A 144,179-nucleotide genomic window follows, 5' to 3' on the forward strand; every position below is an offset into this window, starting at 1 on the left:
TCTAATTACCCCTCGTCTGCACCCCTATCTGATATCTCTCCTGTGAACAGACTCCCATCTAAATACCCCTAGGAACAGACTCACATCTAAATAACCGCCCTGTGAACAGATCATCCATCTAAATATACTCAGGAACAGACGTCTATCTAAATACCCCCAGGAAAAGACTCACATCTAAATACCCTTCCTGTGAACAGTTCCCCCATCTAATTACCCCCAGAACAGACTCCAACCTAAGTACCACCAGGAACAGACTCCTATCTAAATACCCCTCCTGTGAACAGACTCCCATCTAAATACCCCTCCTGTGAACAGACTCCGATCTAAGCACTCCCAGGAACAGGCTCCCATCTAAATACCCCCAGGAACAAACTCCCATCAAAAACCCCCTGTGAACAGACTCCCATCTAATGCTCCACCTGTGAACAGGCCCCCCCCCCATGTAATTAATCCCTACCCTCCCCGTCAAAATTCCCACATCTAAACACCCCATGAACAGACTGGAGAATATGCAAACCCCTCCCATTTTAAACCTGGAGTATCCTCCCCCTCCAGTTTTAAACCTAGAGAATCCTTCCCCTTGCATTTTTAGCATAACTAATTCCATGTGTATATATTGCCCTCTATTTCTTCCCACTGCACCCACTGTAAATGCCCCCTTTCTAAATACCCTCCCTGTCCTCTAAAAGCCCCACTCTACTAATTCCCATCCTGTACCATCTCCCCCGTGAGCATCCCCACCCCTCGCCCCCCATGTAACTTCCATCCCAGTCAACAGTCCGCCCCCATTCCCCACCCCCCAACCCCATCCCGTGTAATTCCAACCTCCATCACTTTCCTGGGTGTGGCTCCGTCTCCCGACAATTGATAAGTCTCTTTAATTCCTGGTCTGGGTAAGCCACTGGAATTCCATCAACTGGCTCCCAGACCCCCGGCAACTTTAACTCATGTACGGCCAACGGCAGGGCCGGGCATAGAGCAATGACCAACACCCAGAGGCTAACGGCCTCCCAGCCCAGACACATCCCCGTCTGCAAAAAGTCGTTTCACCTGTTCTCCCGTCAGCTTCAGGGAATGAAGCAGAGGAGGACACACACAGACACAAACATTGACTGACACAAGGACGGGAGGAGGCCATTGAGCCCTTTGAGCCTGTTCCACCCATGTTAGATCATGGCTGATCAGTCCCTTCCCTACTTGAGCCAGATGAAGACAGGTAGAGACAGTCCCGGAGCAGGTACACAGAGAGACAAAGAAATTATCGGCTGGACTCGGACTTGGTGCCAATGGTGCAAACCAGGATGGAGGGGAGGAGGGGTTTTTTTTAGATTAGAGATACAGCACTGAAACAGGCCCTTCGGCCCACCGAGTCTGTGCCGAACATCAACCACCCATGTTTTATACTAATCCTACACGAATCCCATATTCCCAACAAACATCCCCACCTATCCCTATATTTCCCTACCACCTACCTATACTAGTGACAATTTATAATGGCCAATTTACCAATTAACCTGCAAGTCTTTTGGCTTGTGGGAGCAAACCGGAGCACCCGGAGAAAACCCACGCAGACACAGGGAGAACTTGCAAACTCCACAGAGGCAGTACCCAGAATTGAACCCGGGTCCCTGGAGCTGTGAGGCTGCGGTGCTAACCACCGGGTTGTTGTGAATCGGCTGTCTGTTCAGCATCTCTCCCCTGTTTTTACCTCAATGGGAGCTAAACTGATGGAAAGCAGGATCCCTGTTCACAATCACCCTGTGCAACACCAAGGCAGCAAGTTCAAATCCACCACAGAGAAAAATAAATGGAAAAGGAGATGGAGAATGAGATGCAGGTAGTCAGAAACCAGTGAGAGAGAAACGGAGAGCAGAGGTAACAGAGTTACATTGACAGCTGGAGGTGCAGAGAGTGAACACAGCAACGATATAGATATTGAGAGACGCAGAGATGGAAAGAAGTGGAGGGGCAGAGATACAATGTAAGATGTGTTAACATAATAACGAGTGGTGCCCCGGGGCATGGTGTGGTGGGGGGGGGGGAAGCAGGGATAATCTTTCAGGAAAGGAGGAGCAAAGATGGAAAGAGTCAGGTATTTGGAAGTGACTGAGTGAAGAAATGGACTGAGAGAGAGACAGATAAAGATGCAGAGAGTGGCAGAAAGAGAATGAAAATGAAAACTTGTGAGACTCCAGAGAGGGCCAGAGATAGAAAGGATGTGGAGAGATACAGAGATAGGGATTTAAAGATGTGAAGAAACAGAGCAAGGAACATGGAGGAAGGTGCAGGGAACAGGTTGCAGCAAGAGATGTAGAGAGGGAAATCTACGGGATTACATTGACTGTTCTGGATCAGCACTTCCCAAACTATTTGCTTCGGAGCTCCCTCCAGCCCCTCCCTTGTGGTAAAAAAAAATCGCAGACCCCCGAAAACACAAAACCAAAATACTGCGGATGCTGGAATTCTGAAAAAAAAAACCGTGCTGGAAATACTGAGCATTTGCAGCACTTGATTTTTTTTTCTATCAGCCCCGCAAACACACAGTCTTCTTTTCTGTATCTAGAAATGAATTTGACAATGACACATATATCTTTATTATTACTTACCTCAAAGGTTAAAGTTCTTGTCTGACGATTCCACGTGGCCAGAAGATTCTCCCTCTGCATCATCAAAACTGCAGCTTCTAAAAAGATTCTTCTTGGATATAAGGGAAATAAAATTGATTCAAAGAAAGCAAAGCAGTTTTGAACAGAAAAAAAACACAGCAAGAGCCCAGGACTCTTTCCCTCACTCACAAACACAAAACAATCTCTCAGTGACTCCCCATCTTACAAACACATCCCCCGACACAGAGCTGAAGAATGGGAAGTGTGGATGTGTTTACCCTGTCATTTCCTGTTGTCTCACTCCGTCTCTCTCTCACTCTCCCTCTATTACACTGTGTGGCTCTGTCCATCTGTTTCTGCCTCTCCTCTACCCCTGCTCTCCCCCTCTGATTCTCTCCATGCTTCCCTCACTCCCCTGCGTCTCTCTTCCTCTTGTTACTCTCATTCAGAAAGACAGATGGAGAGACAGGGAAAGAGACACGGTAATCAGCTCTCAGAACCTCACTCTCAATTCAAATGACTGCAGCACATTTCATTTAACACTCAAATTCATGGCACTGCCCAAAGCACCAGCATTATTCGGGAATTATACCGGCTTCACGCTCAGGACTTTACTCCCAGGCCTTCTGGAGAGCTTTACACACAATGAATTCACATCTAAAATTCAGTCACTGTTAAAAGGAAGGGAATTCTGCAGGCAAGCTGTGCACACTAATATCTCAGCAATGGTGATGCAGCAGTAATCAGTTCAGCAAGGTTTTGATTGTGGATTCCTTTATCTCTCTCTCTCTCTTCCTCCATCTTTCTCTGTCTTCCCTCCCTCACCCACACCCCAGCTGCCTCTCTCTCCCTGTCTCTCTCCATCTTTCTCTGCCTTCCCTTCCACTCCCACACTTCGCCTGTCTCTCTGCGTTTAAACTGCCACGTTCAGCTTAGATTAGATTAGAGATACTGCACTGAAACAGGCCCTTCGGCCCACCGAGTCTGTGCCGAACATCAACCACCCATTTATACTAATCATACACTAATCCCATATTCCTATCACATCCCCACCTGTCCCTATATATTTCCCTACCACCTACCTATACTAGGGGCAATCTATAATGGCCAATTTACCTATCAACCTGCAAGTCTTTTGGCTTGTGGGAGGAAACCGGAGCACCCGGAGAAAACCCACGCAGACACAGGGAGAACTTGCAAACTCCACACAGGCAGTACCCGGAATCGAACCCGGGTCCCTGGAGCTGTGAGGCTGCAATGCTAACCACTGCGCCACTGTGCCGCCCCCTGTTTCTCACTCTCCCTCTTTTTCTCTCCATCTGTTGTAATGTAGGAATTGATGTAGGGAATGTATGCACAGCAGGATCCCACAATGTGATAAGAGCCTGATATCCCATCACAGTTCTCAGAAAATGCTGAACTCCATCTTTAAACTTCGAACAAGCCTTAAGACAGCTTCACTTTCAGCTCTTGTAATTATTGGCCCTCAGGAGCAGTTGACACTCAATAAATTATTTCTTTAAAGTAGCCATCACTGCTGCAATGGCGGAAATCTGCAGGCAATCTTTGCACAGAAAGATCCCACATCCAGCAATATGAACAGATGCAGATAATCTGTTTTTCGTGATGTACGTTTGGAGATCCCAGAGGGAGGAACATTCCTGCAGTTTGAAAATCTCAAACACCCTTCTCCCTGTCTTTTTTCCTGCTCCACCATCGCCCCACCGCCCCTCAGCACCCCCGCACTCCATCCACATCTGTTTCTTCTTCTCTCGATCTGGGATTTATTCTGGATTGAACTGTCCTGTGAAGTAACTCTATCGCCGTTTAAAATAACCACACCTCACATTGTGGCACCTATTGATTCATGGTTAAAATAGAGAAAGTGTGGGGGAGAGAAAAGCAGAGGAAGATGGAGAGAAAACACAGAGAAATCCACACTCAGACCCTCAGGAACTGAATTTTAAAGAGTCCTCATTGCTGTCATGTATGTAATGCTGCAGTGCACCGGAAGCACAGCAAGATCCCACAAGCAGCAATGTGACAATAGCCAGATTTCAGTCCCCAGAAAGGGTGAAACTCCCTCTTTAAACGGGAACAAGCTGTCTCACCATTTCAAATAACGACATTGCTGTGTGTGTCTTTTTATTAATTTATTAAAGGTTTAAGTGGAGAAGGGGGGTGTGAAACCGAGACAGAGAAGAGAAAGCATGGGCAAGATAGAGACAAAGGAAAAGAATGCGGAGATGGAAGGAATGCGAACCTCAGAACTACTGTAAAATGAATTAAAAGGGGCACCAACAAACCTCACAGACAGCGCTGGAAGGAGCAAGTGGCAAATAGGACTTCCTCCTGGGGCTGCTCCTTCAACCCCAGTCTTTCAACCGATCTAAAACTCCAAGGCCCCAATTCAGCAGGAGCAAGTTAACACGGGGCCCCAGAGAGGAAATTAAACCTCGGGCTAATAAACAGAGACAACTCACTTGGTCCCTTTGAGTGCAGCCTGTGGACAAGGCCTCAGTCCGTCCCCTCTGGAGGAAGCTCCTGTCCAAGGATTTCTCATCCCAAACTTACCCTAACTTCACGATGCAGTTTTCAGAATGAAAATTCCTGAAAGCAAGAGGGACAGAGAGCAAATTGATTAAAAGGCATTGTAAAACAACATAGCACAGCAAGAGCCCATGAATTACCCTCGGTGACACAGAGACTATCTCAGCAACACCCCAAAAACTGAAAAGCGGGATTAGACTGGATAGATCCAGCACAAGGATGATGAGTCGAATGGCCTCCTTCTATTCTGTAAATATTTTCACTTTTCCTTGTTTCTAAAACATTTTCTTGAAGCCGGATATTACCCCGTGAAAATTGCGGAGAGAAGACAGTTGTCTAAACCACGGGAATGAGTGGGAGTTTATGTTGGCCAGCGTGAGCAGCAATCGAGCAAGCTCTGCGTTCATTTTATTCTCTGATTGTTCCCCTTTGCAATACAATACCATGTGATAAATGCTTTCATTTGGCTGGACATGAAAGGTATTAATACAACACAAAGCCAAAAGACTTGCAGGTTGATAGGTAAATTGGCCATTATAAATTGTCACCAGTATAGGTAGGTGGTAGGGAAATATAGGGATAGGTGGGGATGTTTGGTAGGAATAAGGGATTAGTGTAGGATTAGTATAAATGGGTGGTTGATGTTCGGCACAGACTCGGTGGGCCGAAGGGCCTGTTTCAGTGCTGTATCTCTAATCTAATCAGGACGCCTACTGTGATGAACATATTCAGGTTGTTCACCAGTACTGTGGACAGGAACGTTATCTAACGGACAATGTAATATTCAAGCTGTCCCGAATTCTAACTCGCACCAAGTCCTGTTCACCTGTCACTTCTTGTGCTTGATGATTTACATTAGCCGCTGGTCCAGCAACTCTGGCATTAAAAAGATCCTCTTTCTTCAAATCCCTCCCTGGCCCTCACTCCTTTCCCTATCTCTGTGACCTGCTTTACACCTACGACCCTCACTAATTCTGTAACAGTCTCCAGTCCCACACTGCTCACTATCTCTGTAACCTTCTGCAGAATCTACAGCCCTCCTTATCTCTGTAACCTCACCTAGTACTACAAGCATCCCTATCGCTGAAACCTCGGCCAGAAGTAAACTCACCCTATCTCTGCAATCGAATCCAGCTCTGTCTCTGTAGACTTTCCTGCAGCCCTACAATTCCTTCAAGATCTCTGTGACCATCCAGTTCTGACGATTTTCGTCCCTGATTTACGTCGCTCCACAATTGGCAGACGTGTCTTCAGTTGCTGACGCCCTGAGCTCTGGAATTCCTTTCTTAAGCTTCCCCACCAACATACCCTGTAATACTTTTCAAATGTCTGCATCGTTTAGTTATTTCTTTATTTTGCCCTGATGCGGCCTAAAACGGTTGACTCCTTTTGAAGGCTGGAGGATACTACAGAGATAGGGAAGTTTTTTGTGGTTGGACAGGTTACAGAGACATGGAGGGTTTAGTGACTGTCGGAGGTTACAGAGATAGGGAGGTTTGCAGGGGCTGGAGGAGTTTTCAGAAGTAGTGAGGGTTGTCGGGGCTACTGGAGATTACAGGGATAGTAAGGTTTGTGGAAGCGTGAGGAGGTTACAGAGACGGGGAAGCCTTGTAGGGATTAAAGGATGTTCCAGCAATAGGGAGGGTTGTATTATCTAGAGGATGTTACCAAGTTCGGGATCAGCTGTGGGGACTGGAGGAGGTCAGACTCATAGGCAGGGTTAACGGTTTCAGATGTTATTGAAGCGATAGGGAGGTTTGTAGAGGCTGGTTCATCTGACAGAGGTAGTATTATTTTTTCAGAGCTGATGAGATTACAGAAATCGAGATGGATGTAGTGTCTGGAGGAGGCTACAGAGATAGAGAGGGCTTTAGGGGGCTGGAGGATCTTACAGAAATTGGTAGGATTGTAGGGGCTTCAGGAAGTTGCAGAGATATAGAGAGTATAGGGGCTGGAGGAGTTTTCAGAGATATGGAGAGTTGTAGGATGTGGAGGGAATTCCAGAGCTCATGGCCTCAGCAATTTACAGAGGTTGGGAGCGTTTCAGGGTTGGAGGAGATTACAGACATAGGGAGCGCTGTGGAAGTGGAAGAGAGTACTGAGATAGGGAGGGTTATAGTAGTGGAGGAGATTACAGACATAGGGAGGGTTGTAGGAGTGAAGGAGTTTACAGAGATAGGAAGCGCTGTAGTGTAGGTTTTGATTAAAGATTTTTCAGATATGAAAGGAATTAATAAGAATTGTGTGGACATTAGCCTTTTCCTGCTGGTGTTAGATTCAAGGGCAGACCTTTAAAGTCCAAGGCAGGCCATTGATGATGGAAGATAGGAAGCAGTGCATCGCATTGGCAATATTGCTTGTGCGGAACTCTCTCCCATGAAAATAAATCAGGAAATGCTGGAGCTTAATGAATAATTTTAAACCTGCGGTAGATAGATTTTTTTTCTCGCCAAGTGTATTGAGGAGTATGAACTCTGAGGCGGTTTTTAGTCTTCAGATTCAGATCTGCTATGATGTCACTGAATGGCAGTTCAAACTTGAGGGCTGAATGGCCTCCAGCTAATTATACGTATACCAGTCATAAGAAAACTAAACTGAGCAGATTAGATCCCGTTATTATGTGCAAGAAATGATGAACAATCATTTTTTTGGATGTACTAGCAGCCTCACAGTAGATTTTTCTGATACCGACGATTATCACATTAATGCCAACATCCTCTCCTCCTCATTTCCCCTCATTCTCTTCTCAGCAACATTTTTTCCACGAGAAGTCAGTTCCTACTGTCGCAAGACTCACACTGGATTGTGTGTGTGAGTGTGGGGGGAGGGGTGTGCGTGCATGTGTATTTGTGTGTGTGCGTGTGTGTGAATGTGAGTGTTTGTGTGTGTGAATATGAGTGTGCTTTGATGTTATTGTTTAATGGGTTGTGGACGTGGCTAGCTAGGCCAGCATTTATTGCCCGTGTCTAATTGCTCGTGAGAATGACATGGTGAGTTTTAATAAGTTTCAGTGTGTGTGTCTTTGAGATGGTGTTTATTAATGTGACTGCACATTTGTACTTATGTGTATGTCACATTGAGCGGAGTTTGGGTTAAATGTGTTAACCCATGTGGCTCCTAAAAATATCTTTAGTTTAAACATTTTCAGTTTTCTTTCATTCATTTGGAATGATCTGTATTTTAATCTGGCCCTTTTGAAGTTCATTTGTTATTTTTTTTTGGTCTTTGTCTCTCACAAAAATGGCGACCGCTGACGGACAACAAGACAGGCCAAGGCCGTTATTGTTGGCAAAGCGAATCCGGGAAGAGACAGGAATGAGCCAAAATTATCCGTCTTCTCCAACAGCACCAGGGGGAATTTGTGGCTTTCCAGCTGCAGCAAGCAGATTGTTTTATTTGTTTAAAATAGTTATGAAAGAAAATACGTTACATTTCTTTCTGGCAATTCCTCAGACTCCCTCATCCAACTGGCCCAGTTTCCACCTGAGAAAAAAAAGACAGAATTTGTTGGCAGGCTATTCCACCATGGAGGGCTGTACAACTGAGCCATATCCTGGAACGCACTCAATAGTAGCATCTGTGGGAGCTCCATTGCCGGGGGATGAGCAGCTAGTTGAAGCCAGAAGGCTGGGCATTATCTTCTCAAGGGGCAATTAAGGATCGGCAATTAATGCCATAGTTGCAAATGGGAAGCACATGCTGTGAACCAATCTACACAGAAAATATTTTGAAAACAGCTTTAAACTTTCATAGAGTGGCAAATGACACTGCAGTATGTACTTATGATCTGTGAGCAAGTAAGCGTGGTTTATGAATGGGTTAATGTGCGATCTCAATCTAACAGTGCCACTGAATGTGAGCGGGAGGGTGAATAATGTCCATATTCTCCATTGTCTCAGCTCATCTACGGTGGAAACCATCAGACATGACTTTGTTATCTAAAACTTGATAAATCAAATACTCTCCTTACTGGCCTCCCTATTTTCACTCTCCATAAAGTTCAGTATATCCAACTCCCTGCTGTCTCATCTCTTAACTAGGATTCGGTCCCGTTCACCCACATCCCTCGTGTTTGCTGACCGACATTCAACATTGGTACAACAACATGATTTAAAAAAAAAGAAATATTCATCCTTGTGTTCAGATCCTTCCATGACCTCATCCCCATCTCTGTAACCTCCTCAGGCTCTTCACCCCTCCCTATTTCTGTATCCTACACATGCCCCAGCAATACTCCCCAACTGTAGCACCTCCTGCAACCCCTATTCCAGTCGCTATTGCTGAAACCTCGTCCAGCCCTGCAACCCGCCCTATCCCTGTATCCTGCTCCAGCTCTGCAACTCCCCCTATCTTCGCAACCACCTCAAGCCAGTACAGCCCCCCCACCCACTTACCTCGGTAAAATCCTCCAACCCTCCAGCCCACCCAATCTCTCTAACTTCCTCAAGCCCCTACAACCCTCCCTATCCCTTTAAAATGTACAAACCCTACAACCATCCCTATCTCTGTTTCCTACTCGAGACCTTCATCCTGTCTATCTATGGAATCTCTTCCAGCCACTACCAATCTCCGAGATTCTGCACTCCGATAAGAGAGAGCGAGAGAGAGAGAGAGAGAGAGAGAGAGAGAGCAGTGACCAAGTTGGGGGGAATGTAAGGGAGTCGGAATCAATAAAGTGTCTACAAAATAAGAACGAATAATATTAATAATAATGACTGACACAAAAAGCTTCCCACCATCAGCAGCATTTTGCTGGTCTCGGACCAAGTTTTGTTTTCTGAGCAGCACTGATGAACTGTGAATGGAACTAGTAGCAGTTGAGGGGAGACTGTGATTGCTATTTCTCTTCATATTCTACAGAGGGAATTCTGACTCTCTATCTTCCTCCTTTTCTGTCCAGTGCTCCGAAGGTGAATTCTTGCCCGCCAGCATATTTTTATTTGTCATGTGCAACCATCCACCTTGCCAAACCCAGTCAGTGTATTTCCAGTATCCAAATGTTCACTTCTGGCACAGTGCCCAGCTGCCCTTTGGTGTGTGTGACAACCCCAACACCAGTGGTTTTTCAGTCATCGAGCTGTCTGTCATCTCTTCTCTGCTGCTGCACTGCTCTTTGGCGTGTGTCTCTTCATGACCCCAACCCACCAATGTATTGTGGGTCAACCCGCTGTCAGTCACATCTTTCCCATTGTGGATAAATATTACATTCATGTACTGGAAATACTTGGACCCGCCTCTGGGCAGCTCTCAGTTGTATTGTTTATTCATTAGTTGAATAATTGATGTAACTGGATATTTCACCGTGCTTTTGAATTGCTCTCTGAACTTGGACTGAGTCACCCCATAAATAAATGTATTTGTGCAGCAACTTAAAATCCGGAACATCCATCCGACTTGTCGAAATATAGATTCAGAACTGTTGTAATCCCTGGGATCAGATACTGTGATGTTATAATATAAGAAATGTATAACATTCACCAACCATAGAAGTATGAAGCTGCCTGATATGGAGAAGAGTAAAATCACAGACTTCCTTCTGTTCTCCATCTCTGGGTCACTGCGATTCTCTCTCTTGTTTTGACCCCTCAGTCCCTTACGGACTCGACTGGCCACTAAAATGTGTCTGACTGTCAGAGCATTGAGCAACAGAATTGAAGCGAATGGGAGCAATGGGGTTAAAATCTTATTAAACCAGTCGAATCCCACCCGTCCATTATCAGTATAATAGCTTGCTTTTAGAACACAAAACCATGGTACGTTGTCCATTATCCATATAGTTCGAAGCATAAAGTAGTAGGGGATGTTTTGTGAACAGAGCAGAATGCAGGTTGTTGCTAGAACCACAGCCGCAGTTTTCTCAGTGCAATATTTTGTTTTCAGCTTCTGGCAACAAATAGCCACAAATCGATCAAAGGTGAAAGTGACAGTGAACCAGACAGAACAGTCTGCGGCTGCACAAACCAGGACAATGTTAACACTACACACAGGGGTGATTTTCAGGAAGGAACCTGGGAAATACGATGTACTGATCCTTAACAGTATGACCTCAGTGATAATGACCAGTAGATCTGCCGTTGCCATAGCCACCAGGTAACGAGTTGTGCAGGTGGAGAGGCCGCATTTTGCCTGAGCCAGGATAACAATCGCGAGTAAATTAAATGGAAGAGAGAAAAGGGAATAATGACTGGAAATTAAGGATCAACATTTTACCGACAGTAAGGGCAGGTTTTTATCAACTCAAATAGGTGACTTGCTGACGCGTCAGAGGTTAAAATTTAAAAAATCTCACAACCCACCTCTGACCCGTCCATTTCTGGTTTTAATGAAGCTGTGACAGGGGATGGGCAGACCCACGTTCCAAGGAGGCAGGTTAGCAATTGGAATACTTTACTGATGCTTGAAATTTCTGATTTTATGTGTTTGACAGGTTTAACTCTGGCCGGCCCGCTTTCCCTGTTATCATAGGGAACATTTGCATGTCATGTAAAAATAAAGCCAGGTTTGGCCATTCTAACCATCCCCCAGCAGAACTGGACCCCGAACGGCGAGATTAAACCGCACTCCCGGAATTAGACCCGCACTTGCGGGATCAGAATTCCCTCCAGGATTGGACCCACCTCCCTTGATCAGACCAGTCGTCGTCTCTTGGATATCATACTCTCCAGGACCCATCCTGCCCTGGCCTGAGATCACACTTCAGGATACGAGTCCCATCCCCTGCTTTCAGGATTGGACATTCCAGTGATCGGACATTTCAAGACACTCTCTCGCTCTAGTGTTAGCCTTTGGAGACCCCAATGTCAGGCAGCTCTTCCCATACCCCGGGGTCAGTATTTGGACAGCACTGATCCTAAGATCTGGTCGACACTTCTTCCTAACCAATTGGAAGCAAAGCCTGTTAGTGTGACATCAGGCGGGGTACCTGTCAAGGATTAAAAAGTTAGTGCGCGCAGTTAAAACTCAGGAACACCTATCCCCACGTATGTCATTCATTCTTTAATATCTATACCAAAGTAAAAACAAAATATTGACACTGCTGTAAATCTGATTGAAAATAGGACAATGTTGAAGAGGAAAATGTGTTGTCGTGCCACTAAGCTAGTAATAAAGAGGACCAAGCTAATGCCCCGGGGTCACGGATTCAAATCCCACCTTGGCAGTTGGTGGAATTTAGATTCAATATAATTAATAAAGTCAGCAAGTCAACAAAAGGCAGGAATTGAAAGTTAGTCTCAGTAATGGTGGTACTCGCATTTATATTGTCAAAACTTATCTGCTTCACTAATGTCCTGTAGGGAAGGAAATCTGATATCCTTACTTGGCCTGGACTGCCTTTAACTCCAGTCCAAGCACAATGTGGTTGACTCTTAGCTGCCCTCTGAACTGGTCTGGCAAATAACTCAGTTGTCGAGGGAAATAAGGGATAGCCCGCCAATGCTGGCCTTACCAGCAGCACACACATCCCGTGGCAGAATTAAAGAAAACACTCAGCAGGGCAGACAACATCTGTGGACACAGCAAGGGTGTTTACGATTCAATCTGATAGGTTTTCTCCAGTACTGGGCGATATTAAAGATTAACAGTTTTAAAGCAATGATAGAGTCTGTGAAAAGTCTGGTATGGGGGGAACTAACAATGGGGAAGATCTGTGATCAGTTGCAGGGCAGGAATGATACAAAGACAAAAAATATGGCGAATGGGACAAAGAAACAGGAGAGGATTAAAAAGTGGGTTGTTTAAATGGCGACAGCAGATTACAGAAGGAGGGTGGAACCTGGAAAATCTGGCAAAGACGAGCCTGGAAAAGTGATTCAGAATGGTGAGTAAACCCACCAGCTGTGTATGAATTGGGAAACCCTGCACCACATCCACTCTGACTGACTCTGGTGTAACCATCCCCCAGTAACAGCACAGGCTGTCCGAGAAAGTGGAAGCAATGTTTATTATCTGAATATTTTAATCTAAGTGTTGAACCCGAGATGCAATAAAACACCTATTCGAAATTGAGCTGCAATGAAAGAGGATAGGGGGTCAGCGGTAGAGAGGTCAGAGTGGAGTAGGATGTAAAATTAAAATGATAAGTGACTGGAAGCTCAGGGTTACATTTTGCAGACTGAACGGAGGAGTCATGCAATGCAATCACACAATCTGCATTTGCTCCTGTCCCAATGTCCAGCAGATTTCACCATGCGTACTGAATACTATTACTAAATGGAAAATAGTACAGCAAATTGTTTCTCTGGGAAGGATTGTTTGGGGCCCTGGATACCTCTCCTGCCCTTGCATGGAAATGTGACAGGGAAAATTACCTGACATTGTGGGTAATAGAGGAGTGGACCAGGGTGCAGGGAACAGGGTGGCAGAAAAGGAGCCAAGTATATGTTTAGTGCTGGACTTAACCGGATATGGTGGAAATGTTGGAGGATGGTGTGTTCATTGTGGAGGCGAGTGGGGTGGAAAGTGTGGACAGGGGGAACATTATGATGGTTTTTGCTGGGAGGGGAATGGGTGAAGGCAGTAACACAGAAAAAACGATAGACATGATGAAAGGTCTTGTTAACCACAGTGGCGTAATCTTTGGATGACGGATAATGACGACATTTCTGAAGCACTGGTGTGAAGGGGCGCATCATTGGAACAGATGGAATAGAGATGGAGAAACTGGGAGAATGGCACGGAATCTTTCTAGGAAGTGGGGTGGATGAAAGATAATCAAGGTAGTTGTGGGAGTTGGCGGGATTAAAGTAGATAATCGTGTATAGCCAACCCATGAAATAGAGGCAGTATGGTCAAAGAAGGCAAGGGAAGTGTCAGAGATGGCCATGAGAAGCCCAAGGACGGATTATATTGAGAGAAAAAGTTGATGTAATTATCCAGTTCAAGGCAAAATAAGTAAAAAGCAGCAGCACAGTCAGCAAACTATCGGGTAAAAATGTGAAGGAAGGGAACAAAGAATGGTCACCGTATTCTAAGCAAATGAAGCACTGCTTATCTCATACAGTCTTCCAGAGATATTGTTTGAGTGTGTAATATCCCATTGTTTACACCCGAGGTCCATATACAGGGAGCAGGGACAGCAATGGATGTTGCGGGTTCCGGGATTTAGATGTTTCACTAAGAACAGAGAAGGTGGTAAAAGAGGGAGGGATGTGGCATTGTTAATCAAGGAAAGTATTACAGCGGCAGAAAGGACGTTTGAGGACTCGTCTACTGAGGTAGTCTGGACCGAGGTTAGAAACAGGAGAGGAGAGGTCACCCTGTTGGGAGTTTTCTATAGACCTCCAAATAGTTCCAGAGATCTAGAGGAAAGGATAGCAAAGATGATTCTTGACAGGAGCGAGAGTAACAGGGTAGTGGTTATGGGGGACTTTAACTTTCCAAATATTGACTGGAAATACTATAATTCGAGTACTTTAGATGGGTCTGTTTTTGTCCAGTGTGTGCAGGAGGGTTTTCTGACACAGCATGTAGACAGGCCAACCAGGGGCGATGCCACATTGGATTTGGATCGGGATAATGAACCCGGCCAGGTGTTAGATTTAGAAGTTGGTGAGCACTTTGGTGATAGTGATCACAATTCGGTTAGGTTTATCTTAGCGATGGGCAGGGACAGGCATATACCGCAGGGCAAGAATTATTGCTGGGGGAAAGGAACTTATGATGAGATTAGGCAAGATTTAGGATGCGTAGGATGGGGAAGGAAACTGCAGGGGATGGGCACAATCGAAATGTGGAGCTTATTCAAGGAGCAGCTACTGCGTGTCCTTGATAAGTATGTACCTGTCAGGCAGGGAGGAAGTTGTCGAGCGAGGGAGCCGTGGCTTACTAAAGAAGTTGAAGAGCTTGTCAAGAGGAAGAAGAAGGCTTATGTTAGGATGAGACGTGAAGGCTCAGTTAGGGCGCTTGAGAGTTACAAGCTAGCCAGGAAGGATCTAAAGGGAGAGATAAGAAGAGCAAGGAGAGGACACGAGAAGTCATTGGCGGATAGGATCAAAGAAAACCCTAAGGCTTTCTATCGGTATATCAGGAATAAAAGAATGAGGAGTGATAGGTTAGGGCCAATCAAGGATAGTAGTGGGAAGTTGTGTGTGGAATCAGAGGAGATAAGGGAAGTGTTAAATGAATATTTTTCGTCAGTATTTACAGTGGAGAAAGAAAATGTTGCCGAGGAGAATACTGAGATACAGACTACTAGGCTAGTTGAGATTGAGGTTCACAGGGAGGAGGTGTTAGCAATTTTGGAAAGTGTGAAAATAGATAAGTCCCGTGGGCCAGATGGGATTTATCCTAGGATTCTCTGGGAAGCCAGGGAGGAGTTTGCAGAGCCTTTGTCCTTGATTTTTATGTCGTCATTGTCGACAGGAATAGTGCCGGAAGACTGGAGGATAGCAAATGTTGTCCCCTTGTTCAAGAAGGGGAGTAGAGACAGCCCTGGTAATTATAGACCTGTGAGCCTTACTTCGGTTGTGGGTAAAATGTTGGAAAAGGTTATAAGAGATAGGATTTATAATCATCTTGAAAAGAATAAGTTCATTAGCGATAGTCAGCACGGTTTTGTGAAGGGTAGGTCGTGCCTCACAAACCTTATTGAGTTTTTTGACAAGGTGACCAAACAGGTGGATGAGGGTAAAGCCGTGGATGTGGTCTATATGGATTTCAGTAAGGCGTTTGATAAAGTTCCCCACGGTAGGCTATTGCAGAAAATACAGAAGTATGGGATTGAAGGTGAATTAGTGCTTTGGATCAGAAATTGGCTAGCTGAAAGAAGACAGAGGGTGGTGGTTGATGGTAAATGTTCATCCTGGAGTATATTTTCTAGTGGTGTACCGCAAGGATCTGTTTTGGGGCCACTGCTGTTTGTCATTTTTATAAATGACCTGGATGAGGGTGTGGAAGGGTGGGTTCGTAAATTTGCGGATGACACAAAGGTCGGTGGAGTTGTGGATAGTGCCGAAGGATGTTGTAGGTTACAGAGGGACATAGATAGGCTGCAGAGCTGGGCTGAGAGATGGCAAATGGAGTTTAATGCGGAAAAGTGTGAGGTGATTCACTTCGGAAGGAGTAACAGGATTGCAGAATACTGGGCTAATGGGAAGATTCTTGGTAGTGTAGATGAGCAGAGAGATCTTAGTGTCCAGGTACATAAATCCCTGAAAGTTGCCACCCAGGTTAATAGAGCTGTTAAGAAGGCATATGGTGTGTTCGCTTTTATTAGTAGGGGGATCCAGTTTAGGAGCCACGAGGTCATGCTGCAGCTGTACAGAACTCTGGTGCGGCCGCACCTGGAGTATTGCGTGCAGTTCTGGTCACCGCATTATAGGAAGGATGTGGAAGCTTTGTAATAGGTGCAGAGGAGATTTACGAGGATGTTGCCTGGTATGGAGGGAAGGTCTTACGAGGAAAGGCTGAGGGACTTCAGGTTGTTTTCGTTAGAGAGAAGGAGGAGGAGGGGTGACTTAATAGAGACATATAAGATAATCAGAGGGTTGGATAGGGTGGATAGAGGGAGTCTTTTTCCTCGGATGGTGATGGGAAACACGAGGGGCCATAGCTTTAAGTTGAGGGGTGATAGATATCGGACAGATGTCAGAGGTAGTTTATTTTCTCAGAGAGTAGTAGAGGCGTGGAACGCCCTGTCTGCAACAGTGGTAGACTCGCCAACTTTAAGGGCATTTAAGTGGTAATTGGATAGACATATGGATGAAAATGGAATAGTGTAGGTCAGATGGTATCACAGGTCGGCGCAACATCGAGGGCTGAAGGGCCTGTACTGCGCTGTAATGTTCTATGTTCTATATACCTATAATTTACAACAGGTTCCTGCGCAGGGGTCAGGATCACAAAACGGTGTTGGCTTTAATTCCCAGGCCAGAGTCACTGCCAAAGAGTGGAATTCCAGTGGAAATGGTGAGAGAATGACACAAAACCAATCAGGAAATTAGGTGGGAATCAGATTCATTTTGCTGGAACCTGTTCTCCTCCCGAAGTCGTGTTTTGTAGTGCAAGCTTGGAGAATCAAGGCAGAATCATTTCCCACAGAACCTGACACCAGGATTGCAGGTTCTGATTCTCCTGGGAGCTGGATAGGCCAAATGATACCTTCACACCCAGAGGCCAACTGAGGCCCTCGAGTGGCATATTAATGGGGCTACAGCTTCACAGGACTGGAACTAATATCCTCATAGGGAGATTGGACAGTGCTGCTGGGGAGGGTTTGAACAATCTTGTCAGTGGGATGGGAACCGAGGTATGGCTCAAATTGGAAGGATGTAGAGCTTAAAACAGGAGGTATAAAAGTAGACAGCAGGTAGGCGAAATAAAGGCAAGCCTCAACTAGGTTTAGAATGCAGAATAATATTAAGAAGACAAGGTTAAGAGCACTGTACCTGAATGCATGGAGCATTCGAAACAAGGTCGGTTATTTGAAGGCACAGATAGAGGTAAATGGGTATGATCTCATTGTCATGACGGCAACTTGACATCAGGGTGACAAAGACTGGGAACTGAAGATTCAAAGAGATTCAACATTTAGAAAGGAAAGGAAGGCAGGAAAAGAAGGTGGTTTAGCGCTTATAATAAGGGATGGGATTAAAGCAAAAGTACGGGATGATCTCAGATTGTAAGAAAAAAATGTGTTGTTTGGGTGGAGCTACGAAACAGCAAGTGGCAGCAAACATTGGCAGGAGTTGCTTATAGGCAAACAAGCAGTAATGACAGTGTGGGGCAAGGTATTAATCAGGAGATTCGAAACATGTAGCATGTGTAATAGAGTGATTATGGGTGTTTTCAATCTGCAGATAGACAGGGTAAATCTAATGAACACTAATGCTGTGGAGGACGAGACGTTGGAGTGTGAGGAATGGTTTTCTAGAGCAATATGTTGAGGAACAGACTGGAGAACAGGTTATTATAGATCATTATTAGGTAACGAGAAAGGGCTAATTAATCATCTTGTTGGTAAAGATGCTTCCGGGATTGGTGACCATATGTGATAGAATTTTACGTTATTTTTGAAAGTGAGGTAGTTCAACCTGAAGCCAGGGTGTTAATTTTGAACAAAGGAAATTATGAAGGTATGAGGGGCAAATTAGCTGCGGTGGATTGGGAAAATGCACTAAAAGGTCTGACAATACAGATGCAATGGATAGTCTTCAAAGAAATATTGCATAGTTTAAAGCAACTGTACATTCCTTCAAGGTACAAAAACCCAAAAGTAAAGGCAGTCAACCGTGGCGAACAAAAGAAGTTAAGGGTTGTATAAGCTAAAAATAAAATGCCAATAAAGTTACCAGAAATAGTAGTAACCAGTTGAATGGGAAGATTTGAGAATACATTAAAGCAAGACCAAAAGCTGATAAAGAAAGAGGGAACAGAAGATGAATCTAATAATCAAAAAACAAACAAAATAATGCACTGCAAAAGCTTCTATATGTCCATAAAAAGGAAACGTTTGGCTCAGTTAAATGTGGGTCCATTACAGGCAGTGTCAGCAAAATTTATAATTGGAACAAAGAAATTGCAGAGAAGCTAAATTAATTCTTTGTGCATTTCTTCACGAAGGAAGATACAAGAATTCTCCCAAACTTAGAAATCCAAGGGACTCGGGAGAAAGAGGAGATGACGGAAATTAGTGTGAGGATGAAGACTGTATTGGAGAAATGAATGGGGCTGAAGGTTCCTGCAGGTTTGAAGGTAGCAAATGTCACACCACTATTTTCGAAGGGAGGGAGAGAGAAAACCGGGAACTACAGACCTGTTAGCCTTACATCAGCAGTAGGGAAAATATAAAAATCTATTGTACGGGATGTGATAAATGGACACTTGAATAATGATGATCTGATTGGGCATAGTCAACATGGCTTCATGAATGGGAATTCATGTTTGACGAACCTTTTGGAGCTTTTTGAGCATTTTTACCAATAGAATTGAGAAAGGGGAGTTGGTGGACCTGCTATACCTTGATTTTCCGAAGGATTTTGAATGCGTCACCCACAGAAGATTGATAGCAAAATTAAAGCACGTGGGATAGGAGGCAATATACTGACATGGATTACGGATGGTTAACAGGCTGATGACAGAGAGTAGGAGTAAACGCATCATGGCATTGGCAGGTTCCCATTGGCAGGCTGCAAATAGTGAGGTACCACAGGGATCAGTACAAGGACCCCAGCTGCTCACAATAAATATTAATGTTTTGAATGTGGTGGCCATATGTAATATTTTCAAGTTGTCGGATGACACAAAACCAGGTGTGAATGTGTGTTGTGAGGAATATGCAAATTGGCTTCAAGGGGATTTGATCAGACCCACTGAGTGGGCAAGAAAGGGGCAGATAGAATATAATGTGGAAAATTGTGAGGTTATCCACTTTGGCAGGAGCAGCAGATATGCAGAGTATATCTGAAATGGCAAGAGATTAGAGAGTGTAGACGTACAAAGGGACCTCCATATCTTTGTCAATAAGTCACTGAAAGCTAACATGCAGGTGCAGCACGCAATTAAGTAGGCTAATGGTATGTTAGCCTTTGTCACAAGAGGATTTGAGTGCAGGAATAGTGATGTCTTGCTTCAATTGGCTGGACCGCACCAAGTTTATTGTGTGCAGTTTGGTCCCCTTACCCTCGGAAGGATCTTATTGCCATAGAGGGAGTACAACGAAGGTTCACCAGACTTGCTCCCAGGATGGCGGGACAGTCCTATGAAGAGTAATTGCAGAAACTGGGCGAGTATTCTCTCGAGTTTCGAAGAATGAGGGGTGATCTCATTCAAACTTAAAAAATACATAAAGGGACAGACAGGGTAATTGCAAGTAATGGGTGGGGTGTTGAGAACCAGGAGACACAATTTCAAAATAAGAAGGAAATCATTTAGGAGAGAGATGAGGAGAAATTCCTTTACTCAGAGGGTTGTGAATCTTTGGCATTTCTGCCTTCGATGGCTGTGGAAGCTTAGCCATTGAGTATGTTCAAATCAGAAATTGAGATTTCAAAATACGACATAAGGAGATATCGGGATCGTGTGCAAAAAAGGCATTGAAGTGGATGATCAGCCATGATCGTACTAAATGGTGGAGAAGGCTCGAAGGGCTGAATGGCCTACTGCTGCTGTTCTGTTCTGTTCCTAGTACCGGTAGTGACCACCGCTCCCAGTGCTGCTGCCGTTACCGCTGTGCAGCCGGCCTTTGATTGTGCAACCCACGGCCCTATAAAGCCTTTAATGGGATGGGGATCCTGTCTCGTTAAACTTTACACGAAAAGACAGGAGGGTCGGTCCTGGGGGCGGCGGCGGGGGAGGGGGAGGGGTGAGGGGTGACATTTCAGGCCGACTCTGGGAATCTTGCCTCCTGCACAGGACCCAGCCCATCACGTCTGTCAGGAATGATCCCATCCACTGAGTTTAAGGACAGCTCGCATTTACTCGGCTTTGGAGCAGCCAGGACAAACTAACATAGACAAACATGTAAATGGATTTCTGGAACACATCTGCTAACTCAGAAGATAGGAAGCCGCATGTCTTTTGGGACAGGCAGGGCAACATAAGCCAGGGAATGAGGAGTCTGAGCCTGAAGAAGGGGAAGAGAGGTCTCTGAGGGGAAGAAATAACTGTCCAATAATAGTGAATAAATTCCAATAAAATACATCTCACAACATTTAAGTTCGGAAGTGGTAAATATTTGAAAAAGTAACTAAGCGTGGGAAAAGTCTATGGTTCGGATTCATTGTGTCTGCACATACTAAAAAGATAGGAAAGAAGCACAAGAGGCATTATTATCGGTTCATTAATAATCATCAGGTAAGGAAACAGTCTCAGACGACTGACGGACAGTTCATGTTGTTGTTGTATTTTACACGTATGTCCAAATAACTATATATCAGTTAGAGTCAGCGGCACAGAAGTTACTTGAATCCTTTTTCTGAGATGCAACGGATAAACACCTGAGAACACAGAATATAATTCAGAATATTCAGCACATATTCCAAAATGAAGCTCAAAGTTGACCAACCTTATTGGATTGTTGAATAATGTCAGAAAGCTTAGATACATGTAATACAGTTGAAGTAATGGCCATTAATTTTCCAAAGGTATTCAGTAAGGGACCATGTATCAGACTAATCTCAGAGCAAGTGAATTTAGGGATCAAATAGCAGAATGGACAACAATCTGACGACAAAAACAGAAAACAGGGAATAAGGGTTAAAGGTATTTTGTCAGATTGGCTGACGTTGGGAAGTGGTTTTCCACAAAGGTCAGCGCTGCGAATACTGTCCTTCACCATTTAAATAAACCATCTGGAAGTGGAAAGCAGAAGTACAATTTCACAATTTTCAGCCAAGTCCAAATTCAGAGTACAGTTAATACCGAGTAAGAATGCAACTAAATACCTGAAAACATTATTAATAAGAGTTGATAAAGTTGCACAAAGGGCATTTAAATGTCAAATTATTTTGAGAAGTGCTAAGTGTGAGCTGCTTAATTTTGTTCTGAAAAACAAGCATCTCAAATAATGCTTGGACGACAAGAGTCTGAATGGGGTCAAAGGGGAAAAGGGGTTCAGGGGATAGATTCTCAAATCATTTAAAGTAGCAACACGTGTTAACAGGCCCGTAAAATACAAAACAATCACAGCAATTCAATTCCAGAGTATTGGAATAGAAAAACAAAAACAAAGAGCTGATCTTATACTGAAATAGAACCATGGTTTTACAAAACTTGGCGTAGTGTGTGTAGTTCTCGTCTCCATGTTACAAAAAGAATACTGATGCACTCGAGATGGTTCAAATACTTTTCACAGGATGACACCAGAGCTGAGAGAAGTTTATTTCACCATTCATATTTTACTAAGTTATTATTTACATCATTTGGTCTGATCTCTGTATTATGAAAACCGGATACATATGTTCATGAGCTATAGGTATCTCCTCATAGGGACACAACTCACTGAGCCAAGGGCAGAGATTGGTACAGGTTACATCTGGTGAGATTCTGAACGTGAGACATGAACTGAGCCGTCAAAGATGAATCTGTTACAGCAGTGGACGATTCAACAAACACAGCCCAATATTTATCCTGTGCCATTAATAGGTAATTTGTTTCAGCACACGGAACCCACATCTTCGCAGGACTATGTTGGGTGAAGGGATTAATCAGCAATAAAATAAATAGTGTTTATAGTAACTGTACTCAGCTTAAGAATAAGTCATTATTACAGTATTAGAATATTGTATCAGTGCTGTCCTGCGGTTTAATTGTCGGTAAATAGTTAGCATCTGTTTCAGTCGGAACATTTCAAAAGGAAACAGAGAAATATCAATACATTTCAATTTATACATGGATTAGAAGATCTCAGTAAACATCTTCCATTTGACAATGAATTCTTAAGACCCTAAGGTATCTCAATAGAGAGATCTATCATCTGAAGCAAAGATTTCAAAATAGAAACTGATTGGACAATTGCAGTCATTACAGTAAAACAGGCTCACTGGGATCAGGTGTTCTACTCCAGTTCATGACCAACACTGCGCACAATTCCACAATGACAGATACTCCCAATAGTACATGACCACTGGAGTCAGATGTTTCGCTCCAGTTAGTGACCCACACTCAGTACAATTCTACAGTGACAGATAGTCCCAACAATACCTTCTTTTAAAGATTTGGCTGCAGTGGCATCTAAGTTAACATTATGCAATTTTCCACTGAATGCAATGACTTGATAATTCAGAGAGCCTATCAGTTACAATCAGAGGTTTATTATCAGTTCAGGCAATACAATAAAACCGCAGTGATAATGCAGGATATTTGACATAAGAAAATGATATTAGTGATCGGTTATCTGCATATCGCTGCCCATTAGATCACCAAGTAGCATTCTTTATCAGCGAAGAAATAGAGAACAACTCACACACTGTTTTACACAACTTCAATGGTTATGTTCACTTCCCAGGAACACCAATGCTGGCAAGGATCAGGTAATATATTTTCCTGATACTGATCAGTGTTTCAAGCATTTTCTGCATGAAGTGAGCTGGCCCTTTGTACTGCAGGCAATCTATCTATATTAAACTCTGAGGTGATGCATTCCCAGAGCCTATAATTTATACCCTGTGGTAGCTCCAAGGGGAAATTGAAATTGCAACATTTTAAAAATTTGAACAAATAGATTACTACATCGTGTTCAGTCCCTATTGTATTTAAATACATATGTTTCTGAAGTTGAACTGGAAAACTGCCAAGACTGGACTATTCTAATCACATCAATTATCTCATGGAAATTAGAAGCCTTATTCTCCTCGCAATGAGTTTGTACGTTCAAACATCATCCACCACATCTTCCGGCACTGTGGCGCAGTGGTTAGCACCACGGCCTCATAGCTCCAGCGACCCGGTTTCAATTCTGGATACTGCCTGTGTGGAGTTTGCAAGTTCTCCCTGTGTCTGCGTGGGTTTCCTCCGGGTGCTCCGGTTTCCTCCCACAGCCAAAAGACTTGCAGGTTGATTGGTAAATTGGACATTATAAATTGTCACTGGTATAGGTTGGTGGTAGGGAAATATAGGGACAGATGAGGATGTGATAGGAATATGGGATTAGTGTCGGATTCGTATAAATGTGTGGTCAATGGTCGGCACAGACTCGGTGGGCCGAAGGGTCTGCTTCAGTGCTGTACATCTAAATCTAAATTTTTTCTCTAGTCTCATGCTGTTTCAGTGATGTCCTTCACTCGCCTGTGACCATTCAGCAATTTAACTCCAAATGTGTGGATGTTTCCTTCAGGGCTGCTCTACTTCACTTTCGACTCTGGATGTCCCCTTTACCTTTGATCATTCTGTAATTAAATACCAAGATTTGAATATCTCTCTCAAGGCTGCTCTTCTTCATTGTGGGACATGGCTGCTTCTTTAACTTTGGGCTTTCAATTAAGTGATTAAAACGAGTTATTTGTGACGATGCATTGCAGAATTAAACTGATGCAGCAACTAATTCTTCATTACCAATACGACCCCACATCCTTTTCCTTTTTCCTATCCTTCTGAAATAGTGAATACCCTTGAAATTTCAGTTCCCGGCTTTGGTCAGCTGAGGCCACGTTTACGTAAAAGATCGTCCTTGGTAACTAATGTTCCGTCAATTCATCGATTCTACCCTAATGCGAATGCAGCATGCAGTCGATAGTGTGCCTTAAATTTGGCCTTTATAACTTGTTTCCCCATATTTTGACCTGATTTGATAGTGGCCTTCGTTTCTGCTGCCTTCCACTTTCGCTTACTTCCTTTGTTACTACCATTACCAGCTTTGTTTTTCTCCTGTCTGAAATCTGGGAAGGAAAGTTTCAGTTTCAAGTACGTACCTTTTGTTTCCGCAGCTTCTTTTACATCAGCGATAGTGCGAGCGAGGGGGCAGCTGGGAAGTTATGTTTCAGTTTCAAGTACCTAACTTTTGTTTCGGCGGACATGGGGACTGCTGTGTAAGTAAACTTATATATTCGGGCTGTGGCTAAACCCGAAACACTACAGGTGTCGTGTCTCCCACCCATCGTTCTCCTCTAACCAAAAAAAAGGACTCGTGTGGAGGGTTTGGTAAGATTAGATTAGAGATACAGCACTGAAACAGGCCCTTCGGCCCACCGAGTCTGTGCCGAACATCAACCACCCATTTATACTAATCCTACACTCGTCCCATATTACTACCAACCTAATATTGAATGGAACCTCCTTCGTGCAAATAGTTTGGATGGAGCAGTTTTTGTCAGGTGTGTCCAGGAAGGTTTCCTGCCTCAATATGTCGATAGACCGACTGGAGTGGAGGCTATGTTGGACTTGGTGCATGGCAACGAACCAGACAAATCTCTCGGTGGGAGAACATGTCGGTGATAGTGATCACAACTCCCTGACCTTTACTATAGTCATGGAAAGGGACAGGAGCAGACGGGATGGGAAAATATTTAATTGTGGGAGGGGGAATTACAATGCTATTAGGCAGGAACTGGGGAGCATAAATTGGAAACAGATGTTCTCAGGGAAATGCACGACAGAAAAGTGGAGGTTGTTTAGGGAGCACTTGCTGCGACTGCTGGATAGATTTGTCCCGATGAGGCAAGGGAGGGATGGTCGGGTGAAGGAACCTTGGATGACAAGAGATGTGGAACAGTTTATCAAGAGGAAGAAGAAAGCTTACTTAAGGTTGAGGAAGCATGGATCAGACAGGGCTTTAGAGGGTTACAAGGTAGCCAGGAAGGAACTGAAGAATGGACTTTGGAGAGCGAGAAGGGGACATGAAAAAGTCTTGGCGGGTAGGATTAAGGAAAATCGAAAGGCATTTTACACTTCTGTGAGGAACAAGAGGATGGCCCGAGTGAGGGTAGGGCCGATCAGGGATAGAGGAGGGAACTTGTGCCTGGAGTCGGAGGAGGTAGGGTAGGTCCTAAATGAATACTTTGCTTCAATATTCACTAGTGAGAGGGACCTGGTCGTTCGTGAGGACAGCGTTGAACAGGCTGAAATGAACGAACAGGTTGAGGTTAACAGGGAGGATGTGCTGGAAATTTTGAATGATATGAGGACAGATAAGTCCCCGGGGCCAGACGGGATATACCCAAGGATATTATTTGAAGCGAGGGAAGAGATTGCCGCGCATTTGGCGATGATCTTTGATTACGCACTGTCCACTGGAGTAGTACCAGATGATTGGAGGGTGGAAAATGTTATTCCCTTGTTCAAGAAAGGGAATAGGGATAACCCTGGGAATTATAGACCAGTCAGTCTTACGTCGGTAGTGGGCAAATAATTGGAGAGGATTCTGAGAGACAGGATTTATGATTATTTGGAAAAGCAGAGTTTGATTAGAGACAGTCAGCATGGCTTTGTGAGGGGCAGGCCATGCCTCACAAGCCTTATTGAATTCTTTGAAGATGTGACAAAACACATTGATGAAGGAAGAGCAGTGGATGTGGTGTATATGGATTTTAGCAAGGTGTTTGATTAGGTTCCCCATGGTAGGCACATTCAGAAAGTATGGAGGCATGGGACACAGGGACGTTTGGCTGTCTGGATACGGATTTGGCTGGCCAATAGAAGACAGAGGGTGGTAGTAGATGGAAAGTATTCAGCCTGGAGCTCGGTGAGCAGTGGTGTTCCACAGGGATCTGTTCTGGGACCTCTGCTCTTTGTGATTTTTATAAATGACTTGGATGAGGAAGAGGAAGGCTGGGTTAGTAAGTTTGCTGATGACACGAAGATTGCTGGAGTTGTGGATAGTGTGGAAGGCTCTTGTAGGTTGCAACGGGACATTGACAGGATGCAGAGCTGGGCTGAGAAGTGGCAGATGGAGTTCAACCTGGAAAAGTGTGATTTGATTCATTTTTGAAGGTCGAATTTGAATGCAGAATACAGGCTTAAAAACAGGATTCTTGGTAGTGTGGAGGAACAGAGGGATCTTGGGGTCCATGTCCATAGATCGCTCAAAGTTGCCACCCAAGTTGATAGAGTTATTAAGAAGGCGTATGGTGTGTTGGCTTTCAGTAACAGGGGGATTGAGTTTCAGAGCCGCGAGGTTATGCTGCAGCTCCATAAAGCCCTGGTTAGACCACACGTGGAATATTATGTTCGGTTCTTGTCGCCTCATTATAGGAAGGATGTGGAAGCTTTAGAGAGGGTGCAGAGGAGATTTGCCAGGATGCTGCCTGGACTGCTGGGCATGTCTTACGAAGAAAGATTGAGGGAGCTAGGGCTTTTCTGATTGGAGCGAAGAACGTTGAGAGGTGACTTGATAGAGGGGTACAAGATGATGAGAGGCATAGATACAGTGGATAGCCAGAGACGTTTTCCCAGGGCGGAAACGGCTATCACCAGGGGGCATAATTTTAAGTTGATTGGAGGAAGGTTTCGGGGAGATGTCAGAGGTAGGTACTTTACACAGAGAGTGCTGGGTGCGTGGAATGCGCTGCCAGCGGTGGTAGTGGAACCAGATACATTAGGGACATTTAGCGACTCTTGGATACGTACATGGATGATAGTAGAATGAAGGGTAGGTAGGTAGTTTGATCTTAGAGTAGGTTAAAGGTTCGGCACAACGTCGTGGGCCGAAGGGCCTGTATTGTTCTATGTTCTCTGTTCAATCATTGTACATTATACATAACTGTGGGATGTGTCAGTACAGGAGGGGGAACTGTGTTTCCATTATTGCATATTATATATAACTGTGGGATGAGAGTGTACGGGTGGGATTGTGTGTCCATTATTACACAATATACATAACTGTGGGATGTGTCAGTACAGGATGTGCGGCCGTGTGTCCATCATTTACATATTATTTATAGCTGTGGGAGGTGTCTGTTCTGGAGATGGGACCGTGAGTCCATTATTATCTGTTATATATATAATTGGGTTGCGTCGGTGCGGGAGGTGGGACTGTGTGTCCATTACTATACATTATATATACAAGTGGGATGTGGCGATGCAGGAGGTGATTCTATGTCCTCTGAGTACTTCATAACATAGCCCATTTTTGACCTCGCTGTCCAGTGAGTATATGCACGAGTCATCATTTCTCCCTGGCCTGGCTGCAGCTCACTCGTGCTCAGTGACTCACCACGTGCAGATTCCGACTATATACCAGGCTCCAGGATACATGCAATGTAAGAATTTGTTCTGGTGGCTGCGAGTATCAGGCCAAGTGATGGGGCTTCACCATCAGTGCTGTGCCGCTGCTCTCTGTCTCTGTCTCCTGGAAACTGCTGTGACTGGGAAACTGGCCGTTTTGGGTTATCATTGGGAAGTATCAAATCAGAAGGGGAGGGAGGAGTGAGGGATTGGGGGTGGGATGTAAAGAAAGAGGTCACACTGGATCATGGAATCACAGAAGCGCTGCATTTCAGATGGAGTCCATTCGGCCTATCATTTATACACTGGCTCTCCGAATGAACAATTCATCGAGTGCCATTCCCCTGCCTTTTCCCCCTACTGTATCACTTCGCATTTCTGCGGAGTGAACCTCATCTTCCATTTGGTCTCCCATTCCAGCAAATTGTCTATGTCTTTTTGTAGTCCCTTACTATCCTCTTCACAGTTCGTAATTGTTCCAAGAATCATATCATCCACAAGCTTTGAACTTGTGCCCTGTGCACCAAGGTCCAGATTATTAATATATATCAGAAAAAGCAAGACTCCCAACATTGACCTCTCGGGCACTCCATTGCAAACCTTCCTCCAAGCAGAAAAAAAAACATTCATTAACCACAATTCTCTGCTGTCTACAACCAATTTCGTACCCATGTTTCTGCTGTCCCTTTCGTTCCCATGCACATTCTTCCTTTTCAGATGACAGTCTAATTCCAATTTAAATTTCTCAATTGAGCCTTCCTCCAACATGCACTCAGGCAGTGCATTCTAGATCCTAAGTACTCACTGCATGAATGCTTTTCCACATGTTTTTTTCAAATCTTTTACGAATTAATTTAAATCTGTGCCCTCTCGTTCTTGATTCTTTCACGAGTGGGAACAGTTTCTCGCTATCTACTCTTACAAAGACCATATGGTATTGAATGCATATATCAAATCACCTCTTAGCCTTCTCTTCAGCAAAAAACAATCCCAACATCGACAATATATCATCATATCTGGAGTTTTACATCATCAGAACTATTCTTGGGAATCTTTCCTGTACTCTTTCCATTGCCCTTCTGTCTTTCCTGTAATGCGGTGCCCACAACTGGAAGCAATACTGCAGCTGATCCTAAATTTGAGTCTTATACAAGTTTAACATAGCTTCCTTGCTCCTGTGCTCCATACCCAAATTAGTTATGCCCAGAGCACTGTATGCTTTAGTAACTACTCTTTCAACTTATCCTGCCACCGTCAATGACTTATGCGCATATGCACCCAGGTCCCTCAGCTCCTGCACCCTCTTTAGAGGTGTACCCTTTATTTTATATTGTCTCTCCATGTTCTTCATACCAAAATGAATCACTTCACATTTCTCCGCATTAAACTTCAATTGCGACTTGTCTGCTGATTCTATCAACTTGTCTCTGACCTTTTGACGTTCTGAACTATCCTCCTCACAGTTCACAATTGTTCAAAATGTCGTAACATCTACAAACAACAATGCCTAGATCATTGATATATGGGATCACCAATTTGGAACGTAATTCACCAGGACTTACAACCCAGCTATTTGTTTATTCCGATGAGATTGCTACTTTAAAAAACACCATTCTAAAACTGGTTAGCCGTTGTTTCTTTGAATGTATGTGTGTGGGTGTGAGGCGTTAAACGGAATAAGAAGTCATAACATATCTTAGATAGAGTTCTATCTCAACAATATTTAAGATCTAGTTTCTTCACAAATTGTTATTTTTTGTGTTGCTTAACGATACCTGGTTCAGTGTGTTTAATTTTGTGGGGTTAGTACAGTGTTTAATTTGGCGAATTTCTGACAAGCATGAAAACTTTAAGCATATACTGCGACTTGTGGAGTATTGGCACGGTATTGACAGTGCATTACTCCCGCCACGGTCGTAACATTATACATGGCACATGGAACCAGGTGAACAGTATAATTGAGGCGACTGTTGTGCTCCCTGTATGGTTTCATATACAGGGGACATGTTACCAGTGAGCAGTAGAGGTGAGGCAAGAGTGCTTCCATTATGGTTTAATAGATAGGGGTCCTGTCACCGGGCGAAAAGTATAAATGAGGTGAGTTTACTCTTGTGATGGTTAATACACACGGGACCTATTGCCAGGTGAACTGTATAAGTGAGGTGAGTGGGGTCCCATGATGGTTAATACACACGGGACATGTTCCAAGGTGAAAGCTTTAGGTGAGGGGAGTTTGCCCCCTTGATGGTTCAAAACACACAAGACGTGTTAGCAGGTGACAGTATACGTGAGGCGAGTGTGTTCTGCTGATGGTTTAAGACACACGGGACAGATTCCCATGTGTGCATTAAAAGTGAGGTGGAGTATGTTCATCTGATGGTTTATTGCACGCGGGAGAAGTAACCAGGTGAACAGTATAAGTGAGACGATTCATTTCCGCTGATGGTTTAACCGACAGTACATGTTACCAGGTGAAAAATATATGTGAGGTGAGTCTGTTCCCCTGATGGTTTAATACACACGGGACGTGTTATCAGGTGAACAGTATTCGTGAGGCGACTGTGTTGCCCTGATAGATTAATACACACGGGTCATGTTGCCAGGTGAACACTATAAGTGAGGCGATTGTGCGCTCCTAATGATCTCATATACAATGGTCAAGGGACCGGGTATACAATGTAACGGAGGTGAGTGTGCTCCTGGATGGTTAATACATATGGGACATGTAACCTGGTGAACGGTATATGTGAGGCGACTGTTCTCCCCTGATGTTTTAAAACAAGTGGGGCATGTTGCCAGGTGAGCTGTATAAGTGAGGCGATTGTGCTCTTCTGGTTATGCAGTACAAAGTGGATATACTACGAGGTCGTCATCATTCGTGTGGAGACTTTGTCCCCTTGATGCTTAGATACATATCTAACATTTCACCAGGTGAACAGTAAAAGTGAGGCGAGTGCGTTCCTCTGATTTTTTACTACACAGAGGACCTGTGACCAGGTGAAGACTATTAGATAGGCGGGTGTGCTTCGCTGATGGTTTAATGGACAAAGGATTTGTCATCAAGTTTCTAAACCCATACCCTCTCCATCACCCAGACCATCTACTTCCACCTCCATAACAACACCGGCTCTGTTCCTGATTCCAAACCTAGATCCTCCCCATCACCCAGACCACATATTTCTACCTCCATCACATCACTGTCCCTGTCTCTGATTCCAACCCCAGATCCTCTCCATCAGCCAGATTGTCTACTTTGACCTCCATAACATCACCGTCTATAACCCTGATTCCAACCCCAGATCCTCAAATCATGCAGATCACCTACTTCCGCCTCCAATCCATCAGCATTGTTGTTCATGATTCCAACCCTAGATCCTCTCCATCACCCAGGTCACCTGCTTCCACCTCCATAACGTCACCGTCTCTGTCTCTGCCTCAGCTCCTCTGCTGTTGATTCCCTCATCTGTGCCTTTCTCAGCTCCACATTCGACTGTTGTTATGTTCTCTTCTCTTGCTTCCCACCTTGTCCCTTACATGAACGTCAGCTCATCTAATACTCTGCTGCCTGTATCCTCACTTGCACCAAGACCCGTTCACACTGTGCCCGCTGACCTACCTTGACTCTTGGTTTGGTAATGTCTCAGTTTTACTTCATATCGTCCTGTTCAGCCCCAGCTCATTGCAAATGACATGTGTCTTTGCAATGACAAATCACTCGAAAGTGAACTGTATCCCAAAATGTTAACCGTCATTGTGTTTGAGTTTTGTATTTTACCATGAGTACTTCTCAAGTCCAGGGTAGCAGTAGGATTCTTACAATTAGCATCAAGGGGACAGGAGACACAGGATGGGATATGAATTCAGCAAAGACTCTAACACAAATCGCCATCTCTTTCACATTCCCCTCCTCCAAGCCACACACCATCTATGTTTGGACATATGTCAGCGTTGTTTCTTCGACACTGGGCAAAAGGCCTGAAATATTTTCAATAACCGTATTGTGGGAGCATCTTCACCACACAGACTGCAAGGGTTCAAGATGAAGGCCCACAATTTTCTCATGGTAACCGGGGATGGAGAAGTAATGCTGGCCTTGTCAGTGTCACCCATATCTTGAGAACAAACAGACATGAAATAATATAGGAATAAAATCAGTGAGCTTGCAATTGACTGATGGAAACCAGGCGAGGTCTGTGATCACAGCGGGATGATATTACCCGATAAACAAGTTGTCACCACAACCTGTGATAGGTAAATAGGCCGTTGTAAATTTCCCCTCGTGAAGGGAGGTGATCGGGAATATGGGATTACTGTATGGTTAGTATAAATGGGTGGTTGTTGGTCGGCACAGACTTGGTGGGCCGAAGGGCCTGTTTCAGTGCTGTTTCTCTAAATAAAACAAATAAAATAAAACTTGCCTCACCAGCCCCTTCTGTTCTCCTTTCTTCTTTTGTCTTCATCAGAAAACAAGTTAATCTTAACCTCTGGCTTTAAACATTGCTGAACGTCCAGTGTACACATGAGATACGTTCTCAATTGCTTCTCTTACCACAGTGTCATGGACTCGCCTCCGTGCTCACTGATGTGCATTGGCTCCCGGTCTGGTCGCACATTAATTTTAATGTTCTAATTCTGGTGTTTGAATTCCTCCATAGTGTCACCTCTCATATTAGTCCCATTCCCCTGTCCATTTCCCATGTTCTTGCAAATCTTATGCCTTCGAGTCTTTTTGAAATTCCCTTTTTAAAGTGAGTTGCTTTCTCTCTCTAATTCTCCCGGCTGCGATTTGCACTGTGCGGCAGTACTGGTGCCAGCGTTACAGAAGCCTGCAACTATAAAATGGCATGCAACTCACAGCCGACCACTTCCAGTGTGCCCAGCACAGTGCCCCATGCTGGGCAGGGCTGTGGCCCGAGCACATGGTCTGAAGTGATTCCAATGGGCCATGATGGCAGCTTTGATGTACGTATTTGAAACTTGGTCTGTGCATGACCCCTGACCACCTGTGTTAGTCACTCTCAGCTAAAAATACATTCAGTAGCACGAAAAAACCACTCTAGCATTATTTAAAAGACTAGGCATCCTCCTTTCATGCGAGGGGCTTTTGACTTACTTCTGCGACTATGAAGTTAGTGTAGCTTTTGTGGACGTTGTTGCCGGATGTTGTGTTGTGAGCTGCTGCAGAAATTCAGGGAGGGCAGAGGATTTGGTGACCTAACTATGGACGAGGTATGGGGACGGTAGTTACAGTGTATCTGGGTCTGCAGCAGGACCAACAAATGGAGCAGAAACTGCAAACAGGGATGGAAGAGGACGGGCTCTGCCCTTCGTACCCCAGGTTTTTTGAGAGCACTTTTCCTTCCTAAACCTAACCCATGAGCACTTTGTGACGTGACTCTGATTAATTAAGGTCGTGGTCACAGAGCTGTGTCACCTCCTGAAGCACGACCTGGAACTTCACAACAGAGTGAGGACGGAGGCCGTTAAGGTCACAGTTTCATTCAACTTCAACGGATCCAGATTTCTCCAGGCATGAGGAGTCGACATATCCATTATCTCCCAGTCCGTTGATGAATCCATTAGGCGACGAAGGCCTTCTATGCTGGGTAAGGTGAATACATCATTTTCTCCTTCAGCAGCAAGAAGCTGGATGAGACGTCCCGTGGCTTTGTCGGGATAGCGGGATTCCCGATGGTGCTCTGTGCGGTCCCCCATGTCAACAGGGAGAGGTGCAGGAACTGAAAGAACTCTCACACCATTAAGGTACATTTGGAGAAGTTGGGCACAGGACACGTTACTATTGAACATTATAAGTCAGGTGAGTGGGCTCCCCTGATGGTTAATAAGCACGGGGCATGTTATCACGTGAACAGTATAAGTGAGGCGAGTGTGTTCCCCTGATGGTTAAATACACACGGGACATGTCACCAGATGAGCAGCATAAGGGATGTGAGTGTACACCCCTGATGGTTTCATACACACATGGCATGTTTCCAGTTGAACAGCTTAAGTGAGGTAAGTGTGCCCCACCTGATGGATTATACACACGGGATATGTTACCAGTTGAACAGTTAAATGACGCGAATGTGCTCCCTTCTTGGTTCGAATGACCATGGTTTTGTTACCAAGTGAACAGTCCATTAAGTTTCTCCACAGATATCAATTACCTTAATTTTCTATTTTCAGGCTCGAGGTTACCCTTTATTTCAGATACGCAACTTGTGTCTTCTGTGATCTATAGCGTTGTGTAGACTGGCAAAAAGCAATTGCTCAATGTCACTGCTATTTCCTCATGTTTGTTTTTTTGCCAATCACCTTAAATCTGTGCCCTCGGTTTAGAGGCCCTTTGGACACTGTAAACAGATTTTGTTTTTGTTAATTTATCTAAACCTTCATAATGTTAAACACCTCAATTAAATCTCCTCATTAAGATCTCTGCTCTAAGCATAACAACACCAGCTACATAACTACAACTCCTCATGTCTGGATAACTTCTATTAAAACAGTCTGACATTTAATCTCTCCCCTCTCTGTCCCGTCGTAGTCCAGCCTTCGTGTTACCCTTCCCCTCTTTCACCTGCTCAAAGATTGTAACATTTCTAACTTTTGAGATTGCTGATGAAGGGTCACAGACCAGAAACGTTTGCTTTGTTTCTCTCTACACAGATGCTGCCAGACCTGCTGAGTATTTTCAGCACTTCCTGTTCTCGTCCCTAAACTCTGGAATTCCCTCCCTCAACCCTAAATAGAGTAAGTTGCACACAGTTCCGTTTCTGGGAGTATTGCTTTTACAGAGTATTAAATGCATTAAAGTTAATGAGAGGCTGAATTTTACGAAATTTCAGAGTTTATCTGTTTCCAAAATTTAGTAAATTTTCACATGTATCATTTCACATAATTTTAAGCTGAAGTTGTAGTTTCTTTCTCAGTCTCTTTGTGACAGCTCGGCATTTATTTGATGCTGATGAACAGGAGGGACAGAGTCAGCTTGGGTAGAGAAAAAAAAACTGGCTTAATTACAGAGAACAGTGAGATGTGGTAAATAGATGTTTTTCAGACTGGCAGAAAGTAGACAGTGGGGTTCCGAAAGTCTCAGTGTTAGGACCACAGTTTTTTTATCTGTTATGTATAACGGATTTGGATATTGGAATACAGAGCAACTTTTCACAATTTGCTGATGATACCAAACTTGGAGGCGGGGCAGACAGTGAGCTTGATAACAACCGATGCGACAGGACATAGATAGGCAACCAGAATGGGTAGACAAGAGGCAGATAGAATTTAATACAGACAAGTGTGAGCTGATGCATTTTATCAGAAATTGCAGGGAGCGGCAATATACACGTAATGGTACAGTTCGAAAGAGTGAGCGGGAGAGGGGGACATGGGGTTCATGTACATAGATCCTTGAAGGTTGCAGGACATACTGAGCGAGCCGTCAGTAAAGCATATGGGATCTTGGGCTTCATAAATAGAGGTACCGAAGAAGGAAATTTATGCTGAACCTTTATAAAGCTCTGGTTAGGCCCCAGCTGGAGTACTGCATCCAGTTCTAATTACCACACTTCAGGAAGGATGTGAGGATCCTTGACGGGGTGCAGAGGAGATTGACCAGAATGGTTCTAGGGATGGAGGGTTTTAGTTACAACGTTAGTCTGCAAAAGCTGGAATTGTTTTCCTTGCAGTAAAGGAGATTGAGGGGAGATTTGATAGATGTGCAAACGAAGACATGTTTGGATAAGGGAGACAGGGAAATATGTTCCCATTAGCTAATGGCACGAGGACTTGAGCTAAAGTCGTGGGCACGAAATACAGGGCGATGTGAGGAACAAGGTTTTTACGCAGCGAGTGGGAATGACCTGGAAATCACTGTCTACGAGAGTGGTGAAAGCAGAGATGGTGAATTATTTCAAAAAGGATACTGAATGACCAGTGGAGGGAAATAAACTGTCAGGAATATGGAGACAGAGCTGGGGAATAAGACTGAGGGGATTTATGAGCAAATAACTGGGATGGACTCGATGGGTCGAATGGCCTCGTTCTGTGCTGAAATGACTATGTTTCTACGACTCTCTGACAGGAGAATGCGATTACTTGCGCTTTCCTATGCTGGAAAGGTTTTCCATGGACTGGGCAGTATCACCCTGTTGAACCCCGTGATGTAAGTGAAATGTTTGATGCCGCAGAGTGTGGTTAACAAATGTCCTTCACAAACAGTGTAAATCAGTACAGCCCCACTGACAATTCTGCAGTCATTCACAATGGGGAGTAGTTTCTGCTGCTTTTCCCTGCATAGGACAGTAGTCAGGCTTTTCTCTCTGTCCTTCGCCTTCGTGTGGAAAGCCTTGTCAATGTTAGGTGAGATAAAACACGTTGCCTGGGCAACAGCTTTCTTCAGTTGTGTTACTGCTTCCGTGCTGTCTTCAGTCCAACAGGATTAAGCCTGGTCATCATCACTATCAGGCAGTTCATAAAGTGGAGGCATAATCTCTGCAAATCGAGGGATGAGGAACCACTGATACCCCACCAACCTGCGGATAGGACAAAGGGCAGTCTTTGAGGTGGACAGGGGTGGACACTGGAAGGTCTCGACATGATGCTGGTCTGGCCTGATGCTGTATGTTCCAATATGGACACCTAGAAAAATGACGCCATCTTCCATGACACCATCTTCCACCATTTGGGCCTTGCGTGGATGGTCTTGCAGTCAGCTCCCAAAGTAGCTGCAGCAGTTCCTGGAAAAGGGTGAAGTGTGTTGACACGGTCTGTGGTGATGAGGAGGAGTTCATCAACATGTTGCATTAAGCAGGAAAGCTGCGAAAACTCATTCTGGCCCCAGTCATACGTTTGTGGAAAATAATGGAATTACTATGGACCTCCTGGTGGCAGACATATCGAGGGATATCTCTGGTCGTCATAAGTGAATGTGAATTTAAATTGTTTCTCTATGTGTTCACTGGTGTGTTCTAAAAACCATGAGAGATTTCTAGGGTGGAGAAGACAGGTGGGAATCCGGGAGTGTAGGGTGGTGTCTCTCGACAACCGGTGCACACAGGAGTGACCGAAGTGTGTTTCTTGTGGTCAATAGTCAGTCATCAGCTGCCATCTGGTTTGCTAACCAGGATGGCGAAGTGGTTAGCACCGCAGTCTCACAGCTCCAGCAACCCGGGTTCAATTCTGGGTACTGCCTGTGTGGTGTTTGCAAGTTCTCCCTGTGCCTGCATGGGTTTCCTCAGGGTGCTCCGGTTTCCTCCCACACCCAAAATACTTGCAGGTTGATAGGTAAATTGGCCATTATAAATTGCCCCTAGTATAGGTAGGTGGTGGGAGAATTATAGGGGCAGGTGAGGATGTGGTACGAATATGGGATGAGTGTAGGATTAGTATAAATGGGTGGTTAATGGTCGGCACAGACTCGGTAGGCCGAAGGGCCTGTTTCAGTGCTCTATCTCTAAATCTAAAAAATCTAAATCGGGGAGTTAGTAGTAAATGTATCTTTGTCACAGAAGATCTCGAGCCATTTGTCCGGGTACCTGATGCACTGCGGGAACTGATGAAGCTCCGTTACTAATCTGCATAAGCTGTATTGCTGCCTCCATCCTCTCCAGCCGCTGCTGAACAAGGTCAAGACCCCTCAGTCTCAATGGATAGTCGGAATCACTGTTACTGTCAGCATCTGTCGGCACAGTGTTGCAGTGGTTAGCATCGCAGCCTCACAGCTCCAGCGACCCGGGTACTGCCTGTGCGGAGTTTGCAAGTTCTCCCTGTGACCACGTGGGATTTAGCCGGGTGCTCCGGTTTCCTCCCACATCCAAAGACTTGCAGGTTGATAGGTAAATTGGCCATTATAAATTGCCCCTAGTATAGGTAGGTGGTAGGGGAATTGATGAAAGGTGGGGATGGGGTAGGAATATGGGATTAATGTAGGATTAGTATAAATGGGTGGTTGATGGCTGGCACAGAATCGGGGGGCCGAAGGGACTGTTTCAGTGCTGTATCTCTAAATAAATACATAAATAAATCACCATGGTGCTTTTTGCAGCGGTCACAGGCACAGTGGTCCAGCCTGGAGGAGAGCGGCAATCACAGTTACTGTCAGCCTTACTAATCCACCGTTTGCTTCAGTCAATAGCATAGAAAAGCAGGCAGTAACAATGAAAATAGTGCACTGAGGCATTCTTTCACTGGCACAGGGGTTCCAGACCTGATCTTTGACAGTATCATAAACATCGTGTCAAAACCAATGGAGGCGTACTTGAAAGTAATGTTTCACTTTGATGCAAAGTTCGAAATTTACAGAAGCTTCACTTTCACAAAACACATGCAATCATGGTGTCTAGAAACATGAAGAGATTGGCATGGCTGAGCATAGTTGAAAATAGCGATGCAGCTGCCCTAAGTGGCCCAAATTGTTTTGAAACGCTGCAAGAGAGCGACATAAACTGACATCGATTGATGACGTCAGGGTTAACTTTTCTTTGGAACGCAAAGAAACGAGAATTTCTCTAAGCAACATGTGTAAGATGTCAGGAATTTAAGCGACTTGGATAGTTTAATTGTCCGGCAGTTTAATTTTTTTCTGTGACCAGGAAAGGAAGCCGCTATTGTGTGTGCTGATACCGATCCTGAGACATCTGTAACATCCACAAGGGGAGTTGAAATTACTGAAAGAAATGTAAACACATGCTCAATGTCAAAGCAGTCTCTCATATCATAGACTAAACAAAGAATTGGACATCTCATTCGAACATTGTAGCTTTAGGTGTATTTTCGTCGGACAGTGTGATCTTGTCAATGAAACATCCAGAAAAATCATTGCAAATAGTTATTCAGTGTTTCGGTCGGGTAATTGGTCAGCTACTGAACAGAATGATCAGCGGGGAGGCGTCTGCTCACAGGGTGATCATGCATGTATGGCTCCTGGTAACGTATTTAACTAATGGGTTTATTGATAATAGATGTGCTGTAAATGGCTGTTTTTTATATTCCTGTTAACTAGTAGCATTCCTGCCGAATCTAGTAAAGTCACTATTGTTTAATTTCAGCTTTGAGTGTTGTCTTTTTATTTCTTGTTATTCTCATCTACAGATCAGCGATTTAATCAGTCGAGTGCAAATGTTTACTGCATCCACCTAACAGTTGTTAGATATGTGGACATGAAGTTCCACATTATCAGGTCCAGGAATGTCGACACAAGGACCTGTGTCCAGAGTTACGTCAATGACTAAATAATAACCCTTGTGAACAACTTAATCTACATCAAAGCACTGTTCTATGTCTGTGTTAAGTCTTGAAGGTTGCTGAAGAATTCTACATAAAGAGAGATAGAGTCCATTGTTATCAAACAACCACTTTTTATGCAGGTTGTTGGAATTCTATAGCACTATTACAATGACCATTTCTTACAACATTCCCTAAAATGTAGAAGAATGAGTGATGATCTAATTCAAACATATGCAATTCTTCAGAGGTTAGTCAAGATAGATATTGGGTGAACAAAGAACAAAGAACAGTACAGTACAGGAACAGGCCATTCGGCCCTCCAAACCTGCGCCGATCTTGATGCCTGCCTAAACTAAAACCTTCTGCACTTCCGGGGACCGTATCCCTCTATTCCCATCCTATTCATGTATTTGTCAAAGATGCCTCCTAAATGTCGCTCTCGTACCTGCTTTCACCACCTCCCCCGGCAGTAAGTTCCAGGCACTCACCACCCTCTGCGTAGACAACTTGCATCGCACATCCCCTCTGACCTTTGCCCCTCTCACCTTAAACCTATGTCCCCTAGTAACTGACTCTTCCACCCTGGGAAAAAGCTTCTGACTATCCACTCTGTCCATGCCGCTCATAACTTTGTAAACCTCTATCATGTCGCCCATTCACCTCCATCGTTCCAGTGAAAACAATCTGTGTTTATTCAACCTCTCCTGATAGCTAATGCCCTCCATACCCGTCAACAACCTAGTAAACCTCTTCTGTACCCTCCCCAAAGCCTCCACGACCAGAATTGCACGCAATATTATAAGTGTGGCCCAACTAAAGTTCTGTGCTGCTGCAGCATGACTTGCCATTTTTTATACTCTATGCCCCGACCGATGAAGGCAAGCATGCCGTATGCCTTCTTGACTATCTTATCTACCTGCGTTGCCACTTTCAGTGACCTGTGAACCTGTACGCCCAGATCTCTCTGCCTGTCAATACTCCCGAGGGTTCTGCCATTTACTGCATACTTCCCACCTGCATTATATCTTCCAAAATGCATTGCCTCACATTTGTCCGGATTAAACTCCATCTGCCATTTCTCTGCCCAAGTCTCCAACCTATCTATGTCCTGCTGTATCCTGTGACAATCCTCTACATTATCCGCGACTCCACCAACTTTTGTGTCGTCTGCAAAGGTGGTGGGAAGGGGTGTGCCATTTCCCTTGGCTATTGAGTATAGACAGTGGTCACAGTCTCAGGAAAAGGGGATAGTCATTTAGGACTGAGATGAGGGGAAATGTGAGACCTGTGGATGCTCAGTCGCTGAATATATTCAAAACAGGATTGATATATTTGTGGGTACTGAGGGAATTAAGAAATATGGCAGAGTGTGGGAAGGTTGAGTAGAGGTGCAGGATCTGCCTCGAGTTTATTGAATGGCAGATCAGGTTCGAAGGGCTGAATGGCCTAGTCTTGCTCCCGTTTCTTATCGCCATATCTTCTTAGAGATCAGGAAAGAGGGAGAGAAGGTAGAAAGTGAGAGGGAAAGAGAGCGACTGGGTAGCAGCGAGTGTGAGAGAAAGAAAGGGAGAAGTTTAGAGAGAGGGAGAGAGCGCGAGAGACGACAGGTGAAGAAAAAACCTCATTCATGCCTTCATCACCTCTCGATGTGACTATTCCAACTCACTCCTGGCTGATCTCCCACATGCTACTGTCCGTAAACTTGAGGTCATCAAATGCTCTTCTCCCCATGTCTTAGCTCATAAAAAGTCCAGTTCGTCTATCGCTGACTGACATTGGCTGCCAGTCAAGCAATTGTCTTGATTTTAAAATTCTTATCCTTATTTACTGATCCCTCCATGGCCTCGCCCCTCTCTACTTCTGTAATCCTCTCCAACTCCACAACCCACTGAGATATCTGTCCTCCTCTAATTCTGGCCTCCTGTGCACCCCTGATTTTAATCACTGCAGCACTGGCGGTCGTGCTTTCAACTGGCGGGTCCAAAGCTCTGTAATATCCTCCCTTCACCTCTTCGCCTCTCCACCTCGCTTTCCTCCTTTAAGACACTCCTTAACACCTTCCTCTTTTGACCAAGCTGCTGGTCCTCTGACTTAACATCGCCTGTTGTGTCTCAGTGTCATACTTTGCTTCATAAGACTACTGTGAAACACCTTGGGAAGTTTTATAACGTTAAAGCACTATATAAATATAAGTTGTTGTTGCTGCTGAAATTTGACAGGCATTATTTGTCATTAGCATATCCTGGTTTCTATCCAGTTACTATCCATTGTTTTTCCAAGCAACAAATATTTTTCTCCTGGGTGGTCACCTCTAGAAATTTCCTCAGTTGTGACGCTAGTCTGACTGCTCAGTAGGAGCAGGCTATACCACATTTCTCCTTTTTTATATAAGGTGGAACATCTACAACCCTCCAGTCCTTAGTCATCGCTCCCATATCCAAGGAGTATTGGAAGATTCTGGCTAGTACCTCTGTTATTCCACCATTCCTCCCCTCAGCAGCCCTCATACATCCATCTAGACTGGGTAAATGTTCTACTTTATTGTGGTACAAAAAGTAATGGATTGAAAGGAATTAACAGAACCTGTTTGTTCAGTGACTGTAATTAATGTCAGTCTCCATGGACCCTTATTGTGTCACTGGAGGGTTTTCATCTTCTATTAATACAGGACTCCATTCAATGTGTATCACATAGTGTCAGCAGGAGCATGAAACCCGGCACTAACAGGGATCAGCGGCTCCAGAGATAGGGATTGGATAAATCAGAATCTGAGAGCAATGGATTTGAATGCTTCAACAATGGGCAAGAGCTTATCCTCGGATCTTTACTTTTTTTCTACATATTATGATTGGCTCTCAATAGACAATCGTATCGATCATGCACTTCAGATTATTCAATACATTTACTATCCCATGCTCGCTGTTGTTGGTGTCCCTGGTAAGTCACTCTACAGCGCTATTAATTCAATAAACCATGTTTAACTGCATTAATGCTCCAGTAATTTAATCTGCCCATCTTGCTGCTGTTGTTATTCCTGGTGAATCTTTATCTCCAGCTATTCACTCTATAACCCATTGCTGACTGTATTCTAGCTTGTGTAATTCAATCTCATCTTTGCTGCTGTTGCTGCTGTCTCTATTTCCAGCTAGAAGATCTGCAAACCCTGGTTCACTGAAATATTTTTATGTGATGCTATTTTTGGGAAGAGTGAAGCCAGTGCCATTGGTCTCCATTGCAATTTCCAGCCCCTATCCATGAACACGTACCCCTCACTGCCCAATGTCTGAGGCTGAACTAGACTGTTTACAACCCCTGTGTTCTATTTATACCTGAGATGAGCTCATCTCCATATTCTCTCCATCATCAATCCTGTCTACTACCAAAACTGTAATATCACCCGTCTCCACCTCTGCCTCAGCCCATCTGCTGCATAAACCCTCATCTGTGCCTTTATTGAACCACACTTGACTATTCCAATGCTATCCTCGTCACCCTCCCACTTATAAACCTCCATAAACCACCAGAATTCTGCTGCCTGTATCCTAACTCACACTAAATCCCAATCACCCGTCATCTCTTTGCTCACTGATCCACATTAACTGGAAGCACCTTAATTTTAATATTATCATTCTTGTGTTTGAATCCCTCCATGGCCTCACCCCTCCAATTAGTCCCATTCCTCTGTCCATTCCCATGTTCCTGCAAATCTTTTGCCTTCAATCTTTTTTTTTCAATTTTCCTTCTAAAGTGAATTTCTTTCTCGCTGTATCTGTCCTTAGCCACCATTTGTGCCTTGTGCTGACGGCAGAGAAGCTGGGATCCATAGAATGATGTGGCTCACACAGCTGTCCACTTCTACTGTGGCCAGCATAGTGTCCCATGTTGGGCAGGGCTCTAGTGTAGCCAGCAGAGTGCCCCATGCTGAGCAGGGCTCTGGCCCAGACGTACAATGCATGTGCTGCTCATGTGATCTGTACAGCCGGCCAATCCTAGTGTGACCTGTGCAGTGCCCCATGCTGGGCAGGGCTCTAGCCTCGGTGTATCACATATGAGCTGTTAGTGTGATCTGCACAGCTGGCACTTCTAGTCTGGCCAGAAGAGTGTCCGATGCTGGGAAGAGCTCCAGCTCAGTCATATCAGCTATGTGCTGCTCATATGAGGAGGGGTTTGAATGTGATGTCAATGTACCATTCCATCAGCTTTGATGTAAGTCTTTGAAACTTGGTCTGTGCATGTCCCCTGCCTGCCTGTGTTCGTCATTCTCAGCAGAACATACATGAAGCAGCACGAGGAACTTCCTCTATGGTTGTTTAAAAGAACAAGCTTACAGGTGGGAATCTTTTGACTTACTTCTGCTATTGTAAAGTTAGTGGAGGTATTGTGGATGTTTTTTTGGATGTTGTGTTGTGAGCCGCTGCAGACATTCAGGAAGGACAGAGGATTTGTTGACCGAACTCTGGCCGAGGTATGGGTACTGTAGTTGCAGCGTCTGTGGGTCTGTAACATGACCAACAAATGGAACAGAGGCTACAAAGAGGGGGAACTCTGTAAAGAGGGAGGAAGAGGAGGCTCTGCCCTACCCACCCCATGTTTTCAATTAGCACTTGTCCTACCTGCAACAATCCAAGGAGTAATATGTGAGGCAACTCTGATTCAATAAGGAAATGGTCACAGAGCTGTGTTGCCTCCTCCAACACGTGTTGCCTCCTGTAGCACGAGCTGCAGCCTCACACCAGGGTGAGGACGGAGCTGCCAGTGTCTGTTAAGATCACAGCTTCATTGAACTTTTATCTATCTGGATCTTACCAGGCAGGAGCAGTTGGCTTTTCCAACACAGAGCAGTAGAGATTCATGGAGTCATAGAGTCATTTACGACACAGAAGGAGACCATTCGGTCCATCAAAACCATTCAGGCTCTCCGTGGAACAATCCAATCAGTCCCACTCTCGCACTCAATTCCCGTAGCCCTGCAATTTAATTTCGTTCTGGTGCCCATGCAATGTCCTTTTGAAATCACTGATTGTCTCGGATTCCAGCACCCTTATGGGCAGTGAGTTTTTGGTCATTACCATCCACTGTGCACAATAAAAGCTTCCTCATTTTCCCCCTGCATCTGTTGCCCAATATCTTCCATCTGTGTCCCCTCATCCATGTTTAATCAGTTAATGGGAACAGTTTTTTACTTGTCTATCTATCTCAGCCTATCATAAGTTTGCAGACCTCTATCAAATCTCTTTCAATCTTCTTTGCTCCAGTGAGAATAACTCCAGCTTCTCCAAACTAACCTTATAACTAAAACGCCCATCCCTGGAACCATTCTGGTAAATCTCCTCTGCACCCTCTCAAAGACCCTCACATCCTTCCGAACGTGTGATGGCCAGTTCTGGACAAAGTTCTCTAGTTGGGGTGCAACCAAAGCTTGATTAAGTTTCAGCATAACTTCCCTGCGTTTGTATCTTTGCCTCTGATGATGAAGCCCAAGATATGATATGCTTTGTTAGGCACGTTCCTAATATGTCCTGCCACCTTCAAAGTTCAATCCAGATGGAACCATGGGCCCCTCTGTTACTGAAAACTCTTTAGAATTGTGCCATTAAGTCTATATTGCCTTCCTATTCCTTCTGTCAAAATGCATCACCTCTGAATTCTAAATCATAAATTTCATCTGCCACTTCTCTGTCAGTTCTGCTCGCCAATCTATATCCCGTTGCAGGCTGTTTATAGCATCCTCACTGTGTACCACTCCCCAATATTGGTATCATCAGACAATTTGGTATTTCACTCTCTATTCCAATATCCAGAGCATTCATTTTTAGCAAAAAAAAAAGCACTGACCCTTGGGGAACATCACTGTCCTACCGTCCTCCACTCGAAAAAACAGCCATTTACAACGACTCGCTCTTTTCTGTCCTTTAGACAATATTTGATCCAATTGGATGCGATTCCATGAGCTTCGATTTTGAGAACCAACCTTTGTGTGCTACTTCATAAATCGTTTTCTTAAAATCCACGTCGACAACATCCACCACATTCCCTTCGTCAACCTTCTGTTACTTCATCAAGGAAAATCAATTAGCTTAGTCAAACATGACTGCGTCTTAAAAATCCCTGCTGACAATCCTCAATTAACTCAGACTTCTCCAAGTGCGTAAATTGCATGTTGATTTTTCTCATGATTATTGTTTTTAAAAACTTACTCAGAACTGATGTTAAACCAAGTGGGCACTAGTTACTCGGCCTGTGTGTTGTCTATTGATACTTCTGGGAGGTGGGGGTGGCCATCTATGTCATCATTTCCTCCCTCAGCTGGGAGAAGCAGGATGAGAGGTATTTTGGCTTTGTCTGGAGAGCGGGATTCCTGACGGTGTCGGTGGCTCTGCGGGGCCCCAGTGTCAACAGGGAAGGGTACAGGAACTGAAAGAACTCTCAATCCATTAATGTACAATTTGTGTGTGAGTATGCCCAGTGCATCATGTTGGTGAATGTCGACTATCCAGGCAGCAGCAACGATACATTCATTCGGAAGCAGTCAGCCAGTCCCAGCACTTCGGGCTGCCATGTAGAATCAGAATGTGGCTCCAAGGAGACAAAGGAAACCCCCTATACATGCAGCTCATGTTCCCACACACAAACCAGTCTCCCACTGTCAATGAACCGCATGCAATTAACATGTGTTTACCGTGAGCAATGGAGTTACCAGGACCATCATGGAACAGACCATTGGTGTGATGAAACAATGCTTCCGATGTCTGAACCTCCCGGGGGGAGCCCTCCAGTACACACGGGAGCAGGTGTCCAAGTTCATGGTGTTCTGCTGCACCCTTCATATCATCACCATCATGAGGACACAGGCATTGACACCAGGAATCCAGAGGGCACCTGAGGAGGAGGTGGAGGAGGCTTCAGACCTTCACTAAAACAGCCTATCTCCACCAAGAAAATCATAGGATGTTTACAGCACAGAAAGAGGCCACTTGGCCCAATGTGTCTCTGCCCACCAAAAAAAACGAGCCCCGAGCCGAATCCCACCTTCCAGCATTTGGTCCGTAGCCCTGCAGATTACAGCACTTGAGGCGCATCAAGCCACCTTTTGAAGGAGATAAAGGTTTCGGTCTCTACAATCCTTTCAGTCAGTGAGTTCCAGACCCCCACCACACTCTGGGTGTTTTTTCCCCTCATATGTCTTCCAATATTTCTCCCTTATCACATTAAATCTATGTTCCCTCATGGCTGACTACTCTGCTGAGGGGAATAGACTCTTCACCTCCATTCTATCCAGTTCCCTCTACATTTTTTACATTTCAATCCGATCTCCCCTCAGCTTTCTTTGTTCCAAGGAGAACGATCACAGCCTATTCCAAACTCTCCTCATAGCTGCATTTTTCCAGACCTGGTAACATCCTCTGAAATCTGCTCTGTACTGCCTCCACTGTAATGACATCATTTTTGTGATGAGTTGACCAGAAATGCACGCAGGACTCAAGTTGTGGCCTAACTAATGATTGATATAGCTCTAGCATAGCCTCCCTGCTCTTATGTTCTATATCTCGGCTAGCAAAGGAAATGATTCCATATGCCTTCTTAACCACTGTATCGACGTCTCCTGCAACCTTCAGGGATCGGTGAACATCTGTGAACCTCCCCAAATGCATGACCTCACACTTCTCCAAGTTGATTTCCATTTGGCACTGTTCTGCCCATCTGATCAGACCATCAATATCTACCTGCAGCCTACAGCTATCCTCCTAGATATCTTTGCATCATCTGCAAACGTATTGATCATGCTTATACATTTACGTCCAAATCGTTAATACGTACGTGAAAAAGCAGGGGACCCAGTACTGAGCCCTGCGGAACGCCACTGGAAACGGCTCTCCAGCCACCAAACAAAAGTCTCAATTACCTTTGTTTCCTGCTACTGACCCAATTTTGCACCCACCTTGCTAGATTGCCCTGGATCTAATGGTATTTTATTTTGTTAACCAGTCTTCCATGTGGGACCTTGTCAAAAACTTGCTAAAATTCATGTAGGCCACATCAACTGCACGACTCTCATCTACCTTCCTTGCTACTTCTTCAAAGCATGCATGCAAGTTAGTCAGACACGATCTTCCCTTAGCAAATCCATGCTGCCGATTCTTGGTTAACCTGTGTCTTTTGAAGTTACAGTTTTTCAGACTGTCTTTCAGAATTGATTCCAATATTTTGCCTACTAATGAGGTTAGACTGACTGGCCTATAATTATTCGGTATATCCTTCATTCCCTTTTTAAACAGAGATAACATGTTAGCAGTTCTCCAATCCTCCGGCACTACATCTGTATCCATTGAGGACTGGTAATTGATGGTCGGACCCTCTGCTATTTCCTCTCTTGCTTCTTTTAATAGTATGGGGTACATTTCATCCGGATCTGGTGATTTATCAACTTTCAAGGATGCTAATCCCACTAACACTTCCTCGCTCCCTATGTTTATCACATCCGATACTTCACACTCTTCCTCTTTAACTACAATATCTGCATCGTCCCCCTCCTTTGTGAAGGTCGACACGAAGTATTCGTTAAGAACAATACCAGTATCTTCCTCGCGTACACATAGGTAATCTTTTTGGTCTATTATGGGCCCTACTTTCCCCTTCGTTATCCTCTTGCTCTCATTGTAATGTAAAAAAAAATCCTTGGGTTCACTTCGATTTTGCTTCCCAATATTCTTTCATGATCTCACTTTGCTTTCCTAATTTCCTTTTTGATCTGAGCCCTCCCCTTCCTATACTCTCGGTTTTATTCAGTATCGCGTTCTCAGTGTCAGACATAAGCATTCCTTTCCGGCAATATCTTTCCCTGCAGGCTCCTTGACATCCATGGGGCTGTAGATTTGGCCATCTCGCCATTTTTTCTTTGTGGGAACATTTTTACTCTGAACACCTTGAATCTTCCCAAAGATCTGACACTGATTCACCTTCAAGTAGCTGTTTCCAGTTCACTTTCGCTAAATCACTCCGCAGTTTAGTAAAACTGGCCTTGCCCCAATTGAAAACTCTAACTCCTGTTCTATCTCTGTCATTTTCCCTAATTATAGTAAAAATAACTAAATAGTGATCACGACCACCAAAATGCTCTCTCACTGCCACTCCTTCCACCTGCCCATTTTAATTTCCTAAAACTATGTCTAAAACTGAGCCCTCTCTTGTTGGATTTGCTGCATACAGGGCAAAAAAGGTTCTCCTGAATACGGGCCAAAAAAGTTCTCCATAACATCTCTGGACTTCACTTCTGTCTCGCAACTCTGTTCACAATCCTCATTCATGTATTCATTTCCTTTAGACTTGACCATTCCAATGCCCTCCTGCTGATCTCCCACATCCCACTGTCTGTAAACTTCAAGTCATCCAAAACTCTGCTACTGATGTGTTAAATCACAGTAACTCCCGTTCACCTATCACTCCTGTGTTTGTTGACACAGATTGGCTGTCGATTAAAACAATGATTTGATTTTAAAATTCTCATCCTTGTTTGCAAATTCATCCATGGTCTCACCACATCCTGGGCTGGATTTTATGGGCCCCCGTAAATTGAGTTCGGAGGCGGGTGGCCCAGGGAATCGCGATGGGTGTGAGGGAAGAAGGCTTGTGGTTATCCCATCGCCAAGTGATCTTCGCGGGGTGGGGATAGGCCGACAATGACTTTCCCACCAGAGGCCAATTGAGGCCCTTAAGTGACCACTTAACGATCTCTCCCACGATTGCTGAGATCTAACCAGCGGCAGGGGTACTTATGTGTCATGGAGAGGGCACCTTGTAAAACGGGGTTCCCTCCCTGCAGGCTTGGGGAGTCTCCCTCCTGCATGGGCTATCTGTGGCTCACGGAGGGGCCCATGCAGTAAACAATGAACCCGCCAGGACACGCCATTCGCTGGGCTTTCAGACTGCCCATCCAATGCCCCTCACCAGGGCATTCCAGACTGGCCCCAGTGATCCGACACGCACACACACAAATCAGACCCCAGATACTGAGTCAGCCAGATACACAAGTGCGCACGCGCAATCACACGCTCACACACAAACAAACACACAGCCAAAGATATAAAAAAAAATAATTAAGGAACGGACACATATACACACACACCGATCAGACCCCTGGCAGTGCGCCAGACTGATATACACACACACAAACACACACACACACACACACACACACACACACACACACACACACACACACACACTGATCACACACCAGGCTAAGAGACATAGACACGCACACGTTAACACACGCACATTTCGGCAGATTACTGCCCAGCAACACTTGCGTGCATACACAGAGATACACACAAACACACACACCAATCCAAACACAGGCACTGTGCCAAAAAGGGATAAAAACACGCGCGCACACACAGAGACACAAACCGATCGGACTCCAGGCACTGAGCCAGATTGATCGACAAACAAATACATGCACACAGGTAGAGAGAAACAAACACAAATACAGACACATATACACTGACACCGATCAGACCCCAGGCACTGCGCCAGACGGATCCACACAAGCACACACACACACACGTGCAAACACACACGTGCAAACACACACACACGCACACACACCGACACAGGTCATAACCCAATCCCTGAGGCAGACACACAAACGCACAGCACAACAGAAACACGGCAGAAACAGACACACACACGTGCACACAGACACATGCACACAAACACACAGACGAAGGCACATAGCAGAACCCAGGCCCTGAGACAAACACACACACACTTGGCATCACAGGCACTGAGTCAGGCATACACACATGCACACATGCATAGTCACACAGACAAACATACATGACAACCCAGGAACTGAGCCAGACAAGCACAGATGCACAACACACACAGACATACACACTCACACACAGAGACATGCACATGTACACACACACACATAGACACACACACACTGGCACACACATTCAGATAGAAACACAGCACAACCAGGGCGCTGAGACACAAAAGACACACACACACACACACACACACACACACACACACACACACACACACACACACACACACACACACACACACACACACAGCTAACGCAGGCCCTGAGCCACAAAACACACACAGACACACAGCACAATCGAGGTCCTGATACGCAAACACACAGCACTGCAGAATGCACGCCCTTAATGCGAGATGCACACACAGACAAACATATGCACACACGCAGGCACACACACTCACACAAAAACACATACACATAGCACAACGCAGACCCTGCTGCACACAAGCATACAGAAACACACAGACATACAAACACAGACACACACAGAGCACAACTCAATCCCAGAGGCAAAAACACGCACACATCCACACACGACAGACATGCACACGCACTACCACAGACATATACACAATAATCATCGATATACACGCATAGATACACACAGACACATAGCAACGCAACACAGCCCAGGTGCTGAGACACAAAACACAGACAGACACAAACACACTACAGCACAATGCAGGTCTGAAATACAGGAATGCACACGCACACATACACACACATACACACACACATACACACACACACACACACGCACACACACACAGCACAACTCAGGCTCTGAGACACACCAGCGTACAGAAACTCACAGTCATACAAGCACACGCACAGACAGACAGCACAACCCAATGCCAGAGGCAAACGCATGCACACAAAAACACACACACAACCCAGTCCCTGAGACACAAAACACACACACACAAAAACACTACAGCACAACCCAGTCCCTGAGACACATAAATGCATATTACACACATACACAAACACATAGACACACACACAGAGCACAACCCAGGCCCTGAGACATTGAACACTTACACACACACAAAGCTACACAGCACAATCTAGGTCCTGATACACAAACACACCACACAGCAGAACTCACACCCTTAATACGAGACGCACACACACACACACAGAAACACAGACACACGCGCACGGATGCACATAGAAACACAGACACACAAACATACAGATACACAGCAAACGCACGCCCTGTCACACCAACACACACACGCACACTTTAACAAAGGCACTGATACGAACATACACACACACACTCTCGCACATAGACCACACATACACGCACGCACACACACATCACGTCACATCGCAGCCACTGAGCAAGATACCCAGACAAAGAGACATACATGCAGTCACTCAAAGACACGCAGAGATAACACACCAGCAATGAGCCAGACCCACACACGCACTCACACGCTCACATACGCACACACAAACATTGGTCACAGCCCAGGCACAGTTCCAGACACACATGTATATATACATACACCCACACACATCACACTCCAGGAACTGAATCAGATACACACACACACACACACACACACACACACACACACACACACACACACACACACACACACACGAAGACACAAAGCACAACATATGCTTTGAGACACACATACACACAAACACATGCAAATACACACCCACACAGAAACACACACAGAGCACAGCCTATGCCGTGAGATACACACACGCAAGTAAAGCATAACAGAGGGCCTGAGGCATACACACACACGCACACATAGACGTTCACACACTCACACATAGATCGCATCACACCCAGGCACTGAACCAGATACACGCACGCACACACACACGCACACGAAGATTATACCACAGGCACTGAGCAAAACTTGCAGACACACACAGACATGCACACAGGCAGCACAGCCCACTTCCTGAGACACACAAACAAACAACACAGACATTGAAACAGATACACCACACACATTAACTTTTTACACAACAGACACTGAGCCAGATGCAAAAAGGACACACACACACACACTCTCTCTCACACACACACACACACACACACACACACACACACACACACACACACACACGCACACACACACACACACACGCACACACACACACACACACACACACACACACCCCTCAGGCATTGAACCAGAAACACACACAAACAGAAACAGAGTTCACACCCCAGGAACTGACAAACACACACACACACAAACATGCAGATCGTGCCACGGGCACTGAGCCTGACACCCACACCCACACAGCCACAGAAACATGGAAAGAAAGAAAATAGGAGCAGGAGTAGGCCATTCGGCCGTTCGAGCCTGCTCCATCAATCATTATGATCATGGCTGATCATCCAACTCAGTAACCTGTTCCTGCTTTTCCCCCATATCCTTCGATCCCTTTCACCCCAAGAGCAACATCTAACTCCTTCTTGAAAACACACAATGTTTTGGCCTCAACTGCTTTCTGTGATAGCGAATTCCACAGGCTCACCACTCTCTGGGTGAAGAAATTTCTCCTCATCTCAGTCCTGGAAGGTTTACTTCCTATCCTTAGACTATGACCCCTGGTTCCGGACTCCCCCACCATCGGTAACATCCTTCCTGCATCTACCCTGTCAATTCATGTTAGAATTTTATAGGTTTCTATGAGATACCCCCCTCACACTTCTGAACTCCAGCAAATATAATCTTATCCGGCTCAATCTCTCCTTATACGTCAGTCCCGCCATTTCAGTAATCAGTCTGGTAAACGTCGTTGCACTACCTCTATAGCAAGAACATCCTTCCTCAGATAAGGAGACCAGAACTGCGCACAATATTCCAGGTGCGGCCTCAGCAAGGCCCTTTACAGTTGCAGCAAGACATCCCTGCTCCTGTACTCGAATCCTCTCGCTATGAAGGCCAATATACTATTTGCCTTTTTTAACACCTGTTGTACCTGCAATTTTACAGGCTAATCTGTTATGTGGGACTTTGTCGAAAGCCTTCTGAAAGTCCAAACAAACCATATCCAGTGGCTGCCCTTCATCAACTCTACTAGTTACATCATCGAAGAATTCTGGCAGATTTGTCAAGCATGCTCTCCTTTCCGTAAATCCTTGCCTACTCAGCCAGATTCTACCACTGTTCTCTAAGTGCTCTGCTATAAAATCTTTGAGAATGGACTCGAGCATTTTGTCCACTACCGACGGCAGGCTGATTGGTCGAAAATTCCCTGCTTTCTCTCGACCTCCCTTTTTAAATAGTGAGATGACATTAGCTACCCTCCAATCTGTAGAAACTGTTCCATAGTCTATCGAATCATGGAAGATGAACACCAATGCATCCACTATTTCTAGGGCCACTTCCTTTAGGACTATGGGATGCATACCATCAGGCCCTGTGCATTTATCGGCCTTCAATCCTATCAATTTCCTCAACACCATTTCTCTACTAAAACTGATTCAGTTCCTCCCTCTCACTAAACCGTGCGTTCCCCAACATTTCTGGTATGACATTTGTGCCCTCCTTTGTGAAGACAGAACCGAAGTATGTAATTAGTTGATCAGCCATTTCTTTTTTCCCCATAATAAATTCCCCAGTTTCTGACTGTAAGGGATTTGCATTTACCTGCACAAATCGTTTTCTCTTCACATACCTGCAGAAACTTTTACAGTTTTTTAATGTTCCCTGTAAGCTTACTCTTATACTCTATTTTCCCCTTCTTAATCCATTGCTTGATCCTGTTTTGCTGAATTCGAAACTGCTCCCAATCCTCAGGTCTGTTGTTTTTTCCGGCGAATTTGCATGCCTTTTCTCTGGGTCTTATGTTATCTCTAATTTCCCTTGTAAGCATGGTTTGGCTACCTTTCCCGTTTTACTTCTGCGCCACACAGTTGTTGAAGTTCATCCAGGCCCTCTTTGAATGTTTGCCATTGCCTATCCACCCTCATGCCTTTAAGTAACGTTTACCAATCCATCATTGCTAACTCGCCCTTCATACCTTCGGAGTTTCCTTTATTAAGATTCAGGACCCTCGTCTCAGAATTAACTATGTCACTCTCCGTCTTGATTAAGAATTCCATCATATTATGGGCGTTCGTCCCCAAGGGGTCTCAGACAACTAGATTGTCAATTATTTGTCTATCATTGCACAATACCGAGTCTAGGATGGCCTGTTCTCCAGTTGGTTCCACAATGTATTGGTCCAGAACACCATCCTGTATTCCTCCATGAATTCCTCCTGTACGGTATTGTGACTAATTTGATTTGCTCAATCTGTATGCTGGTTAAAGTCACCCATAATTACAGATGTTCCTTTATTGCATGCATCTCTAATTATTTCCTGTTTAATGCAATTCCTAGCATCACCATTACAGTTTGGAGCTCTATATACAACCCCCACTAACGTTTTTGCCCTTTAGTGTTTCTCAGCTCTACCCATACAGAATTCAAATCTTCAGAGCTCACATCCTTGCACACTATTGTGTTAAATTTCTTTTTAAACGGCATTTCAACTCCACCGCCGTTTACTTTCTGTCTGTCTTTCCTAAATACTGAATATCCCTGGATGTTCATTACACATCCCTGGTCACCCTGAAGCCATGTCTCCGTAATCCCTCTATTTCATACCCGTTTATATCTATTTGCGCGATTAATTCATCCACTTTATGGTGAAAGTTCTGTGCTTCAAGGCACACAGTCGTCAGGCTTCAATTTTTAAAATTACTTGTCACCTTCCCACTATTTTTCACGGTGGCCCTGTTTGATTTAGGCCCTTTATTTCTCTGCTTATCACTTTTCTTATGCTCATGACTGTCTATTGTTCTTGTCTTTTATTCACCTCCTTTGACACCTTGCACAGGTTCCCATCCCCCTGCCATTTTAGTTTCAACTGTCGCCAAACACTTCAGCAAATACTCCCCCTCGGACATGAGTCCTGGTCCTGCCCAGGTGTAACTGTTTGTACTGGCCCCACCTCCCCAGAACAGGTCCCAATGCCCCAGAAATCTAAAACCCTTCCCCTCATCGCATCTCTTCAGCCACGCATTCAACCTTTATATCCTGTTATTTCCACTCTGACTAGCACATGGCATTGGTAATAATCCTGAGATCACTACTATCGGTCTTACTTTTCAACTTACTTCCTTACTGCCTATATTCTGCATTTAGGACGTCATCCTTTTTTGTATCTACGGCATCTGTACCAATCTGTACCATGGCCAGTAGATGTACAACCGCCGCCACCCCCGCCCCCTCCCCGCCCCTTCAGATTGTCCTGTAACCGCTCTGAGACAGCCTTGACCATAGCACCAGGAAGGCAACATACCTTCTTGGAGTCCCAATTGCGGCCACAGAAAAGCCTAACTATCCCACTTCCAATTGAAAACCCTATATCTAATACATTCCCACATTTCGTTTTATTCATTCATGGGATGTGTGCGTCACTGGCTATGCCAGCATTTATGGACCATCCCTAATTGTCCTTGAGACAGTGGTGGTGAGCTGCCTACTTGAACCGCTCCAGTCCATTTTGGGTAGGTAGACCCACAAGTCTGTTTGGAAGGGAGTTCCAGGACATTGACCCACCGACAGTGAAGGAACGGCGATATAGTTCCAAGTCAGGATGGTGTGTGACTTGGAGAGGAACTTGCAGGTGGTGGTGTTCCCATGTATTTGCTGCCCTTGTCCTTCTAGCTTGTAGAGGTCGCGGGTTTGGAAGGTGCTGTTTAAGGAGCCTTGGTGCATTGCTGCAGTGCATCTTGTAGATGGTACACACTGCTGCTACTGTGCGTCGGTGGTGGAGGGAGTGATTGTTTGTAGATGTGGTGCCAATTAAGCGGGCTGCTTTGTCCTGGATGGAGTCGAGCTTCTTGAGTGTTGTTGGAGATGCACACAAGGAGGCAAGTGGAGAGTATTCCATCACACTCCTGACTTGTGCCTTGTAGATGGTGGCAGGCTTTGGGGAGTCAGGAGGTGAGTTAATCGCCTCAGGATTCCTAGCCTCTGACCTGCTCTTGCAGCCACGGTATTTATATGGCTACTCCAGTTCAGTTTCTGGTCAATGGTAGCCCCTAGGATGTTGATAGTGGGGTATTCAGCGATGGTAATGTCGTTGAATGTCAAGGGGAGATGGTTAGATTCTCTCTTGTTGGAGATGGTCATTGCCTGGCACTTGTGTGGCGCGAATGTTACTTGCCACTTGTCAGCCCAAGCCTGGATATTGTCCAAGACTTGCTGCATTTCTACCCGGACTGCTTCAATGTCTGAGGAGTCACGAATGGTGCTGAACATTGTGCATTCATCTGCGAACATCCACACTGCTGACCTTATCATTGAAGGAAGGTCATTGATGAAGTAGCTGAAGATGGTTGGGCCTAGGACACCACCCTGAGGAGCTCCTGCAGTGATGTCCTGGAGCTCAGATGATTGACCTCCAACAACCACAACCATCTTCTTTTGTGCGAGGTATGACTCCAGCCAGCGGGTGGTTTTCCCCCTGATTCTCATTGACCTCAGTTTGGCTAGGTCTCCTTGATGCCATTCACGGTCACGGCCTTGATGTCAAGGGCAGTCACTCTCACCTCACTTCTTTAGTTCAGCTCTTTTTTCCAATTTTGAACCAAGGCTGTGATGAGGTCAGGAGCTGAGTGGCACTGGCGGAACCCAAACTGAGCGTCAGGGAACAGGTTATTGCTAAGAAAGTGCCGCTTGATGGCACTGTTGATGACACCTTCCATCACTTTACTGATGATTCAGATTAGGCTGATGGGGCGGTAATTGGCCGGGTTGGACTTGTCCTGTTTTTTGTGTACATGACATACCTGGGCAATTTTGCACATCGCCGGGTAGATGCCAGTGTTTAGCTGTACTGGAACAGCTTGGCTAGGGGCGCGGCAAGTTCTGGAGTACAGGTCTTTAGTACTATTGTGGAATATTGTCAGGGCCCACAGCTTTTGCAATATCCAGTGCCTTCAGTCGTTTCTTGATATCACGCGGAGTGAATTGAATTGGCTGACATCTGGCATCTATGATGCTGGGGACTTCAGGAGGAGGCCGAGATGGATCATCAACTCGGCTCTAATGGCTGAAGATTGTTGCAAATACTTCAGCCTTACCTTTCGTACTGATGTGCTGGGCTCCCCCATCATTGAGGATGGGGATATTTGTGGAGCCACCTCCGCCAGTTACTTGTTTAGTTGTCCACCACCATTCACGGCTAGATGTGGCAGGACTGCAGAGCTTAGTTCTGATCCGAAGCACTTGAGGAAGTAGGAAGGAACTTAAGCAAGGAGTTAGGAGGGACAAAAGGGGTCAAGAAAAGTCATTGGCAAACAGCATTAAGGAAAATCCCAAGGCTTTTTATACGTATACAATGAGCAAGAGGGAAACCTGGGAAAGGGTTGGCCCACTCAAAGACAGAGATGGGAATCTATGTGTGGAGCTGGAGGAAATGGGCGAGGTGCTAAATGAGTACTTTGCATCAGTATTCACCAAAGAGAAGGACTTGCTGGATGATGAGCCCAGAGAAGAGTGTGCAGCGAGTCTCAGTCATCTTATTATCCAAAATGAGATGGTGTTGGGTGTCTGGCAAAGCATTAAGGTAGTTAAGTCCCCAGGGCCTGATGGGATCTACCCCAGAATACTGAGGGAGGCAAGGGAGGAAATTGCTGGGGCCTTGACAGAAATCTTTGCATCCTCATTGGCTGCAGGTGAGGTCCCAGAGGACTGGAGAATAGCCAATGTTGTTCCTTTGTTGAAGAAAGGTGGCAAGGATAATCCAGGAAATTATAGGCCGGTGAGCCTTATGTCAGTGGTAGGGAAACTATTAGAGAGGATTCTTCGGGACAGGATTTACGCCCATTTGGAAACAAACGAACTTATTAGGGAGAAACAGCATGGTTTTGTGAAGGGGAGGTCGTGTCTTTCTAATTTGATTGAGTTTTTTGAGGAAGTGACGAAGCTGATTGATGAAGGAAGGGCATTGGATGTTTTTCTATGGACTTTAGTAAAACCTTTGACAAAGTCCCGCATGGCAGACTGGTGCAAAAGGTGAAGTCACACGTGATAAGAGGTGAGCTGGCAAGATGGATACAGAACTGGCTCGGTCATAGAAGACAGAGGGTATCAGTGGATGGGTGTTTTTCTGAATGGAGGGATGTGACTAGTGGTGTTCCGCAGGGATCAGTGCTGGGACCTTTGCTTTTTGTCGTATCGATAAATGATTTGGAGGAAGATGTAGCTGGTCTGATTAGTAAGTTAGCGGAGGACACAAAGCTTCGTGGAGTTGCGGATAAATGATGTAGATTGTCAGAGGATAGAGCCGGATATAGATCGTTGGTTACTTGGGCGGAGAAATGGCAGATGGAGTTTAATCCGGACAAATGTGAGGTAATGCATTTTGGAAGGTCTAATGCAGGTGGGAGGTATACATTAAATGGCAGAACCCTTAGGAGTATTGACAGGCAGAGATATCTGGGCGTACAGGTCCACAGGTCACTGAAAGTGGCAACGCAGGTGGATAAGCTAGTCAAGAAGGCATATGGCATGCTTGCCTTCATCGGTCGGGGATTAGAGTACAAAAATTGGCAAGTCATGTTGCAGCTGTCCAGAACCATAGTTTGGCCACACTTAGAATATTGCGTGCAATTCTGGTCGCCACACTACCAGAAGGACGTGGAGGCTTTGGAGAGGGTACAGAGGAGGTTTACCAGTATGTTTCCTGGTCCAGATGGCATTAGCTATGAGGAGAGCATGGAAATACTCGGATTGTTTTCACTGGAACGACGTAGGTGGAAGGGCGACACGATAGAGGTTTGCAAAGTTATGAGCGGCATGTGCAGAGTGGAAAGTCAGAAGCTTTTTGCCAGGGTGGAAGAGTCTGTTACTAGGGGACATAGGTTTAAGGTGCGAGGGGCAAAGTTTAGAGGGGATGTGCGAGGCAAGTTTTTTACACAGAGAGTGGTGAGCGCCTGGAACTTGCTGCCAGGGGAGGTGGTGGAAGCAGATACGATAGCGACGTGTAAGAGACATCTTGACAAATACATGAATAGGAAGGGAATAGAGGGATATGGGCCCTGGAAGTGCAGAAGGTGTTAGTTTAGGCAGGCATCAAGATCGGCGCAGGCTTGGAGGGCCGAATGGCCTGTTCCTGTGCAGGAATGTTCGTTCTGCTTTGTTCTTTGATCCGTTGGTTATGGGATCGCTTAGCTCTGTCTATCGCATGCTGCTGACGCAGTTTGGCATGCAAGTAGTCCTGGGATGTAGCTTGACCAGGTTGACACCTCATTTTGAGGTATGCCTGGCGCTGCTCCTGGCATGCCCTCCTGCACTCTTCATTGAACCAAGGATGGTCTCCTTGCTTGATGGTAATGGTAGAGTGGGGGATATGCCGTGCCATGAGGTAATAGATTGTGGTTGAGTACAATTCTGCTGCTGCTGATGGCCCAGAGAGCCTCATGGATGCCCAGTTTTTCATTGCTATATGTGTTCGAAATCTATCCCATGTAGCACGGTGATCGTGCCACACAACACGATGGATGTTCTCCTCAATGTCAAGGCGGGACTTCGTCTCCACAATTACTGTGTGCTGGTCACTCCTACCAATACTGTCACAGACAGAAGCATCTGCGGCAGGCAGATTGGTGAGGACGAGGTCAGGTATGTTTTTCCCTCGTGTTGGTTCCCCCACAACCTGCCGTATACCCAGTCTAGCAGCTATGTCGTTTAGGACTCGGCCAGCTCGGTCAGTAGTGGTGCTACCGAACCATTCTTGGTGATGGACATTGAAGACCCCCACCCAGAGTACATTTTGTGCCCTTGCCACCCTCAGTGTTTCCTCCAAGTGGTGTTCAACATGGAGGAGTACTGAGTCATCAGCTGAGGGAGGGCGGTAGGTGGTAATCAGTATGAGGTTACCATGCCCATGTTTGACCTGATGCCATGAGATTTCATGGTTTCCGGAGTCGATGTTGAGGACTCCCAGGGCCACAGCCCCCCCCCCCCCCCCCCCCTACTGTATACCACTGTGCCAACACCTCTGGTGGCTATGTCGTGCCGCTGAGACAGGACATACCCAGGGATGGTGATGGCAGTGTCTGGGACTTTGTCTGTAAGGTATGATTCCGTGAGTATGTCAATGTCAGGCTGTTGCTTGACTAGTCTGTGGGATAGCTCTCTCAACTTTGCCACAAGCCCCCAGATGTTAGTAAGGAGAACTTTGCAGGGTCGACAGGGCTGGGTTTGCCGTTGTCGTTTCCGGTGCTGAGGTCGATGCCGAGTGATATTTTACTCCTCCCGCGGGCAGCAAAGCCAACCATGGTGCAACAGATTGGGCTATTGTTGTTTTTCCCTGAGGGACCACCCTGCAGTATCCAAAGCAGTATATCTGTTTTGCAGGGGATTCCTGCCTAGTCATCTTGCTCTGCCTTGTGGTAGCCCATTTCCTTCCTGCCTGCGGAGTCTGAGCCTGCGGTGTGGCTACCTCTCTATACGATATCCACAATATTATCCACCTCGTGGATTCTCCATGCGCACACACAATTTATACGCCAGCGACAGAGTAAGATACAAACAAACAGAGAGTTAGACACACACACACAAACACACCCTTCAGACACCAGGCGATGAGTCATACACAGACAGACACACAAACACACATGCACAATCTTTGTACGCCAGGCACTGAGCCACATACAAAAATGCACGCACGCGCACACACATCCTTGCATGCACGTGCATTGATGCAAACACACACACACTCACCATTCCCCAGGCCCTGAGACACCGATACAGAGACAACACAAACACTGAGGAACACCCACACAGACACAAAGACAGATACGCAAACATACACACACACACACACACACGCACGCAGCCCAGGCCTGGAGACAAAGGCACACGTACACACACACAACGAAATACATTCGCACACACACACACACGCATATCTCACCGCAGCCACTCAGCCAGACGCACGCATACACACACACACATGCACACACACACACAAAACACATGTCCACACACACACGCACACAAACACACGCATCACATCATACCCCAGGCAGAGAACCAGATATGCACACACAAACACATACTTGTTCATACGCACACGCACACTCACACGCTCAGAGACACACATTATAGCTGAGGTACTGAGCCACACAGACTCACGCCAGGCACTGAGTCAGATACACACACACACATCCACACATGCAGACCACATTACAGGCACACAGTCAGAAAGACAGACTGTGTCACACACATACACACACACACACACTGGCACACACGCAGACCAATCACACCCCAGGCATGGAACCAGACACACACACACACACACACACGCACATCAAATCACAGCAGATCACAGGCACTAAACCAGATACACACCGACACACACAATAACTCAGACACAGGCACACACATCACAGCCCAAACACTGAGCCAGCTACTCACACACACAAGCAGACATAATGATTGGCACGGGTGTCCTTGCCGCATCTAGCCGTGGTCCGGGTCTCCAGTCAGGTTCGCGGTCCCTGCCCTAGTTCATTAGCAGCTGTGGCTCCGGCAACTAACTAGCCCTGGTGTCCTCGACACACTGACCTGGGAACTAAGGCGCCAGCGATGGCTCTGGTCCCAGGCCTGGTGCAGTAGTGGCAGTTCCATGGCTCCCGGTGGAGTTACTGATACTACATCTGATTGTTCAGCAGCTTTGGCAGGCGGAATCCCCATCCTTAAAGGCATGTGGGCCACGGCACGGGACAGTTAATTGCCTGAGCGCCACTGATGTGCACCGGGTCGTGGCTCCGAATTGCTGAGGTTTTGATCCCCTCACCTTTTAGTCCATCGTCGGGACCCCCGCTGGCTCCGCTAAATTCAGTTCCCTGTTTCCAGCAGAAATCACTGTCACTAGCACAATAATTATCACATACTGAATGTGGCAACACATGTACAAATGTCAACCCGAAATCCTTCAAACTGCTGTTTTTGCTCCCAATCTGATGCATTGTTTCTCGCTAATTTCCCCAGTTTACAGTTAACTTAGTGCCGATTGAGACTATTTGTTTCATTGATTTCTCAGTGGACCCATTTCCAATTATTGCTTTGGAAAAATTGAATTCCGTGTCACAGGTGAGACAATCAGTCAGTCCGCCATTTAGTTTTCTATACAGGAACAAAAATGCTGCAAATCTGAAATAAAAACAGAAAATGCTGGAAATATTCAACAGATCTGGCACCATCTGTGGAGAGAGAAACAGAGTTAAAGTATCAGGTCAGTGACACTTCATCAGAACTGGGAGAGATTAGAGATGGAACAGTTTTTAAACCAGAAGGAAAAGGAGGGAGTGGGAAGATGATGATCAACAATTGAGTTTAGCAATGATAATATCTTCCTTATGTTATTGAATCTCTCCTGCCTTCCATCGTATCACAGACCTTCCCATTTGTTCTTTCAGTTCCAATCATTTCAATACATCACTGGATACAGGAACACATTTATAAATCTCAGGCAATCCTCAGTCAAACAGGTAACATTGCTCCCAGCCTGATGTATAATTTCTCTGTTTATTTCCCTTCCTCATAGTTAACTTGCTGACGATTGGGATCCTGTCTCGGGGAAAGTGCGGTCTCTCGAAATGTGTCACTCGCTACCTGGTGGCCATGTCAGCGGCGGATGTACTGCTCATTATCCTCGACCTGATATTGAGGCACATTCCCATTGTTTATTGGGAAAAGTTTCGGTTCCTATGGTCCATCCCCGTGTGTAATATCCACGCCGTCCTGCTTTATGCCGCCACAGACTGTTCTGTCTGGTTCACCGTCACTTTCACCTTTGATCGATTTGTGGCCATTTGTTGCCAGAGTCTGAAAAGCAAATATTGCAGCGAGAAAATGGCCGCTGTGGTTCTGGGAACAGTGACTGTGCTGAGCTGTTTAAAGAACATCTTCTGGTATTTTATGTTCACAAGTCGGTACCGGAGGATGAACGTCCCCTGGTTTTGTTTTGTAACACTGGCTATTGTGGAATCTCGTGTCTGGGCAACAATCGAGTTCCTCCACAACATTCTAACCCCGGGGCTCCCATTTGTGGTCATTCTGCTGCTCAACGCTCTCACCATCAGACACATTTTAGTGAGCAGCAGAGGACGCAGAAGACTCCAGGCTCTCAGAAGTGGGGAGACTCGCAGAGACCCACAGATGGAGAGCCGAAGGAAATCCATCATTTTACTGTTAGTTATCTCGGCTAATTTCATCCTGTTGTGGGCCGTGTTAATGGGGTATACGATATCGAGACGGATGCGTGATTTAGGGTATCAGTCTGTGCATCTACCCCTGTTTCTGCTGGAATTGGGCTTCATGCTACAACTCCTGAGTTGCTGCACAAACACTGTGATTTACGCTGTGACCCAGACTCAGTTCAGAGAGCAGTTGAAGAATGTGCTGAAATATCCCTTTACTCCAATTGTTAAATTCATTCAAGATGAGAGGAACTGAATCACGGACTATTTCCAACAGTCCGAAGGCGGGGCCTGTCACTATGGAGACAGAGCGTGGCGGGCCTTTCTCTATGGAGACGGGGAGGGAGCGGCGCCTGCGTCTTTGGACACAGAATGGGGGCATGGACTGTCGCTGTGGCGACACAGCGGAGCAGGGCCTGTTGTTCGAGAGAGGCGCGGGGCGGGACCTTTCACGATGCCACAGAGCGGGTAGGGTAGCCTGTCGCTATGGAGCCAGGGCGGGCGGAGCCTTTCGTTATGGTGGCAGAGCGGGTCCGTGGTCTGCCGCTATGGAGACAGAGCGGAGCCCTGCCTGCCGCTGAGGAGACAAAGGGTGGCAGGGCAGGTCACTACGGTGACAGAGAGGGGGCGGGACCTGTATCCAGTGTGGCGGGTAGTGGGGGCGGGGAATGTATCCAGGTTCATGCGGTGTGGCGGGCGGGGAACGTGTTACATGGTGACCGGGATAATGTGCCGGGCCTGTTTCCCAGCGTGACGGGGAGCGGGGATTGCGCCTGTTTCAAAGGTGATGGGGAGTGGAGGCGGGTCCTGATTCCCAGGGTAACAGAACGCTGCAGCCAGAATTCTTCATAATCAGATAATCTTTATAATCATATTATAATGCAAATAAGCCTCTATAACCGTTTATCATCATTTATAAACATTTGCAGCCCTTTGTAACCTTTATAAACTGTCGATAATTATTCATAATACTTTATAAATCTTTATAATCGTTTATGAGTTATTATCCATTATGAGCCTTTATGCTCTTTTCTAACCCGTTGCAGCTCATACATTCGCTCCGTGGACAGAAAACATTGAAAATCATCACCGTGGATTGATCTAATTTCACCAGGCCACAGTGCACATCATTTAAAATGAACCACAGGGCACATCATTTCAAATGTCTGCAGTGCAGGTCATTTCCAATAGCCACACGTTATATCACTTAAAATGGTAATATTGCATATCACTTAACAAGTTCGAAGTACATATCACGTAAAGTGGCCGCAGTACATGTCACTTAAAATGGCGGCAGCGCATATCACTTAAAATGTCCATAGAGCATGTCACTTAAGATAGTCGCTCTGCAGATCATTTAAAATGGTCGCAGGGAAGTCATTTAAAATGGCTGCACTGCATAACACTTGAAATGGCCGTAGAGTATACCATCAAAAATTGCCAAAGTGGAAATCACTTAAAATGGCTGCTGTCCAGAGGGCCACACGGCATGTCACTTAAAATGGAAAGACTGCATATCACTTAAAGTGGGTACAGTGCATGTTCCTTAAAATGGTCGCAGGGCATATCACAAAAATTGGAGACACTGCCTGTCACTTAAAATGCTCTATGCTTATCACATAAAAAGGCAAGAGTGCACATCATTTCAAATGGCAATGCCAAATATCATGCAAAATGATCGCACTACAGATTACAAACAAACCAGGAAAGTGCCAGTTCAAATCAGTCCTCTGTTAATCCAATCTGGAAAGGCACCGAGTTCCGCACAAACACCAGGAAAGTGCAAATTCAAAGCAGGGCAATGTTAAGCCCATGTGGTGTGATACTGAGTCCCACTCTCACATCAGCAAAGGGCGAATTCAAACCAAGCCTGTATTAATCCCAGCTGGACTGGTACAGAGCCCCACGCACAAACAAGGAAACCACAATTCAAACCTAATTTGTGTTATTTCAAGCTGGAGTGATACTGAGTCCAACTCATTCACCAGGAAATGGGCAATTCAAACCAGGCCTCTGTTAATCCCAGCGGATTATTACTGAGACCCACTCACATACCAGGAAAGGGCCAATTCAAACCAGGCCTCTGTAAATCACATCTGGAGTAGTGCTGAGTCCCACTCACATACAAGGAAAGAGCCAATTTAAACCTGTGTTAAATCAATCTGGAGTGAACTGATACCCACTCAACAACAGGAAAGGGCCAGTCAAGAGAGGCCTTTATTAATCCTGGTTGGATTGGGACTGATTCCTACTCACAGACCAGGAAAGGTCAAATTCAAAGCAAGCCAGTTTTATTCCCAGTTCGAGTAGCATTGAGCCCACTTACACACCAGGAAAGGGCTTTTTCAGACAAGGCCTATGCTAGTACCAGCTGGAATGGCACTGAGTCCCTAGTACACTCCAGGAATGGACAAATTCAAAGATGCCTATGTTAAATCCAGCTGGAGTGCTACTGAGTGCCACACACACAGGAGGAAATTGCCAATTCAAACCAAGCCTCTGTTACTGCCAGCTGGAGTAGTACTGGGTCACAGTTAACACCAACAAATGGCTAATACAAACCCGGTCTATGTTAATCGTAGCTAGAGTGGCACTGAAACCCACTCACACACCAAGAAAGGGCGAATTCAAACCAGGCCGATGTTAATCCGAGCTGGAGTGCTGCTGGGTCACAATCAAACACCAGAAAATGGCCAATACAAACCAGGCCTATGTGGAACCCAATTGTAGTGGTACTGAGTCCCACTCACTAACCAAAAAAGTACCAACTCAAAGCAGGTCTTCTCTAATCCCAGTTTGGGTGGTACTGAGCCCCACTCAAATACCAGGAAAGGGCGAATTCAAAACAAGCATGCGTTAATCCCAGTTGGAGTATTACTGAGACCTAATCAAACATCAGTAAGAGCGAACTCAAACCAGGCCTGTGTTAATCCCAGAAGGAGTGGCACTGAGTCCCTTTCAAATAACATGAAATGGCCAGTACAAACCAGGATTTTGTTAATCGCATCTGGAGTGGTACTGGGTACCACTCGCAACCCAGGAGAGAGCCATTTAAAACGAGGCCTGTGGTAATTTCAGTTGGAGCTGTCCTGAATCCCACGCATACACCAGGTAAGTGATGATTCGAAGCAGGCCAGCGATAATCCAAGTTGCATGGGTGCTGACTCCCAGTCACACGCAAGAAGTGTCAGGAATAACGGTGATGAACTTAAAGCATGGATCAGTACTTGGAGCTACGATGTTGTGGCCATTACGGAGACGTGGAATTCACAGGGGCAGGAATGGTTGTTGGATGTTCCGAGGTTTAGATGTTTCAAAAGGAATAGGGAGGGAGGGAAAAGAGGTGGGGGAGTGGCATTGTTAATCAGGGATAGTGTCACAGTTGTAGAAAGGGAGGTCGTCGAGGAGGGTTTGTCGAGTGAGTCAGTATGGGTGGAAGTCAGGAACAGGAAAGAAGCAGCCACTTTGTTAGGAGTTTTCTATAGACCCCCAATAGCAACAGAGACATGGAGGAACAGATTGGGAAGCAGATTTTGGAAAGGTGTGGAGATAACAGGGTTGTTTTCATGGGTGACTTCAACTTCCCTAATATTGATTGGATACTCCTTAGTGCAAATAGTTTGGATGGCGCAGTTTTTGTCAGGTGTGTCCAGGAAGGTTTCCTGACTCAATATGTAGATAGGCCGACTGGAGGGGAGACTATGTTGGACTTGGTGCATGGCAACGAACCAGGCCAGGTGGCAGATCTCTCGGTGGGAGAGCATTTCGGTGATATTGATCACAGCTCCCTGAGCTTTACTATAGTCATGGAGAGGGACACGAGCAGACGGGGTGGGAAAATATTTTATTGAGGGAGGGGGAATTATAATGCTATTAGGCAGGAACTCGGGAGCATAAATTGGGAACAGCTCTTCTCAGGAAAATGCACGACAGAAATGTGGAGGTTGTTTAGGGAGCACTTGCTGCGACTGCTGGATCGGTTTGTCCCGATGAGGCAGGGAAGTGATGGTAGGGGGAAGGAAACTTGGATGACAAGAGATGTGGAACAGCTAGTCAAGAGGAAGAAGGAAGCTTACTTAAGGTTGAGGAAGCAAGGATCAGACAGGAGTTTAGAGGGCTACAAGGTAGCCAGGAAGGAACTGAAGAATGGACTTCGGAGAGCTAGAAGGGGACATGAAAAAGTCTTGGCGGGTAGGATTAAGGAAAATCCCAAGGCGTTCTACACTTATGTGAGGAACAAGAGGACGGCCAGACTGAGGGTAGGGCCGATCAGGGATAGAGCAGGGAACGTGTGCCTGGAGTCGGAGGAGGTGGGGTGGTCCTAAATGAATACTTTGCTTCAGTATTCACTAGTGAGAGGGACATGGTCGTTTGTGAGGACAACGTGGAACAAGCTGATATGCTCGAACAGGTTGAGGTTAAGAGGGAGGATGTGCTGGAACTTTTGAATGATATGAGGACAGATAAGTCCCCGGGGTCAGACGGGATATATCCAAGGATATTACAGGAAGCGAGGGAAGAGATTGCTGCGCCTTTGGAGATGATCTTTGCGTCTTCATCGTCCACTGGAGTAGTACCAGATGATTGGAGGGTGGCAAATGTTGTTCCCTTGTTCACGAAAGGGAATAGGGATAACGCTGGGAATTATAGACCAGTCAGTCCTACGTCGGTAGTGGGCAAATTATTGGAGAGGATTCTGAGAGACAGGATTTATGATTATTTGGAAAAGCATGGTTTGATTAGAGACAGTCAGCATGGCTTTGTGAGGGGCAGGTCATGCCTACGAAGAAAGATTGAGGGAGCTGGGGCTTTCCTCATTGGAGCGAAGAAGGATGAGAGGTGACTTGATTGAGGGGTACAAGATGATGAGAGGCATAGATAGAGTGGATAGTCAGAGACGTTTTCCCAGGGTGGAAAGGGATATCACCAGGGGGCATAATTTTAAGGTGATTGGAGGAAGGATTCGGGGAGATGTCAGAGGTAGGTTCTTTACACAGAGAGTGTTGGGTGCGTGGAATGCGCTGCCAGCGGTGGCCGTAGAAGCAGATACGTTAGCGGCATTTAAGAGACTCTTGGATAGGTATATGGATGCTGGTTGAACAAAGGGTAGGTAGTTAGTTTGATCTTAGAGTAGGTTAAAGGTTCGGCACAACATCGTGGGCCGAAGGGCCTGTACTGTGCTGTGCTGTTCTATGTTCTATGTTAAATGGCCCAATTCAATCCAGGCCTGGGTTAATCCCATCTGGGGTGGTACTGTGTGCCAATCACACATCAGGAAAGGGCCAATTCAAACCAAGCCTGTATTCATCGCATCTGGAGGGATACTGAGTCCCAATCACAATCCAGGAAATGGCCAGCACAAACTAGGCCTCTGTTAATCCTAGTTGGAGTTGTAGACACTCCCACTCACAGAACAGGAAAGGCCAAATTTTATCCAGGCCTGTGTTCAGCCAAGCTGGACTGCTACTGAGTCCCGCTCACACACCAGGAGAGGGCCAATTCAAACCAGGCTTGTGTTAATCCTATTTGGAGTGGTGCTGTGTCCCACTCACACACCAGGAATGAGATAATTGAAATCATGCCTCTGTTAATCCGATCTGAATTGGTGCTGCGACCCACTAATTCAGCAGGAATTCAGCAGGGTGAATTCATACTGTTAATCCTATCTTGAGTGGTACAGAGCCCCCCTCTCAATCCAGGAAAGAGCTAGTTCAAACCAGGAGTCTGTTAATCCCGGGTGGAGTGATACTGAGATCTACTCACACAACCGGAAAGGGTCAATTCATACCAGCTCTCTGTTAATCCAGCTGGATTGTTACAGTGTCGCACTCACACACCAACAAAGGGCTAATTCAAACCAGGCCTGTGTTAATCGCAGCTGGTGTGGTATTAAATCCCACGCACAGACCAGGAATGGGACAGAGAAAAAACAAACAACACTTTGTGCATCCCATTTGGAGTGGTTTTGAGTCCCACACACACAAAGGAAGGGGCCAATTCAAACCAGCCACGCAGAATGGTGTTGAGTCCCGCACACATACTGTGATAGAGCCAATTCAAATCAGGCCTGTGTTTATCTCAGTTGGAGTGGTACTGACTCCAACTCATACACCAGGAGAGAGCCTATTCAATCCAGTGTTGTGCTAATCGCAGCTGGAGTGGTACTAAGAACCTCCCACACACCTGGAATGGGCTAATTCAAACGAGGCCCGTGGTAATCCCATCGGGAATGGTTCTGAGTCCATCCTGCACTCCAGGAAAGGGAAGGTCGTCCCAGGCCTGTGTTAATCCCAGATGGGGTGGTACTGAGTCCGACTCACACACCAGGGAATGTCCAGTACATACCAGGCCTATGATAATCACATCTGGAGTGATACTGAGCCCCTCTCACCCACCAGGAAAGGGCCAGACAAATCAAGCCTTTGTTAATACCAGCTGGAGTGGTATTGAGTCCCACACACCACAACAGTAGCGGGCGAATAATATCTAGGCTTGCGTGAGTCCAAGCTGGCGCAGTAATGAACCCTACTCACTCACCAGAATGGCAAAATTCAATCCAGGCCTGTGTTAATCCCATCTGGAGTGGTACTCTGTATCACTCCCACACCAGGAGAGGGCCAATTAAAACTAGACCTTGTTTATCCCATTTGGAGTTGTACTGAGTCCCACTCACACATCAGGAAAGAGCGAATTCAAATCAGGCCGCTGTTAATCCCAGCTGGAGCTGTATTGGGTCCGATTCACACATCAGGAAAGAGAAAATTAAAACAAGGTCTGATTTAATCCCAGTTTAAGTGGTACTGAGTCCCACACATGTACCTGGAAGGGGTGACTTAATTTGGTGCTGCGGCCCACTCATACGGCAGGAACTGGCGAATTTCATACCCGGCCTGTGATAATCCCATCTGGAGTGGTACAGAGCCCCACTCTCAAACCAGGAAAGGACAAGATCAAACCAGGAGTCTGCTAATCCCACTTGTTGTGATACTGAGACCAACTCACACAGCAGGAAAGGGCCAGCTCATACCAGCCCTCTGTTAATCCACCCTGCGCGGTATAGAGTCACACTCATACACCAGCAAAGCTCTAATTCAAACCAGGCCTGTGTTAATCGCAGCTGGAGTGGTGTTAACTCCCACGCATACACCAGGAAAGGACCAGAAGAGTCAATCCTTTGTGAATCCCAGCTGGAGAGGTACTGAGTCCAACTCCCATACCAGGAAAGAGACAATTCAAACCAGGTCTGTGGAAATCACAGCTGAAGTGTTACTGAGTCCCATTCAAACATCAGAAAGGGCCAGTTCAAACCAGTCCTGTGTTAACTCCAATCTGTAATGCTATTGAGTCTCACTCACATACCAGGTAAGGGCCAATTCAAAGAAGGCTTGTGTTAATTCCATCTGCAGTGGTACTGTGGCCCACTCATTTACCAGGAAGTGGCCAACACAAACCAGCCATGTGTAAACCCCAGCCAGAATGGTGCTGAGTCACGCACACACACCAGTGTAGAGGCAATTCAAATCAGGCCTGCATTTTTCTCTTTTGAAGTGCTACTGACTCCAAATCACACACCAGGATAGAGTCAATTCAAACCAGTGCTGTGTTAATCCCAGCTGGAGCGGTACTGAGACCAAATCACACAAAAGGAATGGGCCAATTCATAACTAGCCTGTATTAATCCTGCTGGAGTGGGACTTAGTCGCACTCACACATCAGGATAGGCTAATTCAAAGCAGACCTGTGTTAATCGCATCTGGATTGGTACTAAATCCGCCTTACACACCAGAAAAGGACCAACCAAACGAACCCTTGTTAAACCCAGCTGGAGTAGTATTGAGTCACACACACCTAAGAGGAAAGGGTCAATTCAAACCAGGCCTGTGTCAATCCAAGCTGGAGTAGTACTAAGTCCACTGACACACCAGGAAGGGGCCAGTTCAACCAGAAATGTGTTATTTCCGGCTGGAGTTGTGCTGAGGCCCACTCACACACGATGAATGGGCCAATTAAATCCAGGCATTTGTGAAACCTAGCTGGAATGGGACTGAGCCCCACTAACAAGCCAGGAAAGAGCCAATTCAAACCAGGCCTCTGTTAATCCCAGCTGGCATAGTTCTGAGTCCCACAGACCATCCAGGAAAGAGCCAATTCAAGACCGGCTGCGTTAATCCCAGCGGATTGGTACTGAGCCCCACTCACAAAGCAGGAAAGGACTACTTCAAACCAGGCCTGTGTTAAATCAATCTGCAGTGGAATTGATCCCCCACGCAACAACAGGAAAGGGCCAGTCAAGAGAGGCCTATATTTATCCCTCTTGGATTGGTACTGATTCCCAATCACAGACCAGGAAAGGTCAAATTCAAAGCAAGCCTGTTTTAATCCCAGCGCGAGTCATACTGAGTCCCACTACCACACCAGGAAAGGGCTATTTCCGACCAGGCCTGTGTTAATCCCAGCTGGAACGTTACAGAATCCCACTTACACACCAGGAAAGGGCCATTTCAGACCAGGCCTGTGTTAAACCCAGCTGGAACGTTACAGAATCCCACTTACACACCAGGAAAGGGCCATTTAAGACCAGGCCTGTGTTAAACCCAGCTGGAACGTTACAGAATCCCACTTACACACCAGGAAAGAGCCATTTCAGAATAGGCATGTGTTAAACCCAGCTGCATTTTGTACAGGGTCCAACTTACACACCAGTAAAGGGCGAGTTCAAACCAGGTCTGTGTTAATCCCAGCTGGAATGGTATAGAGCTCCAGTTACACACCAGGAAAGGGCCATTTCAGACCAGGCCTGTGGTAATCCCAGCTGCATTTTTTGCAGAGTCCCACTTACACACCAGGAAAGGGCCATTTCAGACCAGGCCTTTTTTTAGAATTTAGAATTTAGAACATTACAGCGCAGTACAGGCCCTTCGGCCCTCGATGTTGCGCCGACCTGTGAAACCATCTGACCTACACTATTCCATTTTCATCCATGTGTCTATCCAATGTCCACTTAAATGCCCTTAAAGTTGGCGAATCTACTACTGCTGCAGGCAGGGCGTTCCACGCCCTTACTACTCTCTGAGTAAAGAAACTACCTCTCACATCTGTCAGATATCTATCACCCCTCAACTTAAAGCTATGTCCCCTCGTGTTTGCCATCACCATCCGAGGAAAAAGACGCTCACTATCCACCCTATCTAACCCTCTGATTATCTTATATGTCTCTATTAAGTCACCTCTCCTCCTCCTTCTCTCCAACGAAAACAACCTCAAGTCCCTCAGCCTTTCCTCGTAAGACCTTCCCTCCATACCAGGCAACATCCTAGTAAATCTCCTCTGCACCCTTTCCATAGCTTCCACATCCTTCCGATAATGCGGTGACCAGAACTGCACGCAATACTCCAGGTGCGGTCTCACCAGAGTTTTGTACAGCTGCAGCATGACCTCGAGGCTCCGAAACTCGACCCCCCTACTAATAAAAGCTAACACACCATATGCCTTCTTAACAGCCCTATTAACCTGGTTGGCAACCTTCAGGGATGTATGCACCTGGACACCAAGATCTCTCTGTTCATCTACAGTACCAAGAATCCTCCCATTAGCCCAGTACTCTGCATTCCTGTTACTCCTTCCAAAGTGAATCACCTCACACTTTTCCGCATTAAACTCCATTTGCCATCTCTCAGCCCAGCTCTGCAGCCTATCTATGTCTCTCTGTACCCGACAACATCCTTCGGCACTATCCACCACTCCACCGACCTTAGTGTCATCTGCAAATTTACTAACCCACCCTTCTACACCCTCTTCCAGGTCATTTATAAAAATGACAAACAGCAGTGGCCCCAAAACAGATCCTTGCGGTACACCACTAGTAACTAAACTCCAGGATGAACATTTGCCATCAACCACCACCCTCTGTCTTCTTTCAGCTAGCCAATTTCTGATCCAAAGCTCTAAATCACCTTCAACCCCATACTTGCGTATTTTCTGCAATAGCCTACCGTAGGGAACCTTATCAAACGCCTTACTGAAATCCATATACACCACATCCACTGCTTTACCCTCATCCACCTGTTTGGTCACCTTCTCGAAAAACTCAATAAGGTTTGTGAGGCACGACCTACCCGTCACAAAACCGTGCTGACTATCTCTAATGTACTTATTCTTTTCAAGATGATTATAAATCCTGTCTCTTATAACCTTTTCCAACATTTTACCCACAACCAAAGTAAGGCTCACAGGTCTATAATTACCAGGGCTGTCTCTACTCCCCTTCTTGAACAAGGGGACAACATTTGCAATCCTCCAGTCTTCCGGCACGATTCCTGTCGACAATGACGACATAAAGATCATGGACAAAGGCTCTGCAATCTCCTCCCTAGCTTCCCAGAGAATCCTAGGATAAATCCCATCTGGCCCAGGGGACTTATCTATTTTCACACTTTCCAAAATTGCTAACACCTCCTCCTTGTGAACCTCAATCCCATCTAGCCTCGTAGCCTGAATCTCAGTATTCTCAACAACATTTTCTTTCTCTACTGTAAATACTGACGCAAAATATTCATTTAACACTTCCCCTATCTCCTCTGATTCCACACACAACTTCCCACTACTATCCTTGATTGGCCCTAATCTAACACTAGTCATTCTTTTATTCCTGATATACCTATAGAAAGCCTTAGGGTTTTCCCTGATCCGATCCACCAATGACTTCTCGTGTCCTCTCCTTGCTCTTCTTAGCTCTCCCTTTAGATCCTTCCTGGCTAGCTTGTAGCTCTCAAGCGCCCTAACTGAGCCTTCACGTCTCATCCTAACATAAGCCTTCTTCTTCCTCTTGACAAGCGCTTCAACTTCTTTAGTAAACCACGGCTCCCTCGCACGACAACTTCCTCCCTGCCTCACAGGTACATACTTATCAAGGACACGCAGTAGCTGCTCCTTGAATAAGCTCCACATTTCGATTGTTCCCATCCCCTGTAGTTTCCTTCCCCATCCTACGCATCCTAAATCTTGCCTAATCGCATCATAATTTCCTTTCCCCCAGTTATAATTCTTGCCCTGCGGTATATACCTGTCCCTGCCCATCGCTAAGGTAAACCTAACCGAATTGTGATCACTATCACCAAAGTGCTCACCTACATCTAAATCTAACACCTGGCCGGGTTCATTTCCCAGTACCAAATCCAATGTGGCATCGCCCCTGGTTGGCCTGTCTACATACTGTGTCAGAAAACCCTCCTGCACACACTGGACAAAAACTGACCCATCTAAAGTACTCGAACTATAGTATTTCCAGTCGATATTTGGAAAGTTAAAGTCCCCCATAACAACTACCCTGTTACTCTCACCCCTGTCGAGAATCATCTTCGCTATCCTTTCCTCTACATCTCTGGAACTATTCGGAGGTCTATAAAAGACTCCCAACAGGGTAACCTCACCTCTCCTGTTTCTAACCTCAGCCCATACTACCTCAGTAGCCGAGTCCTCAAACGTCCTTTCTGTCGCTGTAATACTCTCCTTGATTAACAATGCCACACCCCCCCCCCCCTCTTTTACCATCTTCTCTGTTCTTACTGAAACATCTAAATCCCGGAATCTGCAACATCCATTCCTGCCCCTGCTCTACCCATGTCTCTGAAATGGCCACTACATCGAGATCCCAGGTACCAACCCATGCTGCAAGCTCACCCACCTTATTCCGGATGCTCCTGGCGTTGAAATAGACACACTTTAAACCAGGTTCTTGCTTACCAGTGCCCTCTTGCGACCTTGTAACCATATCCCTGACCTCACTACTCTCAACATCCTGTACACTGGCACTACAATTTAGGTTCCCATTCCCCTGCTGAATTAGTTTAAACCCCCCCGAAGAGCACTAGCAAACCTCCCCCCCAGGATATTGGTACCCCTCTGGTTCAGGTGAAGACCATCCTGTTTGTAGAGGTCCCACCTAGCCCAGAAAGAGCCCCAATTATCCAGGAAACCAAAACCCTCCCTCCTGCACCATCCCTGCAGCCACGTGTTCAACTCCTCTCTCTCCCTATTCCTCGCTTCGCTATCACGTGGCACGGGCAACAACCCGTGTGTTAAACCCAGCTGCATTTTGTACAGAGTCCCACTTACACACCAGGAAAGGGCCATTTCAGACCAGGCCTGTGTTAAACCCAGCTGCATTTTGTACAGAGTCCCACTTACACGCCAGGAAAGGGCGATTTCAAACCAGGTCTGTGCTAATCCCCGCTGGAATGGTACAGAGTCCCACTTACACACCAGGAAAGGGCCATTTCAGACCAGGCCTGTGTTAATCCCATCTGGAATGGTACAAAGACCCACTTACACACCAGGAAAGGGCGTATTCAAACCAGGTCTGTGTTAATCCCAGCAGGAATGGTACTGGGTCCCACCTACACACCAGGAAAGGGTCATTTCAGACCATTCCTGTGCTAATCCCAGCTGGAATGGTACTGTATCCCACTTACACACCAGGAAAGGGCCATTTCAGACCATGCCTGTGCTAATCCCATCTTGAATGGTACAGGGTCCCTTTAAACACCAGGAATGGCCAATTCAAACCATGCCTATGTTAATCCCAGCGCGAGTCATACTGAGTCCTACCTACACACCAGGAAAGGGCCATTTCAGACCAGGCCTCTGTTAATCCCAGCTGGAATGGTACAGAGTCCCACTTACACACCAGGAAACGGTCAATTCAAACCAGGCCTGAGTTAATGCCAGCTGGAGTTGTACTGGGTCACAATCAAACACTAGGAAATGGCCTAAACAAACCAGGCCTATGAGAAACCCAGATATCGTGGTACTGAGTCCCACTCACTAACCAGGAAAGTGCCAACTGAAAGCAGCTCTGTTTTAATCCCAGTTTGTAGAGTCTATGACTCTATGACTCTTTGAATTTATGACTCTGAGTCTATGACTCTACTGAGCCGTAAAACAAACACCAGGAGAGAGCGAATTGAAAACAGGCATGCGTTAATCCCATCTGATGTGTTGCTGAGACCCAATCAAACACCAAGAAAGAGCGAATTCAAACCAGGCCTGTGTTAATCCCAGCATGAGTGGAACTGAGTTCCTTTCACAGACCAAGAAATGGCCGGAACAAACCAGTATTTTGGTAATCGCATCTGGATTAGTACTAAGTACCACTCGTAAACCAGAAAAGAGTTATTTCAAACCAGGCCTGCTGTAATTCCAGTTGGAGTTGTACTGATTCCTACTCACACACCAACTAAGTGACGTTTCGAACCTGGCCTGCGATAATCCTAAATAAAAGCAAGCAATGCTGGAAATATTCAGCAGGTCCGGCAGCATTGTGGCGAGAGAGGCAGAGTTAACGTTTCAGGTCAGTGACCCTTATTCAGAACGATACGCCTGGTTGGAATTGCGCTGAGACACACTCACACACCAGGAAAGGGACACTTCAATCCACGACTGTGTTGATCCCAGCTGGAGTGGTAATGAGTACCACTAACACATAAGGAAATGACCAAAACAAACCAGGCCTGCCTTAATTCAAACTGGAGTTGTACTGACCCCCTCTCACACACCAGAAAAGGCCTAATTCAATCCAGGCCTGAGGTAATCCCAGTTCGAGTGGTACTGAATACCACTCAGACATCAGAAAAGGGGTTAATTCAAACCAGACCTGCATTAAAGCCATCTGAAGGGGTACTGAATCCCACTCACAATCCAGGAAATGTCCAGCACAAACCAGGATTGTGTTAATCCCAGTGGGAGTTCTACTGACTCCCACTCACACAACAGGAAAGGCCAAATTCGATCCAGGCCTGTGTTCATCCAAGCTGGACTGGTACTGAGTCCCGCTCACACACCAGGAAAGAGCGAATTCAAACCAGGCCTGTGTTAATCCCAGCTGGTGAGGTACTGAATCCGATTAACACACCATGAAAGGGAAAATTCATACCAGGTGTCTGTTAATCGCAGCTGAATTGGTGCTGCGACCAATTCACACACCAGCAAACGGTTAATTCAAACCAGGCCTGTTAATTGCAACTGGTGTGGTACTATGTCCAACGCATACACCAGGAATCGGGCAGCCAAACCAAGCCTTTGTTAATCCCAGTTGGAGTGGTGTTGTCCCAGAAACACAACCGGAAGCGGCCAATTCAAACCAGGCCTGTGTTAATCCCATCAGGAGTGGTAATGTATCCCACTCCCATACCAGGAAAGGGTCAAATCTAAACAGGCTGGTGCTAATCCAGCTGGAGTGGTACTGAGTCCCACGCATGCCAAGGAAATGGCCAAAACAAACCAGCCATGTGTTCATCCAATGCAGAATGGTACTGATACCCACTTACACACCGTGATAGAGCCAATTCAAATCAGGCCTGTGTTTATCTCAGTTGGAGTGGTACTGACTCCAACTCTTACACCAGCATAGAGCCAATCCAAACCAGTGCTGTGTTAATCCCAACTGGAGTGGTACTAAGTCCATCTCACACATCTGTAAATGGCCAAATCAAACCAGGCCCGTGTTAATCTCATAGGGGATGGGACTGAGTACATCTTACAGTCCAAGAAAGGGTACGTCGTCCCAGGCCTGTGTTAATCCCAACTGGAGTAGTTCTGAGTCCCACTCACAAACCAAAAAAATGGCCAATTCAAACTAGGCCTGCGCTGATCCAAACTGGAGGGGTCAATTCAATCCTGCTGCTAAGCCAGCTGAAGTGGGACTGAGTCCCACTCACAAATCAGGAAACCGCCACGACAAAACAAGCCTATGCTAATGCTGATTGGAGTGGTTCTGAGTCCCACACACACTCTAGGAAAGGGACAATTCAAACCAGGCTGCGTTAATCACACCTGGAGTGGCACTGAGTCCGATTCACACACCAGAAAATATCCAGCACAAAGCAGGCCTGTGCTAATCCCAGTTGGAGTGGAACTGAGTCCCACTTAAACAGCAGGAAAGGGCCAGTTCAAACCAGTACTGTGTTAATTGCAGCTGGAGTGGTACTCAGCCCCTCTCACACACCTGGAATGGACCAATTCAAACGTGTCCTGGGTTAATCACAGCTGGAGTAGTTCTGAGTTCCACTCACAAACATGAAAATGGCCAATTCAAAATAGGCCTGCTTTTATCCAAGTTACTGTGGTTCTGAGTGACACTGACACAAAAGGAAAAGGCCAGATCAAACCAGCACTGTGCTAATTCCAGCTGGAGTGGTACATAGTCCTATTCTGAATCCATGAAAATGGCGAGTTCGAACCAAGCCTTTGTTAATCACATCTGGTTTGGTGTTGAGTCCCACACACATGACAGAAAGGGGCCAATTCAAACCAGGCCATTGTTAATCCCAGCTGGAGTGATACTGAGTCCCACTCTGAAACCGGCAAAGGGCCAGTTCAAGCCATGAGTCTGTTATTCCTAGTTGGAGAGGTACTGAGACCCTTGCACATAACAAGAAAGGGATAATTCAAACCAGCCCTGTGTTAATTGCATCTGGAATGTTACAGAATCCCTCTAACACACCAGGAATGGGCAAGCCAAACCAAGCCTTTGTTAATCCCAGCTAGAGTAGTATTGAATCCCACACACAACAACGAGAAGTGGGGAATTCAAACCAGGCCTCTGTTAATCCCAGTTATAGCGGTACTGAGTACCACTCGCACACCAGGAAATGGCCAATTCAAGCCAGGCCTGCGTTAAATCCGGCTTGAGTGCTTCTAAACCCCACATAATCACCACGAAAGGGCCAATTCAAACCAGGCTGTGTTCGTCCCATCTGGTGTGGTACTGAGTCCCACTCATACACCAGGAAATGGCCAACATAAACCAGCCATGTGTTAATCTCAGGCAGAATGGTACTGAGTCACACACACACACACACACACACACACACACACACACACACACACACACACACACACACACACACACACACACACACACACACACACACACACACACACACACACACACACACACACACACCAGTATAGAGCCAATTCAAATCAGGGAAGTGTTAATACCACCTGGAGTGGTATTAAGTCCATCTCACACATCTGTAAAGGGCCAATTCAGACCAAGCGCGTGTTAATCCCAATGAAGATGGCACTGTGTCCACCTTACTCTCCAGGAAAGGGGGAGTCAAAAGTGGCTTGTGTTAATCACAGCTGGAGTAATTCCGAATCCCACTCACATGCAAGAAAATGGCCAATTCTAACTAGGCCTGCGTTTATCCAAGTTATTGTGGTTCTGAGCCACACTGACACAAAAGGAAAGGGTCAGTTCAAACCAGGACTGTGCTAATTCTAGCTGCAGTGATACAGAGTCCCATTCTGAAACTATGAAAGGGGCCAATTCAAACCAGGCCGTTGTTAATCCCAGCTGGTGTGATACTGAGTCCCACTGCCATAAAAGGAAAGGGTCAGGTCAAACCACGCCAGTGTTAATCACAGCTGGAGTGGTACTGTGTCCCACTCAAAAAGCAGGAAATGGACAATGCAAACCAGACATGAGTTAATCCCAGGAAGAATGGTACTAAGTCCCTTTCCCACACCTGGAAAGGGCCATTTGAAAACTGGCCCGTGATAATCCCATCGGGAACGATACTGAGTCCCACTTACATTCCAGGAAAGGTTAAGTCAAACCAGGCCTGTGTTAATCCCAGCTGGAGTAGGTCTGTGTCCCTATCACAATCCAAAAAATGGCCAATTCAAGCTGGGCCTGCGTTTATGCAGGTTGGAGGGATACTTAGAAACATAGAAAATAGGAGCAGGAGTAGGCCATTCGGCCCTTCGTGCCTGCTCCGCCATTCGTAATAATCATGGCTGATCATCCAACTCAGTAGCCGGCTCCTGCTTTTGCCACATACCCTTTGATTGCTTTAGACCCAAGAGCTATATCAAACTTCTTCTTGAAAACATACAATGTTTTGGCCTCAACCGCTTTCTGTGGTAGCGAATTCCTCAGGTTCACCACATGCTGGGTGAAGAAATTTCTCCTCATCTCAGTCCTGAAAGGTATACCTCGTATCCTTAGACTATGACACCTGGTTCTAGACTCCCCCACCATCGGGAACATCTTCCCAGCACCTACCCTGTCAAGTCCTGTTAGAATTTTATAGGTTTCTATGAGATCCCGCCTTACTCTTCCAAAATCCAGCGAATATAATCCTAACCGACTCACTCTCTCCTCATACGTCAGTCCCACCATCCCAGGAATCAGTCTGCTAAACCGTCGCTGCACTCCCTCTATAGCAAGAACATCCTTCCTCAGATAAGGAGACCATAACGGCACACAATATTCCAGGTTTGGCCTCACCAAGGCCCTGTATAATTGCAGCAAGACATCCCTGCCTCTGTACTCGTATCCTCTCGCTATGAAAGCCAACATACCATTTTCCTTTTTTACCGCCTGTTGCACCTGCATGCTTACCTTCAGCGACTTGTGTACGAGAAGACCCAGGTCTCGTTGCCTATTCCCCTCTCTCAGTTTATAGACGTTCATATAATAATATGCCTTCCTGTTTTTGCTACCAAAGTGGATAACCTCACATTTATCCACACTATACTGCTTGTGCCATGTATTATCCCAGTCACTCAACTTGTCCAAATTACCCTGAATCCTCTCTGCATCCTCCTCACAACCCCCACTCCCACCCACTGTTGCGTCATCTGCAAGTTTGGAGATATTGCATTTAGTTCCCTCATCTAAAATCATTAATGTATATTGTGAATAGCTGGGGTCCTAGAACCAATCCCTGCGGTACCACACTGGTCACTGCCTGTCATTGGAAAAAAAGACCCATTTGTCCCTACTCTTTGTTTTCTGTCCGTGAACCAATTTTCTATCCATCGCAATACATTACCCCCAAGCCCACTTTAATTTTACATGATAATCTCTTATGTGGGACTTTGTTGAAAGTCTTCCTAAATCCCAAATAAACCTTATCCACTGGCTCGCCCTCATCAATACTACCAGTTACATCCTCGAAGAATTCTGATAGATTTGTCAAGCATGATTTCACTTTGGTAAATCCAGGCTGAATCTGCCCGATTCTACCACTGTTTTCCAAGTATTGTGCTATAAAATCTTTTCTAATGGACTCAAGAATTTTCCCCACTACCGACGTCAGGCTGACTGGTCTTACTTTCCGTGCTTTCTCTCTACCTCCCTTTTTAAATTGTGAGGTTACATTAGCTACCCTCCAATCTGAAGGAACTGTTCCAGAGTCTATAGCATCTTGGAAGATGACCACCAATGCAGCCACTATTTCTAGGACCACTTCCTTAAGTACTCTGGGATGCATACCATCAGGCCCTGGGCATTGATCGGCCTTCAATCCCATCAATTCCCCCAACACCATTTCTCAACTAATCCTGATTTCTTTCATTTCCTCTCTCTCATAAAGCCCTGTGTTCCCCAACATTTCTGGTTTGACTAAGTCCAACTCACAAACCAGGAAAGGAGCAATTAAAACCAGGCCTGTGTTAATAACTTCTGACGTGGTTCTGAGTCCCATTCACACACCGGTAAAGGGCAAATTCAAACCAGGCCTGTGTTATTCCCGTCTGGTTAGGTACTGAGTCCCATTCACACATGAGAGAAGAGCAAATTCAGACCAAGCCTGCTTGACTCCCAGTTCGAGGGGTCCTGAGTCCCACACACGCACACACAAACCTGGAAAGGGCCAATTTACACCAGGCATGCGTTAGTTTAATCGGGACAGTACAGAGTGCAATTTACCCTTCAGGAAAGGGAAAGTTACACCAGGCCTGTGTAATCCCAGCTGTAGTAGTACTGAGTACCCCTCACAAACCAGAAAATAGCCAATTCAAACTAGGCCTGAGGTTATTCGAATTGGATGGGTCCTTGGACCAATTCACTCCGCTGGAAAGGCCCAATTCAAAACAGGTCTGTGTGAATCCCAGCTGTAGTGGTACTGAGTCCCACTCACACTTCAGGAACGGGCCCATTCAAAACAGGCTGCGTTAATCCCATCTAGAGTGGCACTGATTCCAACTCACACATCAGGAACTCGTGAATTCAAACCAGGTCACAGTTAATCTCATCTAAAGTGGTACAGAGTCTGAGTCACACTCCAGGAATGGCCAATGCACACCAAGCCCGTGTTAATCCCAGCTCTAGTGGCACTGAGTCCCATTCAGCCACCAGGAAGGTGCAAATGCAAACTAGAGCTGTCTTAACGCCTGTTGGTGCGTACTGAGTCGCACTCACACACCAGGAAGGGGCAAGTTCGAACCAGCTGTTCGTTAATCACAGCTGGAATGTACTACGTCCCACTCACAAACCATAAAATTGCCAATTCAAAACAAGCCTGTGTGATTACCATCTGGAGTGTTACTCAGTTCTGCTCACACAAGAAGAAAGGTTTAATACAAACCAAGACTGTGTTGATCTCAGGTAGAGTGGTACTGAACTCGACTCACACATCAGAAAATGGCCAATCAAAAGCAAACCTGTGTTAATCGCAGTTGGAGTGGTACTGAGTCCCACTCGCACACCAGGAAAGGCTCAATTTAATCCAGACCCGTATTAATCCAAGATGGAGTGTTACTGAGGCCCACTCACACACCAGGAGACTGCCAATTCAAACCTGTCTTGTGTTAATCCCATTTGGAGTGGTGCTGAGTCCCACGCAGACACCAGGAAGGAGTCAATTCAAATCAGACGTGATAAATCCATCTGGAGTGGTTCTGAACTCTACTCACTCTCCACGAATGGGCCAATTCAAACCAGGCCTGTCTTCATCACAGCTGGAGTGGGACTGACTCCAACTCACACACCAGGAAAGGTCCAATTCAATCCAGGCCCATGTTAATCTAAGCTGTACTGATACTGAGTCACACACACACCAGGAGAGGGCCAATTCGAATCAGGCTTGTGCTAATCCCGTTTGGAGTGGTATTGTGTCCCATTCACACACCAGGAAAGGCCCAATTCAATCCTAGCAAGCGTTAATCCAAGCTGGGGTGGTACTGAGTCCCACACACACACCAGAAGTGGGACAATTCCAACCAGGCTCGTATTAATCCCATTTGGAGTGGTGCTGAGACCCACTCACAAACCAGACAATGGCCAATTCAAAACAGGCCTGCTTTAAACCCAACTGGAGTGGTACTGAATCTCACTCACACAACTGAAAGAGCCAATGCAAACCAGGCCTATGTTAACCGCATCGGGAATGGTACTGAGTCCAATTTGCACTCCAGGAAAGGGCAAGTCAAACCAGGCCTGTGTTACTCCCAGCTGCTGTAGTACTGATTTCCATCCACATACCAGGAATGTGCCATGGCAAGCCAGGCCCATGCTAATTTTAGCTGCAGTGGTACTGAGTCCCATGCACACACCAGGAAGGGGCAAGTTCGAACCAGCTGTTCGTTAATCACAGCTGGAATGTACTATGTCCCACTCACAAACCATAATATTGCCAATTCAAAACAAGCCTGTGTGATTACCATCTGGAGTGTTACTCAGTCCTGCTCACACAAGAAGAAAGGTTTAATACAAACCAAGACTGTGTTGATCTCAGGTAGAGTGGTACTGAACTCGACTCACAAATCAGAAAATGGCCAATCAAAAGCAAACCTGTGTTAATCCCAGTTGGAGTGACGCTGAGACCCACTCACACATTGGGAAAGCGCCAATGCAAGACAGGCCTGTGTTGATCCCATCTGGAGCTGTACTGAGTTCCAATCACACACCAGGAGTGAGCAAATTCAAACCAGGCTCGTATTAATCCCATTTGGAGTGGTGCTGAGACCTACTCACAAACCAGACAATGGCCAATTCAAAACAGGTATGCGTTAAACCCAACTGGAGTGGTACTGAGTCTCACTCACACAACTGAAAGAGCCAATGCAAACCAGGCCTATGTTAACCGCATCGGGAATGGTACTGAGTCCAATTTGCACTCCAGGAAAGGGCAAGTCAAACAAGGCCTGTGTTACTCCCAGCTGCTGTAGTATTGATTTCCATCCACATACCAGGAATGTGCCATGGCAAGCCAGGCCCATGCTAATTTCAGCTGCAGTGGTACTGAGTCCCATGCACACATCAGAAAAGGGCCAATTGAAAGCAGGACCATGTTAATCCTCGTTGGATTGGCACTGAGTCGAACTCACACAGCAGGAAAACGCCAATTCAAACCATGTATTTGTCGATCACAGTTGGAGTAGCACTGAACCCCACAAAATACCAGGACACTACTAATTCAAAACAGGCCTGTGCTACTCCGATATGGAGTGGTACTGAGTCAAACTTACATATAAGCAAAGGGCCTTTTCAAGGCATGCTTGTCTTAATCCCAGCTGGAGTGCTACTGAGTCCCTTTCACTCACTAAGAAAGGGACAAGAAAAAACAGAACTGTGTTAATCCCAGGCAGAATGGCAGTGAGAACCACTCACACACCAGGATAGAGCCAATTCAAACCAGGCCTGTGCTAATCCCAGTTGGAGTGGTACTGAGTCCCACATAAATTCCATGAAATAGCAAGTGTGTTAATCACAGCCAGAGTGGTTCTGACACGAACTCACACACCAAGAAAGAGCCAAATCATCCAAGCCTGTTTTAATCAAATCTGCAGTTTTACTGAGATTCACTCACACACCAGGAAAGCGCCAATGCAAGCCAGGCCAGTGTTACTTCCAGTTGGACTGGTGCTGTGTCCCACTCACACACCTTGAAAGGGCCACTTCAAGCCAGACCTGTGGTCATCCCATCGGGAATCGTACTGAGTTCCACTTACACTTCATAAAAGGGCAAGTCAAACCAGGCTTGTATTAAAACCAGCTGGACAGGTACTTAGACCCACTTATAAACCAGAAAATGGTCAATTCAAAACAGGCCTGCGCTATCGCAGCTGGAGTGCTACACTGCCCCACTCACAAGCCAGGAAAGTGCCAATTCAGACCAGGCCTGTGTTAATACCACTTGGAGTGGTACTGAGACTCAATCTCATACCAGGAAAGGCCAATTCAATCGAGGTCAGCGTTAATACCATCTGGAGTAGTACTGAGTCCCATTCACACAGCAGGATAGAGCCAATTCAAGAAAGGCCTGTGTTTGTCTCAGTTGGATTGGCACTGACTCCAACTGAAACACTAGGATAGAGCCAATTTCAACCAGGCCGCTGTTAATTCCAGCTGGAGTGGTACTGAGACCCACTCACACACCTGAAAAGGGTCAATACAAACAATGCTGTTGTTAATCCCATTGGGAATGGTACTGAGTCCCACTTACGCTCCAGGAACGGGCAAGACACACCAGGCCTGTGTTAATACCAGCTGGGGTAGATCTGAATCTCACTCACAAACCAAAATACCCAATTTAAACTAAGCCTGCGTTTATCAAAGTTGGACGGATACTGAGTCCAACTCTCAAACCTGGAAAAGGCAAATTCAACAGGCTGTGTTAATCCCAGCTGGAGTGTTACAGAGTCCGACTGACACACCAGGAAAGGGCTAGTTCAAACCAGGCCCGGGTCAATCTGATCTAGAGTGGTACTGAGTCCCACTCACTCACCAGTAAATGGCCGATTCAACCGAGGCCTGCGTTAATACCAGTTGGAGTGGTACTGATACAGATTCTTACACCAGAATATGGCCAAATCCAAACAGGCCTGCGTTTATCCAAGTTGGAGGCGCACTGAGTCATACTTACACACCTGGAAAGGGCAAATTCAAACGAGGGCTGTGTTAAAAATTTTGGAACCGTACTGAGTCCCAATTACACTCCAGGAAATAGCCAATTGAAACCAGGTCAGTGCTAATCCCAGCTGGAATGGTCCTGTGCTCCACTTACACACCAGGAATGTGCTAGTCAAACCAGGTCGGTGGCAACCCCACTTTGAGTGGTACTGAACCCCACTCACAGAAAAGGAAATGGCCAATTCAATCGTGGCCTATGCTAATCCCATCAGAAGGAGTACTGAAATAAAAACAAGAAATGCTGAAACCACTCAGCCGGTCTGGCAGCATCTGTGGAAAGAGAAGCAGAGTTAACGTTTCGGGTCTGTGACCCTTCTTCGGAACTGACAAATGTTAGAAATATCACAGGTTATAAGCAAGTGAGGTGGGGGTGGGGCAAGAGCTAACAAAGGAGAAGATGTAGATTGGACCAGGCCACAAAGCTTTCCAAAAAGATCATGGAGCAAAGGCAAACAATATGTTAATGGTGTGTTGAAAGACAAAGTTCCCATCCACCACCACCCTCCTCCGCCTGGCTGAACTTGTTCTCACATTGAATAACTTCTCCTTCAACTCCACGCACTTCCTTCAAGTAAATGGTGTCGCTATGGGTACCCGCATGGGTCCGAGTTATGCCTGTCTTTTTGTGGGATATGTCGAGCATTCTTTGTCCCAGTCCAACTCAGGCTCCTTCCCCCAACTCTCTTTCTGGTACATTGATGACTGTATCGGTGCCGTTTCCTGCTCCCGCCCCGAACTGGAAAACTTTATCAACTTTGCTTCTAATTTCCACCCTTCTCTCACCTTTACATGGTCCATCTCTGACACTTCCCTTCCCTTCCTCGACTTCTCTGTCTCCATCTCTGGGGATAGGTTGTCCACTAATATCCATTATAAGCACACCGATTCCCGCAGCTACCTCGACTGCACTTCTTCACACCCTACCTCCTGTAAGGACTCCATTCCATTCTCCCAGTTTCGCCTTCTCCGACGCATCTGCTCTGATGATGCTACCTTCCATGACGGTGCTGCTGATATGACCTCCTTTTTCCTCAACCAAGGGTTCCCCCCCACTGTTATTGACAGGGCCCTCAACCGTGTCCGGCCCATTTCCCGCACCTCTGCCCTCAACCCTTCCCTTCCCTCCCAGAACCGTGACAGGGTTCCCCTTGTCCTCACTTTCCACCCCTTCAGCCTCCATATCCAAAGGATCATCCTCCACCATTTCTGCCACCTCCAGCGTGATGCCACTACCAAACACATCTTCCCCTCCCTTCCCCAGTCAGCATTCCAAAGGGATCGTTCCCTCCGCGACACCCTGGTCTACTCCTCCATTACCCCCACCACCTCTTCCCCCTCCCATGGCACCTTCCCCTGCAATCGCGGGAGGTGTAATACCTGCCCATTTACCTCCTCTCTCCTCACGATCGCAGGCCCGAAACACCCCTTTCAGGTGAAGCAGCGATTTACTTGTACTTCTTTCAATGTAGTATACTGTATTCGCTGCTCATAATGTGGTCTCTTTTACATTGGGCAGACCAAGCGCAGACTGGGTGAGCGCTTTGCGGAACACCTCCGCTCAGTCCGCAAGCAGGACTCTGAGCTTCTGGTTGCTCGCCATTTCAACACTCCCCCCTGCTCTCATGCTCACATCTCTGTCCTGGGATTGCTGCAGTGTTCCAGTGAACATCAACGCAAGCTGGAGGAACAGCATCTCATCTACCGATTAGGCACACTACAACCTGCCGGACTGAACATTGAGTTCAATAATTTCAGAGCATGACGGGCCCCACAGTTTACGTTCACTTTTAGGTATTTTTTATATTTTATTTTTTTATTTTTTACATTTTTTACAATCTTTCTTTTTTTTGCATTTATTTCATTTTATCTTAGTTTGTTCAGTTTGCTTACCCATTGCTTTTTTCATGTTTGTACTTGCTGCTGTTCAATCTTCAGTTCGTTAGCACCTTATTTGTACTAATGCTTTGTCTTTCAACACTCCATTAACATATTGGTTGCCTTTGCTCCATGACCTTTTAGTTAGCTATGTGGCCTTGTCCAATCTACACCTTCTCCTTTGTTATCTCTTGCCCCACCCCACCTCATATTTGTTAGTTCCGAAGAAGGGTCACTGACCCAAAACATTAACTCTGCTTCTCTTTCCACAGATGCTGCCAGACCTGCTGACTGGTTCCAGCATTTCTTGTTTTTATTTCAGATTTCCAGCATCCGCAGTATTTTGCTTGTATTGAAGGAGTGCTGAGCCCACTTTCACATCAAGAAAGGGCTAATTCAAACCAGGCCGATGTTACGTCCAGTGGAAGTGGTGCTGCGACCCCCTCATACACCTGGAAAAGACTAATTTTTACCAGAACTGTGTTAATCCCATCTGGAGCAGTACAGAGCCACACTCTATGACGGTTGTTGAGGTTAGGAACAGATGTTTGATTACTCTAGGTCAAGTCGGCATAAGGAGGGAGGAAGTGTTGGGTATTCTAAAGGGCATTAAGGTGGACAAGTCCCCAGGTCGGGATTGGATCTATCCCAGGTTACTGAGGGAAGCGAGAGAGGAAATAGCTGGGGCCTTAACAGATATCTTTGCAGCATCCTTAAACACGGGTGAGGTCCCGGAGGACTGGAGAATTGCTAATGTTGTCCCCTTGTTTAAGAAGGGTAGCAGGGATAATCCAGGTAATTATAGACCGGTGAGCCTGACGTCAGTGGTAGGGAAGCTGCTGGAGAAGATACTGAGGGATAGGATCTATTCCCATTTGGAAGAAAATGGGCTCATCAGTGATAGGCAACATGGTTTTGTGCAGGGAAGGTCATGTCTTACCAACTTAATAGAATTCTTTGAGGAAGTGACAAAGTTGATTGATGAGGGAAGGGCTGTCGATGTCATATACATGGACTTCAATAAGGCGTTTGATAAGGTTCCCCATGGCAGGCTGATGGAGAAAGTGAAGGCGCTTGGGGTCCAAGGTGTACTAGCTAGATGGATAAAGAACTGGCTGGGCAACAGGAGACAGAGAGTAGCAGTAGAAGGGAGTTTCTCAAAATGGAGACGTGTGACCAGTGGTGTTCCACAGGGATCCGTGCTGGGACCACTGTTGTTTGTGATATACATTAATGATTTGGAGGAAAGTATAGGTGGACTGATTAGCAAGTTTGCAGAGGACACTAAGATTGGTGGAGTAGCAGATAGTGAAGGGGACTGTCAGAGAATACAGCAGAATATAGATAGATTGGAGAGTTGGGCAGAGAAATGGCAGATGGAGTTCAATCAGGGCAAATGCGAGGTGATGCATTTTGGAAGATCCAATTCAAGAGTGAACTATACAGTAAATGGAAAAGTCCTGGGGAAAATTGATGTCCAGAGAGATTTGGGTGTTCAGGTCCACTGTTCCCTGAAGGTGGCAACGCAGGTAAATAGAGTGGTCAAGAAGGCATACGGCATGCTTTCCTTGATCGGACGGGGCATTGAGTACAAGAGTTGGCAGGTCATGTTACAGTTGTATAGGACTTTGGTTCGGCCACATTTGGAATACTGCGTACAGTTCTGGTCGCCACATTATCAAAAGGATGTGGATGCTTTGGAGAGGGTGCAGAGGAGGTTCACCAGGATGTTGCCTGGTATGGAGGGCGCTAGCTATGAAGAGAGGTTGAGTAGATTAGGATTATTTTCATTAGAAAGACGGAGGTTGAGGGGGGACCTGATTGAGGTGTACAAAATCATGAGAGGTATAGACAGGGTGGACAGCAAGAGGCTTTTTCCCAGAGTGGGGGTTTCAATTACTAGAGGACACGAGTTCAAAGTGAAAGGGGAAATGTTTAGGGGGGATATGCGTGGAAAGTTCTTTACGCAGAGGGTAGTGGGCACCTGGAACGCGTTGCCAGCGGAGGTGGTAGACGTGGGCACGATGGAGTCTTTTAAGATGTATCTAGACAGATACATGAATGGGCAGGAAGAAAAGAGATACAGAACCTTAGAAAATAGGCGACATGTTTAGAGAGAGGATCTGGATCGGCGCAGGCTTGGAGGGCCGAAGGGCCTGTTCCTGTGCTGTAATTATCTTTGTTCTTTGTTCTTTGTTCTAATATCAAGAAAGGACCAGTTCCAACCAGACCTGTGCTGATCCCAGTTGGAGTGCTACTGAGACACTCTCACATACCAAGAAAAGCCGAATTCATACCAGGACTGTGTTAATTCAAGCTAGAATGGTACTGAGTCACATTCACACACCAAGAAGGGGCCCGTTCAAACCAGGCCTGTGTTAATCCCAGTTGGAATGGTACTGAGGCCCACTCACTAACCATGAAAGGGCTATTCATACCCGGCTTGTTTTAATCCCAGCTTCAGAGATTCTGTATCCCACACACAACCCAGGAAAGGGCCATTTCGTGTGTTAAACCCATCTGGAGTGGTACTGAGTCCGACTCACGCACCAGGATATCGTCAATTAAAACCAGGCCTGTGTTAATCCTATCTGAAGCAGTACTGAGTCTCATACCGACTGGTGGAAAAGGCCAATTCAAACCAGTGGTTCTGGGTCCCACTGACTCACCTGGAAAGTGTCAATTCAAAACAGGTATTTGTTAATCCCAGCTGAAGTGGTACTGAGTCCAAATCACAATCCAGAAAATGGCCAATTCAAAACAGGCCTGTGCTCATCCCAGGTGGATGGGTACTGAATCCTGCTGCCACACCGGGAAACATTTAATACCAACCAGGTCTGTGTTAATCCCATCTGGATTGGTACTGAGACCCAAACACATACCAGGAAAGGGCCAATTCAAACCAATCTTGGATTAATCCCAGCTGGAGTGGGACTGTGACCCACTCACAAACCTAGAAAGGGGCATTTCAAACCAGGCCTGTGTCAATCCCATCGGTAATGGTGGTGAGTCCTGCTTACACTCCAGGAAAGGGAAAGTCGAGCCAGGCCTGTGATAATCCCAGCTGCAGCAGTTCTGAGTCCCACTGACAACCCAGAAAATGGCCAATTCAAACTAGGCCTGCGTTTATCCAAGTTGGAGGGGTACTGCGTCCAATTCACGCACCTGGAACGGGCCAATTCAAACCTGGCCTTTGTTACGTCAAACTGGAGTGCTACTGAGTCCCACACACGATCCAGGAAAGGGCCAATTCAAACCAGGCTGTGTTAATCCCATCTGATGTGGTATTGAGCCTCACACAGATTACTGGAAAAAGCCAATTCAAACCAGGCCTGTGTTAATCCCATCTGGAGTGGTACTGAGTCCCACTCATTGACCTAGAAAGTGTTAATTCAAACCAGGTATTTGTTAATCAAAGCTGGAGAGGTACTGAGTCCGTATCACAATCCAGATAATGGCCAATTCAAAACAGGCCTTTGCTAATCCCAGCTAGATGTGTACTGATCCCTGCTCACATACCGGGAAAGGTCGAATGCAAACCAGAACTGTGTTAATGCCATCTGGAGTGGTACTGAGTCCCAATCACACGCCATGAAAGTACCAATTCAAACCAGAACTGTGTTAATCCTAGATGGAGTGGCAGTGAAACCCAATCATACAACAGGAATGCGCCAATGCAAGCCAACCCTGTGTCATTTCCAGCTGGAGTGGTTCTGAGCAACACTCAGAAACCCAACAAAGGCCAATTTAAACCTGGACTGTTTTAATCCCATCTGATGTGGTACTGAGTCTCACAAAGACTCCTGGAAATGGCCAATTCAAACCAAGTCTGTGCAAATCCCAGCTGGAGTGCTACTGGGTCCCACTCACTCACCTGGAAAGTGACAATTCAAAACAGGTCTGTGTTAATCCCATCTGCAGTGGTATTGACTGGCCCGTGTTATGTCCAGCTGGAGTGGTCCTGAGTAACAGTCAGAAACCCGAAAATGGCCAATTTAAACCTGGCCTGTGTTAATCCCAGCTGGAGTGGTACTGAGACCCAGTCAGGCACAAGGAAATGGCCAAATCAACCAGGCGTTTGTAAATCCCATCTGGGGATGTACTGACTCTCAGACATGCTCCAGGAAAGGGCGAATACAAAACAGGCATTTGATAATCCCAGATGGAGTGCTGATGACACCCACTCACGCACCATGAAAGGTCAATTTAAATCAGGCCTGTGTTAATTCCATCTGCAATAGTATTGAGTGGCACACACAAACCAGGGAAGGGGTAATTGAAACCAGTCCTGTGTTACTCCAGTCTAGAATGGTACTGAGTCCAACCCAAATACCACGAAAAGAGCAATTCAAACCAGGCTTGTATTAAACCCATCTGGAGTGGGACTGTGACCCACTCACAAACCTAGAAAGGGCCATTTCAAACCAGGCCTCTGTCAACCGCATTGGTAATGGCAGCGAGTCCCAGTTACAGTCTAGGAAAGGGAAAGTCAAACCAGGCCTGTGTTAATCACAGCTGTGGTAGTTCTGAGTCCCACTCACAAACGAGAAAAAGGCCAATTCAATCGAGGCCTGCGTTTATCCAAGTTGGAAGGGTACTGAGTCCAACTCACAGACCTGGAAACGACCAATTTATACCTATCCTTTGTTACGTCTAGCTGGAGTGGTGCTGAGTCCCACACACGATCCAGGAAAGGGCCAATTCAAACCAGGCTGTGTTAAACCCATCTATAGTGGTACTGAGTCCGACTCACACACCAGGATATCGTCATTTAATACCAGGCATGTGTTCATCCCATCTGAAGTGGTACTGAGTCTCACACAGAGTCCTGAAAAAGGCCAATACAAACCAGGTCTGTGTTGTTCCTAGCTGGAGTGGTACTGGGTCTCAATCAGAATCCAGAGAATGGCCAATTCGAAACACGCCTGTGCTAATCCCAGCTGAATGGCTACTGATTCCTGCTCACACACCGGAAACGTTTAATACAAAGCAAGGCTGTGTTAATCCCATCTGAAGTTGTACTGAGACCCAATCATACACGACGAAAGGGCCAATTCAGACCAGGACTGTATTAATCCCAGATAGAATGGGACTGGGACCCAATCATACACCAGGAAAGCGGCAATGCAAGCCAGAGCTTCCATTGTCATTTCCAGCTGGAGTGGTCCTGAGCAACACTCAGAAACCTCCAAAAAGTCGCTTAAACCTATCCTGTGTTAATCCCAGCTGGAGTGGTACTGAGATCCAGTCAAACACCAGGAAATGGCCAAATCAAACCAAACGTTTGCAAATCCCATCTGGGGAGGTACTGAGTCTCACACACGCTCCAGGAAAGGGCCAATACAAAACAGATATCTGTTATTCCCAGCTGGAGTGGTACTGACGCCCACTCACACACCATGAAAAGGCCAATTCAAATCAGCCCTGTGTTAATCCCACCTGCAGTGATAATAAGTGACACATACATACCAGGGAAGGGGTAATTCAAACCAGTCCTGTGTTACTCCAATCTGGCATGATAGTGCATCCCAATTACACTGCAGGAAAGGGAAAGTCAAACCAGGCCTGTGTTAATCCCAGCTAAAGTAGTTCTGAGTCCCACTCACAAACCAGAACATGGCCAATTCAATCTAGGCCTGCGTTTATCCAAGTTGGAGGGGTACTGAAAACCACTCACACACCTGTTAATCCCAGCCGGATTGTTACAGAGTCCAACACACGTCAGGAAAGGGCCAATTCAAACCAGGACGGTTTCAGTCTTTTTGGAATCGAACTGAGTCATAATTACACTCCAGGAAAAAAGCCAATTCAAACCAGGTCTGTGCTAATCCCAGCTGCAATGGTACTGTGCCCAATTTACACACCAGGAAAGTGCCAGTCAAACCAGGCCTGTGTCAACCCCAGTTTGAGTGGTACTGAATCCCACTCATACAAAAGGAAATGGATAATCCAATCGAGGCCTGTGCTAATCCCAGATGGAGGAGTGCTGTTTGCACTCCATAGTAAAATATTAAGTTTTATTTGCACCTCATGTGTATGCAAGTAAATATACATAACCAAACATACTAGCATAATGGTCTCCTCCTGTTCCCGTGTAACATGCTCGAGAGGGGCTGAATGGCTCCTCATGCTCCTGTGTACCAGGCTCCACAGGATCTTAACGGCCTCCGAATATTCATGTGTACCAGGCTTATGGGGGGCTGAATAGCCTCCTCCTGTTCTTGTGTAACTTGCTCGATAGGGGCTGAATGACCTCCTCCTGTTATTAATGCAATTGCTGCAGGGATGAGTGGACCCTGTTGTTAAAGAGGGTTGTACTTTTAAGACGTTGGAGATGCAACAGCTTGAAGCTCAATATCCTCGATGAACCTTAGCATCACCTCAAGCTCCTGCTCAAACTGGTTTCTGTACTGGCACTGGCAGTTCTCGGCGTCAGCATCAGGATAATTGGGGATGGCAATCATGTCGAGAATTTAATGAACAATTAGCCACTGTCGTTCACTGGGGGAGGAAATACATGGTGTGCAGATCAGAGTTGCAGCTGTGTTCAGTGTTCCCTTGATCCTAGTGCGATATCAGATCTGGTGCGTGTAATACATCTTCCTGTTGGGTATGAGAGAATGCTGGATTGAATGGGTCTGTATTCATTGGAGTTTTGAAGGATTAAAATTGATCTTATTGAAACATGTAAGATCATGAGAGGACTTGACAGCGTGGATGTTGAAAGGATGTTTCCCCGTGTGGGAGAGACTAAAGCTGGGGACACAGTTTAAAAATATGAGGTCTTCCATTTATGACAGAGGGTGGTGAGTTTGTGGAAATCTCTTCACCGGTGAGCGGTTGACGCAGGATCACTGAATATTCTTTTTTTAAACAGAGATGTACAGATTCCTAACAAACAAGGGAGTTAATCGGTATTGGGACTAGGCAGGAACGTGGAGTTGAGTCCATAAACCGATCAGCCATGATCTTATAGAATGACAGAGTCGGCTGGAGGGGCCTGCTCGTGCTTCTTGTTCATAGCGTGGAACAGCGTGGAACAGGCTGATATGCTTGAACAGGTTGAGGTTAAGAGGGAGGATGTGCTGGAAATTTTGAATGATATGAGGACAGATAAGTCCCCGGGGCCAGACGGGATATACCCAAGGATATTACGGGAAGCGAGGGAAGAAATTGCCGCGCCTTTGGCGATGATCTTTGCGTCTTCACTGTCCACTGGAGTAGTACCAGATGATTGGAGGGTGGCAAATGTTGTTCCCTTGTTCAAGAAAGGGAATAGGGATAACCCTGGGAATTATAGACCAGTCAGTCTTACGTCTGTAGTGGGCAAATATTTGGAGAGGATTCTGAGAGACAGGATTTATGATAACTTGGAAAAGCATGGTTTGATTAGAGACAGTCAGCATGGCTTTGTGAGGGGCAGGTCATGCCTCACAAGCCTTATTGAATTCTTTGAAGATGTGACAAAACACATTGATGAAGGAAGAGCAGTGGATGTGGTGTGTATGGATTTTAGCAAGGCGTTTGATAAGGTTCCCCATGGTAGGCTCATTCAGAAAGTAAGGAGGCATGGGATACAAAGAAAGTTGGCTGTCTGGATACAAAATTGGCTGGCCCATAGAAGTCAGAGGGTGGTAGTAGATCGAAAGTATTCAGCATGGAGCTCGGTGACCAGTGGTGTTCCACAAGGATCTGTTCTGGGACCTCTGCTCTTTGTGATTTTTATAAATGACTTGGATGAGGAAGTGGAAGGCTGGGTTAGCAAGTTTGCCGATGACACGAAGGTTGCTGGAGTTGTGGATAGTGTGGAAGGCTGTTGTAGGTTGCAACGGGACATTGACAGGATGCAGAGCTGGGCTGAGAAGTGACAGATGGAGTTCAACCTGGAAAAGTGTGAAGTGATTCATTTTGGAAGGTCGAATTTGAATGCGGAATACAGGCTTAAAGACAGGATTCTTGGTAGTGTGGAGGAACAGAGGGATCTTGGGGTCCAGGGCCATAGATCGCTCAAAGTTGCCACCCAAGTTGAAAGGGTTGTGAAGAAACCGTATGGTGTGTTGGCTTTCATTAACAGGGGGATTGAGTTTAAGAGCCACGAGGTTATGTTGCAGCTCTATAAGGCCCTGGTTCGACCACACTTGGAATATTGTATTCAGTTTTGGTCGCCTCATTATAGGAAGGATGTGAAAGCTTTAGAGAGGGTGCAGAGGAGATTTACCAGGATGCTGCCTGGACTGGAGGGCATGTCGTGCGAAGAATGATTGAGGGAGCTAGGGCTTTTCTCATTGGAGCAAAGAAGGATGAGAGGTGACTTGATAGAGGCATACAAGATGATTAGAGGCATACAAGATGATGAGAGGCATAGATAGAGTGCATAGCCAGAGACTTTTTCCCAGGGCGGAAAGGGCTATCACCAGGGGACATAATTTTAAGGTGATTGGAGGAAGGTTTCGGGGAGATGTCAGAGGTAGGTTCTTTACACAGAGAGTGGTGGGTGCGAGGAATGCGCTGCCAGCGGTGGTAGTAGAAGCAGATACATTAGGGGCGTTTAAGCGATTCTTGGATCGGTACATGGATGATAGTAGAATGAAGGCTAGGTAGTTACTTAGATCTTAGAGTACGTTAAAGGTGCGGCAAAACATCGTGGGCCGAAGGGCCTGTACTGTGCTGTACTGTTCTATGTTTTATGTTCTATATGTTGTTATGTGTTTATGTTCATATCTATATGACATTGGCATTCATACCTATCGACGTGACGTGGGGTTCAACAGCATGATGTCACATGTCCTATTGATATTCGTGAGGTATTCCCATTGCCTTGATACTGGGCAATATAGAATATTTTCAGCTATCCCTCTTGTCCTGATGTGGGGTTTTATAGAATATTGTCAGTTATCCCTCTTGTCCTGGTGTGGAGTATTAGAGAACATTGCCAAATATTTTTATTAACCGGAGGTGGGTTATTACATAATATTGTCAGATATACCCGCTGTCCTGATGTGGGGTATTATATGCTATTGTCAGATATCCCTCTGTCCCTGGCTTGTGGTATTGTAGACTATTATCTAATGTCCATATTGCCCTAATATGGAGTATTATAGAATTTTTCCATGTCACCTCGACCTCTAATACAAGATGTAGGGCGAGGAAATATTGAAGCGCCCTTGGCTTAGCTAGTTAAAGACATAATAAAGCTTAACTCCTTGCATTCAGTATGCATGAGATTTCAGCACCGATTAAATTCAACATACCCGGGTGTCCTTCAGGAGATCGCCAGCGTCTCAACCACACATGGTTGCCTCCGCATTCTAATCAATGTAACCATGGAGCCATAGGGTCTTTTATATCTAATGTGTGGCAGGGCTGATAAACCCACTGTGCAGGGCCAATATTTTTCCCTCATCAGAAATCGCTCACCAAGCTGATGTCTATCATTGCTCTTCGTGGGAGCTTGCTGTGAATAGTCTGGCAGCTATGTTGCCGACAAAATGCTTCCCAAAACGCCCCACAACCAATGAAGTGCCATAAAAAAACAACTTATTCGTCCAAAGTATGTTATCATCATAAAACGTCCCAAAGAAGCACTATAAAACAAAATATGACATTGAGCTCACAAAAGCAGATATTAGATCGTTAGACCAGAAGCTCATTCAGAAGTAGTTTTTAAACTGTGTTTTAAGGAAGGGGTGAGTGGTGGAGAGGTGGAGAGGTTTAAGGAGGGAATTCCAAAAATTACTGTCCAGGCAGCTGAAGGCAGGGTCGCCAATGGTAGAGCGTTGGAAATTGTAGATGGTGAATAGACCAGAATTGGAGGAGCGCAGAGGTCTCAAAGGGTTGCAGGGACTGAAGGAGGTTACAGAGATAAGCATGTTTGTAGGGGCTAGATGAGGTTACAGAGAAAGAAAAGATTTTTGGGCCTGGTGGAGGTAAAGCAACAGGGAGGGTAGTCGTGGCTGAAGGAAGTTACAGAGATAGGGAGGGTTGTAGGGGCTGGAGAGGTTTAAGAGATAGGAAGGGTTGCAGGGGCTGGATGAGGTTTCAGAGATAAGAGCATAAGAACATAAGAAATAGGAGCAGGAATAGGCCATTCAACCCCTCAAGCCTGCCCCATCATTCAATAAGATCCTGGCTGATCTATCCCAGCCATCAACTTCTCTTTCGGGACTACTCGACTCCCCGAGGTTTCAAACATCTACCTATCTCATCCTTAAATATATTTAGTGACGTCGCCTCCACAACTCTCTGAGGCAAAGAGTTCCAGAGATTCACCACCGTCTGAGGAAGAAATTCCTTCGCATCTCAGTTTTAAATGTGTGCCTCTTTATTCTATAAATATGTACCCTAGTTCGAGATTCCCCCAATAGTGGAAACATCTTTTCAACATCTACCTTGTCGAGCCCCCTTAAAATCCTAAATGTTTCTGTAAGATCACCTCTCATTCTTCTAATTGCCAATGAATAAAGGCCTAAACTGTTTAGCCACTCTTGAAACGACAGCCTCTTCATCACAGGCATCAGCCTAGTGAACCTTTTGTGAACTGCTTCCATTGCGATCATATCCTTTTTTAAATATGGGGACCAAAACTGTGCGCTGTACTCCAGATGTGGTCTAACCAACACCCGGTACAGTTGCAACAGAACTTCCCTATTTTTAAACTCTAACCCACTAACAAAAAGGCCAAAATTCCATTTGCCTTCCTAATTGCTTGCTGCACCTGCTGTGTGTTTCATGACAAGAAGTCCCAGATCCCACTGTACCGCAGTACTTTGTTGTCTTTCTCCATCTAAATAATAATCTGCCTTTTTATTCTTCCTGCTAAAGTGAATTACATCACACTTTCCGACATTGAATCCCATCTGCCAAATTTTGGCCGACTCACTTAACCTATCCCTTTGCAGATTGTTTGTCTCCTCATCACAACATGTCTCTCCACCTATTTTTGTATCGCCAGTAAATTTAGATTTGGGATAATTGGGTTGTTGGCGCTGCAGGGTGATAAGTGATAGGGAAGGTTAGATTAGATTAGAAATACAGCACTGAAACAGGCCCTTCGGCCCACCGAGTCTGTGCCGAACATCAACCACCCATTTATACTAATCCTACACTAATCCCATATTCCTACCAAACATCCCCACCTGTCCCTATATTTCCCTACCACCTACCTATACTAGTGACAATTTATAATGGCCAATTTACCTATCAACCTGCAAGTCTTTTGGCTTGTGGGAGGAAACCGGAGCACCCGGAGAAAACCCACGCAGACACAGGGAGAACTTGCAAACTCCACACAGGCAGTACGCGGAATCGAACCCGGGTTCCTGGAGTTGTGAGGCTGCGGTGCTAACCACTGCGCCACTGGGCCATTGTAGGTGCGGAAGGAGTTTACAGAGGTAGGGAGGGCTGTCGGGGTTGGAGAAGTGCAGCGCTCCTTCAGGATTGACCCTCCAACAGTGCAGCACTCCCCCTGTACTGTTCAAGTACAGCTACAACACTGGCATTTACCTGGCAATGTAGAATATTGCTTAGTTATGTCCGGTATATGAAAAGCAGGACTAATCCAACCAGGCCAATTACCACATTAACAGTCCACTCCCGATCATCAGAATAGGGGTCGTCGAGAGTGCTATCAAGCAGCACTTGCCCGGCAATAACCCACTCACTGATTCTCAATTTTGCTTCCGCCAGTCCGAACCTGACCCTGACCTCATTACAGCCTTGGTCCAAATATGGACAAAACAGATGAACTCCAGAGGTGAGGTCAGAGTGACTGCGCTTGCCATCGAGGCAGAATTTGACAGAATACAGCAGCAAGGATCCCCAGAAAAAAACTGAAGTCAATAGGAATCAGGAAGAAAACTCTCCACTGGTTGGAGTCAGAACGAGCACAAAGGAATATGGTTGTGGTTGTCGGAGGTCAATCATCTCATTCCCAGGATAAGACTGCAGGAGTTCCTCAGGTTAGTGTCCTGTGCCTAGCCATCTTGGGCTGCTTCATCAATGACTTTCCTTCAATCATAAGGTCAGAACTGGGGATGTTTGCTGATGATTGCACAATGTTCAGCACCATTCGCGACTCCTGAAATACTGAAGCAGCCCGTGTAGAAATGCAACAAAAGCAGGACAACTTTCAGTCTTGGGCTGATACGTCACCAGTGACATTTGCGCCGCACTGGTGCCAGGCATCCAACCATCTCCAGCAAGAGAGGATCCAAGCGTTTCCTCTCGACGTTCAATGACATTACCATTGCTGAATCCCTCACCTTCAACATCCTGGGGGTTACCATTGACCTGAAACTGAACTGTACCAGCCACACAAATGCTGTGGCTACAGCAGCAGGTCAGAGACTCGGCATTCTGCAGGGCAAACCTCACCTCATGTCTCCGCAGTGTCTGTCCACCATCTACAAGGAATATTCTTCACTGCCTAGTTGGGTGCAGTTCCAACACCACTCAAGAAGCTCGGCACCATCCAGGACAAAACAGCCCTTTTGATAGAAACCCCATCCACCATCTTCAATATTCACTCCCTTAACCACCGATGAATTCTGGCAGCCTTGTGTACAGCCTACAAGATGCAGTGCAGCAACTCACCAAGGCTCATTAGACAGCACATTCCAAACATGCGACTTCTATGACCTTAATGACATGAGCATCAGATGTATGAGAACATAACCACCTGCAGGTCCCCTTCAAAGCATTCGAGAGGGGGAGATAAATCAGGAATTACAGACCAGTTAGCCTTACATCAATCGTTTTGAAAATGCTACAATCTAAAGCATCTGATTGGGCATATTCAACATGTATTTATGAAAGGGAAATCATATTTGACGAACCTGTTGGAGTTTTTCGAGGATGTTACTAACAGAATTGATAAAGGGGATTCGATGGACGTGGTATACTAAGATTTGCAGAAGACTTTCGATAAAGTCCCCCACTAGAGGTTGGTTCGCAAAATTGAAGCACATGCGACAGCAGGTAATATACGGACATGGATTAAACATTCCTTGACAGGCAGAACACAGTGAGTAGGAAAAAGCGGGTCATTCTCAAGTTGACAGGCTGTGACTAGTGGGGTACCGCAGGGAACAGTGCTTGGGCCCCAGCTGTTCACAACATATATCAATGAATTGAATGTTGGGACCAAATGCAATATCTCCAAGTTCGCGGCCAACATAAAACTAGCTGGGATTGTGTCGTGAGGACAATGCAAAGCGGCTTCAAAGAGATTTGGGCAGACTTAGTAAGTGGGTAAGAATGTGGCAGTTGGAATATAATCTGGAACTATGAGAGGTTATCCACTTTGGGAGGAGAAATAAATGTGCAGATTATTTCTTAAATGCTAAGAGTTTAGAAAGTATAGATGTTTAAACGGATCTAAATGACCTTGCAAATAAGTCACTGAAAGCAGACATGAAGGTGCAGCAAGCAAGTAGGAAGGGTCATGGTATTGTTACGACTGACCACTCCAGTCGAAGCCCCCAATCAAAATATACGACTCTGATTGTGGTGGGAGAAACGCACTGTTAATTGAATCCCGCCCCTCCACAGATCGCCGAACATATCATCTTAAACTTTCCAAATTAAAGGAAGACCAGTTAAACTGTACCAATTATTAACCCCAGAATGAGGCTAACCAAAGCAGGTGTCTTTAAATCAACAAATTAACTGTTTAATTAAAAAAGTAAATTCTTAAACACCATGAAGATATAGACTGCATGTAAAACAGAAAATAAAAGTGTCCTTGCAAATTAACGCTACTGCCGGAGGTGAAAAAGTCCAAGTCCTCACAGCCAACCTAGGAAATTTAAAAAAAAAAGTTTCTTCAACATTAGAACTGTCCATAGTTTAATTCTAGCAGTAAGTGGTGTTTGCCTTCTCCAGCGATGATCACAGTTGATCAGCAACTCGCAAACACTTTCAATAGAATCAATCTGGCTTTAGAATTTTTGAGGGAAAAGAGATTGTGACAGTCTAACTTCCCTTCCTTCAGTTTATATTATCAGAGGTCTCTGTTTTAGCTAGAGTGTTCCAGAATATTGAGAGAAAATAATAAATAAAGAGACTAAATTCTCTTCCTTCAGTTTAAATGGGATGATAACTTTTCTTTCGGATGCTAGCACACAGCTGTCTGTCTGTTTCCTCTGTTAAAACAGGCTGTTTGCACTATAAGCCAGTTCAAAATTAAATTATAACAAATGTATTGCTCGATGCTCTGTCCGAGTCACTGTATCCAAGGAAACGCGAATGAAGATGCCGGAAATCTGAAATAAAAACAAGAAATGCTGGAAATACTCTGCAGGTCTGGCAGCATCTGTGGAAAGAGAAGCAGAGTTAACGCTTCAGGTCAGTGACCCTTCATCAAAACTCTGCTTCTCTCTCCACCGATGTTGCCAGACCTGCTGAGTATTCTCAGCATTTCTTGTTTTTAAAACGATAATGCCTTCTTTGACTAAGTCTTTCGAGTTTGCTACCTTAAACCAGTCCGGCTCATTTTCCAGCCACTGCATTCTTCCTCGAAGAAAAACCTACAGGATCATAACAGTACGTTAGCCTTTATTGCATGAAGATTTGTGTACAGGGGTAGTGAAGTCTTGCTTCAATTTATAGGGCATTGCTTAGACTGTTCCTAGAGTACTGCGTGCAGTCTTAGTCCCTTTACCTTAGGAAGGATATCGTTGCCATTTCGGGAGTGCAACTAGACTTGTTCCCCTGATAGCGGGCCTGCCCAATGGAGAGATAGTGGGGAAACGGAGCCTGTTATCTCTACAGCTTCGACGAATGAGAGGAGATCAACTGAAACCTACAAAATGCTTAAAGCGATAGACAGGATAGATGCATGTAAGATGTTTCCCCTGGTTGGGGAGTATAGAACCAGGGGACACCATATCAAAATAAGGGGGAAGCCACTTAGGACGGAGATGAGGAGACTTTCTTTACTTGGAGGGTTGTGAATCTTTTGAATTCTCTATCCCAGAGGGCTGTGGAGGGCTGTCATTGATTATGTTTAACGCAGAGATTGACAGATTTCTAAATACAAATGACATAAGGTGATATGAGGATAGTTTGGGAAAAAGAAATTGAAATGGATGATCAGCCATGATCATATTGAATGGCGGGGCAGGCTCGATGCGCTGAATGGCGTATTCCTGCTCTTATGTTCCGAAAGCCACGCACTATCCTGTCTTGGAACTATACCGTTGCTCCTTCACTGTCTCTGGGTCAAAATCCTTGAACTCCCTTCCTAACAGCACTGCTGGTGTTCCTGCACTGCAAGGACTGCAGCAGTTCAAGAAGGTGACTCACCACTATCGTTTCAAGAGCAATTAGGGATGGGCAATAAATTCTGGTCAAGCCAGCATTGCCCACATACCATGAACGTATAAATAAAAATGAATCTTCACAAAACTAACAGTTTGTCAAACATGATTTCTCCTTCATAAATCCATGTCGATTCCCCCAATCCTACCATTATTTTCAAAGTGTCGAGTTATCACATCCTTTATAATAGATTCTAGCATTGTCCCTGCTACCGCTGCCAGGCTAACAGGTATGTAGTTTCCTGTTTTCTCTCTCTTCCTTTGTTAAATTTGCTAACTTCAAATCTGCAGGAACCGTTCCAGAATCTATAGAATTTTGGAAGATGACCACTAATGCATCCACTCTCTCCACAGTTACCTCTTTAAACACTCCCGGATGTAGATAATCAGGTCCAGGCCTTTACCAACGTTCAGTTCCATTAGTTAATCTACTGCAATTTTTGAATGAATACTATCTTCTTTCAGATCCTAATTCTCGTTAGTCCCTTGGTTATCTGATATTTTTGGGAGTTTTTTTGTATCTTCCTCCGTGAGACAGGCACCGTGTGTTTTGTTAGTTTCTCTGAAATTTCCTGGTTTCTCATTATTAATGCCCCTGTCTCTGCCTGTGATGGGCCCACATTTGTCTTTGCTAATATTTTCATTTTTATATACCTATAGAAGCTTTTACAGTCCGTTGTTATATTTCATGCAGTTTACTTTCGTATTCCATTTTTCATTTATTTGTCAGTTTCTTTGTCCTCATTTTGTGAATTCTAAAATTCACTCAATGCTCGGGCTTAATGTTTTTTGGCAACTTTTTCAACCTTCCTTTGATTTTTTTTCATTCGTTTGTGAAATGTAGGCGTCGCTGACTAGGCCCAAGCGAATTACCTATCCCTAATTGCCCTTGAACTGAGTGGCTTGCTCGGCCAGTTCAGAGAGTATTTCATAATCAACCACATTGCTGTGGGTCTGGAGTCACATGTAGGCCAGACCAGGTAACTACCTTTAATGTAACTTGGTCGCCAGGGTTGGGTTGCTTATCCTGTTGGGTTTATGTGCCGCGAAGGAACGTATATTTGCTGTAAACAATGTGTTAATTTTTTAATTGACTGCCATTGCCTGTGTACTGTCATTCATTTTAATATAGTTTCCTCGTCTACCCCAAAATATTTTCGCTTCATACCTGAGTAGTTTCCTTTGTTTGGAATTAAGACCCCAGTTTCGGATTGAACTTCATCAGTTTCGAACATAATGCACAATTCTATTACATCTGATTACTCTTCCCTAAAGCCTCCTTCACAACGAGATGATTTATTTGCCCTTTCTCATTACACAACGCTAGATATAAACTAACCCGTTTTCTAGTTGGTTTCTCAACATACTGTTCTAGAAATCCATCTTCTGTACATTCCAGGAGTTCATTTTACATAGCATTAGTGCTCAATAGCATTACCCAGTCTATACATAGATTGGAATCTCCCGTGGTTACTGTATTACCTATTAACATGCCCCTCTAACTTCTTGATTTATATTTCCTATAAGCAACTCCCACCAATGTATGCTGCCTCTCTCTGCACCTTAGCTCCTCCCGTAGAATCTATGGCTCTATAATTGCTTCAATATCTTAAACTTCTGATATAAGATCTCCTCTCAAAAATGAACTGACCCCATCCCTTATTAACAGCAATACACATCCTCCTTTTCCTTTATACGCATCCTATAGATAGATAGATAGATAGATAGATAGATAGATAGATAGATAGATAGATAGATAGATAGATAGATAGATAGAATGGAGAAAGGCAGACCGCTGAGGCAGAGCGTGAATGAATGTGCGTGAGAGAGTGATGTCGGGCAGGACAGCAGAAAAGGATAGATGAAGTGTGCCCATGTGTGTGCGAGGGAACGAGGTAGAAAGAGAGAGGTACGAGGCAGGCCAGATCAGATTGAGAGAGAATGACAATTAGAAATATGAGACAAGCCCCAAGCCAGAACATGATGTGTGTTTGTGTATGTGTGTGACAGAGAGAGAGAGAGAGAGAGAGAGAGAGAGAGAGAGAGATGTGGGGAAAGTCATGAAAGTGAGTGAGAGATAGAGAAAGAAAGATATGAGGCAGATAAGGAAAGAGTGTGAATGATAATTGCCGGGAGGATAGCCATGACATTCTGTTCCTACGAAATATGTGACTCTATAATTGAGGTAGTATTTATTCCAGTTTTGCAGGAGAAACTAAACGCACAAAAATATTTCCGGTACTTTTTTAAAGTCTGCAGAGATTTCTGCGATTTAGTTATTACTTGCATGGAGACTGGACTAATATTAACAGGAGGGTTTCTCTCACTCTCATTGTAAATATCAGACAAGTGTGTGTGGGAGTTTTGATTGATCACAGTTAACACCTGTCATATGACACATTGTCCCAGTGAGCCTGTCAATATTCCCCTGTTTTCTCCGTCAGGGTATTAATATGTTTGAAGTTGGTGGGGGTGTTTTATATTTCACAGTATGTCTCAGGTGATGGGCTGCACAGTGTGTCAGTGAGGGTTTTAATATTAACCTTTATCACTGGACCAATGAGGGAGAATGGGTCGGGCATAATATGAGGCAGAATTCGGGTTGTAATGCTGGAAAACTTACAGTTCTTCTCATCGTTTATTGAATGTAACAATGAGAGTAAAAAGATATTTCTTCACATTTATTAACTGCTCTCTGAACTTAGTGTGGGATGCAGCTTAAATACCAGTGTTTCTGCAGCATCTCAGGATCTGCAGCATGAAGCCCATCTCTTGCAGGAAATAAGGCTGATATATCACATAACCCAAATCAGCCATTCGGTTACATATAGAAACCACCGTGAAAAGTGTCCATAACAGTATGAAATGTCCTGAGATAACAAAGAGTGAAATGATGGATTTCTGTCGGTTCTCTATCTCTGGGTCTCCCCACTGCTGTGACCATCGAGTCTCCTTCAGCCTCTGCTGGACAATAAAATATATCTGACGGTTAAAGCATTCAGCAGCAGAATCAGAACAAATGGGACACAAGGGTTGAGAATATAGTGAAAGATTTCAATTCATCCCCATATTGCTATCACATAGATCAACAGCACAAAACGCGGGCTGATTAAGGACAGATAGTGTCCCAGATACATAACATACCAGATGACATTCTTCAAACAGCTCAGCACGCACAGTTGCAACACCAAAATTGCCCTTTTCATGGTGCAACATTTAGTTCTCAGCTTTTGGCAGCAAATCGTCACAAATCGATCAAAGGTGTTAAGTGACGGTTAACCAGACAGAACAGTCTGTAGCTGCATAAAGCAGGGTCATGTGGACAGTGCATATGGGAATGGACTCCAGGAAATGAAAATGCTCATGATAAACAATGGGAATGTGTCTCAATATCAGCTCAAGGATAACAACCAGTACATCTGCTTTTGGAATGATCACCAGATAGCGAGTGACACATTTGGAAAGACCACCGTGATAGGACCACAATGGTCAGTAAGTTCACTGTGGGGGAATAGCAATAAACAGTGAAGCTATACATCAGGCTGGGAGCAAAGGCAATGCTGGAATTTGTGGTGAAACCTGCAACTCATCGTTATGGAGTCATAGTCATGGAGTGAAAACAGCACCGAAGCAGGCAATTCGACCCATCGACTTCATGTTGGATCTCCACAGAACAATCCAATCAGTCCCATTCCCAGGCTCAATCGTTGTAGTTCTGCATGTTTATCATCCTCAAGTGCTCACCCAACTTTCTTTTGGAATCATTGATTGTCTCTGCCTCCAGCACCCACCTATACAATGAGTTCCAGGTCATTACTACTTCACACCATAAAAATGTTCACCCTCACATTCCTCTTGCATGTTTCCCTAAACCTTAAAATAATGTCCTCTGGTCCTTGTGCCATCAACGAATGGGACCAGCTTTTATTTGTCTACTTTATAAAACATGTGCACCTATACCAAATGTCCACTCATGCTCCTTTACCTCAAGGAGAACAACCCCCGCTTTTCCAACCTAATATAGCAGCAAAAAACCCGAATCCATGGAATAATTCTGGCAAATGCCCCCTGCACCTACTCAAGGACCTTCACATCCTTGCTAATGTGTGGTGAGCAGAACTGGACACGATAATCCAGATGCAGCCTAATCAGAGGATCAAAGGGTTAGAATAATTAATTGCGTTGAAAAGACTGTGATTTAATAAGCAAAGCATCAGGTAATAAGCACCAAGGCCAGTTTAGCTATAAAGGTAAATAGCTTAAAATATGAAAGTAACTTCGATATAATTGAGCATGACTTTATTAGCATCCAGATCATACAACTTAAAAAGCAGAGCGCCAACAGTTTTTGTACTGTAAAGTATCTGAATGCAAACAGAAACGATTCACCATATAGTTCGTGATCTCTTGGTTTTCAACATGAGCAGATGAAATGAAATGAAAATAAATATATGGGGCTCGACTGGACTGTGCTGGATTGGCATGGGATCTAATTGTATATGCAAATATTTATTCAAAACATTAATTGTAAATAAATGTACTGAACTCTAATAGAGTGACGATTGAAAAGAATGATAGTTAATCTTACAAGCCTAGTCTAGCAGTCAGATGTAGTGTCACAATATTCTAGAACTGAAGATGGCGGGAAAAGAGACACTAACTGCAAATGAATGATACTTCAGACATGTAAAAATGTAAGTGTGTGTATGTGGGATCCGCCAGAATTTGTTTATGTTGTTCTGTAGAAGAAAACATGCCAATCATTAGTGAACAGCGAAGTGCACAACAGCGGATGCTGGAAGTCTTAAATAAGTGCAGAAAATACTGGAACTCCATAGCAGGTCAGACAGTATCTGCGGAGGGAGACACAGAGTTAATGTTTCAGGTCGGTGATCTTATGAGATTTGGTGAAAAGTCTCCTAAACCATGAAAAAATCATCTGATCTGTTACAGATTTTCATAATAGACAGCAGAATGCAATACATAGACTCTGCTTGAGTTCATGTAGAACATCTGAACCTTGGTAATACGGTTTCATGTACAGCATCAATAGCCCACAACGTTGCACATGGGATGGGGAATTACAAAGCAAGTCACAGAGTTAAACATGGTTTATAGCGTTAGTGTCTAGATGTAGCGGCATGTCAGGGGCAAAAACAGTATCTGTATACAACAATTCATGTGTTAATAAAGATGGAACAATTTGAAACATAGAATACCATCAATAGCTGAGCCTGTAATGTTGATAACCAGATTAATATTACAGTGTAACATGGATTGCAACATTACTAACTGGACATTGATATTTACGAGGAACACTAACAGCAATAAGGATTGGATAGTAAATCTTTTCAATATTCTGATATATTCTTTTTATTCTCAAATGTTCATTATAAGATGCAAGAAAATCGTTTAGATCCATGGCTTCACTTCTGTGTAAGTTGCTGTTGGAATTTCTGTTGGAGGCAATGTGGTGATGGTATCAGGTGACACAGTGAATGAAAACCCTTATTTAGAGCAGAGAGAAATCCCCGAGGGAGAGAATAAAGTTGTTATTACAACTGGCATTAAATATGTTTGTTGAAAAAACAGACTCATCGAAATATTTTTCATGTGACTATTTATTCCAATTACTCCCACTGAGCAAACAAGTTCAGTTAGCGCCTTACAATCCAACCTTTTCTGTCTCAAAGTATATGTTGAACTAGATATGAACTTGAAACTCCTAAATCACAGAAAATAAAATTCAAAGCTTCAGGGAAACGGAGCAAGGAGTCCCAAATTAGGTCTTCCACAGAAGATGGCATAGAGTGGGTCTTTCCTTACAGGGACTGCATGGCAGAATAGCAGAGTACATCTGTCCAAACAGAAAGGCCAAGGTGTGAATGATAGAGTTAATCTGTACATGAAGTCACACGGGATCAGAGGTGAGCTGGCAAGATGGATACAGAACTGGCTTGGTCATAGAAGATAGAGGGTGTCAGTGGATGGGTGTTTTTGTGAATGGAGTGATGTGACTAGTGGTGTTCCGCAGGAATCAGTGCTGGGGCCTTTACTGTTTGTAGTATATATAAATGATTTGGAGGAAAATGTAGCTGGTCTGATTAGTAAGTTTTTGGACGACAAAAAGGTTGGTGGAGTTGCGGATAGTGCTGAGGATTGTCAGAGGATACAGCAGGATATAGATCGGTTGGAGACTTGGGGGGAGAAATGGCAGACGGAGTTTAATACAGACAAATGAGAGGTAATGTATTTGGGAAGGTCTAATGCAGGTGGGAAGTATACAGTAAATGGCAGAACCCTTAGGAGTAATGACAGGCAGAGAGATCTGGGCGTACAGGTCCACAGGTCACTGAAAGTGGCAATGCAAATGGATAAGGTAGTGAAGAAGGCATACGCCATGTTTGCCTTCATCAGTCGGGACATAGAGTATAAAAATTGGCAAGTCATGTTGCAGCTGTCCAGAACCTTTGTTAGGCCAAACTTAGAATATTGCGTGCAATTCTGGTTGCCACACTACCAGAAGGACTTGGAGGCTTTGGAGAGGGTACAGAGGAGGTATACCAGGACGTTGCCTGGTCTGGAGGGCATTAGCTATGAGGAGAGTTTGGAAAAACTCGGATTGTTTTCATTGGAACGACGGAGTTGGAGGGGCGACATGATAGAGGTTTACAAATTATGAGCGGCATGGACAGAGTGGATAGTCAGAAGCTTTTTCCCAGGGTGGAAGAGTCAGTTAAGGGGGGGCATAGGTTTAAGGTGAAAGGGGCAAAGATTAGAGGGGATGTACGAGGCAAGTTTTTTTACGCAGAGGGTGGTGAGTGCCTGAAACTTGCTGCCAGGGGAGCTGGTGGAGCCAGATACGAAAGCGACGTTTCAGAGACATCTTGACAAATACATGAATAGGAAGGGAATAGAGGGATAAGGGCCCCGGAGGTGCAGAAGTTGTTAGTTTAGGCAGGCATCAATATCTCCATAGGCTTGGAGGGCCGAATGGCCTGTTCCTGTGCTTTACTGTTCTTTGTTATTTGATGCCACTCTACAGGGGAGTCACAGAATGCATCTGTCCATACAGCTAATACAAAGTGGGAGTCACAGAGATAGTTTGTACTTACAGAGACTCCATGGGGTGAGTCACAGAGAGGAGTTCTTCTTTCAGGGACACCACGGGATGCTAAAAGAGCGGGTCTGCATCGACAGCGACTGCACGGGGAGTTCTCAGAGTGGGTCTATAATCTATAGACTCAACAGGGGGAGTCAGAACGTTGGTCTGCATTTACAGATAGAGGGGGAGACAGAGAGAGAGAGCAGATGGAGGGAAAGATTCAGAAATAGATAGATATTCAGAGATTGAGAGATGTGTAGAAAGATAGCACACAAATATTACAAAGTGAGCTAGGAAGCTAAAGAGGCAGAAAAACATTCAAAAAAAGAAGGAAGGAATGTCGAGCAGATAGTTGTATTAAGCGACAGAGCGGCCGAATTAGGAGATCGAAATGAACCGAAAAGCGTTGTCCCACACGAGATAGGAGGGGCAGGAAGAGGGAGAGATGCATTTTTGGAGAAAACAGCACAGAAAGTGAGAGATACACAGAAATGAAGAGATACAAACAACCAGTGAGAAAAGGGAAGCTTGATATCCTGTAATACAGAAATATTGAGGTAGGAGAAACAGGGAGAGAATAAGAGAGGCAGACAGGACGTTGGTAGCGGGGAATAGGAGTGAGAGGAACTAGGGATGAAAACAGAAAGAGAGTGGGAGAGACAGAGGGAGAATAATTGAGAGAGACAGAGCAGGAACTGGAGAGGAGATAGAGAGTGAGATAGCTAGATAGAGAGGGAGAGTGATAAAGAGGTAGATAGAGAGAGTGAGAGAGAATGCCAGAGGCAGACAGAACACGGACACTGTAGTGGGTGTGAAAGATAGCAGAGATAGAGAAAAAGAGAGGGTGCGAATGAGAGTTAGTGGGAGAGAGAGAGAATAGATAGAGAGCGAACACACATCGGAGAAGGACAGCAAATACAGAAGGAGAAAATAAGGTGCCAGATCGGGAGATTCAGAGGCAGATAACATCGACTGACAGGGGGTAGGAACGAGAGAGATGGCGACCTAGTGAAACGCGCGGGACAGAAATGAGGAGCGTGATCTAGAGACAGAGAGTAATAGGAACAGACAGGGATAGAGCAGCAGAGACAGACAAAGAGCATAAACTAGCGAGAGTAAACTGGAGGGACAGGAGGGAATTACAGGGATAGGAGAAGGTGCAGAAGGAGAGATGTGTAGATGTAGAAAGATAGTGAGAGGGAGCTCGGGAATGAGATGACAAGATAATCAGAGAGAGAGAGAGAGAGAACGATGGAGAACATTGAGGGCAGAAAAAGAGGGAAATTGAATGAGGGAGAGATAGAGAGACACAGAAGTGTAGACAGGTAACAAGAGAATTGGGGAGCGATGGAGGAAGTGGGATCCAGAAAAAAGATGTTGATGGGGCGAGAGACAACAAAAGATAGACAGGGAAAGAGAGAGAGAGTCAGAGAAAGACTTGGGACCAGGAACTGGAGAGGCAGAAAGGAGTCAGATGTTTGGACAGAGAGATACTGAGACGGATACAACGAATGATGCAGTAAGGTAGAGCTGTGGAAAGAGAGATGGAGGGAATGCTACAGTTAAAGAGAAGGGGAGAGAGAGGGGATTGAGGTACACAATAGAGAAATGGAGGGTGAGGTGTGAATGGCGATGTAGAGAGAGATGGAGGGTGATGTATAGATAAAGACGTACAAAGCGAATAAGGGAAGGGTAGAGGTAGGCAGAAAGATAGATAGAGGGAAAGATAAAGAAAGGGATAGAGATGGAGAGAGCAGCATAGGGAGAAGGAAGGGGAGATTCATGTCGAGGTACAGGAATAAAGGGGAGATAAAGACAGAGGGAGTCGTGGCGCAAAATATACAGAGATGTGAGATGTTGAAAGGGAGAGGCAGGAGTTACATTGGGAGATCAGAAGTACATTGGTATAAATTCAACTCTGGGTTTCCTAAGAAGCCGTGTCCCCTAGATTAATGAAAGAATCTTTCACTACACCCTTCCTTGGGCAGTAAACATATGTACAGAAGGGAAATGGGCAAATTGGCATGAGTGTAAACAGGAGCCTGCTGAGGATTTTAAATTATAGTTGCACTATAATATGTTTCCCTCTTTGCTGTGTGTCTCTACCAGTCTGGATTTGGACTGTGTCCTTCTTTCCTTCTCCTTCTCAGGCAGCCCCTTTGGATCGAGGATTACTTGCTCCCACTCCAGTTCGATGGGTACTGAGGTGACTGTTAAGTCCAATGTGTGATCTTCAGACTTTGCCACATGATGGGCAGGTGGTGTTTGAGTGGTCAGTTGATGGGTACTTTGGAGGTTTGCGCACTCCATCTGACGCCTCACCTTCACCTCCACATCTTCTTCATGAAATCACTCGAGGTGCACGATGCCTTCGCGAATAAACTTTCTCCTTGTAAGAGAGTCATGATCGAGTGTTCCCCATGAGTCCATGTGGTATTTGATCTCTTCTGGGATGCTTTCAAAATGCTCCAAACCATTTCCGTTGTCTTCCTCGGAGTTTTCTGCTGCGACCAAGTTCTGAGTTGAACAACTGCTTCAGGATCCGGTGTCATGGATGCAAATGGCAAGTCCTGCCCAGCTGGTTTTGTGGGAGCTGGTTGGAATATCTCCATCCATTTTGACAGTGTTTAGTCAAATACCTCTTTTTATATGTTTTGGAGAAGGAGTCGACAATGATTTTGAGCTCATTTTCAGAATGAGTGCACACGCAAGCACAAAGGTTGACTGAGGTTGGAGTGACTTTGGCTTTGGATTGAAAGCGGTGCAAGTTAAAGTTTCCCGTCTGTTCTGTAGATTATTTTCACGCCTGCACGTAGCTGGCTGGAGCTGAGGTGTAGCATTGCAGCAAGCAAAATGGAGAAGAGAGTTGGCCAAGTGACAAAGCCCGGCTTGACCCGGGTATTTCTGAGATTGGATCTATTTTGCTTGCGTTTATGTGTCTCCAATGAGAAGTCAGACACTGTAGTAATTGTCTCTGTATTCAGTGTGTGTCCCTCCCAGTGTGGAGTGTGACTCTAACATGAACAAATCATAAGAAATAAAAACAAAAGTGGCTTAACTGATGTTTTGACAGAACAAAAGCTCTCAACAGGTCAGGCAACATTTGAGACAATCTTTCACTTTCTTTTCTCTCTCCAATGCTGCCTGATGTGATGAGTATTTATATCATTTTCTATTTTTCCTCCCAGCTCAGCCTCTCCCTCTAACTCAATGCTCACAGACAGTCCTCATTCTGGATTAACTATTAGCGCTCAGTAATAGAAAGCCGCAAATACCTCATTTCCTGCCAATAGAAAGGCTCAAATTTAAAGCTGGAATCTTGACATTGTATAAACCAGGCTGGACCGTATGTCCCATATTCTGGGCTCATGCAGAACTCTACGCTCGAATCTTAAATTGCATGAAGTCTCCTCTCTCAGCACCGCTGCTCTCGCTGACTTATATTGGTGCACAGTTTGCAAACACTTGTGCCATAGAATTTTCATCCTCCTGTTAATATCCTTCCATGCCGCAGCAGCTCGCTTTCTCTATTGTCACCTTCAGGCACACAATCCAACCCTGTCTTTTCCTCTGATTCCAAAACTGTGATGTCCACAGCCGCCAAGCTGTCCACCTCCCTTAATGCCTCTGCCTCTCCATAGAGTCATACACCACAGAAAAAGACCCTTCGGCTCATCGTGTTTGTGCAGGCCATCAAGTTGATAACTATTCTAATCCCATTTTCCAAGCCGTAACCTTGCATGCTATGGCGTTTCAAGTGCTCATCTAACTAATTCTTAAATGTTGTGAGCGTTTCTGCCTCTGCCACCTCTTCAGGCAGTGTATTCCAGATTCCAACCACCCTCTGGGTGATTATTCCCTTCAAATCCCCTCTCAACCTCCTGTATTCTACCTTAAATCTATTGCCCCGGTTCTTTTTTTAATTATTCATTCATGGGATGTGGGCGTCGCTGGCCAGGCTAGCATTTATATCCCATCCCTAATTGCCCTTGGACTGAGTGGCTTGCTAGGCCATTTCAGAGGGCATGTAAAAGTCAACCACATTGCTGTGGGTCTGGAGTCACATGTAGGCCAGACCAGGTAAGGACAGCAGATTTCGTTCCCTCAAAGACATTAGTGAAAATATGGATTTTTACAACAATCGACAATCGTTTCATGGCCATCATTAGACTAGCTTTTAATTCCAGATTTATTAATTAAATTCAAATTCCACCTTCTGCTGTGGTGGGATTCGAACCTCTGCCCCCAAAGAAACACCCTGGGTCTGTGGGTTACTAGTCCAGTGACAACACCACTATGCCATCGCCAACTTGACCCTTCCAGTAAGGCAAATACGTTTTTTTTCTATCGAACCTCTCAATGCCCCTCACAGTTTTGTCTACCTCAATCATATTTCCCCTCAGCCTTCTCTGCTCGAAGGAAAACAGTCCTTGCCTTTTCAGTAATGCATTTTGGGAGGACTAACAAGGCAAGCGAATGTACAATGGATGTAGGTCCCGAGGAAGGCAAAAGGTCAGAGGGACCTTGGCGTACTTGTCCAGAGATCACTGAAGGCAGCAGTACTGGTAAATATGGTGGTTAGGCAAGCATATGGGATACTTCCCTTTATTAGCCGACACATAGAATATAAGAGCAGGGAGGTTATGATGGAGCTGTATAAAACGCCAGTTAGCTCATAGCTGTTGTACTGTGTACGGTTTTGGGCACCACACTGCAGGAAGCATTTGATTGCACTGGAGAGGGTGCAGAGGATATTCACGAGGATGTTGCCTGGGCTGGAGCATTTCGGCTATGAAGAGAGACTGAAAAGGCTCGGGTTGTTTTCCTTGGAGCAAAGAAGGCTGAGGGGGGACATGATTGTGGTGCACAAGATTATGAGGGGCACTAATATGTTTGATAGGAAAAAACTTATTTGTGAAGTTGTTGTAATTGTTCAACACACTGAATAATTCTTTTCTAACCCTTTATACTTCTTTCTAACCATTCCTAATTCCTTACAATACATGATAACCATTTGAAACTCCTCATAATCTGCTTACATTTTGATGCACTTTGATAATACTTTAAATTCCTTTCTAACCATTGTAAAGCTTTATCATCCTTAATACACCTTTCCAATACTTTATAAATGGTGGTAATCCTTAATCATCCTTTATAATGCTTTACACTGCCTGATAACCTTTGCATCCTTCATTTAAAGCCCCTATGGAAATTTATACTCCTTCATAAAACTTCAAAAACCTTCATAACTCATTATTACACTTCAGAATCCTTTGTAACATTGCCATAATCCATTCTAAAGCGTGATGTACCAATAGAATGCTTTACAATCCAGATGCCAGATATATAGCTGGAGGGAGGGAGGCTGGGTAAGGCTTGCGTTCAGCTCTAGACTCCAGATACTGGATATATAGACGGAGGGATGGAGGCTGGAAAAGGAATGTGCACATCTCTGGGCTCCAGACACCACCAATATATAGGGGGAACTGAGCACAAAAATGAAGGCTGACACTCCAGTGCAGTACTGAGGGAGCGCACTAAACGAGGACCAGTAGTGAGGGAGCGCCACACTATCAGTGAAACATCACTGAGGCTTGGCTGCACTGTCGGAGATGCCTTTTATCAGATGAGACTTTAAACTGCCGCCCCCCACCCCCACTTTTCCATCTCAGCTATAGGTGGAAGATCCCATGGCATTATTTTAAGGAAGGGCAGGGCATTTCATCATGATGTCTTGGCCAATAGTTGTTCCTGAATCAACATGACACAAAGGGGTGATCTGGTCATTTGCATATTGCTGCTTGTAATAAGTTACGGTGCTCAAATTGGAAACTGTGTTTTCCACATTGCAATAGTGACTGCACTTCAGAAATACGTCATTGGCTGTAAAGCACTTTGGGACGGTCAGTAGTTGTGAAGTGGCAATCGAAATGCATAACTTTCCTTCTTCTCTTTATTTCATATCACTTAAATGGCTGCAGCAAATATCATTTAAACTAGCCCGAACACCATTTCTCCTAGAATGACCACGATAAATGTCATTCAAAATGGCCACTGTGCATATCAGATAAAATGGCCTCCGCACATATCAGTGAAAATGGTGACAGCAGGTATCTCTTGAACTGAACAACATGAAAATAACTTGAAATGTTCGTAGAAATATCACTTAAAAGGAGACAGCACATATCACTTAAATTGGCCACAGTGCTTACCAGTGCAAATACCTGCCATGCACACCACCTAAATTCACTGCGGTGAACATAACGAAGAATGGCCGCAGCACATGTGGCTTAAAATTACCACAGTGCATGCCACTTAAATGGCAGGTCTGCATATCATATAAAATCACGTCCACGACAGATATCACTTTAAGTGACCACTACAGATCATTTGAATAAATTCGAAGGTTAAGAGATATGCTCAATTTAAAAAGGATGCCATGCATATCTCTGAACCTTCAAATTCATTGCATTGCCAGAAACGGAAGCACTATTCTGGAACTATAAGAAATATTCACACGGGTTTTTATTGAGGAATACAGTATCCTCTCTATGAGGATGAACACTGCATCGTGGATTGACATATTTGTGTCACATTGAAAGACCAGTTCTAAATTGAAAAAAAAGCTTTGACCAGCTTTAAAACCCAAGCGCTGCAAACCAACTGGAACACGTTTAGCCGAGGCATTATCAATCAGTGTCCTGGAGAGGGAATTCACGCCCAGTGTAATAAACAGACACAATCACACAGAGACCCATTGGATGCTGCCTCAGGCTGAAGGCCTTTATCCAAGGTGAAGGAAGATCCTGCTCAATAACCTGCCTGAGCAGAAAATGCTCTCACTCTCTTTGTATCTTGTCATTACTGTCTCCCAAAGAAAAGGAAATGAGGAGTGGGAAAACCAAATTGGGTAAATCAAAGCAAGAGGAAAGATAAGGTACAGGAAGATCTCAGAGCTTCCTCTCGCAGTTACACAGATAACCTGTTAGAAATATCTCATCACACCAAATCCCAGTTCGCAAGCAGAGGCTTGAAAGCTGCAAAGGTTGAGATAGAGACACTGAGACCACACAACTCGCACATACACAAGACTGAGAGAGAAGCTGGGCTTGCCCAGTGTAGATGGGAGTTTGTTCGCTCCAGCATTGTGGAAATGTCTGTTTTCCAGGCCAGAGAGAGGAGCTGGGTCTGTTCAATTGTAAGGAGTGATTTGTTCATTCCACATTCCTGAACTGCGGATTGTCGGTATATGTCAGGGAAGCTAGGATTTTTGAATGGAGATCGGAATGTGATTATTCTCCATATTGTGGAACTGCCCTTCTTGTGTTTCAGAATGAGGAGCTGGGATTGGTAACTTCAGATGGAGATTTTCATTCCCGCCTTGTGGAGCTGAATGTTATCAAGGCAAGAGAGAGGAGCTGGGATTATTCAGAGAAGGCTGGGGAATTGTTCATTTCCGCATTGTTGTACTGCCTGTTGTCCAGGCCAGAGAGAGGAGCAGGCAGTTTTAAATATGGATGGGATCTGTTCATTCCGCTTTGTAGAACGACCTGGTGTCCGATGACAGAGAGGAGCTGTGATTGTTCAATGGAGATTGGGGGTCTGTGCATTCCCATATTGGGTAACAGTCTGTTATCAGGGTCATAGAGAGGACTGTGATTGCACAATGGAGATGGGGGCATGATTATTCCTGCATTGCGGAACTGCCTATTATCCATGTCAGAAAGAACAGCTGAGATTGATAAGTGGAGGCATGAAGTTTGTTTATTGCTGCATTGTGTAACTTTCTGGTATCTTGGTCAGAGACAGGTGCTGGTATTGTCCAATAAGGATGGGGAAATGTTCATTCCAGCATTGTGGAAATGACAGTTATCTGGGTCAGAAAGATGTGATTGGATTGTTAAATGGAGATGGGTGATTTGTGCATTTCCGCATTCTGTAACACCCTGTTAATGCTGTCAGGACCAATGTGGGAGTAATGCACTGTTAATTCAGTCCCACGACTCCACAGGTCAGTGCATATCAAATAAAGTTTCCCACGAATCCAAGACTAGCCAAATTAAACGCTGTATTTTTCCACTGAGTAACGCACACCAAACCAGGTTCCTTTAAACAACAACAGCATTACCTTATTACTGGAAATACTGCTAACGAGATAAATTTAAACATGAAAAAACCCTTATTCCCCTAACCCTCATGCACAAACACCCACATACATTCAAAAAGAAATAGTTAACTGGTTTCAAAAGGGGACTTTGTGTTATAACTGCTTCATGGGAATAGAAGAAATAATTTTTTAAAATGTGTTTCACGTCCTGGTAGGATGTTTCCGGTATGGTCAGATGTCCCACAGTAAAATAGTCGGATGTCGAACGATGTTCTCTCCGGGTTTGATTAACAGACTGTGATGGGTAGGGGTTCATGGCAAATTCACTGCAGCAGGCGTGACATACGTCTTTCATCATTGGTGTAGCAATAGGTCTGCTTGGCGATTGAAGCAGCAGAATAGCAGTACAAGAATTCTTCAGATTACATGATTTTCTTAGAACACAGAAGACAACAGGAATCTCAGTGGATGCAGAAATTCTTCAGAGACCAGAGGCAAAAGCATTCTGCTACCTTTCAAATTCTGAATTCCTTTACAAATAATGCACTTTTCTGCGTCTTTACTCTCTTAAAACAAGCCTGCTCTTTGTCCAATTCACAGGACTTTAAAGGGTCCAAAAAGAAAACAAATACCTTCCTGAACATGGTCACATGACCAGACACACTGTCACCGCTTGTTACTCAAGCTGCTCTGAAGAAATATTTTCCCTGTGATTTCCTTGAATCTCTGATCTTCCTGTCCTTTTGCAAGTTCAACTTCCTTTCAAAACGCCCATAACGTTCAACTCTTTGTTCTGAACTTCGCTTCAAAATATTGCAGAAAGTCAAATTATTTTTGCAGGTGTCTTTCACTGAGAAACATCCTTTTTCACTTTTTTCGAAACACATAGAAGTCCAAAATTTTGGTTTAAAAAATAAAATATTTTGCCACGTCTTCATCCTTGGCGAAATGAAACGCCAACCTTCAGTGCATTGCATTATAATGTAAAGCATAAAATGAAAAAATGTTACACTTTTTTTCGTACTCATGCCCCTCATTTACTATGCTGGTAGTTAGCACAATTTTTGTTTGCACCATGGTTACTCGTGCAACTCAAAGAAGTTAAATTCTTGATAAAGAATCTGCGAGAACATTATTTTTACCGGAATTGTGTAATTTGTTTAAGTAATAAGGCTGTAACAATAAACTCCATCTGAATTTTCTGGCATTTTTGTTTTTAAGTTTTGAAGAAGGGTTAATGGATTATAGTTGATGTGTATCTGTGTTTCTTTGTATCCGTGGCTGGCATATACTGCAAATGTTTAAGAGCCAGCAATAGCAATAACGTTTCTTTTTATCCACTGTGGAATACCTTTTTCGGTGGCGACTTACTTTTCTTGGAAAGTACCCGGCTGGTTTTTCTATGCCCAATTCATCATCCTGCAATTGGCGCATTTTTCACGCGAATGGCATCGCCCAGCACTGATAAAGTCCGTCAGGTGTGATATTTCTTTAGCTTGAAGTCACAAAGTAACTTGCCAGTATCCCATTAACTAATCGATCTTTGTAAGAAACCTGGCACTGCCCGCTCTGTCAATGTAATCTTCTAAGTGAGAATTGGACAGGAGTCTGACATCGTTACTGCATTGACTTTTCTGTAGTCTATGCAAAGTCGGTTTTACCTATCAGGTTTAGGCACGAAGACTATTGGGGAATTCAAGTTGCTTTGACGAGTTTCAATTAAATTATTTTCTAGCATGTATTGGATTTCTGCTTTTACTTGTTCCTGTTTGTCTGGGCTTTTGTGGTAAGGATACTGTTTTACAGTTGCTTAGGTTGTAGATCCTTGCTTATCCCAACAGACTTTAATAAAAAATAAAATACTGCAGATGCAGGAAATCAGAATTAAAAAGAAGAAATGGTGGAAATACTCAGCAGGTCAGGCAGCATCTGTGGAGAGAGAAGCATAGTTAACGTTTCAGGTCTGTGACCCCTCATCACAACTGGAAAATGCTAGAAATGTAATGAGCTTTAAGCAAACAAAGCAGGGGTGGGGCAAGTGATAACGAAAGACAAGGTGTTGATCAGACAGAGGGTCACAGAGAAATAGTGACCAGAAGGTCATGGAGCAAAGGAAAACAGTATGTTAATGATGTTTTGAAAGCCAAAGTGTTCATGCAGAGACGGTGTAAATTGGCAGAAAGATGAACAACCCTGGCCTAAAGCTCAAACATGAAAAACCCTGGTTAAGCACATGGCAAAAAAAAATGAACGATGAAACAAACTAAAATAACATATACAAATTGAAGTAATGTAGAATATAAAAAAATAACCAAATATAAAAAGGGACCCGTCAGGCTCTGAAATTATTGAACCAAATCGTGCCTAATCGGTAACTGTGATGCTGTTCTTCGACCTTGCGTTGCTGTTCACTGGAACACTGCAGCAAGCCCAGGAAAGAACTGTGGACATGGGAGCGGGGCGTGCGCGGGGTGGGGGGTGGGGGGTGGGGGATGGCGGTGGTGGGCGTGGGGGTGGTAAAATGGCAAGAAATTCGGCGTCACGATTTTGGATCAGCGGAGCTGTTCCACAAAGCAGTCACCGAACCAACGTTTGGACTCCCCAGTGTAGAGGACATCACATTGTGAGCAGCGAATACAGTACTAAATTGAAAGAAGTACAAGTAAATAGCTGCTTTACCTGAGTCTCTGGGGCCTGGGATAGTGAGGAGAGAGGACGTAACTGGGCAGGCATTACACCTCCTGTGATTGCATGGGAAGGTGCTGTGGGAAAGGGACGAGGTGTTGGGGTACTGGAGGTGTGGACCATGGTGTCGTGGAGGGAACAAACCCTTTGGTATGCTGACAAAGCAGCTAACAGCAAAATACTGCAGATGCTGGAAATCTAAAAAAAATAAAAAGTGGTGCAAATACCCAGCAGATATTGCAGCAACTGTGAAGAGAGAAGCAAAGTTAATGTTTCAGGTTTGTGAACTGTCATCAGAACTGGCAAAGGTTAGGAAATAATTAGGGTTTAAGCAAGTGAGGGGGTGTGGGGTGGAAGAAAGGACAAAGATGAAGCTGTTTGATAGGGCGGGGGAAGGCGACGTTAAAGAACAAAGCTGCGCTGGAAAAAAGGCAAACAGTGTGTTAGTGCTTGTGGTGAAAGACAAAGCATCAGTCCAGAGAGAGTGTTAATAGCAGAATACTGAGCAGCTCTGACGACATGGAAAGCAAGCACATGGTTAAAAAATAAAATGTGAATTATTTTCTAACCTTTGTCAGTTCTGATGAAAGGTCGCAGACCAGAAATGTTAACTTTGCTTCGCTCTCCACAGACATGCTGAGTTCTTTACTCTTGTATTCAAAACCCCTTGCGATGATGGTCAACATGCCATTTATCGACTTAATTGCTTGCTGCTAGCTTTTAGTGACTCTGGAACAAGGACACCCAGGTCCCTTTGGACAGCAACACTTCCCAAACTCTTACCATTAAAGAAATACTTTGCCTTTCCTTTTTTCTACCAAAATAGACAACTACACCTGTTCGTATTATATTCCATCTGCCATGCACTTAGCCTGTCAAAGTTTCCTTGAAATAACCTTGTATTATCCTCACAAGTTACACTTCTAACTAGTTTGTTTCAACAGATTTGGAGATATTACATTTGGTCACCACATCGAAATTATTATTTTTTTATAGACTGTGAATAGCTGCGGCCCCAGGACTGATCCTTGCGGTACACAACTACGAACAGCCTGCCATCCTGAAAATGACCCGTTTATTCCTACTCTCCGTTTTCTGTCCGTTAACCAATTCTCAATTAATAGCAGTATATGACGCCCAATCCCATGTGGTCTAATTTTATTTACTAACCTCTTGTGTGGGACCTTATCAAAAACTTTCTGAAAATCCAAATGCATCACATCAACTCATTCTCCTTAATCAATCCTAAAAGTAACATCCTCATTAATCTCCAACAGGTATGACAAACATGATTTCCCTTTCATAAACCCATGTTGGCGTTGCCGAAACACATCATTATTTTCTAAATGTCTAGTTTTCACATCCTTTATAATGGATGGCACGCTTCCATATACGAAAGGTGATGGACAAGCAGAAGCAATCCATTTAAATGGGGTGTCTTCTCTTGGTGCACCTTTGTTGATGGCTGTGAAGGCCAATCCTTGAGAGGCAGGGTTCTGTCTGGGATGTAGATGTCCACGTTACCTGTGTCCCTTAATTAATTAAGCTCCACGTGTTAGTTTATTTCTCAGAGCCGATCGACTGAACTCTGGGAGGTGGCTCTCCACGGTCAACACGGCCATTCAGTAAGTAAATTCCAACTGTTTGGGTGTCTTTTTCAGGGCTGTTCTACTACACCCATGGATGTGGCTCTCCTCTGTAACTGCTTTATTCGATAATCAATCTCCAAATTTTTGAGCCATTCTCTCACATCAGATCTACTGCAATCCGAGATGTGGCAGTTCTCTTTAACTGTTGCAATTCAGTGTTGAAATTTCAAATGGTAAGGTGTCTCTCTCATGGCTGCTCTACTATACTATGGGATTTGGATCTTCTCTATCACTGAGACCATTCAAAAATTAAATTTCAAACGTTGGACCCCCACTCAGGACTGATCCACGGCACTCTGGAATGTGGCTTTCATCTTTAACCACGACCATTCATCAATTTAGCTACAAATTTTAGAATGCCTCACTGAGAGCTGCTCCACTGTTCCCTGTGATGTATCTATACTGTTCAACTGTGTCCATTTAGTTACGAAATTACAGAATGTTAGAGTGTCTATTAAAATCTCACACTTCGGTGTGTTAGTAACATGAAAAGAAAACGATTTTCAGAGGACTTGGACACCTGCAAATAGCTGGAAGTTTTGGATGTTGACTTTGTATACAATAATACTAACCCCATCATTTTAAAGAAGTCAGCCAAGGGATTGATATCCTCAAGACAATACTTTGAATGACAGTGAAGACACTGCTATGTTGCTACTTTGAGCCCCAGCAGACCTGTTACTGCAGCCCTGCTGAACTACCTATGTGCTGCCTGCAGCAGACGAATTGCCCTGAACGCCTACCAATCACAACTGTTCATCAGCCTCACTCGAAGAGACTTCACAGAATCGTTCTAGCGCAGGAGGAGGCCATTCGGCCCATGGTGTGAGCACTGGCTCTCTGAAAGAACAGTTCTCTCAGTTGCATTTCCCTGCCTTCTCCCGATAACCCTGCACTTTCTTCCTTTCATATAACTGTCTCGCTCCCTTTTGAATGCTTAATTGAACCTGCCTCCACCACATTCTCAGGGAGCGCATTCCAGACATCAATCACTCGCTCCATGAAAAGGTTTTTCCCCATGTCAGTTTTGATTCTCTTACCAAACACTTTAAATCTCTGCCCTCTCGTTCTCGATCCTTTCACGGGAGGAGACATTTTCTTTCTATTTCCTCTGTCCAGACCCCTGATGAGTTTGATTTTTGTTTTTATTCGTTCATGGGATGTGGGTGTCTTTGGCTGGGACAGTATTTCATGCCCATCCATAATAACCTTAAGAAATAGATGGTGAGCCGCCTTTTGTGCCGTTATTGACTTTGCAGCGGTTTGATACAACTGCCCATTTCAAAGGGAATTTCAGAGTCAATCAAATTACTGTGAGTCTGGAGTCACCTGTAGATCGGACCAAATAAGGACAGCAGATTTCCTTCCCTAAAGCACATAAGTGAATCAGATAGGGTTTTACAACAATCGACAATGGTTTCATGGCTATCATTAGACTAGCATTTAATTCAACATTTGTTAATTGAATTCAAATTCACCTTCTGCTGTGGGATCAGCCCTACTCTTCCTTTTACCAAACGTTTGCTATGTATATGCCTGTAGAAAACTGTGGGATTTCCTTTAATGCAAGCTGCCAGTCACTTTTCATACTATCTCTTTACTTCTCTTATTTACTTTTTCACATCCCCTTGGACCTTCTACATTCAGCCTGGTTGTCAATATTTTTTTCTAACTGGCATCTGTCATAAGCAAACTGTTCTTCTTTATCGTAATCTCTACCTATTTTGTCATCCAGGGGGTTCTGGATTTGTTTGCCCTAATTTTCCACTTCGAAGCAACATACCTTGACTGTGCCCGATCTATCTCTACTTTTCAGGTAGCGCATTGTTATTTCATCGGTTTTCCTGCCAGCTTTTGACTCCAATTTAACCGGCCCAGCTGAACTCTTACCCCACTGAAGTTGGACGTCCCCCAGTTAACTATTCTTACCCTGGATTGCTCTTTGTCCTTTTCCATCGTCAGCCTAAACCTTATGATACAATGATCATAATCCGCTAAATGCTCTCTAACTATTACTTGATCCACTTGGCCCTATCATTCCCAAAACCGAGGTCGAGCAGTGCTTCCTTTCTCGTTCAAACAGCAATATACTGTTGTAGAACATTTCCTGAACACACTCTGGAAGCTTTTGCCCCTCACGGCTCTTTACACTGCAATTATCCCAGGCTGTGTTTGGATAATTGAAGACCCATTAAAACTGTCTTCTAATTTTTGTACCTCTCTGCAATTTCCTTGCAAATTTGTTCCTCCGCATCCTTCGCCCAGCTGGTGGTCTATAGACAACACCGAGCAATGTAACTGCACGTTTTGTGTTCCAGAGTGCTCGCCAAATCCAAATTCATTCTGTCCTCGACCCCTCTTGGACATCCTTTCTCCCTAGAACTGCAATGATCTCATTAACCAACGCCACCACCCCTCTCTCTTTCTTTTTCCCTTTCTTATCTTTCCTGAACACCTGTTATCCAGGTATATTTAACACCCAGTCCTGCCACTCTTAGGGCCAGGTCTCTGTTATAGCCACAACATCATATTTCCAAATGGAAATCTGCGCCTGTACCTCATCAGTCTTATTAAGCACACACTGTATATTCACATGCATGCACATTAACCCTGATACAGACTTTATTACTTTCTCCGTTACTCTGACCCCACCTAATAATGTACAATTCCCTACTCTTGTGCTATTTATCTACCCGAGTATTCTGAACTCTTTGGCATTCCTCTCTGATACTTGCTCCTGCCTCCTACACCCCTGACAGGTTATCAGTATAACTTTCTCCAATCTGAGGTCCCTCTCAGTTTCACATCCCTCTGACAATTTATAGTCCAAATACAAAGCATCAACCGTGCAATCCTCATCAACTCTCTCCAATGCATCAGCAAAGGACTAGACGGCCATTGGTAGACATGATTTACAATTAACATATCTGTGTTGCTTCTCATTTATAATCTCATGCTTTCTGAAAAGCACAATTTCCTTGTCCCAGATTATAGACTGGAAGGATGTCCCCAACATTTCACCGAGGATTGACTGATAGGCCTGTAATTACATTGTTTATCACATCTCTACTGTTTAAAAGAGGGTTTAACATTTGCCTCCCCCAGCCCTCTAGCACCATTTTATTGTGATTCAAGCTGTGTTTCTTTTTTAGAAAATTACAGCACAGGAACAGGCCCTTCGGCCCTCCAAGCATGCGCCGATCCAGATCCTCTATCTAAACATGTCGCCTATTTTCTAAGGGTCTGTATCTCTTTGCTTCCTGCCCATTCATGTATATCTGTCCAGATACATCTTAAAAGACGCTATCGTGCCCGCGTCTACCACCTCCACTGGCAACGCGTTCCAGGTGCCCACCACCCTCTGCGTAAAGAACCTTCCATGCATATCCCCCCTAAACTTTTCCCTCTCACTTTGAACTCGTGACCCCTAGTAATTGAATCCCCCACTCTGGGAAAAAGCTTCTTGCTATCCACCCTGTCTATACCGCTCATGATTTTGTACACCTCAATCAGGTCCCCCCTCAACCTCCGTCTTTCTAATGAAAATAATCCTAATCTGCTCAACCTCTCTTCATAGCTAGCGCCCTCCATACCAGGCAACATCCTGGTGCACCTCCTCTGCACCCTCTCCAAAGGATCTACATCCTTTTGGTAATGTGGCGACCAGAACTGCATGCAGTATTCCAAATGTGGCAGAACCAAAGCCTTATACAACTGTAACATGACCTGCCAATCCTTGTACTCAATACCCCGTCCGATGAAGGAAAACATGACGTATGCCTCCTTGACCACTCTATTGACCTGCGTTGCCACCTGCAGGGAACAATGGACCTGAACACCCAAATCTCTCTGTTTGATAGGAAGGAGTTAACTGCACCTGGCTGTCCAGTGAATTTGATTAATGATAGCCTCCATGGACCCAAATTTTGTCGCTGGAGATTTCACCTCTTCTATTAATAAGGGACTCCTTTCAATGTGCTACCCCATCGTGTTAGAGCGAACATCACCTCTGGCACCAACAGAGATCAGTGGCATCAGAGATAGGAAGCGAATACATTTCAGTCTGAGAAAAATTGATTGGAATGCTGCAACAATGGGACTTAATCTGAGAACAATAGATCGGAATGTTACAAGAATGGGACTTAATCTGAGAACAATAGATCGGAATGCTACAACAATAGACAGGAGTTTCTCCTGGGAGATTGTCTATCTTTCTGTATACTATGATCAACTATCTTTAAACTGGCGGATTTCGCTCTCACTTGCGATTATTCAGTACTTTTATTACCCCATCCTGGCTATTGTTGCTGTCCCTGGTAAGCTTCGCTATCCAGCTATTGAATTTATAAACCATCTTCAACTGCATTACTTCTCCTGTCATTTACTCTGCCCTCCTTGTTGTTGCTATTCCTGGTAAGTCACTGCATTTGCCTGAAATCTAAAAAAACTTTGCTAACTGTTCTTCTCACATACTCTCATCTTTACTGCTGTTGGTGTCTCTGGTAAGACTCTATATGTAGCTATGAGATTTGTAAAAGTGATGCATTATATGTGTAGACCACATTTCATAGAATTACTCTTCTTCTCATTTAAGACTCCTATTTATTTATGTTTTTATTTACTCATTGGATGCGGGGGTCGCTAGCTAGGCTAGCATATATCACCCATCCCAAATTTCCCTTCAGTAGGTGGTTGTGGGCTGACTTGCTGCAGTCCATGTGAGGTAGGTATATGCAAAGTGCTGTTAGAAAGGAAGTTTTCAGGATTTTGACACAGCGACAGTGAAGGAACGGTGATATAGCTCCAAGTCAAGATGGTGTGTGGCTTGGAAGGGAACTTGCAGGTTGTGATGTTTCCATGCATTTGCTGCCCTTGTTCTTCTCGTTGGTAGAGGTCGTGGTTTTGGAAGGTGCTGTCTAAGGAGCGTTGGTGTGTTGCTGCAGTGCATCTGGTCGATGGTGCACACTAATGCCACTATGTGTCAGTGGTGGCGGGAACGAATGTTTTTGGATGGGATATCAATCAAGCAGGTTTACTTATTTCTGATTTAGGGATACAGCACTGAAACAGGCCGTTCAGCCCACCGAGTCTGTGCTGACCAACAACCACCCATTTATATCAATCCTACATGAATCCTCTTTTCCCTGCCACATCCCCCCCATTTTCCTACCTACACTAGGGGGAATTTACAAGGGCCAATTTACCTATCAACCTGCAAAGCTTTGGCTGTGGGAAGAAACCAGAGCACCCAACGGAAACCCACGCAGTCACAAGGAGAACTTTCAAACTGCACACAATACAGTACCCAGAACTGAAGCCGGGTCGCTGGAGCTGTGAGGCTGCGGTGCTAACCATTGCGCCTGTGTGCCGCCTGTGTTGTTTTGCCCGGGATGTTGATGAGCTTCTTGAATGTTGTTGGAGCCGTACCAATCCGTCAATTGGAAAGCATTCCATCACACTCTTGACTTGTGCCTTGTAGGTGATGGACATGTTTTGGGAGTCAGGTGCTGAGTTACTCTCCGGAAATCCCGAGCCTTTGACCTTCTCTTGTAGCCACGGAAATGTATATGGCTGCTCCAGTTCAGTTTCTGGTCAATCCTCCCAGATCCAACCTTCATAAATCACAGCCCAGCCAACACTGTACTGCTCGTATCCCAGATACAACAAATCCCAATCGATATTCACTTCTGAGCTGACTGAACTACATTGGTTCCCCATCGAGCAGAACCTCAGTTTTAAAACTCTCAGTCTTATGTTTAAATCCATCCATGGCCTCCCCCTCGAATTAATCCCATTCCCCTATTCACTCCCCATATTCCTACAAGTTGTCCCCCTTTAAGCATTTATCAATTCACTTTTCAAAGAAAATATGTTTCCCTCTGTATCTCTCCCTGACCGTTGTTTTGGGCTCCATGGAGACATTGATGCCCGTGCTGCCAAACCAGAAACTACGCAAATGTATGGGACAATCTGCCAGCCACTACCACAATGTCTCATGTTCTGCTCCATGTTGGGCAGTGGATTCTTGCAGCGTTGATACACGTCTTGGAAGCTTGATCTCTGAGTGTCCACTGACCACCTGTGTTAGTCAATCTCAGGTGAAAATGCGTTTAGAGGCACCAGGAACACGGCTTCTAGCGTTATTTGAAAGGTCCAGGCATTCAGCATGCAGGTGAGGGGCTGTTGGCTTACTTCTGCTATGGAAAAGCTGGTGGTTGTTCTGTGAATGTTGTTTCTTGCACTGGGTGGTGGGGGGTAGGGGAGGGGCGTGGTCAGCGGGGTAGTGGGTGTTATTGGTTGTTCTGAGCTGCTGCATACACGAATGGAGGCCAGAGGATTTGGTGACTCAGTTATGGACGAGGTAGGATACAGTGCATCTTGGTCTGTAACATTGATCACCGAATGGAGCAAAGGTTGCAAAGAGAAGAATCTCTGCAAAGAATGAGGGGGAGGTAGAGGAGGAATCTTTCCTACCTACCGAGCCTTAGCCAAGAGCAAATGTTCGACCGACAACTAACCCAGGATGAGTGCGTGAGGCAACTCTGATTCAATGAGGAGGTAGTCACAGAACTGTTGCACTTCCTACAACATGAGCTGGATATGCGCATCAGGGCAGTGATGGCGTGGCCAGTGGCCTTTAATGTTACAGTTTCATTGAACTTCTCTGCACCAGGAGCTATCCAGGCAGGAGCCGGCAACGTATCCAACGTCTCACTGTATACTGTTCATCGATGCTTCCGGGAGATGACAGATGTCATCTATACTGGATGAGGTGAATTCATTGTTTTCTCCCTCTGTAGGAGCAGCACGAGGTGAGGGTCAATTGCTTTTCCAAATAAGTGGGATTCCCAATGGTGCACGTGGCTCTGTGGAGCCTCATCTGTCAATGGGGAAAAGTACAGGGTCTGAAAGAACTCTCACTCCATTACTGAACAGTCGCCATGTGACCATGCACAATATATCATTTCGGTGAAAGTCCACTTGTCTGGCAGCAGCCATGATACCTTCATTCTGAAGCAGTGAGTGTTCCCAACGTCTGCGACCCTCCAAGGTAAACCAAAAAGTGGTTTTCCAGAGACAAACAACACCAACTCTATCCATAGTCAATGAATTCTCCTCGCCCAAACACACCCCCTCTGCCGCCAAGGAACCAAAAATAACACAGGTTTAACGTGAAAAATGGAGCCAACAGATACATCGTGGAGCAAACAAGGGGCGTGATGAAACACTGCTTCCAATGCATGAACCGCTCATGGGGAGCCCTGTAGTATACGCTGGAACAGGTGCACAACTTTGTGGTTTTCTGCTGCACACTTCAAATCATTGCCATCATGACAACACAGGAATCGGGAGGCCACCTCATGTGGAGGAAGAAGAGGATGTAATCTGGTTCCCTTCAACACAGACAGGCTGTGAGACAGTTCCTGATAACACTCCAGTACAAATAGGATAACTTTTCTTACACCAATGGATCCCGCATTCAGTAAGAGACACCCATCTGAGACGTCCCATCACAGGAATATAGTTCGCAATAGACGTAAACCATTCGGCTCCTCGAGCCTGCTCCACTATTCAATAAGATCAGCGCTGATCTGTTTGTGTCTCGAATTCCACAATCTCATCGACCCCCGATAACCACTGATTTCCTCACCTAACTGTAATCTATCTACCTCGCCTTGAATAATATTCAATACCCTGCCTCCACCATCTGTACAAAGAAATTTTTCTTGGACCGAGAGGTGTCTGACAATGAACCATAGAACAATTACAGCACAGAAGGAGGCTATTCAGCCCATCGTGCTTGTGCCAGCCAAAATAAACTAGCCGCCCAATCTAATCCCACCTTCCAACACCTGGTCCAAGCCTTGCAGGTTTCAGCACTTCAGATGTTTGTTCAGGTACCTTTTAAAAGACTTGATGCTTTCTGCCTCCACCACCGTTCCTGACAGTGAATTCATGACACCCACCACCCTCTGGTGAAAAACGTTTCCTCATGTCCCCACTAATCCCTCTGCCAATCACATTAAATCTGTGCCCCGAGTAATTCACCTCTCCACTCGGGGAACCAGATCGTTCCTGTCTGCTCTATCTGGGCCCCTCATTATTATGTGCACGTCAATTAATTCACCCCACAGCTTTCACTATTCTAAAGAAAACAAACCTAGCCTATCTAATCTTTCCTCATAGCTGAAATTTCAAGCCCTGACAACATTCTTGTTAATCTCCTCTGTACTTCTTCCACAGCAATTATGTCCTTTCTGCAATGAGGTGACCAGAACTGTATGCACTACTCCAGCTGTGATCAGCCAGTGTTTTATACTGTTGCGGAATTATATCCATGTTTTTGTATTCTATACCTCTCCAATAACGAAAAACATTCCATGTGCCTTATTCACCACTCCGTCTGCCGATCTACCTCCACCTTCAGCGACCTGCAAGGTCTCTCACCTCTTCTAACCCTATCAATATCCTCCCGTTTACTGTATATTTTCTTGCGTTATTTGCCTTCCCCAAATGCATTACCACACACTTATCTGGGCTTAATTCTCAACCACTCAACCAAACCAATGATATCTTTCTGGAGTTTATGAATATCCTCTTCACTATCAACTGCACGGCCAATTTTTGTGTCATCAGCAAATTTGCCAATCATTTAAATGCAAATCATTAACATATACCGCAAACAGCAAAGGTCCCAACACTGAGCCCTGTGGAACGCCTCTGGAAACAGCTTTCCATTCGCAAAAACAACGGTCGATGACTAGCCTTTGTTTCCTATCTCTGAGCCAATTTTGGATACAAAGTGCAAAATTCTCCTGCATCTCATAGGTTTTCTTTTCACTGAGCAGTCTGCCATGTGGGACCTGGTCAAATGTCTTACAAAAATAAATGCGATGCTTTGTGCAGAATATGGAATTTATTTTTGATTTACTTTGAAATGCTTCTACGTTTTAAACTCTAAGCTTTATTTAATGAAAGAAAAAGAAGGATATCTCTTAATTAATGGCAAGGGCTCGCCTTCCCTGTCTGTGCTCACTGACCCTGCCACAATCATAGGAGATCCGGGTATCCAGCGATGGTTATGGTTCCAGACCAGGTGTAGTACACGCAATGCACCCTGGATGTCAACGGAACACCACCACACTTAACAGGCATCTGGGTCTCCAGCAATTGACCTGGCCCAGGTCCTGGTATGGAACTGACTGTGGCCACGCTTCCTCAGTGACTGACCACACTTACTTGGTTTCTGGGGATCCAACGATGGGTCTGGTCCCTGGCCTGGTATAGCACAAGAAGTAGGGCCTGCTTCCTGACTGGCTCGCCATCCCCGCCACACTTACCTGGTGTTGGGTCTCCAGTCAAAGGCATGCTCCCAGGCCTGGTGTAGTACTGGCAGCAGCCGCCCATCCCAGATTGGCTCTGGTGACCACAATGGAGAGAAATAGTAATTGCGGCTCCAGTGATGACCTGGTCCCAGGCCTGGTTTAGTACCATCAGTAATGCCTGCTCACTGACTGGCCCCAGTGAACCGGCCATGCTTAGCTGGGTCCAGGTCACCAGCAATGTTCCTGCCGCCAGGCCTGGTGTCGAATCAGCAATGGGTCCCACTCCTGGACTGATCCAGGCGTCAAGCCACACCTGGTGTTTGGGACTCCAGTGATCGGCCTGGTTCTGAGGGCTGATGTAGAATTGTCAGTGGCTGCTGCTCGGTGGTTGCTTTTGGCAACATTTCTCGGGGATTCATATGCCCTGAAATGGTCCTGGACCAAGGCTGCTGCAATAATGGCAATGGCCCCGACGCCCGAACAGGCCCCAGTGACACCACCACACTTATCAATGGTCCGATTCTCCTGCTATGGACCCATTCACAGGCTTGGTTTAGTGCCTGCAGTGGCCCCAAACCCAGTTCTGAAGAAGGGTCCCTGACCTGAAACGTTGACTCAGCTTCTCTCTGTGCAGATGCTGCCAGACCTGCTGAGTACTTCCAGCATTTCTTGCTTATATGCCCCAAACCCTCTATGGCCCTGGAGATGCTGTGATACTCAACTGAAGTCTGTACCTTTTTTGCTGGATCTTCTCCTAGGGCTGGCACAATATGACCTGTGGCCTCCTATCCCTGACTGTCGCTGTTGACCCTGCGTCACTTTACTGAAGTCGAGATTCCAGCCATGGTCCTGGTATCGGGCCGAGTGTGGTGCCAGCAGTGGCTCCCCTGCACCCTGAGGGCTCCCGGCCACCTTTCTTCACTTACCTGGGTTCCGTGTCTCCAACAATGCTCCTGGGCGCAATCCCGGTTTAGTGCTGGCAGCACCCACCCCCTATTGTTCCCAGCAAATCTGTCTCACTTTTATATGGTCCATGGCTCCAGCGATGTATCACCTTCCAGGTCTGGTGCAGTACGAGCATTCGGCCATTCCCTGCCTGGACCCGGTGACCTCGCCATATTTCCCTGGAGATCAGGTCACCACGATGGTCCTGCTCCCAAGGCTAGTTCAGTACCGGTAGTGGTCCTGGTCTCTAGTGATTGCCCTGCTCCTAGGCCTAGTGCTCTAATGGTAGAATTGCCTGCACCCAGACTGACCCTGGTGGCCGCACCACATTACCTGGGGCCTAAACTACAGCAGTAATCTTTTTTCCCAGTACCAGCAGCGACCCCAACTCACTGACCGGCCCCAGTGACTCTCCTACACTCACCTGGGTTTGAGGCTCTTGCGATGGTCCCAATCGCAGGCCTGGTGTATTACCGGCAGTGGTCCTCCCTCCATGATTATTCACTGTGACCCCACCACACAAATCTGGGTCTGTATCCCCAACAATGGTCCTGGCCCATGGCCTGGTTTCGTACCGTCTGTGGACCACGCTAACTGGCTGGTGCCAGCAACCCTGCCAGACTAAACTGTGGTCCTCAGCTCCAGCAACTCATCTGTTCCCATTTCTGGTGTAGTATCGTTAGTGGCGCCGCTACCTGATGGGTCGCAGTGGTGCTGACGTATTTATCTGGAGTCTGGTCTCCAGTGATGGTTGTCATCACAGGCCTGCTGTAGTAGCATCAGCTCCACTGCTTCCAGTGGCATTGCCAATAGTACTGAGCTATTGGACCTGTGACTGTTTAACTCGTTTAAGCAGGCGGGATCTCCATGATTAAATAGACTGGGACCAGGCACCAGGCAGTTAATTGCCCTAGTGCCGCTCAACTGAGCTGTGGGATGATCCAAAAGACCGCGGCGGGGTTTCGGTCACCTTTTTGTCCTGCCATGGGGACCCTCGTTGGCTCCACTTGCTTCAGCCCCTGTCTCTAACAGAAAGCCCTGTCAAAGGTATAGTAATTGACTCCATCACTGAATGTGTAACAAATCTACAAATGTCACCCATACTTCTTCAAACTGCTGCTGTTATTCCCAAACTGGTGTAATGTTTATCTTCTTTATAGTTAAATTCGTGATAATTGGGATTAGTTGTTTCATTGATTTTTCAGTGGACTCATTTCCAATCATTGTTTTGAAATTATTGAATTCCGCGCTGCCTGTCATAGGCGAGGTAATCTCTCAGTCAATCCAGCACTGAACGTTCTGTCCAGGACCAAAGTGCAGCAGAGTTCCTTGAGACAGAACAGTCGTGAAACCAGGCAGGGAAAGGCCGGATGGGGAGGATTATAATCAGCGTTGAGTTGAACAACTTCAGCATCATCCTTTTGTCTTTTAATCACTCCTTCCTTCCAAGTTGTCACAGGTATTCTCATTTTTTGCTTCATTGTCAATCAATGAATCGCTGGACACAGTAACACACTTGAAAATCTCAGTCTGTCCTCAATCAAACTGGTAAATTTACTTCCAGGCTGATAAATAATGTGCCTATTTATTTCCTTCTTCACAGTAAACTTGGCGACGATTGGGATCCTGGCTCGAGGCAAGTGTGGTCTTTCCAAATGTGTCACTCACTATCTGGTGGCCATGGCAGCAGCGGATCTACTGGTCATTATATTCGACGTGATACTGAGGCACATTCCCGTTGTTTACCATGAACAGTTTTATTTCCTGGAGTCCATCCACGTTTGCAATATCCATGCCGTCCTGCTTTATGCAGCCACAGACTGTTCTGTCTGGTTCACCGTCACTTTCACCTTTGATCGATTTGTGGCCATTTGCTGCCAGAAGATGAAAAGAAAATATTGCACCGAGAAAACGGCAGCTGTGGGTCTGGGAACAGTGACTGTGCTGAGCTGTTTAAAGAACATTTTCTGGTATTTTATGTTAACAGGTCAGTATATTTTGTACAACCAACCCTGGTTTTGTGATATAACAGATGATGCTCTCTTCTCTCTGGTCTGGGCAGCAATCGAGTTCCTCCATAACATTCTAACCCCGGGGGTCCCATGTGTGGTGATTCTGCTGTTAAATGCTCTCACTATCAGACACATTTTGGTCAGCAGCAGAGACAGCAGGAGACTCTGGGCGCACAGCAGTGCCAAGAGTGCGAGAGACCCAGAGATGGAGAGCCGACGGAAATCTATCATTTTACTGTTAGTTATCTCAGCCAATTTCATACTTTTGTGGGCAATGTTAATGGTGGTTTTCATATGCACCAGAATACGAAGTATGAACTTTCATTCTGGGTCTGTGGCTGCAATTCCTGGTTCTGTGCGGGAAGTGGCCTTCATGCTGCAGCCCCTTAGCTGCTGCACAAACACTGTGATTTACGCCGTGACCCAGACTCAGTTCAGAGAGCAGTTGAAGAAAATGCTGAAATATCCCTTTATGCGAATTGTTAAGTTCATTCAATGATAAGAGGGACTGTAATCACTGACCGTTTCTAAAATATTCTCATTTTATTTCACATTTTCAAACAGCGGGGAGCTGGGTCTGTCACAGCAAGGGCAGGGTCTGTTCACAAGGTGACGGGTAGTTGGTGCAGGTTCTTTTTCCCATGGTAATGGGAGACTGGGGGTGAGTACTGTTCCCTTGGTGGCCAGAGTGGGGGCGCTGACTGTTCCCAATGGTGAAGGCAGAAGGGACAGGGGGTGGGGTCTGAGGTCCCCAGCCCCGCCCACCGTGCTCATGCATTGGAGCAGAGCGACAGCGCGAGCGTAATCTGTCAGGAGCGGCCCCACCTACCGGCCGTCTCCAAAGCAACTAGGATGAAAACAATTCAAAGAGAAAAGATAGTTTGAATCTTCAGCCTGAATTCTTCATCATCATTTACAACACATTAGAACACGTTATAATTCTTTGTAACTCTTTGTAATTCTTTATAACGCATTATGACATGCTCTAACAGTTTATAACACTTTGTTAGCCTTTATAATTCTTTACCATCCTTTAAAATTCTTTATAATCCTTCATAGCCCTTCAGCCACTTCATAGCACATGGTAAACTTTAATGACACTTCATAATCTTTCATAAATAGTTATAATACAGCATAACGCTTGATAGTAGCTAAAAGCTTTCTAAAGCATGGTTAAACTTCAGAATCCATCAAATCATGAATAATCCTTTGGAATCGTTCAAAATTCTTTATCTTCCTTTCGTAACTCCTTTCCAATACTTTTTAATCCTTTGTAGCCCTTAATATCCTTCATAACAATTGATAGCAATTTAGAAATCTTTGCAGCCCTTTGGCCTCCACTGAGTGTTGGAGGAGGGCACAGATTGTAAAGAAGGGAGTTTGGTAAGTGAGTATTTTTAAGGCTTAAACTCTTTAAAGTCCAGTTTTTATTGTGTTTACATTTGGCAATTAATTGAAATTACTGTTTAAGTTAAGAGGCAAATGAGGCGTCTTACAATTTTAACCAGGGATGTGCAAGCTCTCTAAGAGTAGCTGTAGCTAGTTAATTAGGTAGCCAGCTTAAACTGCTTTCTGAGCTCCAGGAAAGCTGACAGATCATTGTTTTCAGAGAGTGTAAATTCACTGGAGTCTCAGAGCTGGCGTTTCCATTGAGTGCTGCTGGAGGGCACAGAGTGTGAAGAGGGAGTGTCTTAAGTGATGGAGTTCGGTTAGGGGGGGGAGGCTACAAATTAATTAATGGGAAATCAATGTTATTAAAGTAACACTAAAGATTACAAGAAAAGTGGTATGTCACGGCTGCAGCATGTGGGAAATCCATGGCAACCACGTCTGTCATACATGTCTGCAGCGTGAGGAACTATGGCTCAAAGTCAAAGAGCTGGCGGTCAAGCTGCAGATACTGAGATGTATCAGTGAAGGGAAAAGTTACCTGGACACTTTGTTCCAGAAGGCAGTCCCTTAAGATATGGTCACCTATTTTGGTCAGTCATCAAGGACAGGAAACTGTGACTGCGAGTCATACAGGGAAGGGGGTCAGGAATGTAGCAGTGGCGGAGCCTCAGCCCCTGCAATTATGCAACAAGTTCGAGGTGCTTGCAGCTTGGAGAGACAGAAGAGAGGGTTGGATGTGGATTCGCAGACTGAGCATGGCAACATGGAACAGGAAGCCGTTCAAGTGGCGGGAGCAAAATCAAATGTAGTTGCAGAAGAGGACAGCATAGTGAGTGGGATGGACATTGTTTTCTGCAGTAAAGAGGGAGAGTTCAGAAGGCTATGTTGTCTGCCGGTGTCAGGATTCTGGACTCTGCTCAGGGCTGGACATGAAGTTAAAGTGGGAGGGGGAGGATCCAGTGATCGTGGTCCATGTAGGTACTAAGAACATGAGGAGGGCAAGGAAAGAGCTTCTGCTCAGTCAGTACGAGGAGTTAGGCAACAAATTACAAAACAGAACCGAAAATGTAAGAATCTCATGCATATTACCTGCGCCATGTGCAAACAGAAGCAAGGCAAATGAGATTAGTGGAATGAATGTGTGGGTCAAAGACTGTGGGTGAAGTGGTATCCTATTCGTGGGCACTCGCACCAGTACGGGGTAAGAGGGACAGTCTACACCTGAACCATGCTGGGTCCAGTGCTCTAGTGAACCGATAACCTAGCAAAGTAGAGAGGGTTCCAAATTAAAGAGTGGAGGAAAGGGAAGATGTGCTGAATCAAAGAGTAGAGGCAAGGCAAGAGAGAAAGGAATGTGTATGGAAAAGATAGACAGACCGTGACAGGAAGGGACAGGAAGGACAAATCAAAGCTTAAATCAGCAGACAAGGCTAGACTTTACAAAAATAATAACAAGACAAAACTAAAGTCTCTGTATGGAAATACACATACCATCCAAAACAAAACAGATTAACTGTTATCGCAAATAGAAATAAATAAGTAAAATCTGATAACCTTTATGTCGACATGGCTGCAGGATGACATAGCCTGGGATCTGAATATTGAAGGGTACATGTCATTTAGGAAGGACAGGACGTTAGGAAAACGTGGAGGGATAACTCTGTTAATTAATGATGATATCAGAACATGTGAGATTTTTGACCTATGTTCAGGAAACCAGAATGTAGTTGCGGTTTGGGTGGAGATGAAAAATTGGAAAGGCAAAAAGTAACTTGTGGGGGTGTTGGACAGGCCTCCTAACTGGAACCACAATGTAGGCCGGTCTATAAAGAAATAAATAATAGGTGCTTGTCGTAATGGTATGCGATAATTAAGGCAGAAATTAATCGGCATATAGATTGGGAAAAAAAAATCAAATGGGAAAGCTATCCTGGACGGGAAGTTCATCGAATGTCTTCAGGACAGTTTCTTAGAACAGCGCGTGCTGGAGTCAACTGGCGAGTAGGCTATACTGGACCAGGTATTGTGCAACGAGATAGGATTAATTAATGACCTCATCGTGAAGTGGCCACTAGGCAGCAGCGAGCATATTATGATGGAATTTTACATTCAGCTTGATCGAGAGAAGAGTGGGTCCATGACTATTATTTTAAACATGGCTGCATTTGCAGACAACGCAACCACTAGTTGTCACTGTACAGCAACATGCGCAAATGCAGTCTGTTCCACTTAACCGTCACAGTCTGCGACCTTAAGGCAGCTGCCAGGACTAAAGATGCTGTTGCTCAAATAATCAGAGAATGACAAAGTAAACATTTGGCAGCACGGAATGGAAATCCAAAGTACAGTACCTCTGACAGCGCTGCACAATTTTAATTGTTTTCCGTGCCATTCCACTCTGGCCGCTCGCTCCCTGCCCCCTGTTTCCTTGCCGCACCGCACCACCCGAAGAATCAAGCTATGTAGGAGCACGCGGCAGAGAGGAGGGATGTGGCGCCGCCTCGAGCTAGCGTCATGAAGGATGAGGGAGAAAGCATGTGGTGGGGGGTGTGAGGCGGGGTGGGGGATCGAGCAGAGCGGCCGGAAGAGCGGCGGGGTAGGGGGGATGGTGGGGGAGTGGGGCAGACCGGGCGTGTTGCACGAAAATGTACACGTTACGTGATAAAGTTGTGGGTGCATGCAGTAACCAGTCCTGACAAGTCAGAACGCCGCGCACGCGCAGGTAACATGAGCCCATCTGCGCATGTGCGCATTTGGCGTCGACTGATGACGTCAGCGGCCGGCTGCGTTGTCAGGATTAACTTTGGGTAAACGTAATAAGCGAAGTAAGAGCGCCTAGAAACAGAGCTAGAAAAGGTGAACTGGCAAAGAGGATTAAGGGTAGGTCAAGGGAGATGCGGTTGCAGACCTTCAACGTGATATTGCAAAGTATACAGAATAGATACATTCCAGCGAGAATGAAAAATTCCAAGGGGAGGACCCACCATCCGTGGTTAACAAAAATAGTTAAAGTTAGCATCAACCTGAAAGAAAAAAACATAATTGCGCACAATTGGGCAACAGGTCAGAAGACTGGACAGAATATAAAAAGCAGCAAAGAACGACTAAAAGATTAATAAGGAGGGAAAGATTAGTGTACAAGAGAAAAATGACGACAAATATTAGACAGATAATAAGAGTTTCTTTTTGTTAAAGAAAAGATTTAACCAAAAGATCGTTGGTCCTATGGAAAGTGTGTATAGGGAAGCAATAAGGGAAAATAAAGAGATGGCAGATGAATTCAACAGATACTTTGCATTGGTCTTCACAATAGAAGATATAAGCAGCATCCTAGAACTAACTGTAAATAATGAAATGGAAGGGAGGGAAGAACGTTACATTACAATAATGGTGCAGAGCAAATTGTTGGACTTGCGGACTGGCAAGTCCTCGGGTCATGATGTTCTTCATCCTAGGGTCATTAAAAGAAGTGGCTGGTGAGATCATCGATGCGTTGATTCAGATTTCCCAAAATTCCCTACATTCGGAGAAGTTTACATTATACTGGAAAATTCCAACTTAAGTCATTTATTCAAAAAAGGAAGGAGACAGAAAGCAGGAAAGTACCTGCCAATTAACTTAACATCTGACATAGGGAAGATGTTATACGTTATTCTTGAAGACGTTATTGATGGCACTTAGAAAAGTTCAACGGAATCAGGCAGCGTCAACATAGTTTGGTGAAAGGGAAAACATGTTTAACCAATTTATTGGCGTTCTTTGAAGTAATAACACGTACTGTGGATAAAGGGGAACCTGTGGTTGCACTGTAATTAGATTTCCAGAAGGCATTTGATAAGGTGCCACATCAAAGGTTTCTGTTGAATATAAATGTTCATAGAGTAGGGGAAGCACAATGACATGGATAGAAGATTGGTAAGCCAACAGGAAACATAGAGTAGCATAAATGTGTCCTTTTTCTGGTTGGCAAGTTGGAACGAATGGTGCACCACAGGAATCAGTAAACGGCCTCACCTTTTTACAATTTATATAAATGACTTGGATCAAGGGTATGATATGATTGCTGAATTTGCTGGTGACACAAAGATAGGTAGGAAAATAAGTTGTGAAGAGCAAATAAGGCGGCGACAAAGGGATATAGATAGGTTAAATAAGTGGGAAAATATCCGACAAATGGAGTTAACGAGAAAAAATGTGAAATTGTCCATTTAGGCAGGTTGAATAAAAAATAATTATTTATCTAAATGATGAGAAATTGCAAAGTACTATGGGTGTCCTCTTGCATGAATCACAAAAGTTTAGTTTTCAGGTATAGCAATTAATAAGGAAAGCTAAATACTTTTATTATTTATTGCGAAGGGAATTGCATACAAAAGTAGGGATGTTATTCTTCAGCTATACAGGACATTGGTGAGACCACATCTGCATTGCTGTGTACAGTATTCGTCTTCTTATTTAAGGAAGTATGGAAATGCATTGGAAGCAGTTCAAAGAAAGTTTACAAGAATGGGTGAGTTATCTAATGAAGAATAGTTAGACAGATAGGCTTGTATCCGCTGGATTTAAGAAAAGCAAGAGGCGACTTGATGGAAACATAAAAGATTCTGAGGGGTCTTGACAGAGTGGATGTGGAAATGATGTTTCCTCTTGTGGGAGAATCTAGGACAAGGATCACTGTTTATAAATAAGGGGACGCCCATTTAGATTTCGATTTTAGATTTAGAGATACAGCACTGAAACAGGCCCTTCAGCCTACCGAGTCTGTGCCAACAATTAACCACCCATTTATACTAATCCTCCACTAATCCCATATTCCTACCACATCCTCACCTGTCCCTATATTTCCCTACCACCTACCTATACTAGGAGCAATTTATAATGGCCAATTTACCTACCAACCTGCAAGTCTTTTTGGCTGTGGGAGGAAACCGGAGCACCCGGAGGAAACGCACGCAGACACAGGGAGAACTTGCAAACTCCACACAGGCAGTACCCAGAATTGAACCCGGGTCGCTGGAGCTGGGAGGCTGCTGTGCTAACCACTGCGCCACTGTGCCGCCTAATTTAATGCACAGATGAGGATTTTTTTTTCTCACAAAGGGTCGTGAGTCTTTCGAACTCTTCTTCAAAAGGCCTCAGAAGCAGAGTCTTTAAATATTTTCAAGGTGGAGATAGATTGATTCTTGATAAACAAGAGGGTAAAAGGTTATTCAGGGTAGGCGGGAATGTGGAGTTGAGGATACAAATCTATCAGCTATGATCGTATTGAATGGCGTAGCTGGCTCGAGGGACCGAATTGCCTACTCCTGCTCTTAATTTGCATGTTCGTATGTTCATATGTAACTGGCTATGTTCCGAAAAGTCGTTCTAGAACAGTTACAACACTGGCAGCTACGCATCAATGTGGAAAACTATCCCGCTATGTCCTCTCCACAAAAAGCAGGAACAACTGAACCAGGTTAATTGCGAACAGATCAGTGTGCTGTCAGTCATCAGCAAAGTGATGGAATAAACATAGAAACATAGAAATATAGGAGCAGGAGTAGGCCATTCGTCCTACCTCCGTCATTCAATACGATCATGGCCGAGCATCCAACTCAGTAACCTTTTCCCGCTTTCTCCCCGTATCCCTTCATCCCATAAGCCCTGAGAACGATATCGAACTCTTTCTTGAATATATTTAATGATTTGTCCTCAACTACTTTCTTTGGTAGATAATTCCAAAGGTTCACCACTCACTGGGTGATGAATTCTCTCCTGCTCTCAGTCCTAAATGGCTTACTCCCAATCTATTGACATGGACACCTGGTCCTGGACTCCCCACAATTCGGAACATCCTTCCTGCATCTAGACTATCCAGTCCAGTTCGGATGTTGTAGGTTTCCATGAGAACCCCTCTCATTCTTCTGAACTCTAGCAACTACAAGCCTAATCGACACAATCTCTCTTCATACCTCAGCCCTGTCATCCCAGGAATCAGTGTGGTGATCCTTCGCTGCACTGCCTCCATAGCAAGAACACCCTTCCTCAGATTAGAAGACCAAAACTGCACACAATACTCCAGATGTGTGCTCACCAAATACTTTTTTATTTTTTATTTGTTTAGAGATACAGCACTGAAACAGGCCCTTCAGCCCACCGAGTCTGCGCCGACCAACAACCACCCATTTATACTAATCCTACATTCACCCCATAATTCCAACCACATCCTCACCATTCTCCGAACACCTACCTACACTCGGGTCAATTTACAACGGCCAATTTACTATCACCTTGCAAGGCTTTGGCCGTGGGATGAAACTGGAACACACGGCGGAAACCGATACTTTCACAGGGAGAAGTTGCAAACTCCACACAGGCAATACCGAGAACTGAACGCAGGTCGCTGCAGCTGTGAGGTTGTGGTGCTAACCACTGCGCCACTGTGCCGCCCAGCACGTGGACTTGTGTAATTGCAACAGTACCTCCTTGCTCACGTGCTCGAATCTTGTCGCTGTGAATTCCAATATACCATTTGCCTTCTTAAGTGCCTGCTGCACCTGCATGCTTATTTTCAGCAACTGGTGCATAAGGACACTGAGGTCTCGCTGCACCTCCCCCTTTCCCAATCTATATGCCTTCCTGTTTTTGCCACCAAAGTGGATAGCCTTGTATTTATCCCCATTATACTGCATCTGCCATGTATTTACTCACTCACTCAACCTGTCGAAATTGCACTGGAGCTTCTCTGCATCCTCCTCATAGTTTACACTCCCATCCACTTTTGTGTCGTCTGAAAACTTGGATATATTACATTTAATTCCTCATCTATATCGTTAATATATACTGTGAATAGCTGGGGTCCTAGCACTGATCCCTGCGCTGACCCACTAGTCACTGCCTGCCACTCAGAAAACGACCCATTTATTCCTACTCTTTGTTTCCTCTCAGCCATCCAGTTCCCCATCCATGTCAGTGCCATTCCCCCAATCCCATGTAGTTTAATTTTACACGCTAATCTTTTATGTGGGATCTTATCGAAAGCCTTCTGAAAGTCCAAATACACCACATCCACTGCTTCTCCCTTACCTATTCTATTAGTTATATACTCAAAAACTTCCGGTAGATTTGTCAAAAATGATTTCCCTTTTGTAAAACAATGTTGACTTTGTCCGATCCAGTCATTACTTTACAAGTGCTCTGCTATTCCATCTTTTATAATGGACTCCTGCATTTTCCAAACTATTGATGTCCGGCTAACCGGTTTATAATTCCCTGTTTTCACTCCACCTCCTTTTTTTAAATAGTGGGGTTACACCATCTGTCCTCCAATACTATATATCCTTTAAGTAACGGTCCCCAATCAATCAGAGCCAACTCGTCCCTCATACCTTCATAATTACCTTTATTTAGGTTCCGGACACTGGTCTCGGAATCAACTTTCTCACTCTCCACCTTAATCAACAATTCGAACATGTTAACGTCGCTCTTCCACAAGGGATCCCACTCGACAAGATTTTTGACAAATCCTTTCTCATTACACAGTATCCAGTAAAAGGATGGCCTGTTCTCTAGTTGGTTCCTCAAAGTATTGTTCCTTAAAAAACATCATGTACGTACTCTAGGAATTTCTGCTCTGCAATATTATTGCTAATTTGTTTTTTCCAATCTATATGTCGATCAAAGTAACCCAAAATTACAGTGGAACCCTTATTGCATGCATTGGTAATTTCCTGTTTAGTATCATCCTCTACATCACCACTGCTGTTTGGGGGTCTATATAGAACCAACACCAACGTGTTCTGCCCCTCAGTGTTTCTGAACTGCACCCATACAGATTCCACATTGGGATTCTCTGAGCTAATATCCTTCCTCACTATTGCATTGATTTTCTCTTTTACTAACAACGCTTCTCCACTTCGTTTCCCTTTTTGCCTGTCCTTCCTAAATATTTAATGCCTTTGAATGTTCAGTGCCATCCTTGGTCACCCGGCATTCATGTCTCCATAATTGCAACTGTA

The sequence above is a fragment of the Heterodontus francisci genome, chromosome 21 (genome assembly GCF_036365525.1).
Source record: "Heterodontus francisci isolate sHetFra1 chromosome 21, sHetFra1.hap1, whole genome shotgun sequence".
In the NCBI taxonomy this organism is placed as follows: Eukaryota; Metazoa; Chordata; class Chondrichthyes; order Heterodontiformes; family Heterodontidae; genus Heterodontus; species Heterodontus francisci.